The sequence below is a fragment of the Gymnogyps californianus genome, chromosome 2 (assembly GCF_018139145.2).
Source record: "Gymnogyps californianus isolate 813 chromosome 2, ASM1813914v2, whole genome shotgun sequence".
Classification (NCBI taxonomy): domain Eukaryota; kingdom Metazoa; phylum Chordata; class Aves; order Accipitriformes; family Cathartidae; genus Gymnogyps; species Gymnogyps californianus.
Genome location: NC_059472.1, coordinates 90339407 through 90483585, shown reverse-complemented (window position 1 = coordinate 90483585; position 144179 = coordinate 90339407). Strand labels below are relative to the sequence as shown.

Genomic DNA, 144179 nt, shown 5'->3' with positions numbered 1-144179 from the left:
TTCAGGCCATGGAATTAGCCAGTGGTGTCCATTTCTGCTCTTAGTGAAGTTAGGGGGAAATTCCCCCAGGATCAGAGTGGCTACCTGTGTGCGCACATTTATTCATGCACTCATCTACTGAAATCTGGCTGTGTGCTGCTTACGTTGAATTCTGCACCTAAAAATAGCTTTCTTTGCGGAAATGAGAGGTTTGCTTTGTTCGTGTTTGTTCCTTTATCCCTGACTGATTGTTTCTGTCTGTCAGCAGCAACAAAGCCTCATTGTTTTGGTGCTCTGACTGGGATGTGTTAAATGGATCCTATTTTCAGAAACTGCTGAGCCTCCAAGCCCTTGAGATGTCTGCCCATTAGAGTGTTTCACCTTGGCTAGCCCAAAATGGCAGCAGTTGCACTCTCTTCCCATAGTAATATTGGCCTTAGATGCAGCTTTCTGCAACTTAATAATTTACGCCCACCTAGTTTGTGATTGTCGGGGAGAAGAGATAGTAGATTGCTCTGCAGATATTCATCTTGGCTCTTTGTAGAAAACAATGCCACTTCTTTGCCAAGTGATCTCTCACTTTTGTTCATTCTCATCCTGCTGACCATTCATCCTCCATTCACCAGGCTCACAAACAACCTCATTTTTCATACCTACTTCTTCATTTGTTGACACTTCAGGCTCCTGCCCATTGCTCTCCCTCAGCAACAAGCTCATTCGCATTCCATATTCAAAACCCACAACATGATTCATTGAACAGAAAAGTGCTTTTGCTTTGCACTGTTTGTCTGAGACTGACCTGGAGGATGACATTAAAAACGAGCTCTTATATCTGAATTGCTTTGTCCTGCTTAGCAAAGTCAGTAGAGAATGTCAAGGAGCTTTTGGTCTTGAGGGGGGTCAGCTGCTTCTCCAAAGTCTCTCTTCTCACTGATCTTACGTCTTTGCTTCCTTCTGTTACATGGGGGGTACCGGTTTCAGTTTTTAGGCTCATGAGGGAGATTTTTGAAAAGGACAGCCTGCTACAGACAACTTTCACAAAAAAAAAAAACCAACAGAATGGAGGTGGTATTCAGGTATGAAAAGAGGGGAATGAGCTGGACACTGGAAATGTTGTAAACCATGAGAGTGCTGCCACTCTAATTTTGCTGAGTCAAGAGGTTCCAGACTGTGCATTATTCAGATCATTAAAATTAATGGGAAAATTCACTCCTCAGTGGTAGAATTCAGCTTATAAACTTCACATTATTATCTGAATTCTTTGTTGTTCATTCAGACCAATATTCCAAATCCAGATACGTGACTAATTTTGACGCACATCACCAAAAGGGAATAACCAAAGATCAGTCTGATTTTTGTCTTCCACATATTAATGTGAAATATTGCCCCAGTGTGCTGTCTGTTTTTCCAGATTTACTCAGCTTTCTTTTGATTTCAGTCATATTCTGTACCCATGCAATCAAGGCCTCAGTAAAGCCCATTGACTACTGCTGATACCAACATCAAGATTGACAGAGCTGCAAAATACTACTGTGAGGGCTAAGACTTTATTTTGGGACATAATGTGTCTCAATAGATAGAATAGCGATTATCAAGTGCTTTATTACATACAGTAGTTATTGTTGTCATGCAGAACATCCCAGCTCGAGACAGTGTAATATTCAGGAAAGGGAGTTTAAATTTGACATCTAGAAGAAAACTGTCCTTGGAAGTGTGATCGGAAAAGCTCGTGAGCTTTCCTAGCACCTGGTACAGTTCACTGATATGAATATAAGTCCAGAGTAATACAATTGGCTGATAAAGAACAAAGTTTGTTCTGTTATAGAAAAAAGTGAAAGATGGGAGTGGAAGTGGCTAACAAACACAAACATAAGTGAAACAGGTGTCAAACTTGCGGTGTCTTAACACTGTTGAAAATTGGGACTTTTTTGGTTTTAATAAGTTATAGTTAAAGGTATAAACAGGCTTTGGTGGCATGGAGTACTCGTCTCAAAAAACCACTGGAATTCAGAAATTAGAACCTCTTTCAAAGCAGGTAAGGAAGGAGAGAGAAGGAGGATGTAAAGGAAGCAGGAGTTGTTTTTACTTTAGGAGTGGTGAAATATAGATAATATGTGTGACTAATTTACTGATTAGGTAATAGTTTGTGACCTATGCTATGTCTGGCCACAGTGAGATTGTTACAGAGTCTTCTGGTGTCTGCCGTTTCAAAAGCATTTTGGAAAACTAAAGAGGGAACATAAAGGAAGTGAGAGTGAATGTTTTTTGAGGGCTTGGGAATCTGGGGTTGAAACAAGACTTAAGTATCTCAGTTTATTTTATCAGCAATGAGAATCGAGAGGTGACAGGTTTACAGTACAGAAGTTCCTTCAAGGGGAGAGAGTAATGAGGTCTAGACAAGCGTGTGACATGATCTTGTAGCTGGAAGCTAAAATTACACTAGTGGAGACAGCAAATAAAGCACAGATTTTGAACTAGGAGCTCTGCATAACAACGTAACAAAAAACCCACAGATTTTTTTCCCCATCCTCCTGTCTGGTTCTAGTACAGGACGAGGTAGGTGAGCATTAATCACTTTAAAATACTGGATTGATTAATTACTGCTTTTTGTGGCCTTCAGTTTTGTGAATGTATTACGCTCACTCCTTTCAATCACAAAGTATTCAGAGATCAGGATCATTCGGTATTATTTGTTCAGATGTAGTATCTTCCCTGTGTGTCATGAGTGCAGGATATAAAAGTGATAGATGCTCTTCTCATTCCTTTAGCATTCAGGTCCCTCTCCCATCAGCTCCGAGTTTAGGACTGAGATTGCGGATGCTGCTTTGTCATGCAGTCTATAACTTTCATCACTGTCTTATCATTTAAATGTAGGATTTCAGTTTCAGATGTGGATGTTATCAAAGGATTTGGACATAATGTCATCATTCCTGCCATGCAGACATAGGCAGCATGTTAAACAGTGCTTAACTGAGTGTGGTCTCTTTCATGACTCATGCATTTGCTGTCACCTAAGTTCTAAACTCCTAGACCTTGGGCACTAACCTTGAGGCATCATTGTCCTGTGGTTAATGAATATAATGTGATCATTTCTGGCACAAAATGACCAGTCACATTCTGTACGATACAAACTCATTTCTATACTACAGTTTCTCTTAGAGGGGAAAAAAAAAAGCTCATTTCAGAACTGTATTCCCCCGTTGCTATTATTTACTTGTTTATCAGGAGTGATACAGTAAAGACTGGGAAAAAGCATTTGAAATTCTAGACATAAGGTAAGAAGATGCAAACAGTGGCTAAAAGTGTAAGGGGAACACAAAATAGGTATTACACTTACTTAGCTGTTCTTTGGTTTTGGAATTTAGAGTGGAGTCTGGGAAGCTTTCCTCCTAGATGGGTGTGGGATGGAGCTGCTCTTTCCCTGGTACACAGGAAGTTAATCGTAGGGACAATGGTGTCCTGGTCTCAGGCTTGGCCATTTATCATGTGTTCTACTGCAAAGTGAAATCCAGTAATTTCATCCTCACAGAGGAAGATGTGGAGGAATTAGTGTACCAGGGTTTTCTGATCAGGGTGCTGTAGGAGAAGCTTTGGCCAGAGGGAGGTAGAGCAAACAGGCATTTTGGCAGCGGGAGGTTAAGTGGGAAGAGGATACAAGCATGAAGAGAACGACATGAGGAATGAAGTCACAACAGCGGACAGCTGGTTTGGGGGGTCAGGGCATTTCATATAACCGCTTTTTCTTGCCTGCTGGGCTGGACCTAGCGCTGGCCACGCACCAAAGTGAAAGAGCTGCCAAGTCAGTTCAAGGGGTGTGTGTATAAAGAATGAGCCTTGTGAAGGTAGCCCACCTGTACAACCATTGCTCTCGCAGTAATCCGCGCACCAGGAGGTGCAGGCAGACATGAGCTGCCTGGGTTGAAGCCTTGAGCTGGAAGTGCAGGGAGGAGCGGGCAGAGACCTCCGAGCTGTGCAGATGCAGCCAGCCCCGCTCAGGGCGCAGAGCAGCGCTGCAAACATGGTGGCACGGAGCTGATGAAGCCCACTGTGAGGATACTCCCAGTTCTGTCATGGGCTGTTTTGGCTGCTTGGTTTTACAGCCTGATAGCAGCTCTTTTAAAACAGTTTGTGTATGTGGGATCTACATGTTTTCTCCATTTCTGAGTGCCCTTTTCCCAGAGGGTAGACATCTGTGACTTTACAGCACTGTACTGCTTGAGTCGTGCCACTTCCATCTCCCTTCTTTAAACTGGGAAGATACAGCAACTGGTGTAACAGGGCTCATACGTTTCACCTGAGAGATTTCTGATGTACTGGGGAGGAGGAGGGAATCTTGGTGTGTGTCTTGATATGGAGCCAATTTAAGCCCAAAGGAAAGATTTCCATTGATTGTAACACAGTTTAAATCTGGTCTGTAATACCTACTAAACAACAAATCATGTTGTGATCCTTTTAAGTCATCACTGTTATATAAAATCAGGGGAATCATTCTTAGTTATTATCCCTTCCACTTAAACCTTCTGGGTATAGCAATGCACTCAGTTTTAGTGATAAAGAAAATACTGCACTCAATGGCTTTGGAAAACCACTAGAAAAAAGGGTTTGTGTACGGGATTAACTCAGTTTATATCCTGCTAAGTAGCTGTTGTGGAACAGGAGTGATTTACTGAAAAGTTGTGGAGAAAACCAGATCACAGTAGACTTGGTATTTCATAGCTAAATCATGGAGAAAAAGTTTTAAAAATAATACAGTGATGTCAGAGGCTTTTCATAGCTTGTAGAGTTTTCCCCACTAGAACTCAATTTCAATATGAACACAATTACCTGGAGTAGACCACTCCGGGGAGCAGAGGGAGAAATCCTTTAGTGTTTTCAAATTGGTGATGGAAGGAAATTAGCTGCACTTTAGCTAAGACTGAAGCTTGTTTTTTCTTCAAGCCCAGATTTTACCTTCTCCAGTAAGACTACGACATACTTGAGGCTGGTACTCTGCAGTCTCGTTCCTCATTGTCATCTTAACTGTCTAAAGCTACCTCTAACATTTAAATGAAGAAACATCGGAACAAATCACATAGCAGAGTTCCTCGTGTCTTTCTCAATATGTTCTGGTTTTAGTATACACTATTATCTGAAATACTATTAATCATAGAAACATTTGTTGTGTTACAGTTAGTGCTCAGTACAACAACAAAAATAAGCTAATCTGTGTATTTTGGAACAGTAGAGTCATCCTACAGTATGAAGGCCTTGGCCACGTGTCCTCAGCCTTGCAGGACAGCTTGGGAGTAGATGACTGCTTGCTGAGTTTCTTTTTCAAACAGTATTGTTTAAAACCTGCAAGTGTCAGAAATACTGAGATTACTGCAGCTAACCTCCCTGTATGGGCCTCATGCCACAGTAGCTAAACACCTCATATTTTTTTCCCCCAAGAGATCTGTTTTGTCCTCACAGCAGACTTGGAAGTTCCCTGCTCTCACTCACAGAGGCTGGGATACTGCATGGAAGTCAGCCAGGAAAGTCCTGGGTAAGCAGACTGCCCTTTATCTCCCTGTTGGCTAAATGCAGATTTGTATCTTGATGATTTGCTGCTCAGCCTCCTTCAATATGGAGTTTAAAGCATGCTCTGGATAGGTATCTATCTTTGGGGGGCAGCAGTAATATATTTTTCTGTGGAATGGTCCTTTTTGCTGAATTGTTTTCCGAATTGAACACACAGAAGGTGCCTCCCAGTTCAGTAGCAGTCTGTATTGGCTCTGTACCAGCTCTGTCAGTCACTGCAAGTCGATGCAGGTAGTGGACCAAGAAGCACTTTCCATGATGTAAAACCTCTCTCTGAGGTCAGAAAGACCTAGCTTTTTCTAGAAAGCTAGCACTCATAGCTAATTTTTTTGTAGGTTTGTTAAAGACAGTTTCACTATTGTACACATCCACACATAGTCTAAATTGTAAGTCATCTTTTTGCACAGGCTTATATGATTGGGAAAGGGTCAGGTGGAACAGCACCTTTGCTTTTCTTTGAGTGGCTGCTTCTTAACTTCTCTGAGGATAAAGGCAAAAGCATTTGCGCTCACAAGCTCTGACCATATTTGGTAAATACCTCTTTTGGCCACTCAATAGATTGTGAACAGGGGACATCACAGCTACTTCTAAAGGGTTTAAGCCCATGCTGGCTTGGGGTGTTGATAGGTGGCCCTGGGTTGCAAATCGTCTCCCCTCAGGCAAATCCATTCTCCTCAGCAGAAGCTATTTTATAGTTTCAAGTGATTACATTTCAAGGGTCCATGAAGGCAGCAACCCCACGCTGTTAATCAGGTATGAACACTCCTTATGAACTACCTTTCAAAACAAAGTTTGAAAAGGATACTTAGGCAAAGCGGAGTCTCACAGTTAAAGTGGAGTTTGCACTGTGACTGAGGAGAGTCCCCTTCTCAGACTCCAGTGTGCAGATGCATCTCCAAAATGGCTTTGCTTACTCCTTGCTCAGAAATCCTGCGATATTCGTACTTCAGAAGCTCACCGAATGCCAGGCTTTTACTGCCTGAGGAGAGGGCAATATTTCCCTCTTACAATCCAATCTTGAAGGCTTCAAGGCAAAGCTTTTCCTTGACGAAGGCAAAATATTTTATTTTGCCTGACTAAGGGACCAGGACCTTAATATATGCAATCTTTTAAGCTGTCTCAGGTTTTAATGCTCACAGAACTGAAGTGCCTTATGAATTACAGACTGACATTTCCTTTATCAAATGAAATGACTATGTTGGACTCATTCATGGAATGTTTCCCAGCACAAAACTCATTCTGCTTTATATTTCCATCAAGAGCTAATCCATAGTATTCTGGTTTATACTCACTGGTAGCCATTTAACTCTTTTTATTACAAAAACTTTGCATGATGCCATGCATGGTTCAGTAGAAACACTCTCTCCTGTGCTATAGTGATAGCTTTAAGATAAATAACGGTCTTTTCAAGATTGTTTGAATTTTGTTTATAGCTTCATCTACCACTTTAGTAGTAATGCACAGTGCTTTAAGATACATGAAATCATCTTTAGGTTCCTGGAGGGATGAATTTAGAGAGTACTTTGAAAACTCATCTGACAGATTTACTAGTAGCAAGAAAGTAAAGCAGATAAAAACCATCATAAGTAAATCCACCATTTTATTAAGGAGGTTCATCTTTCAAACCCTTTTGTGAAACTTTTCAGACCTTCAGTCCAAAATTTGGCTGATGTAAATGAACAGCTTCCTATTGATACACAATAAAATGTGTGGTTTAATACCAAGTCTATTCCCACATACCAATTGCACAGTCTTTCTTCAGAGCATGCATATGTAATTCCATTAATTTTGGAGGGAGATCCTTGTAGCCCCACATCAGAAATGGCATCTCCAAGGTTTGGTTAAAAATACCGCTCATCAGAAGCAATTGGGGTTTAATGTGTTACCTCTTTCCAGTTCATCTAGGGTCACTGAACTCAGTCCTTTCCAATTACAAAATAAATATATGAGCTTGCAACACTCCTAAAATGATTCTTTCTTAGATGCACACAGATCTCACCTGACATTGACCTGACTTGGCACCAGGATGTCCGTTAGATTTCACTGCATTTTAATTTCCAGGATTTTATCCGTAACACAGCTAATCTCAGCACTGATTTGAAGAAGTAATTTCCTTGCTTTTTGTGTTTTGACAGTGACTAGAAGTGCAACCATCTTGGCACTGACAGTGAAAATTTGTCATTGTGATTCTTCTTTAAGGTCACTTTCTGTAACTCCTACGGCTCGCCAAGAAAGACTTGCAAGGTTTCTGAAACAGTCGATAGCATAAGAGATTTACTGCACAGGTACTGGCGAGGAAGAGCCCTGCTCGTTCTAAGCTGTGCTCCAGTCTACCCTCAGCAGCTCATGTATTTTTTTCCAGACCAATGCTTCAGGTCTACAATTTTCCACATTTGGGCTCAGACCATTTACCATTTTGAGAAGGTTCACTTCAGCTTGTTTGAATTCCAGGAACTCATACCCAAACCAAGGAAATAACTCTGCTTTCAATATCTTTCCATACCTGTACCGCAGATTTTTTTTTTTTTTTCAGACAGAGATATAATTCAAGATTGTAGAAGCAATTTTTTTTTCCACGGTTGGTGTGTTTTGTGACAATAAGAGCCAGAAACAGAAGAAACTCATGGACTGAGTGCGGTCTTCTGCTATTCCAGCACCTGCAGCCAATAGTTGCAATCAGAAAATTTTCAATTTCCATAGTATTCCATTAAGAGATAAGTCCTGAAGTAAATTGGTTCAGCAGGTAGGCATTGAAAATGGAAAATTGTCTTAATCCAGCAGTTCCAGTTCAATTACAGTGTGAATTGCTGAGATGCTTTCATACGGATATGAAAAATCTCTCAAACAACAAAACAAAGGATAGGATTATTCATAAATGCCACATGGCTATATTTTGCCTTATGAATGCTGGACGGTAATCAGAAATATTTTTAAAGCAAATAAAAATGTTGCTTCTGCAAACATACATGCTTAAATATTAATCGGAGCTCTAGCACAATCCTGCTGAAATACTTAATGGTTTTCTGGCTGTCACTCACTGTAACTCTAACAGTGGTAATGAAATGCTGGTGTCAGCCCTGCTTGTCAGTGGCCTGGGAGACTGCAGCAGGTGTTGTTCCCTTTTTAAAAACAATGAGGCACTGGCAACCAATTTATTCCCATCTGGAGTGTGGTGAGTCCTGTGTAGATGCAAAGAGCAAAGTACCAAGAGCCAACGTGACCCATGCTTTGCAGGCATGGTGTGCAACCCCCTCTCTCCCTCTGCTCAGGGCAGCCATTAGAAATACCGATGTGTGGTCTGAAGCCGCCTTCCAAGCCCACTACCACAGGAAGGGTCCAGTCTGAGCATATCTAATATCTGAACTCTGGGATTTTCCCTTTAAGGTAAAAAGATGGGCCACAGGCTATTGGTATGGGGTCTGGATAGGAAGTGTGTATTTTCTGTAATTAAATGACATTTGAATATAACTACTTCTGCAGCCCATCTAGACTTACTGCAAAGTGTGTGAAACTATTTTAGCCCTGAAACTTTATCTAGAGATCATTTTATAGACTTGCCAGAGATGAGAAACAAGCATAAAAATGATATTTACCTCTAATTCTATTTGTATTATTAGGCCTTGAGCACAGAGAGAGGAAGCAAGAATGCCATTTAGGTGTGCCGCCCTAGCCAAAGGAATACATGTGCATATAAACAATAAAAATTCCTCGAATGGCAAGCCTTTAACCTTTCACTGGGTGGGTACCAACTTCCCGTGTTGGTTCCCCCCCCCCCCCCCCCCACTGAAAAAGTCATCTTTTTACAATGCCGTACTCCCTTTAATATTTTTGGTACATTTTAGACTGTGTTAATGTAAAAAAAAAAAAAAAAGCATATATAATTCAATTTTGTATGGATTAAAAATTAAATTAAAAACCACCTATAAAAGGATAGATGGCTCTTTCTTTTTTTTCAGGTCTTAATGATAAATTTTCTGGGAAAAGCACTGCACTTTTTTGACCAAGATTTCCAGTATACTAAGATACAAAAATATCCAAAGGTTTTTCTATGGTGCCTGTAGTATTACTTCTGTCTTAGAGGGGCCCAAATACTTGTATGGGTTTTACATATGAGCATTTCTTTTCCTCAGCTACCTCCATTTTGGAAGCCTATTCCATTTATTATTATGAACTGGAAGGTATATTTTAAAAGTAATGATGAAATATTGGCTGGAAGATTGGGCATGCCAGCTGTGGGGGCTTGTTCTCTCAGCAGAAGGAGCTCATTTATTAGGTGGCTTAAGCGTGGCTGACGTGAAGCACCCGTGTTTGTCAGTTCTTTCAATGCCGGTGTAGCATTCAGAAACCATAAGTGAAACGGGACCACCAGCTACGACGACACTAATCAGTGAATTTTACCTTCTGTCCCACTGACCCTGGCTGGAGGTTGGCCAAGCACGTTGCAAGTCCTCTAGGGCTTCCTTCCAGGAGAAATGCAGGCACAGGGAAGCTCCTCTGTGCCCAGCTCTCGCTTGGATATGAAGGCAAGGAGCCACTGGAGCAAGGTCCCATGTGCCCCAGCTGAGACATGGCCTCTGTGTAATGTGCAATGCAGATGCAGCCTGTTATCTCTGTATTACAGACAGGCAAGGGCAGTATCACAGAATCACAGCATGGCTGAGGCTAGAAGGGACCTCTGGAGGTCATCTTGGCCAACATCCCCTGCTCAAGCAGGGCCACCTAGAGACAGTTGCCCATGACCATGGCTTTTGAATATCTCCAAGGATGGAGACTCCACAACCTCAATGGGCAACCTGTGCCAGTGCTCAGTCACCCTCACAGTGAAAAAGTGCTTCCTGATGTTCAGAGGGAACCTGCTGTGTTTCAGTTTGTGCCCATTGCCTGCGGGCCTGTCACTGGTCACCACTGAGAAGAGCCTGGCTCCATCCTCTTTGCACCCTCCCTTCAGGTATTTATACACATTCATGAGAGAGATACCCCCTGAGCCTGCTCTTCTCCAGGCCAAACAGCCCCAGCTCTCTGACTTTCCTTGCAGGAGAGGTGCTCCAGTCCCTTCATCACCTCAGTGGCCCTTCACTGGACTCTCCGGTATGTCCATATTTCTCTTGGACTGGGGAGCCCAGAACTGGACACAGTAGGTCCTAACTTAGTGCTATCCCTGCTACAGCACCTTACGCCAAAACTGCTGGAAGCGATTCAGATGACCAGCCCTCTGGGGCTCCTCGACTTCAGTCCTGCTGAGTCACTGGAGAGGAGCCCTGGGGTCTGATTCTCTCCCATGGCTATGGGGAGATGAGGTTGGAGAGCAGTTTGTGGCGGTCATGCTGACTGCTGTGTGGGGCAGGATGGCCCAGTAAGAGCGCTCTGCTCATGTCCTGCCCCAGAGGAGATGAAGGCTGGCTCTCTGAGCAGTGCATGGTGCTTGGGCAATCCATGGCTGCTTGCCACCGGATGGCCTAGTGCGGTGCTGGGCTTGCTGCTGCCATCCTTTCTGAGCAAGGGCATACGCCATGGTGGCATCGTGAGGAAGCAGCTGTGTTTACTCTTTCCTTTTTCTCTCCCTTCTTCCAACCTCTAAAAGTATCAACAGCAGTTTGACCATCCATGCAGCCCCATTTCTCCATCCTTCCTCCCCTTCTGTCCAACGTCCTGAGATGTCTTTGCACCTCCATTTTCCCAGAAAAGCAATTGCCAGCCCCCCTCACCCCAGCCCTCCCATGCCCTTTCCTTCCCTCTCTCCCTGGGACTCTAGATTTTTTTTTTTTTTTTCCCCTTAAGGATGAGAAAGATGTTCTCTGTAATTAAGTTAGCACATGGATTCTACATTTATATATATTTATGAAATAACAAATAGTGTTTGAAACAACAAATAAAATTAATGCATACAAATAAAGTTAGTACATTGGGCTGCAGATGAAGCTGATCTGCATACTAAGGTACACGTGCATTTTTTCTCTCTCTTAATATAGCTCTAAAATAAGCAGAAAAACAAAATGTTGAAATTAGAATTAATATCATGGTGGTGTTCTGTAAACAAGAGTCTATGTAATCTTAAGGATCAGAAATGGTATACAGCCATACTGGAAGGATAAAAGAAATACACATTTCTAGGGAAAAAACTTTCAAAAATAAATAAACCAGCATATTTTATCTTAATGCATTAACACAGTATTATGTTGAGGAACAGAAGTAACCTTGGATATATGCTCAAGTTTAACAATTAAGAGCTACCTTTGAAATTATAATTTGCTGATATTAAAATGTCTTTTATAAAATAAGTTTGTTTAAAAAACTTATTATATATTCCCTTTAAAGTGTATATAAAGTATATAGACCTTATTAGTTGTAGAAAATATTCTTTCCCCAGTCAATCTGAGAGAAAGTGTTTCAAATAAAAAGCTTTCTATTTTCAATTGAAACTTGATATTGATTTTTTTTTTCCCATACTAGATTTCAGAAAACAAAGGAAAGAGTTTTTTCTGAGTAACCTGATTCCTCTTCCCCCTCCCTGCCTACTCTTCATATCTCCTTCAGGTGAGAGTTCCTGCTGCTGAGACTTCCTCCATGGGTTGTACCAAGCAGCTGATGCTCATGGTGAGTAAACAAGGGGCAGAGGTAGGGGAAGAGGTGGAGAGCCTTAGGAGATGGGGAGCAGAGCACATCTTGACTTTCTGAAGTTGACTGGTAGGGATCATTACTCTGTTCCCTGTGGGATGTGGTGAATATGGATTTCCATGTGGAAAAAATGGGAGTAATAATGATGTGTTACTCAAATCTGGGAACAAGAAGGTCAGAGCAGTGCTCAGAGGTGCCTGGTCAAAACACAGGTTTGTCTCTGGACCTCCTGGCTTCTTATGAATGGTATTGCCTGGCTTTTCAGAACTGTGGGTGTGTTAAAACTTTCATCTCTGTTCACCTGCCGCAGGTATCCACTGTTCACTATCCACCAGCACGGTCAGTGCTTCCTCTGAGCTTGATGAAAAGTACAGCCCTGGCTCCGCAGCCTTGAGCTCTGAGAAAGGGGAGAAATGCTCAGGGCTTTCTGACTGAGGGTGAAGTGGAGGCATGAAGGGTCAGGCCTTGGGGCAGCATGAGCAGGCTGTTGCAATGGGGAGACAGTCTCAGAATCCAGATTTTCATTCTCGGAACTGGAGGCATGCTGGCCTTGCAGCATTGCTGGCAGGAAGAGGTAATAAGGATTAGCATGGCCTGGTGCTCACATGTCCTTCTCCAAGCAGGGAGTAGTGATGTGGAAAGTCCTGGGACATTTCTTAGCAGTATTATGAACTCCCAACAGCCTGGTGCTGAGGTGGAGCCTGGTCAGAAAGCTCCTGTGCTGCAGAGCTGGTTGTGTCACACAGGAGAAACCTGGAGTCATGGATGAGCCGTGGGAAGAGATGTGAAGAGGCAGGAAAAAAACAAGGATTAATCTTAAGGTAGGTGGTTGCCTGGGATGGGGCAGTTTCTACTCTGCCCCACATGCTGGATGGTCTGTTCTGCAGAGACTCCCCGCTTCATCTGGGGCGTGAGTGGTAGGGCAGCCGCAGGGAGGGGAAAGGACTTGCTCTTTTATGTGACATTAGGGAAAGAAAACAACTACAAAAGCAACTGAAAACTGCAATGAGTGAGGAGATGGTTTGTGTCCTGCTGTGTGCTCTGTTCCTCCAGGAGCTGCTCTGTTGCCTTTCAGAAGAGAGGGAGAGTTCAAGAGGAGGAACACGAGAATGAGGCTGATGATAGCTTCATTTCTCAGACAGTATCGTATTTTTGGACGCTGACAGGTTTTAACGTGAATTACTGTCATCCAAGTTCACTGCTTGGTTGAATCGTTTTGCCTTCCCCAAATGTCCCTCAAATGTACTTGTTCCACAAGGCTTGTCACCTAAGCACCACTGCAATAACAGAAATCTCTTGTCATATCCTCTTTGTTCATAGTCAAGACCTGGCATTGCTGTTACTCATCAGTTTGGTGGCTTCAGAACAGCTTCTAAGTACACTTGAGAAGGACTTTTCTCAACGTGCACCTGAGCCAAGAAATATAACATGAGAAAAGTTATTACATCCCTTTCAGTCACTCCCCTTTAGTGGGGATGCGGTTGCAATGTTCTTGCATTACATTAGTCATTATTTATCTACAGACAGAATGAAAACAAAACTGAAAAGCCTCACTTTTTGCCTAATCGTGTTATTTCATCAGTTGTTCTGCCTTTGGCCATTTCTATTTATGTGTGGATTGACTGTGTGTTATTGTAAATCTGTTTAGAATTCTGCTAAGACATCTGTGTTATATTTTAAAAATAGTATTTTCTTTTAATGAGAGCTACATTCCATGGTGCCGACAGGCCTGCCATTCTAAGTCTCAAGTGTTCTTCTTGATGACAGTAGGAGGCAAATAAGACCAGATCTTCCCGACTTGCTTTTTTCCCCTGGATGAGCTTTTCTTTCTGTGTTTGTTTAGTATGTAATATTAAAGTGGTATTTAGCTTGTAATCTCCTATTAAATCAAGTGAGATGGGAGTGCTGATTTTGTGGTGTCTGTGGTGGCGAGAGCCGCTTGCAGGAAGATATTTCTTTGCAAAAGGGACATGACTAAATAATTAATTAAACAATGATTAATTATTTTTTTTCAGGCAGCAGGAGAAGGAGCTCAATAGGATAAACACTCAGGGTATTTCTCATTAATTTAGAAGTCACTTTTATGAGAACCATAAAGAAATCACTTGTCAGAAGATAATCCAAAGGTAGCTAAGCCTTGATTCTGTAGCGATGGATCTGCTGTCTCTGGTTATGCCTTTAGATTAGCAGCATTGTTCTTTAAAGTTTGGTCTTGGAGTTTGTTTGTATGAGAATAAAACTTTCATTTAAAAATAAAAAGAAGGCGCTTTCTGCAGTCTAGAGGAGGACTTGAAAATGCCACCTGAGCCAACTGTGATTAGGATGAAGTTACTTTGTGTAAAGGGGAGTGAAGGGACCTACAGAGTATTTATGATGTGGGTAACCCATTGGCCACTGCTGGTGGTGATCCACGTAGCCATGCAGATGTGCAGCAGAACTGGCAGCTGAACACGTGCCGTTTGTGTCCAAAACCACACTCATAAATCATGGGTGGGCTTGTGTGTGGGCATGGGTCATATCATATTGAAATAGACCTTTATTTAATGTGGTGGGAAGACATTACAACCTTTGTTCAGTATGACTGACCACAAATTACAGCATTCCCTCTGTTACTGTGTTTTGTTTGATGTCGCAATGCGAGTAGACTGTCTGGATACTGAGAGTGCAAACTTTGATATTAGTTTTGTAGCCAAAAAGGTGGACTTTTCCCAATGGATAGCTAACATGGGATACCTATGCTGTAAAACCCTAGCTGAAACAAGACATCTGTATTTCTTACCCTGTGGTAGCAAGATGAGCTCAGCATTTTATGCCGTACCTGTGGGGTAAACTTCTAACTTGCCTGGAAGTGAAAACTACAGGAGCTTTGTCTTCCCTAACATTTTATTGAGGATAGCAAATGCCAGCTTTTAAAGCGTATCTTCTTTAGTAGCGAAGAGAATACCAGTCTCTGAGTGCCACCTGAATACTTTGAGTATCCTTTTCCACTGTGGTGACCATATCCTTCCCTGAGCAGTTCTGTGGCAAGTCATCACTCTTATACCAGTACCACCAGTGCTTATCCTAAGATTGTACCACAGTGTGGGAGAGGGAGAAACTCATACCTCTAAGGAAACCAGGAGAGTTAATGTCTGTATAGGAAATTTCTGAAGACATTGCATCACTGCTAGTGTGCAAAAGTAGGGAAGGGGAGGAAGCGATGGCAGGGAATTCACAGCAGAAGCGGTGGTTTGCAATATTTGCTTAATGAGACTAGAAAAAGAATTATGAGGAAGCATTGCCTGACCCGGAATATCTTTCCTCCCATGTGAGGAGGCTTTAAAAATAAACAAAGCTAAGGTGTGTCCATGAACTGTCAAGCTATCATTACTTCAGTGGGGATTATGCAGGTGTTGGGAGAAGGGATGGAAAGTGGAGCTTTGCAAACATCTAGGGTCCCATTGACACTAGGGGTTTCTACCCAAATGCCCTGTTGCTCCCTGCTAATTATATACACTTGACTTTACACCTCAAATACCTTGACCTCTATGATAAGAAGTTTCAGTCACTCTCTGTCTTTCCAAGCAGAGCTTTTATTCAAACATGCAAATAAAAACTCACATTCTCTCCCACAAAGAGGTAGAGTTGTGCTCATCTGCTTCTCATGGTTTTCATCACATGACTGTAAACAAAATAATAAACAATGAAAAATATTTAGGCAGAGTTAAAAAAGGCCAAAAAGATAAACCAACAGATATTTTGAAAATGGATATTTATAGTTACATTAATTTCTGGTCTGTGCAGATTGCATGCCATAGAATTCAGTGCATACTCTCTCGTACCAGCAGTGCAGATGACCCAAGAGCAAAAAGAAAAGAAACAAAAACATTTCTGGCATGTTTGAATCAGGTTTATTTTGGTGATGACTTCTTGCTCAGCTGTGCACATCAAAACAAAGCGATTGTTATGCTCTCGGTGAGAATTGTATTTCTATGCCATGACACTACCAGTACTGAATCATGGTGTTCTTCCAACTCTCCCCAAAACAACGGTCTGCCTAAAAGTATTTAAGAAAACACAGCTATTATTGTTTTCTTATATGTTTTCATGCACTGAACATGGGAAGTCCGAAAACACAGCCGGAGTCTTGCTGACACTTTTGTTTTCATACAAGTGAAATTTACTGTAATTTGTTTTGAAAGGAGGGTCACTCTCCCATCAGGGAAATTCAGAGGCGTCTAAGGAATATCATTAAAAAAAAGAGAAAGATTTCCATTCTTGTGGTCAGTTGGTGGGTTGAGGGTGCTTTGGGCTTGCTTGGAAAGATATTCAAGGCCATAATCTGCTATCTGCTTCTCACAGTAAAACAGTTAGCAGCATACTATGTTCCCTGCAGGGCTTTTGCTGAGTTCTGCCTCCACCAGAGCCGTCTCTGGATGCTTTCATCACTGCTTTCATGTGACCTTACAGCTTTCCTGACTCATCAGAACTTGTTTCATGTCAGGAGACCACTTTCTTTGGCATCTTGCCTGCATCCAAATAGCTCCTCTGAAGGCCTTGTCAGAGTACTTTAGGGAGATGACATTTTTGTTTGTGACCTCTCTTTGGATATGTATGTATCTCTGTGTTTAACCAACTAAAGGCTGTTCATACTCTTTAAATCTAGACAAGTGCCTATATCTTACCAGGTGGGCCTTTGAAGACTTCTTTTTGCTGGGCAGCTATTTCTGCCTAATGTCCCCAGCCCCGCAGAAGGAACTACAACTGCGGTGGGGTATATAATTTTGTAATGAAGGGGAGGAAAGCCTGTTTCCTCCCTTCTCATTATAACTATCTAGTAGGAAGCTACCCAGCAGCCTCTCAAGAGCGATAGATATTTGCTGAGCAGAAACTTACTTCCGTTTACAGCAGTCTGTGAATGGTCATAATGCTAAGGTAGCAGTGGCTTGACTGAACCTTTTATGCTGAAGTGAAACCAAGAAGTGAAGAAGGGGTGGGGGAAGTCTGCCCCAGTTCCCATACTTTGTTGGAAGTACTAATCTTGGCTTCTCCAGTGAGTTACATCCCAGCATCCTTTATAAGCCAGAGCAGTGCCTTTGGAAGGGCAAGCCCAAAGACCAAGTAACTGGTCAAAAGAGGTGGAGAGTGTCTCCCTTGCTTCTCTCCCACTTAAGGCGCTATGAACCCATACTTACAGCTACAGATCTGCTAAGCATCACTGCCCCAGTGGAGGGTGCTGTTGTCTATGTATTGTCCTTTCTCCTTCAGACAAGAGCCAGATGACGTGCCCATCACCATTGCTGCATCGCTTTAATGTAGGGAGTAAGTGTAAGTAGCCCTTCATTTCATTATTACTAGTTTTGCTGATCCAACAAATACTGATTCCTGGATCTTCTTCACAATCCTGTCCAGGACCTCACCCTGACTGCGATATGACCCCATCTCCTTGAAGAACTGTGAATCTTCCACTGAATTGTGCCCTGTCCTGCTGCCTGTGTCTGTTTCCCCTGGGGTCCACAAGCCACAAGGGTCCTGTGTCCCTCTTCTGTTACCTCAAAGGTACTGGTGCATTTTAACCATCCCCTAGCAAAGTAGTTGAGTAGTCGTCTCCCTTTATTTTCGTAGACTTCATTGCTTACAAAACAGAATCACATTGCTGTGGATCACAAGCACTGCTCTGGATCTGGTCTCTATTGTGGTGGTGCAGGTACTACACAGAAGAGCCTGATTTGTTGTCACTCTCAAATGTTGTCATAGCCTCCTGCTTCCCACCAGTTTTAATGGCTGAGGGTGAAGTCTGGAGCATTGGTGTTTGCTGTGCTGACTGACAGCCTGCACTGATGTTCACCCGTTCTCAGGAGGGCTGAGTTGTAATAGCAGGCTGCCCACTAACATCTTGGATAAAATTTCCTACGTGTCTCTACCACTGACCATTGCCTTATGGGGGCAGAGCAGATTGTTTTGGAGGAAACCTGAGCAGATGTGCAGTGGTGAGTGAGGGTGGAATAACACTATGGATTATGATCCAGCTGCTCAGTGTATAAATCGCTGGTCAAGGGTTGTGAGGCAAGTCTGCTTTGTTAGAAATCATTCATGAGACCCCAGGTACTCTGGTTGCTCATACCAAGACAAGGGCAAAATCTGAGTGGGATACCTGTAGGGACAATATCAGCTCCAGCTGAGATGCTAATCCTTGTTAATATATGATCTATATCCCAAAGAGCCAGAGAAAGTGGCAGCAACTTCTGTGGCTAGTTCTGTAAAGCCAGATAATATAGACAGCTGTTGTTCTGGGTTTGAGATGCAGTATACAACAGACAAGGGTCACAACATGTATAACCCACAGGTTTCACCTTTAAACAGTAATAGTGATTGGGGAAGTGTAACAGATCACCCTCTAAGTGTGAAAGCTAGAAGTCACCTTTCCCATTTTTTCAGCCTTCGTTGATGAAAAGAGATTGACTTTGCCCCAGCGAACTCAGCAGTTTAGTCTTGCTTTGCTTTGGGTAAAACAATCTTGTTTCATTGAACATTATAAATAGAGACACACTTTTCCATCTCTTGTGGAATCTCTCTGGCCCCCACTTGTACACAGTGGCAAGCTACTTGTCTTGGGGGCATTTAAAAAGCAACAGCACAAATCTAGGCTTTTATCTTTCTGTGTGAAGAGCAGAGCAACTTTTTCTAAGCTTACTGTTCCCGGCCCTGCTGAGTTGCAGAGAATGGGCCCACGTTGTTGTATGTCTTTCCTGTAGATGTTGATGTATTGTTGACGCTTATCTGTACAGCCCTCTGCTCTCTCTGGTGAGTTTTAATTGAAGAGAGAAACTGCTGAGGTGTACGTCTGAGTTCCTGAATCTATTCACAATGGCATGAGAAGGAGTGATTTAGCAGGAAAACATAGAGCCTGTCAGCAAGGTGTTTTGCTCAACTGTTTCTGACAAGAAATAGAAATTACTTTAGAAAATCCCCTGGCATAAGAGTCAGCCCAGTCCCATGAGCCTGCCTCTGGAGCTTGACCTTCCCAGCCGCATTCTGCTGCCTTCTGGCCACTCCATTAGCTCTTCTGAACAGGATAGAAGCGGAAGGGAGAGCAGAGCTGGATTTAACCCCTTGTCCACAACCAAGCACATGCTGGATCACAAACCATCATTGCTGTGTCAGGCACAGTTTTTGGTTTACAGCTCTGTGTCATAACACAGCGCTCAAATTCCATCCCGGTCCCTGCGGCTTAAACTGTGTAGGGTCATAGGAGACTCAGTTCTGCCCGAGATCATCACATCCTACTTTTGGGGTGCAAACACATCCTACGGTCTCTTTCACAGACTAATCTCCTTTAAAAGTAGTTAGATCTTCCAGCTCTCTTTCTTTTGTCTCCCATTAGAAGGCTGGTTGCGAATCGAATTGCATTGCCAGGCCTGATTTGCAGGCTAAGTTTATTCATTACTTGTCTTTATCCTCTGGCTCTTTGGCTTGAATAGTTCTTTTCCCTATCTCATGCTTACAATATTTCATGTGTTCATAAAAACCAGCTCTGACACCTGCCAACCTTTTTTTCCTTTTCTTCTTTTCTCGGTGAAACAAGGCCATCTTGGTGTCCTCCCTCTTGTAATGTAGGGCTTCCACTTTCTCTGATAATTTTGGTAGCTGATATCTGAGCATCTTTCTTGTACATCACTGATGCTTGGTTTCTTAACCTGTGCTGTACTTCTCTTAGAATTCCCCAGCCTCAGATCCTGTTCCTGATCACATTAATCTAGTAGCGTTCAGAGACTGCTTAAGAACAAATTAAGGCTGTACAGAAAGCTGGCTGTGTGTTGAATACCACAGGTTAATCCCTGTGAATTCAGAAGTGATTCTATCTTTTCATGGCAAGGTCAATGAACATAATTTAGAAGTCATAAACCCTGAAGAACAGCATCATTATTAGTACTGATGGCTAACCATGAAAACAGGTAGTACAACAGACCAACACAAATAGCTTAATTTCTTTCAACCAAAAAGCTGTTAAAGATTTTTTTAAATGTGTCAAGCACAGAGACACTGTTTATAAAGAACTTCCATTATTTATATGGGTTATCAGGTGCAGTTTGTAGGCTGATATCTGAAAATGTACATGTGGAAATGCTAATTTGAAAACATTAGGCCTTGTACAATAGTCAGTAAAATAACCTCTGGGCTCTCCACACATGTATACCACCAGTCTGTACAGATGGTGATGCTGCCCATGTGAAACTGAGACCACTGGCAGTGTCTCTTCAAGATTAGATGAAAATTTCAAGGGCAGGGACTTTCTTCATTTGTGTGTAAAGCTTTGTGCGTCTTTTTGACACCTTGTAAATAATATAACAGGGTTCTGCTCATTTTCTTCCTCATATATGAGCAGTTTCTGTCACAGCAATAGACAAGCATAAACTCAGTAATCTATCAAGATTAAGGTTGGATGTTGGGGTTGACTGATGCAGACCTTTTATTCTGCACAAGCTCTAGCTGAGAGTTGCAGGTGAAGCAGCTATTTAGACTCTGAAAGTGCTTACCTGTTTATATTTGCTCTTCCCACCCACTAGAAATCATTTAAAATGAGCCAGGAGATGGAATTAACAAGAAAAATATGACTATAACCATAGAATGAACACAGCTACTTGAGAAAATACAGATGACTCTCATTCAGGATGGAGGAAAAGATACTGAATGATAATTGGAGTGTTATCTTTGAAGGTCAGTTGTTTTCTCATTGCTGGGCCAGCTGTCCAAGCAGTCTTCCTACGGTCGCCTCTTGGCTGGGGACATAAATCTATCCGTGTAGCTCATGCTGTTCTTTGTTTTTTTCTCATTAACGAGAATGGGGTAGCCTACCAACCTTTATTGTTCTCGTCAGCCCAGGAATACTGACGATAGCATTATAGATATCCTCAAGAAACAGAATTTCAGGGCCCCTGCGATATGTTTTCTGCTCTAGTGGTTTTTACCCTTGGGGTAGTTATGATGTATGATGCTGATGTATTGGGCATAACTGTTACCTCAGCATGTTGCTAGCTATGCTCTGTGTGGAATTTAAGATCCTTTCTCATCTGCACTGTCAGATCAAGTCTTCTAACATCTTGGCAGTTAGGTTTTTTTTAGCAACCATGAGCCAATGGTGGAAGAAACTGATTGCAGAGGTATGAGGGTGCTTCTCTGCCTCTTTGTACTGGTGATCCTCAACCAGTGCTGTGAGGTGAGTTGCTGTACTCCAACATGTTTAACTATAGAGCATCTGACTATAGGGAAGGCTTGACTTTTGACTGGTTTTCTTTTGTGTCATTTACATTGACTTTTAACCTGTTTTACTCTTCCTGGCATACTGTAGCACCAGTAAAGCCAGGATGCAAAAAAAAAAAAAAACCTAAAAAGATCCAGTCTGTCAGGCAGGGTATAGTGCTGTCACAGTTGCTGTCCCAGTTTCATGAAGGTTATTGTCACCTGGGTGAAATGCAAAGTCTCTCTTCTCAGAAGGAGCATATCTCCTCAGACAGTGCTGTGGGGAGGGCAGTGGAGACAGCCACTGTTTTGCTGGAACGTCAGGAGTGGCTGTGCTGGATCAGAAGAAAAGTGCTCGTGGGTCAGTGTCCCCAACTCTGGCAGTGGCCAGCGGCAGACTCCCAGGAAAAGACTGTAAGCAGCAGGACAAGCCCAGAGGGATACCTCCTTGAGAAATCTTCCCTGCTGCCAGCCGTCGGAACTTCTCGCATCAGAGCTTATATTGGCCTCTTTTATGTTTTATAAGTGATTGAGATAGCCCAATTTTAAACACAGCAAGAGCTGTCACGGATTCTGCTACCAAATTATAGAGGAGGTTTAAAGCAGAGCCTCCTGCTTTCTCTGTGTCCTGTCTCTTGCTTCTGCTCTGCAGCAGTTACATGCACTGTCTGTAGGGGTTCCCCCAGTCCCAAGATCTGACTTCTGTCTAGCAGGCAAAAGTACTGAGTGTGCCTGACATGCAAGCTATGCTGATATATTTGCAACACTAACCACATGTCAGATGCTTTCCTTCAGGGGTTGTGGGAAGAGGAGTTCACTGGGGAGAATGAAAGCCCACAGCAAAGATTAGTGGAAACCTTTTTCTGCAGCTTTGAGGTTCCCTTAGGTGCCTCTTCTCTTTATGACTTCAGTTGCTATGTCCCTTGTAGCCCTGGGTGCTGATGGTACCGGTGCAATGGAGATAAAAAATGGAAGAAATAACCAGAGATTGCTTGGCCTCATGTCAGCCATTTATTTTCACTGGTATGGGGATTTCCCCCCTCAGTAAAAGGAGATGCTTTTAAAAGGGTCATCTGGTCTGAGTGTATCCTCTGTGACTAAAGCAGTCCAGCTATTGACTACTGAGGTTCTGCTGCCTTTCCATAACCGCCAGCTGCTAATTTGTAAATACCATCAGCATCTGCATTAAGCCACAATCTTCACATGATGGATGTAAATCAGAATAGCACCTGCACTGTGGCATTTAATCAGCAGCAGTCATTTAGCACAGCAACTTAACTGTCATTATATAAGTGAGTCAGGTCATCACAGACTAGCACCTAATAGCTGACTGCTTGCTACACAAAGCTATGTGGTCTGGCTGGGATTTTTATGTCCAACTGTTGCTAAAATGAAATCAGAGAGAGTGATCCTGGCTAATGCTGTGCTGCATTTCCTCTTTTTCTTCTCTGTATTCAATATACCCCTTCCCACCCACTGCTTTTTCCCATCAGGGTCTGTCACATGATAAATCTACTGAAAGTCTTGCATTAATCATGCCCTTGTGAATTATCCAGCAACATATTTCCTCTGTCAGTCAGCCTCCAATTTGAAATGATAAAGCCTGCTTGCTTGTGACTACTGCATTATCACTGGTTGCCTTCTTACTGGCTTTAGTAGCAGAATAAATGGATTTAGACTGGTTCATTTGTAAATCCACAGCACACATATCCGCCTCTCTCCAATTCTTGAAAGCTGGAAGTCCAGATGAAGCATAGGCAAGGTTTTCCAAGAGCTAATTTAGAAAAGCCTGCTTTTGGCTGTAGCTTTGTAGCAGTGTCCCACCCTCAGAATCACTGAGGATCCAGATGAAGTTCACCCTTACAGTATGATGCCAGTACTGTAATATTCTCGTTAAAGAATCTCAGATTGTTTTTTTTAAGAAAATGTCCTGAATTGATTGAATTAAATCGGAGAAATAACACACCAGCTGTGTTGCATGTGCAGAGGTTTCAGTTGTTAGCTCAATTAGTTTGTCTCTATAAAGAACAAGTGGAATGCCTAGCCTTTAAGTAAACAAGGAATATGATAAGGTAAAGAGAAAAAGAAAAAAGTTAGGTAATAGATCATTTTAATGAAAACAGTGTTTTGTATGTGGATTAAGGAGATAATTTAGGCTTTCAGATACCCTGATGCATGGTGCCAGATAAAAAAAATCACACTTCTGTCTGCATGACTGTGCCTATTAATGTTACAGATTATCCAAGAGATTGCAATTCTTTTATTACATTCCTTTTGTGTATTTCAAAGCACTTTTGCATGGAATAATTTCACTCTTTCCCTGATGTACTGTGAAATGATTCCCTTGTTGCTTATGTGGATTTTTCCCACAATAATGAAGGAGGAAAAATAATTTTAAAGGCAAGTGTAATTACAAAAACAGTAAGTGTTGCCAGGGGAATCTGGGATGGGGGCAGTGCTATTATCGTCTCTTTGATAGACTGAAGACAGTAAGTGTCTTTACTGTCCCTTTATAAACCCCTCTTCTTTCCTCTCCCTCTCCTTTAGCTATATTTTCCTGTATATGAGACTGATCCATACTCTGTGGAAGTGAAAGTTCCCTTGTTTCCTTCAAAGGAAAATGCCCTGCAAGTGCTAGTCACGGGCCTGCTTCTGAACACTGTTAACTGGAGGGAATGGAGGAATACCTAGATCCTCTTTTGGGGAGTTGTACTGAAATACTGGATATTGTAAAGCTTTTTGAAGGCAATGATCTTGGACACAGCCTTTTAGATACCTAGTGGTTTATATTTATAAGGGACAAAACTCAAAACTTCCTAAGAGTCAGCCAGCAGTGCAGCTGGGGGAAAAAAATCCAAGTTTTGTTTGTTGGCTTAGGGCTCAATCATTTAGTGGTAGACTACAAATTGCTAATAGCTTTCACTCCTGTTGAGATCAGCTGGAGAGGAGTACCGTGTGGAATTCCACAGTACCTGGTAGCACTGGCCTTCGCTACGGAAACACAGATATAAGAAATGAGCAGTGATGCTGGATGAGGGCTCACTTTCTGCTAGTCCTGCCTATTCCTCAAAGCTGGAAGTGGAAAGTGTAGTAATACCGACACAAGGCTGTTCTTGTTTTCCCACTGATGTTAGAGCTAGAAGAGAACATTTATTCCCCACACACTACCACTGTCTTAATGGCAGGCTACTGTTTTCTCTTAACTAGTTCATTCCCTTCAAAGTTTCAACACAGCAAATCAGGCTGTTTTTCTGACACTCCATTTCCTCGGGCATGTGCCAAAATCTGAAACTAGTAAATACGCCTTTTCTTTCTAAATGGACAGCTTCTGTTACTGCTGTTAATCTCCTGTTACTCTGCAATTGCTTTGTGGAGAGCATTTCACTGGGTAGCAGTAGCCCTCTTGTCCACACTAGCAGCCCTCTTATCCACACTGGACACACATCACTACCTCTTCCAATATCTTTATGATCTGTTGTAGTTCATTTCCCCCACCCCCCCCCCCCCCCCCCAAGTTCTGGTCCTTGTCTTAGGTTGTGCTTTTTGTTAACTCTAAGGGTAGTAGCTTCATGTGTTGTAGGGCTTCTCATTTTCTTGAATTTTGAATGTTTTCACTGAGTGTCAGGGCCCTGATGGTGCTATCAGGCCTTGCTGTGTCTGATCCCAGTTCCCCTCACAGGCCCTGACCCCTCACCTGCAGGCCCACCTCCTGTCCCAGCCTCCGCCTGTCCCCCTCCCCATGGAGGCGCCCAATGCCTGGGGCTGGAGCTGCCCTGGTTCCCTCTGGCTGCCCTGGTTCCCTCTGGCTGCCCTGCTCCTGGCTGGGGTGGTGGGACAGGCCCTGGCTGCCAAGCCCTGCCATGACCCACCTAGGGGAGCCTGCAATGCTCCGGCGCCCAGCCCCAGGGAGCCACGCCACTGGCCCCCACAGTGCCCTGACATGGAGCTTTGTGTGGCCTTTGTTTTCCAGTTTTATTTTGAGTAGTATCTTGTTATTTCTGTCATGTTCACAGTGTGAAGCCATTGTCCACATTTCCTAAGCTCAACTTTGCTTTGGGTTGAGTTCCTGTGTTTTCACAACTCCTCCCTAAGTTTGTTTCCCTGCGCTCGGTCCTGAGGCACAAGCACGACCCAAATAGTGCTCCTGTTCTTTGCATTAAAATGTGCACAAAGCTTTTCGTTTCCCTGCCTCTTGCTTGAAAGCATCTCTGCCAGGTTTTTATCTGGTGTGCAGGCCTCCTCCAGCTCCTATAATTGCATTTCATAACCTCCTGTACCTGAAATAACTAAAAGCTCTTTAAAATGTCAAATGATCACAGTCAAAGCCTGTCAGGAATGGAGCTTGTCAGAGACAAAGCTACCTTCTGATTGCCCTCTGCTTTGCTGGCGCCCATTTCTTGCTGATACATAACGAAGCTCTGTTTAAATCCTTGGCAGTAGCCTCCTATCTTTCTTTCCATTTCCCAAGAGTTTTGGCTCTGGCTGGGGCTTGAATCGCTTCATTCTCTTAAGGTGTTTTCTGAGTTTGGTTTATCCACAGGACCATGCATTATTTGGGAATCGCTCATGGCCAAGGAGGTCAACAACAGCCTGGGCCATCCAGGGTGTGAACCCATCACGCCAGCCTCCGCGTGGCTGAACGCCTCCTTCCTCTGTCCGCTCTTCCCAGAGCACTCAGAGCACGTACAGTTCCTCACAGCCCTATTGCTTCTGCTTAACGAGGACAGGTGGTTGTCAGGGAAGTCAGAGGATCTGCTAAGAGCAGGCTGACCTTTACGTCTGTTATTTACCCTTGTATGGAGGTTACTTTTGTACCATTCCCACAACTCATTTCTCTTTCTGTTGCTTGAAAGCGAAGAGTCCTCTTCCAGTTCTTAGTCCCAGGCCCTCAGTTCTCTAAGTAATGTCAGTTTTATACACGTGCAGTTTCTTCGCTGGTTTTACACGTGAGTTACCCAGGTAAGAGGAGGATCTGAACCAAGTGCTCCTTCCCACAAGTTTCTCTGTGCCTCTGGGGGAGTAATATCTGGGTCAATCTGAGCAAGAAGCCCTTCCTTATGCCTCTGATAAAAGGAACAGGAAGATTGAGCTCTACAAGATCAAACAAGAGAGAACGACCACTATCAATGACTTTCCTTTTCCTAGAAACAGCAATTCATCTAACCTGTCCAGGGCTTTCTAAAGACAGAAAGGTTGTGAGAAACAGACCCAGCTTCTGCCCAAATCTCAAGACAAAATGTGAACGGTGTTGATAAATGTTTCAAAACTTGGTGTCTCATTCAGGACTGCTCTGCTGGCTGTTCCTGTGTAGTGTGGTAGTTTTTATACATCTTTGCAATATTCTGACTGGGAGTTTTTGCTTTAAGAAATTTACTGCCCCTTGTAAGCTAAGACTTTCGGAGGGCCCACGTCCTGCTAGTTTAAGCCAGCACTGCCCTCTTCTGGAGATGACATTAGGCCTTTTCAGTAGGAATGATGGTCTTTCTGAAGCATCAGCTGCATCCCGGACCGGGAATTGAGTCAGCAAAATATTTATTCAACTCGTATATGTAATGTAAAGCATGTGAGTAGTTCTTCTTCTTAGGTGCTTAAGGACATCAACACGTCAAACTGAAACCATTAATACTCTGACATAATAGCTTCAGTGGAAACACTCGTGTATAAAATCACATGTATTTATGCCACACTGAACTGTGTCTCTGAATCTTAAATTTTGGGAGCAGCTCCTTATTTGACCCTTGCCAGAGGGTAAAAAATTTCACTAGACTGTGATAATTTGCCCACGCTGAGCATCTGCTCTTCAGATGCCTTACAACCACACCACCTCTACTGTAGTGTCTGTAAACGTTTCATAAGCCTTACTTCTTTCTGGCAAGGTCCCTTTCACAAAAGGGAATAGACACTTGTAGTTGCTGGAGAAGGTGGCTATGAATCTCAGCTGCCTTGTCAGGAGGAAGCCCAGGTGGCCGCAAAGTCTAGGCCTGTTCTGCGTGGGCTGGATGCATGCTATAAGCTGCTGCAGTGTCCTGGTCTCTTGGCTATGGCCATGAGGGGCTGGGTGTGCCTGGGATGTGCACATGGACCTGACAGCTGGCAGAAAGTGCCACGAGTTGCGCAGCTGAAGTCACAGCCGATACTTTGTGTAGGTGGTTCTTGTGAAGGCCTTGAATTTTAAGTTACCTATCAAATCGCACAGCCTTTTGGGGAGCAGTTTATCTTATGGGTTGTGATGTGCTCGAGTGGTTGTAAAGGCTGAGAAGCAGAGCTAGATTAACTTTATGACTGTCACCAAGACCAGATTTCACTTTAAATATTTTATGTGGTACATTTGCAGCCCAGAGAAATTTGTACCTTCCTGACAGTATTGAGTTTTCTGAAAAATATGATGTGGGGGATGAAAAAGGAAACCCCAAACAAAAACTCATTCAAGTACAATGAAAAGTACAGTCCTATATCACTCTCTAGCAATTTCAGCCAAGAATTAGTGCTTTTCAAGAATCAATGACAAGTGATTTACAATATCCTTGCAACATCTAATGTATGTTACAATGACAGAGCCACGCTAAGTGACATACACCAAGTCATTCAGTACCTCATCTATAATTGAGGATACCTGATGTCTAATTGCATCAAACGTGGTGGTTTTGGTATGATTGTCTACCAGGATTGCTAAACAAATAAGAACTACACTTTGTTGGTGTTCAATAAAGTTTGAAATAGATGTTTTGCATCCTTTCTTTCTGTAAACTTCCTAAATTTAGACACTCCAAGAAGAAACAAACAAAAAAAAAACCAGAAAAAAAAAAGTGGGCTAGTTGATATTTTAAACATTATTATGCCACTGGCATAGGAAAACATTTCTTCTCTAAGTTTTACTTCCTGATTGGTAACACTTGGGAATTCTGAGGAATTATGCAAAACGTTGAAAGTGGATATTTATCCAAACCAGGGCTCCAAGTTCTGAATATCTCAGTCACTTTCACTAATTATCACTAACTCTTTGTCCAGCAAGACCTTGACATCGGTATACTCTGATCTTTTCCTTTCAAGTTGGCCATATTTTTAAGAGAGAAGAGTCTTTCACAATATTTTTTGGAAATATTCAGTACAAGGTGGTTGCCTTTCTGATTTTCCCACAAACAACAAATGTTTATTTGTCTTTTCATTATCTGCTGTGTAAGAAGATATGTACAAGGCTTGTCACATTCACCGACAGAAATCTCTACTGCCACTGTAAATTAGGAGTAAACTCAGTCAAAAGCTATGAAGCTCAACTGGTGTGAAACTGCTCTGAAGAATTGATTCAAGGGCAACTGGAGTTAATGGGAATGTTCCCATTGACTTCCATGTGCTTTGAAGTATGTCGTGTAATGCAAAATAAGTAATGGACTTGTGGGTTGATGGTGGTGGTGAGTAGAAATGTTCAGAGATTAATTTTAGAATGGGGAGAGCAGTTATCCTTAGCCTTCCTGTAGAGTCAAAAGGGAAAAGGCGGTTTCTCTTCTGGGCTGTTCTTTGTCACAGCTTTTTGAGCCACTAATTTGCATTCACTTCTGCTCCAGTCCTGCCTGTCTGATGCCTTCAAAACTCCACTGAATCAGTAATTCCCCACCCTTATTGGTAGTGTTGATTAGTTTGAATTATGTTTTAATGGTTGTGCTGGCAATACTTTAACTGAAACTAATGAAAATCCCATGTAAATAGTACTGAATTATGTTTTATATAGGATTAGTCATACTGGATATAATCAGGTACCCATTTCTTATAGTAGGGTCAACAATATTTTCAGTAGAATTTTCAGTATTTAGGGATTTGAAAAAGCTATGAACACAAGGATTTGAAAAAGCTATATACACAAGGAGTCAAGGACAATCCTCCTGAGCACATAGAGTCTTGTTGCTGAGGCACCTGCAAGAGCAATAGATTTTGAAAGAAAATAATGTCTTTCAGGATCGGAGGTCTTGTTTGTGTTTTTTTGTTTTTTTTTTTTTTTTTAAGCTTTCCGTAACAGTAGGTGGTCTGGAAAAAATCTACCACAAGCTTCAGCAACAAAATGGCTGCTCAAGTCTGAGCTAAGGGAGACTCGAAAAAAAGAGCAAGGCGATGCTTCATGGAGCCTGTGCTCTGCACACTGCAGCTCTGCTCTGCCTTGGCAGCTTTTTGTTGTGATTTGTCGTGATGTAAGTACATTTTTCTTTTCATCTGACAGAATAGCGTTAATTTCTCCTGCAGTACCATGTTGGAAGATGAAAAGTTTTTTGGCTCCCGTGCAGTATATTATAATACAGGCAAAAGCTGTGCAGGTTTTTTAAATTATGTTTGGCCTTCATTATGTCAAGATTTCATAGTGTTTCATAGAGATTTTATAATATTTCTGTGGTTATTACAAGCAGTCAATTACTATGGAAATTATAGACTGTGCTTGAATGTTTGGAGTGAGAAATTATAGATAATTTCTGGTATGTTGGTCCAGTTTCTATGGTAATCTGAATAAGTGTGAATTAATTGCCTGTTGTTGCCATGGTTCTTTATGGTAATTCCAGACTCTTAATGTTTGAAATATACCAGGTTACATTTTATGCATGTCTTTAGTACTTGTTAACATACCTCTTAGGACATTCCAAAGATTACTGTCATCTCATTTCCCCTGTTTTTGACTATCTAAGGATGTTAAAATGAAGAGCTGGAAGATAATGTTCTTTAAGAAAATCCCTCTAGCCACACTGGCTTTTACTTTGCAGTCCAAGAAGAAGTCTATTAAGGCCAATTTCCCATTACTACTTTAGGCTCTGGTTGGGGCCCATAATCCTTCTTGTGCAGTAGTGATTGGCAGGCCATTATTTTTGACTTACCTTTCTCTCCTGCTGTTGTTAACATATGGAACTGCTGCCAGCTTCAAAAATGTCTTGGGCAAAGTAATGACCAAGTCAGCACAAAAGCAACATTCAGATCTTCTAAACAGGGATTTGGGGGGGGGGGGGGGGGAGAGAGAGAAGAAGAAAATGCTGCTAAAAATGAGAACACTGAAAAATAAAAGCATTCACACCAAAAGAAAGTTATTCTCCCACTAGTGTTAACCTCATGTCTGGTGGATCCACACTGGTGGATGATGACGAAGAATCACTGCACTCTGAACGGGGTGGTACAGCAGTGAAAAATTGCAATGGTCTTTCTTAGGGGGCAATCACTGTGTTCAAGATAAGAATTCATGGGGAGTGTAAGATATCATCAAGGGGTGAAACCTGTACTCCTTTTTGTGTTTGGCAATGATGTGGTGGGTAGGTATGTTGTATTGTGTAAATTACAAGAACATGCAGACTGCTATCCAACATGTTATTAACTCCAAGCCCTGTGAGCTTCAAAACAGACTCAAGCTCTGCTTTATTTGTTATTCAGATGAAATTATGTGAAAAACTTGGCTATCTAAGCATCTGTCTTTCCCACCATGATAGGTAGATGATTATGGGCTGTCATATTAGTCATCATTAGTTACACACAACCCCTAAATTAATTAATGCTATTCAGATTGCAAAGTCAAGTGTTCAGGAAATGCCAGTTGAGTTTATAAATGACAGTATTAAGATATTTGCCTGTGCAGGCTTAACTCAGTCCCCTTGTGCATGGGCTTTGTGATCCAGCCTTTGATTACATGATCACATACTGGTTTTCCCACATTCAGTGCCAGGATGGCCAGTGCGGTCTTTATAAGCCAGCTAATTGATATTTTGCACTCATACTTTCTTAGTGGGTGGTGCCAGGATTATTTATGATATTCCAGTCAGACACTGTAGATGTGTTAAATTCCCTATTATCTACAAAGTCAGTGAGGACACTGGTCACCAGACCATTTTCAGAAAAATGACATTTAAGGGAGAAAGAGGAAATTCGGGAAAGTTGACATATTCCCTATAGTGATCCTTCCACAACCCCATTGTTTTGAAAAATGCAGAGCAAGGAGAAATTTAAAAATGTAAAAAAAGCCCCAAACATTTCAGCATTCTGGAAATACTAAAACAGATTGGTTCAACATTTCAACACAAGCCTGTGAATCTTTTTTGTTTGATAGCAGCGTATCTTTAGACACTGTCTTAAGAACAAACAAGAAACCCCAGAAAAACATTTAAATGGTTAAATAACACAAAAAATTGCACCAGGCAGTTTTCTTAGATTGAACAAAATGGTTTGGGTTTACATTAACTAAAATGTGTTGATGCTTGTGATTGTCTGGAAAATATCTGTTTTGACTGGATTTGAAACAGTTTTTTGTTGTATTCCTTGTTTTAGCTGGTGTGTTAAAAAAAATAAATTATTTTTGCAGTAAAATGCGAAAGTAACTGATAGCAGTAGTAGCTTTTCCATTAATCAAAATGAAATTGTGAAGTGATCTTATCACTGGGCGTAGGTACTTATTGATGGGAAATAGCTCATCTCAGGGTAGGAGGGCATTACAACTTTGCTAACAAAGATGTAAAAAGATGCAAAGATGAAATTAGATAAGTTTTATCTTGAAGTAAAAGGCAATTGCTTAGCAGCGAGCCTTAGAAATTATTATAAAAGCTGCCATGAGAAGTGGTGGATTCACTATTCCTTATGACTTTTCAAAGTGAAGCTGTAGTTTGGGGTTTTTTGTTAGTTTTTTTTGCTTGGGGTTTTTTGGTGGGCTTTTTTTTTGTGTTACTTTTTTAAAACATGAATTAAAGTAATTTTTGAGGAAAAAATTATAATTATCAAGCTAGTCCACATATTTGGGAAGAGTGCTGGAGTGGCTGGATGCAGAGGTTCTGGCTGGTTTAGCAGTTTGCAGATCTCCCATATTTATCCTTTTCTTCTTGGGTCTTGAGAACAACGTGTTGCCTGCATTATCTTCAACATAATCCTAATATTTGCAGCTCTCCTGCAGCTCTTTTTCTTTGAGACTGATTCAAATCATAGATTATGTTTCAGGATAACAGCTCTTTGCTTGCATTGGTCAGGAAGGATTTCTATTTTCTCAGTGTACAGCCAGCCAACTCTACCCTACTTCTTTCCTTTCCTCCTGAAGCAGTTGGAAGATTGGATGGGTGACAGAGCATGCTTTTCCTGAGCTGTCTGGCTGGTGTGCCTTGCTCGCTTATTTGGGGTCATATTGATCGCTGTGTTTTAGGCAAGACATAATTCCTCTGTGTCAGATGGACTGAGAACTTGAGAGTTTTAATCTTTCCCCCACATGCTTAGTCTGACAGGGTCATCTTGTAGAAATCTCAAGCGCAAGTAGCACTTTGACTTCACACGTGCTTTCACAGTAACACTCTGTGGACTGAAAAACATCCTTCTAGCTAAAATATTTAGCTTTGGTACAGGTGCTCCTTCAATACAGGAGAGGATGTAGTGGTGCTCTCTTGCCTTGAGCTCTGTGGAACTCTGCTTTGAATAGCACTAGAGTAAGATGGGGAAAATACCCTTTGCCAGAGGGTTTCAGAGATGTTTGCTAATAGCAGGGCTCAATAAACTTGCTGTGGGGTGGAGGCATGAATGCTTCAGTGAACACAGACTCTTTCATCTCTCTTTTTTTCCTTCTTCTTGCTCCTTCTCCTCAAATCTGCCTCAAAGGGGGCCAGTGAATGCTTGATACAACACGGCAAATCAATCAACTGAGCCCTGGGAGTGATTTGTGAATTTAAGTAGAGAGACAGTCTCCAGGCATCCTGTGAGAAAACTTGGGGATCTGGAGAAGGGCTTTTATGATCCTCAGACCATAAAGACATGGAGGCCACTGCGGCCTGATTTGTTTCCTTGTGTGACCAGTGTTACAAGGCCTCTCTTGTGTCACTGTACTTCCTCAGCTCTTTCTGGTGCTTCGTTCAAAAAGATAACAAGAATTTAGAATTATTGTCATCTGAGGAATTTGCCCAAACAGTAGAGATGCTTGCAGCCAGCTTCATACACTTCAACTTCTGTTGTGTTTCCACACACTTTCTTAGCTTTGCGTGTTTTAATGTAGAGAGATGCATTAAACACTCTGTGGTAAAAGAATGTTCTTATTTCTTCTTTGTTTCTTGACTCCTAGATGTCTGCTCTAAACTTTCCTCTGTCAACCATCTTGAAAAATTACACAAATGAATAGATATTTTTGAGATTATAATGTCCTATCACGACACATCAATTTATTACGATAGCTTACAACATGTCTGTCATTATGTATCATTTCTACTGACATAGTAAAGTGTAATGAAGACATACGAATAGAAATTTGTCTATTTGTATAGACAAGTAACACAATATTTTGAAATTCTTTAAGAGAAGAAAGAAAAGGAGGGCTCCAAAAGGTACTGGTGAGGCTAAGAGGAAAAGGCCAGAAAAAGATGGCTCACTTAGTTTCACCTAGTGTTTTTATTCCCAAAGACCAGCTGTTAGAAGATGAATGCAATCAACAGTTTCCAAACCATCACTGAAGCTCTTATATTCTATGTGGTGGAAGTCCGATTGCTACCCTGTAAACAGACAGATGCCTGGGAGGCATCTTCCCTGCCGAGTGGATTCAGAAGGGCTGTAAATCTGTTAAGGAAAGATCATGAAAGGGAGGTGTGTAAAAGGCCACAGCCACCTCTGGGATTTCCTCCTGCTGTGTGCTCCTGACCTCCATGTATCATCTGGAGTGTCTATGAGGCCACCAAGTACCAACCACATCTGCCACATGGGGTGAGACTCTGCAGAAAGTAATTACTACACCCACCTCTCCTCTGCAAAAGAATTGTCCTGGCCCTGGCTGCTCCTTTTGGTGATCTTTGAAGATAACTAACATGCATAGTCCTAACAGTCATCCAGTCCTCCTAACTTTGCGAGAAAAATAAAACGGTTATTTACCATCACTATAAAAAGAAAACCAACAACAAATCTTGTACCTAATTTCTTGTTTAAATTTGTCTTCAGCTACTGGTCAGTATTCTACCTTTCTCTTCTCTTTTAAGGGATTGCCAATATTTTCTATTTAGGATGCCTCTTCCTCACCATCGCAGTTACTTCTGTATTTGTTGTTAAAGGTGTTGCACTCACTGCCTTTGTCCCTGTAAAGCTCTCAGATTTTTTTTTTAGTAGGTTTTATGTTTCGCACCCATTTTTCAACATCCTTCAGGAAAACTGGCCGAAAGAACTGCGTATGTTTGTCTGGGATTAGTATAAAGTGCATGAAATATAGATGCAATGTCACCTCCTTTTCCTCCTAATGACTCTATTCTTTATGGATCAAGGCGTCTCATCAACTGCTTTTATTACAGCATGGGAGTCTGCATGGAATTGTTTGTTCGCTGTGGCCATGAGATTTTTTTTTTTTCCTCCCAGTCCTTCAACTGTGTAATGCATAGGTTGTTCTGACAGGAGGGCATGACACTCTGTACTTTATTTTATTGTGCCACTTACCAAATTTTATATGCAGAATTTATTTCTGAATAATTGATAAAAGTATTTATAAGAAGAGACTGTTGTTAAGAGGACGCTCAGACCACAAATACTGTAAATGTGATCTTCTCTGCAGGGTGGGAAAGGCTGCTCTCCCTTGAGTCTGCAACTCAAAAGGTGTGCATGCTTGAGAGCTCTTTAGTCTGGGGCTGTAAACTACCTATGAATCATGTCAAATTTGTTTCAAATTTGCATTGTAAACAATTACTGTATTACTATATTCCATTGCTCTGTCTTTTAAAAAAGAGAAAATACATCTTGCTTTGATGATTTGTATTTTATATTTCATATTTAATATTTAGGGGAAACTGAGTCAAATTAATGTAGAGTGACTTGAAAATATTCTTAAGGTGACACAGTGCCAAAGCCATGAGAACTGCAGGCCCTTTGATTCCTAATCTCAGGATCCGTTGCCTTATCTTCCTCGTCTCTATTTTCTACTTTAGGCATAATTCAGCTAGAAATTTCTGCATGTCCTTTCATCATCTGTCATCAAAGAGAGGATTTTCTGTGATCTGCTGCCTGTGAATTTTGTCATGGTCTGGCTAAGCCTCCCTAGTGGATGGTGACCAGATTGTGTTATTTGGACCTAGTGTTTAAATTCTGTAGTAGAGCTGTCTTCTTCAAGCTGAATTCACTCCTCTCTTCATGATGTGGAGCTCCTCAAATGCTCTTTCAGGGGCACATCTTTTTTTCTAGTCCCTCTCCTGCATCTCAAAGACAGTGTTGATACCTCCTAAAGTATATACATCCTGGCTTACAATTTAACCCCTTTAGGAGCTTCGTGCAGTTGAAATAAGGAACACAGGATTTGCAAAGGAACCTCCCAAGCACAGATACATGACTTTAAACAGTGCAGGAGAACTGCAGGTCCATGGAAATCAATACCTATCATGATACTGCACTCTCATCCTCCTGAAACAATTTCTCCTGACGTTCAATGGATTAAGTCAGCGTCTTTCAGTTCTTCGTCTGAAAGTTCACTTTCTTTAATGTTTACTTAACAGTTAGTGCTACCTTTCCTCTTTCTTAGCATTTTCTGGATATTTTTTATGCCTCGAATCACTGTGGGATTACTATGGCAAAAAGTCATTAAAAGTCAATGATTCTGTTACAGCAGCTGGCTGTCTGCTAGGATAATACTGTTCCAGCTAGATGACCCCAAGAGGACCTTCTGGACAGGGTTTATTCTTGTTTTTAAGCTGAGAGTCTAAAAGTGATACTGAAGGTTGAAATGAGAAAATTACTGTATTTACTTGAATAAGAACTTTCTTCCAAGAATGTACATACCCAGGGACTATTAGCAAGTGGTGCACTTACCACAGTTATAAATAGCTAATTTTTAAAGAAAATCCTGAAAGAAAACATCCTGGTTATTATTTATGTACTTTATTCAATGCATTAAAGTAATAAACATAATCTGATATATATTCTGCAATCGGTCACAGGTATTTTTCCTAGACAGATGCTATAGCTCAATCAGATATTATATACTCAACTGAGAACTGACATCTTCCCCCTTTTCCACAGCCTGGCAGTCACAATGGCTCAGCAGAGCCTTCTGACTCTTGTGATCTTGCAGTGTCACTTAGAAAATGTGTATCTGTGGTGTCTTAGCTCAGACTTAGCAGAGAGTTATATTTTTGACTGTAGAACAACAGCAAAAAATACTGGAAAAACAGTCCATTCTTATTAAAAGACAAATGGGTGAAATAAATCTGCACTCCCAACAAACTAAACGAAATTGCAGTGTAAAACCACCAGAACCTCCTCAGGCTGGTGGAGAGCTTGTGAGCCATGGACTGCAGTCACTTTGCAGCAGAGCTTGCACTGATGCTAGTGGAAATCATGTGTCTGGCAGGAGGGCAGACATGTGGTCCTGAAAAACAGTTTCTTGGAGAGACGCCATTATGGCAGTGTCTCTGTGTTGCTTTGCAATGTTGTGTCATGGTTTGGGGGGATAGAAAAGAGCATCAAAGAGGCTGTATAGAGGTGGAAATGAGAAACAAGGAAAAAGGTCACGATGAAGGTAAAAGTGAGAGAATGTTTTAATAATTTTTGTCAGGAGAGAAAAGAAATGCTCTGTAGTGTTTGACTTACCATGTGTGTAGCCCTGAAAAATACTGGTGGTGTTTTAGAATCAGAAATGAGGGTGCCTACAGGTGAAAACTCCACAGTTCTCTTCTGAGGTGAGCAAAAGCTGAAAGAATTTTTGGATGAAGTGAACAGATGCTAAAAGTGCATGGAGGCAGGACCTGGTTGAAGACCTGAATGACCCTCTGTTGTGCCAGCCCTGATGGGTGCTATCACTGCATCTGGGCGTAGCTCTGCATTGTCCATTCTCAGATTCCTTCTATAACTTCGGATATTCATGGTGTAGGTTCATGGCTCAAAAGTTGGAAAAGCTGGGAGCATAAGGATGAGTAAGAGAGGAGAGAGCCCACTAGTGTCCACCATCCATTGAGGGGATCTGCTCAGAAGCTAACCCAGCTAATTCAGGGGTTTCCAGAAAGGTAAATATTCTCAGCAAGGGGCTGGCATACTGGGACCTGGTGACAAGAGAAATGCAGGGGATCACGTTTCATGTGGTAGCGTGGAAGTACAAGTATAACAGATCACTGAGGGAGAGGGTAGAGTAAGCAGAAAAATCTATTTTTTCTTTTCCTGCTGGGAAAATATGAAGGAAACGATGACCAGCTTCACTTCCACTGTGGCCTCTTTCCATGTTCTTTACGTGGGAGGTGTTGCAGAAAAGAAGGGCTAAGCTATTCAGCATTGTTTTATTCTATCGTCCAATATTTTATGAGGTGATGTACACACTATGTAAAGCATTGTATGCAATAAATAGTGTGTTGAATATGATTATAGGTATTGTGGCATGGCAGATATATGAGAAATGTCATGTCATGTAAACACTGATAGAGGAAGATGTAAAATGAGGGAATTTATTATAGCAAAGTTAGGTATTGGTCCCCAGGAAGGAATGAAAGCACAATCACTAACTGCTGTTCCTCCCATAAAAATTGATTTTCCTGTCTTTCTCTTTTGGGTGTTCTTACGTGGTATTATAGATTTTAAAATATCATCCAAGGAGTAAAAGAAGAATTGGGATGTGAGCACTTCACGTTTAATCCGAAATTCTTGATATAGAGTCAGTGACTCACCTTTGATTCTCCTGAGATTTGTGCTTTCTTTAGACTGCCTTTTTTTTTTTTTCTCAATGAGATTACCTCAAAAACATGTATTAGAAGTATCTGGTGTTGAGATAAGGATGGTGGTTACAGTGGCAGCAGGATAAAGACTAATGACAAACTGGATTACTGGAAACCTTGCTGATGCTGAAAAATGCTGAGTGAAGTGAATGGGAAACAATAGATGGACCACAATTTTATTTGAGTAAATAATTTTTCCTAACATTATTTTTGCATTTAATCTCTGGATACTGTGGATCAGAATTGTTGCTGATTTTCTGCTGGTGTGAGAAGATGAGTAACAGGTCTCTGGTGTTCATGCCTCTCTGGGAGGAAGCTGGCTGAACTCTAGAGAAACCAGTGGGCAGTCACCGGCCCCAGTTAACTATCTGAAGGAAGTGGTACAGGGTGGACTGCTTTGAAAAGAAGCTGGGTCTGCTGGGACTGCGTGCGTTCCCAGTGCCTGTGCTGTTACTAGTAATTTCATTTCAGGCTTTTTATCATTCTGTGATGCCAAGTTATTAGGGCTTTTCCCCTTCCCAATGCTCTTTCAAGCTGATCAATGAAATGAAAATGTTTCTTTTAGGGTACTAAGGTCCTGCAAAGACGAGCCTGAGAGGCCAGCAATAGCCTCTTCCTTTCTTCTCTGGATGGCGTTCGTGGGTTGTTAGAAGGGAGCCCTTCCAGTTCATCTAATCTTTTCACAGAGATTTTACCTCTTAGGCAGCTGTGAAGAGGCAGTTTTGTATATTTATCTACCTGTTCCCAGGCTCTCAAAGGTGATTTGCCGTTTTCCATCAAGAGAGGGAGTGGGTACATCCAGACCTCTGTTATTTCTCTGTAAGAACAAGGCAACTGAATTGAAGAGAAAGCTCTCTTGTAACATTGTACTATTGCAGAACTAATGAGCACAGCACAGCCCAGCCATCCCAGGAATATAAAACCACTTTGAAGCAGGTGATAACTTTTTAAATAACTTTCTTGTCCTCCAATGGAATTTTAACCCCTGCTAAACTTGTTCAATGTTTTGGCTGTTCACTCCAGCCACTCTTTAATCTCAAAGAGCCCTGGCTGTGGCTTCCTTGCAGAAGGAAAAAAAAGAAAATTGAATTGTTTCATTGTTACCTATTTTTATTTTGCCGACACCCTATATTCTGCATTGAAGTCACTGGAGACTCATTTTCTGTGAGCACCAGAACATCTCCGGGAGAAAAGCATCCATAATCTCTGCTAGATGAGAGGGTAGCTAAATGGCATGAAATGATTTTAAAAAGATAGTATTAAAGATGCAAAGCCAAGTACCCAGAAACAAACAAATGCCGGAATTCATACTCAGCTGAAGCCTTAATTTGGTTCCTTTCCATGCAATATGCCTTTTGTTTACTCTTTGGTTATGGTTTTTCCACAGACCTCCTGTCTCACCCAGCACACAGGACACTTGGTGCTCATTCACCAACTATCTTTTAAAATATTTTTTCCACTTTTCCTTGATATGGGCTTGTATACTCTCCCATAAACATGAACTTCTTCATTTCGTCTCGGGCTTTTCTAAGGTGCTTGTGCTGGCATAACCTTCTAGCTTTCAAATACTAAAGAGTTCACAACATCTTTTAAGTAGAGGGGATAATATCATCCACTCTTTACTGACTGCAGACCAAGACCTGAAGATTAAAGCCAATAGCACCAAAAGGAAACCCAGCAGCAGAGATAGAGATTGGATACTGTTCTTCAGGTTGACTTCCCGTTTCTTTAGCTATGAAATCTTTTTGCTCTTCCTCCAGTTTCCTGCTCTTCCTCCAGTTTCCTGCCTCCTTACTGTTAAGTCTTCCTATGTCAGTAACATCTCCTGTGATGAAGAAAAGGTTCATGTGGTATCTCCTCATGTGGATCGATTACAATAGCAGAAAAGCTTTAGTATATCTATTTTATTGCACTATATACGGTTGGAAAATGTAGGTCATGATTGTAATATCTTCTTTGGAGAAGCAAAACTGAAGTCTCGGTAATTTGTGCCACTGAATTTGTGGGGAAAAGAAGAATGGAAAGTTAGTTCTCCTCCCAACCCCGTCAATTCCATTTTGTGAAATAACATTGGGTCTGCTTCAACATCTCCAGCTAAACCAGTTGGCAACGGCACTTTTGTTCACTTCCTCATCTTAACAGCTGTTTTGTTACTTCTGCCTGCTCCTGCAATTTCTAAAAGCAGTGACAGCATTTCGGGGGTTGCTGTATCTGTGTTTGCATGTATATGTGAACATAATTATTAATAATATTGTAGGGTTTTGCAGAATTAGTAAGAAATTCATTCAGGTGCTCGCAGTGTATCACTTTTGCTGGTTGAGTTTCTCCACCAATGTAGAGAAGAACTGGGGTGAATATGCATGGTTCACATGTGAATGTGTAATAATTACTGTCAGGCCCCAAATTTGTGGAACCTTGTCTAGTCAATGAATGATTACAGTGGTTCAGTATTGATAATATCCAGAAAGCTGGCCATTAAATATTCATTGGTAGACTGCCTACTATACAGAACTGTGTGTGAGGAAGGGAATATTTGGATGAAGACATGGAACAATAAAGAGAAACTTTAGCAGAGTTCAAAGAAATGTGGTGTCTCTTGTGTAATTCACATACTTTCTCTCACATGTGCTATTGTGCCAACGAACTTCAGAAGGAAAACCTCCAGCTCAGCCTGCTAGACACCAGAAGACACTATATGAAGAAGTTAACTACAAAGTTTAAGACTAATTAGCTCTTCTGTTACCTTAGTAGTGCTAATTCAGTTAAATGGATTTGATGGAGTACAGTTTGATGAAACAAGGATCAGAGAGAGGCAGTCATTGACGGCAGCTGATGGGAGGAACAGACGTCAGGAGATTTGTTCCTTTCTTCCCCCATCCCACCGGCTCTCTGAGAATTACTGTTTGTAATGATAGCAGGCTTCAGAGGAGGCTTGCTGCAGTAGCTAACTTATGATCCTGATTAATTTTCTATAACTCAGTAAACTGTAAATAAATGGATTAAAGAGCCATTTGATCTTCAAGAAGAGGTTTAAAGTGGCTTTGATGACTAAGTACCTGGGGGAATACAATGGATTATCATGGATAATTGATTAAAGAAGAGAGGACATTAAATTGATGCGTATGTGAATACATATAATCTACAGTTCGTGCATGTGAGTTCTGTGTGTCTGCGTGCACGTGCGTAAATGCAGACACATATGTGAGAGAGCAGAGTGGGTGTATAAAAGTATACGTGTTACTATTTATTTACTTTGTCTTCTTTGTAGATAGGAAATAAGAGATGAGACGTTACTCCGTTAAACTGTAATTGCATTTGGAGATACAGCAGCATGCTACTAAACTCCAGGTGAAGTTCAGGCACCAGGCAAATTTCTATCAATCATCAGACATGGTATCCATTAATGAAACTGTCTGAATGTAAAGGGCAGCACCATAACTATAAGCTTGTGTGAGCTGAAGCATTCAGTGATGATTGAGAAGGTAGACGGGTGGTGTAAACACTAAAATACATTAGAAATCATCTCCCCATAAATAGGAGCACAAGGAAGCATGCATGCTCTTGCCGTCTTCCCCAGTGTGTCTTAGCTTGGATACCAACACCTCTTTCTACTATGGGTATGTGGTCAAAAAGAGGACTCCAAGGAAAGCTTAAAAACATATGGGACAAATAGTAAGGGGACGCAAAGATCAAGGAGCTGCCCCCTCCAGCTTTCTTAATGGAAGAACGTAAAGACTTGTCCCAGCTTTTAAAAGACTGAATTTTAAAGTCCCATGTGGCCAGAAATGAAAATAATGTAAAGTAACCCTGAGACTAGTTTTGTGACCTCTTCAGATTAAACAATTGGCTCTCCTGCTTTGTAAACTGGATTTCAGTCTGCAGTATATTAAGTCAGCAGAGCTGTATAAACCTGCTAAAAATAAGTGAAATGGAAACAAGAAGTCAGTCTTGACCTTAGTCCTGTGAAGGCTAGCTTACAGGAACTGAAGCAAATCTATATATTGTTTGCCCTCAATTTCTTTCTTAATCTTGGATGAAATATGTTTAATTTTACAGATTCATTTTTCTTTCCCTTCATTTTAGTAAAGACTTTGTGGAATAGGGAAGGGTGACTATAGCTCGGGGAGAGGAAGAAGGAGGTGATGTTTGTACCTTGTGGCAGTTAGTCTCTTGCACCTCGTGATGGTACTTTTAGTTTTGTCAGTTTTGTAGTTTAAATGATAACTTTACAGATAATACAAAAGCAAAATGATTTAAAACAATTCATCTCTTGCTTTTGCTCCTCTCCTGCATATATTCCCTGCCCAGCCATCGTTGCTCTTTAAAATTAAGTGGAGAGAGAAGGATTTATTTTGCACCAGGGCTTTAGGAAATCTAGAAAGCAGCTGTTCACTTCCACTAGAGCAACACAGACGGCACAGACTGTCCTCTGGGAGCTGACATCGAGTATAGTACTGCATTATAAATACCATTTCCTAAATACAGACTAGGCTCCCTGCGGCTGATGAATAGACCCATGCTGTCTTAGTACTGGGAGTTAAAGAACAACATTTTCCTCACTTTCAGAGCAGGGGGAGGCGTCTCACAGCATTTCTTTTACTCCACCAATTGTGTGTGTGGTTGGATAGACCTTTAAAAATCATTCATGGACTGACCTTCACACTGGCTCTGGCATCATCATCTCCCACTGAGATGAGCTGCTATTAGGGGTGCAGATCCTTCCCAACAGAGTGAGAAGACATGAGTTCAGACCCATCTGCGCTTCTGGGCTCAGGCACTGGTTTGATCCGTAGCCCTCGATAAATGGCTTCACAGCATCTCTACATCACATTGCTGGTTTGTGAGCTGGAGCCTAAACTTCCTCATAATACTGTAGGAATATAATAAGCCACACTAAATGACTGTCGGCGTTGCTGAGTGCCTGTCTTTTCTTACTCATCTGAAATAACTATCCAGTCTCATTAGGAGAGTTAAACTCCTCTTGCACGGTAGGAAAGAATTAACTTTGTACAACCAATGCAAACTAAAAGAGACAGTAAGTAACTGGGTAAGCTCCCACTGAATAACTGCTGGAAATGCTCCTCATTAGTGAATGCTCATCTTTTTGGGTGCTTTCTTCCTCTTTTGTGTTCCCTTTTCTGCCGGAAGATATGACCCTTCCTATATTTCATATTCTCATGCACCTGTTCGCCACGAGGTATTGCCTGAGGAGGTAAGAAAGTGAAGCAGAAGGCACTTTACAACTCCCTGTATCAGCTGTGAAAAGCCTCCTGTGAATTACAGTTGAACAGACATGTCCTCTCTTCCTTAGAGAAAGCAGCCTAAGACAAGACTGCGCTGTTAGGAAACAAACAAGCTGCAGTGGGGTTTGATTTTTTTTTTTTTTTTTTTAAAATACCTCTTAAGTGAGCCTTTACTGCTCTAAGAGCTTCTTAATTAATCACCAGAATGGAAATGATTGTCAGCATTCAATATGCTCAGCTGCATGATCATTTTGTTTCTGAAGATTTGAAATTGCAGTAGCTGTTAATATCTTAGCCCTCATTAGAGCTAAATTGCAATTGAAACTTAGGAACCTCCTGTCAAGGTCACTTCCACGCTGTGACGCCAGCCCAAGAGCCACAGTTTGCCACACGCAGCAGCAATACGAGTAGTAATGCAAGAAATAAGAAAGAATCCTGATTTTGCCCTCTGTGCGAGGAAAAAATGAAGCTGGAATAGGTAAATACAATTTTTCACAGGGTGGAGTGGGGTTGAGTTATAACTTCAAAGAAGACATTATTTTGGAATGGAAGATGACTTCTATATTCTCTTCATACACCCCCTCGGTTAAAGCTTAACAAGTGAATTCCTGAAGTTCATTCTTTCCATCTTATTTTTCAGTGAGTTGCCTGGTTATCAGAAAGACAAGCACCTACCAGCTGCTACTGAAGTCAATAAAAGCAACCATAATATTTGCCTTTTATTAATTGCTTCTGTGCAGGGGATTCTCCCCTGTGAATCTGTCCCTGCGTTTTTGATGAGAAAAACGGATATTTACAGCAGTGCTATTTGCACATACTGTAAGAACCAATCAACCAAATTAAACTTGTGTTTAAAAACTGATTCCCAACATTGAGGAAACTGTAGTGTAGATGACATATTAGGAGGAACCAGCTGGAAACTGGGTGAGGTTTTTCTCACAAAGAATTTAAACAGTTTTTAACAATTTGTCAAAATGTTCAGCAGATGATCTCAGTTTTTCATTGAAAAAATGAATAGTTCATTTTTTCCTGTCAAGACAGAGCGGTATTCAAGGAAAGAATACACTTTATGTAATGAGAACATTGTTGTAATAATAATAATAATGCAACAGGTTTGAGTTGATGGAAAGGATGCTGGAACAGGATGAGTGGGATGGAAAGGAGGCTGGAACAGGAGTCAAGGCAAAACTGATGGATAGCTCTGTGTGCTGAGGTTCCCAGGACCTGTGTCACCAAATAGCATTGCCACAGCAATTAAAATTAAAAAAGGAAAATTAAAAAGAATCACAGAACTCTTCCCATTTGTCCTTCATTTGCAGATGTTGCCCCTTCTTGTACCTGTGTACCACCAGGCATCTTATGCTTTCTGATTAGCAAACAAGTTATTTTAGGATAGATTTAGTTATTTATAATTTATATTTAGTTATTTTAGATAGATATCCTCTTTTCCTTTTGACTGCAGCCAGCTGAGCTGATGGGACACAGAACTGACTGCATCAGTACATCCAGTAAGGTCACTTTAACTGTTACTGAACATGAATTTTTCAGGTTACTGTACTATCCAGGTTCCCTGCCTGAGCGTGCTGTTTAATGCATTGTAGCCATTTCCCTCAGAAATAAAACCAGGAATGATGATTCAAGTTATGTTTAAAAAACGCTGATCTTGTGTTTGCGGCTTTGCTACTTCCCTTGAGTGCGGGCAGAGGAGAGGTTTTAACCAGCGCGTGGTGGTACAGGCCGGAACACACAGCAGAAACGGTGCCTTGCCCCAAGGCAAGTTCAGGACAAGGAAGCCCGAGCGCTGCCTTTCCTTTCTTGTGTGTGTCCTGTCTCTTTGGAGCAAAAGCATTTCTGGTGTAACGATGACACTAAATGAAAGTAAACAGGGCTGATGGGCAACTTGCAAAGAGTTTAGGTCACTAAGCGTTCCAGTGTTATTTCTTATTAATTATTGAGAGCAGCTGTGTGCTGGAAATGGTGGAATACATGGAGGGTAACAAGAACTAGAGAATACACAGTGTAACTGAGTCACTATATTACTCTTCCACCAAATGTATTTTACTGGGGAAGAGTGCGAAGGGGGAAAAAGTTTGAATCGTCATGCCTGTGGGTCAGGCATGTGTAGACACGGTGACTTTCTGGAGCGTCCAGAGCACACGCTTAGGATGAATTCTTACATCAGAAAGCCTGTGCTTTCTTGCCCTTGCTAATACCTGGCCGTCAGGTGGCATGGAGAAGCACAGGCTCCCCCTGGGCCCTTTTATGCCTGGTCCTCCTGGTGGTGGTAGTGATAGTGTCAATTTGCTTAAGGAAAAACTTGTTCTGGATTCTATTTTTTCCAGTCTATTCCAGCACATAGCCCTGACTGTGAGAAATTCATTCAGGACTGAGCCATGCCATCCTCTCAAGCTTGAATGGGATTCAAGCTGATGACTTAAAAGGGAAAAAACATATAGGTTATTGGCAGTGTCATGTGGCTTCAAGCTCTCTATGCACCTGTGAGAATGAGTCTTCTAAATTTTTCTCCTTGGAAAAGCAGTGGATGAAGTTGCTAATTCTTTCATAGTAGAGTCAAAAGATCTTTTCACAGAACTGTTTCGTCTGGACTAAAAATTGCTGTAGGACAAAATCAGGGCAGATAGAACTGTTACAATTAAAGTGATCCAGTCAGGAAGTGAATGATGTGAATCACACATACAAGCAGCACGTGAATGTGCTCTGAGTAAATTGCATTTGAAAGGAGGTTTAAAAGACAGGGAATGGGGCCCGGTTTTCAAAACAGAGGTGTCATAGTGCCCTTTCAGATGCCCTCCATCTCCTACACTCCAGCTGCTTCTCCAGAAGGTTGTGGATTTGCAGTCTCATATCATGTGTGTCAGTCCCACGTGGATGCCTCACATACTTAAGGGCATCTAAAATGGCGCTTCGTGGCTATGTTCAGGCAGCCAAAACCCCTCTGAATGACTATTCCAGAAAGTGCTTGGGTGGAGCTGTCGGGCCTGATCCAGCTTTTTGCTCTGTATTAGTAAGTCCTATTAACATCTGGTTGTTCTGCATCGCTGCAGAGACTGAAAATGAAGGAAAAGCAGCCTTTATCACAGGGCATTGCGCATTTATGTCTGCCCCACAGTGGGGCAGAGGTAGCAGCAGTAACTTCTAACAGGTTTGAAAAGTGAGTAACTCTTACTGCCACATTCGGAGCAGGTGTTTTTAATCTCTGCTTGAACCACACACTAGAACTTTTGACCGAGTCAAAGGATAGCATCATTTATTTTGCTAAATTAGCTTTCAAAAAGACCCTAAAAATGAATGTTCCAGATCATATGAAACTGAACGTAGTATTTTCAGTCATTAAAAACTTGTCCAGACAGTTAAAAGAAGAGCTGTATTAACTAGTTGTGTACTAATCAGTGGCTACTTAAGACAGTGGTTAACATTACCATAAACGCTTGACAGTTCTTGGACTTGAATTTGCATACGGAAATGTATATGTGCCGTATTTATATGGTCTCATTCCCTCTCTTTCTTGGTCTCTCTTTTTCTTTTCCTAACAAGATAATAAATTCAGTTCTTCAACAACTGTTCTGATTCTTTTCTTCCCAAACTGTTCAGGTTCCTGTCTGTGAATAATAATTGCTTTTTAAAGCAGTTGTGTGTGCAGTGGAGGGCAATGCGTTTGTGTTTGGAGAATCCAAAGTTTTCAAATAATTAGATTGAGAGAGGGATCTTGTCTTATTTGTATGTCCATGAAGTGCTGTCATTCTGTTCTGTACAGGGCCATACGTCATTCTAGCGTCTGAGTTCCTTCTGGCACTGCAGTAAGCAGCGTGCTTAGTGTTTTGCGGTCCCTGAATTCCTCTAGACCAAAAGCAGAGCCAGAGATTGCATTTCCTTTGTTTTTCCAGCTACACTAGGGAGCAGTGAGCGCACTTTGTATTTGATACTACCACCTGACCTTGGAAACATCGGAGTTATAAAACCTTCTTTACATTGGCCTTACAATACTGTATGTTTCCTTGGAGCTCAGACAATCCCAGTTTTGCAAATGATTTGAAGATCCTCTGAGATTTTAATGCAATTTAGCTTTCCCTGGAACAAAATAATGCTATCTTAGGGTGTTTTAAGGACTGCTACTTCCAGCTAGATGAGTTAATCTGATAATAACTATGTGCCTAGAGTTTGGTGATCCAAAATTTGCAGGTTTACGTACAGAACTATTTTTTGCTGAGGAAGCAATGTATAATGAGCTCTGAGAGCTGCCAGCTAGTGTCTGCAGCTTTCACTTGTGCAGCTAAAAAATGAATTCCTCCCTGTAAATTGTGAGCAGCTCCATGGGAATCTTTTTAATATGTGTAAAGTAGGGTGTGCATAGCAATAGCAAATGCACTGATACCACAGTGCAAACACTTTGGAGCAGGAAAACAATATTTTTCACACTGTTTTATTTGTTTCAACTAACTCATGTGCAGCATCAAAAATGATATCCAAGACTAACTTTGAATTCTTGAAAAGTCCCTGTACTGTGTTAGACTGCAGCAGTGAGATGATGAATCAGTGTGACAGCGAAGGAAATACGGCCCTGTGCATTACGCTTTGCTGTGCTTTGTGTAAGGTAGGCCTTTGAGACTTGTCATGGGTTATTGACTATGTGGGGAGAACAAAGAGGTTCTGCAATGATTGCTTGCACCAATAAGTTGTCATACTGATGTTCTTATCAGGGCACATTGACAGGGCAGGAAGGCACTTCAGAGACTGCTAACTAACAAGTTACCGTGCTTGAGTAGTAAATTACCCCATTTTACTGGGCCTCCTTGTAAAAAAGCTTCAATGAAGCAGCACTCGCGTTTTGACTGCAGTTCATCGGCCGGCCAGCTGCAGCATGATGTACCTGCTGGTGGGACGCTAGCTGCCTCTCCTGTGTCAGTGCTTGCAGGACACCGCACGTCGTGGTGAAAGCTGTAGGTCAGAAATGCCGAGACTGGAACATGACACTTCTCAAAAATGCTTCACTGCAAGTGTAACTTTGATATCAAACATTGAGATGCGTTTGCAGTCTTTCTTTTCCAGTTAAGCTTTGGGCAATGATGACTCTTCAAAGCTTTTAGTTGCTGAGGTTGTACAAAAGCCCAGCCTTTCAATGACTGCCATGTTGCCTCTTGGCACTTGTGGACTCTATGCCTTCTTTATTTTCTTTACTTTATTGCTTCTGCTGTTTTCTCACAGAATTTGGTAGGCATGCGCTGTACTGGCTGAATCATTTTTATGTACGTGATGTATCTTCTACAATATCCTAGTTCTTCAAAAACATCCTGGTAAACTTTCAGCAGTTTTGCTTCAGGTGTTCTTGCACTGTGAGCAGCCTTAAATAGATGCTTTTCAATATTCTTAGTTTCTTATTCCACTTACCTGTAGGACATGATTGCCTTCTGGCATGCTGATCAGTCTTCGAGCAGAAACAGAAGAAAAGAGAAGACAGTGTAACATCCAGGCTTTTTACTCTTTCTGCCTATTTATTATTGTCTGTTACTAAGCGAAGCAGAGCTCTCTTAGTTCATAGGCATAGCATTCCCTCTATACAAGAGCTCTTTTTGTCATGTGGATCACCTTAATTTTTCACCATTCTCTGAACATAAACTATGAAAATTGTCCCTTTTCTTCCTCCCTACCTTGTGAATCCCAATTATAAATTGTGGGAGGGTCACGATCAAGACGTACAGAATACAAGATGTTGCATTGTAAAGGTTTTACTGACACTCATTTGGGATGACCTACATAAGTCACTGGTCATGTAATGCTTTAGAAAATTAGAAGAATTAATTTATAAATGAAATTAATGGAAAAATGACCATGAATTTTAATAGAAGTATAATATTAACAGGAATGGAACTCATTAAACTTTGAAATATGAGGCAGCCTCTTCATCTACTAGACTCCACAGATGTGATTATAACTGATGGAGATGCAGAGGTATTAAATTGGCTGCATGAAGGCTTTATAACTGGCCCATGAATAGCGTAAGAGTAAGGGGAAAGGAGAGAGATAGTTGCAGAGGAATAGCAAAGAAAATCAAGAGTGAGGGCAAAAAATATCGAGCTTATACCATGCCTGTTCTCCAGTTCATGGTGAGTTAGTGTTCACCATCTGCATTACCTGGGGGGTTTGGTTTTCCCAGTAAGAAAGCTGGAAGAGTTTTTCTTGCCTCTTGCATCCTTGCTTGTGTGTGTTCCCCAGTTAGAAGTATTTTTCTGCTCTGAGCATGCTTTTTCTCTCTCATAAGGAGCAGCCTCTGTGCAACCTGGTGCTTCCCTCTGACTACAAAGGCTTCACACCACTGAGAGCGGATACAGAGCAGCACCTTTTTCAGTTTGGCTTGCTTCAGACTGAACCGCAGCTCCATACCTTGTATCTCTTGATTTCTCTTGTTTCTTTCCTGCCAGGCAATGCTAAGGTGTCCTATGAATACCTGATTACAAGTTTTCAGAAATGTTCTCCTGGGTAAAAAACATTCCTCCACAGGCTGATGCTACCTGACACATGCAACTGAAATGTATGTGTGTGTGCTGTCTGTCTACCTATCTAGCTACTAATAATTCTCTTGGTCTTTGGAAAATTAAAGCTCATCTACGTTTGTCCAATTTCTTCAACTTGGTATCTAAAGTTTGGTTCTTTTCTGCTCGTGCTTTTCTTGTATGTCTGGTTGGTGCTTAGTTTGGCTTCACTTAATATGCATTTATACACCTTACTTTTCAACTGAACTTTTACCCGTCACGGGCTGAGAGGCAAGTTATATTGCCAGGCCTCAGTTAATTACCAGTGCCATTATTTTTTTATTTGCAGTGCCTGAGCAAGCAGGAGAACAGCAGGTTAAGTCACATTTGCAAAGAGATCATGACTCAATTAGTGCTTATGAGTAAAAAAGAAAAAAAGGAATAATTAAGGGTATGGCAGTAACAGCATTATATGCCTGCCTTAGTGCTAAGGAACCTGCTCAAAATAGAAGCCCAATAAAAGAACGAAGGATTAGAAAGGATGTGCATAATGCCTGAATGCAACAGGGAATTTGTGTGAGAGACTCTTCACACAGAGGAATTAGAGGAGCTTGTTAGAGCAGGGCACAAAATCTTGGCTCTGGTTTTGCAAAATTAAATGTCTTGGGTTTGGAGGGTTTGCTGTGTGGCAAGTTTAATTTTGGTTGTGAAAGCAAAAATAAAAAGCACCAGACATTCAAGATCATCCCTGTCCACTAGAATCAGAAAGGCCCCAAAGTGTCAAAGTTTTGTGTATAAGCTCTGCTGTCTCTCACTAGGAAAACTGTTTTTCCTTTTAGGTTCAGCTATGCTTCTTCCTCCAGCAATTTGTAGTTATACTAATTCCCATTATTTTTAACTACTTGCCTTAAAAAGTGCTGAACTGCAAACTCAAACTGAATGGATCACTGCATGGGACTGGAAGTGCTGTCTGTAATTTTGTTCTTCTACTTATAATCTGGTGGTGCTGATGGTCTGGACTCTGATGTAAAGCTAACTATGGGCAAAGAGGTGCAACTCCCCTCGAAGTAAAAGAGCTACAGCAGTTGCAGCCAGCTGAAGAGCTAGCTTTTTGGGTTACATGTCCTTCCCTGAAAACTAACTAACTTGAGGGACATCACATGCATGCTATTTGTTAGCTGGGTGAAATCTTTCTGAATGAAGTGGCAGTAAAAGGATTTTTAAAGGAGTTCTGGGGAAGAAATTGTTGTACACAGTAGCAGGGATATGCCATGAAAGGTTCTCTAGCTTTTAAAATTTAAGGTCCAAACGTGTGCTCGTAAAATGAGTGTGCTGATTTCAGTGAGAGCAGGGGCTGTCGACATCACAGTGTCACCAGATCCAACCAGTGCCTGGAGCTGCAGAGATGGAGCCACAGGCTCCATGCCCTGAAAAATTCTCCAAGGATCACCCAAAACCACAAAACATGTAAGACCACAGTGTACAAAGAAAAGAAATAACCCCAAAAAACTGTTAACCTCCTTTTCCTTTGAAAAGGCTGCTCTGGCTTGTCCTCCACCTCCAGGCTGAGAGGAAACAGGCCCTTGGCTGTGGCCTGCTCCTTCTCAGACTGCGTATTTTGTCTTCCAAGTTTGTCAGCTTGCTCACTCATCGGGGTGGTCTGTCTCTGTGCAATACACGACCGCTTGCCTTTCCTACAAGCTGCTGGCTGGGAAGATAAGATGTCCTGCATGAAAAGAATCCAGCCACTCTTAAACCTGGGTGCCTTCGGCTCACTTCTTTGTGGCACTGTTTTACCCTTCCTTCTTAGTTTTTTTAAAAAATTCTGTACAGCCCCTGTGATGTGAGTCTGAGTAATCGGACTGGCAGCAATACACAGTTGGATAGGGAAGCTGAGTTGCACATCTAGTGCAGTAAAAAATAATATTGGCACCACCCCAGTCTGCGGCAATGACTAGATGGTGAATTCTTTTAAGCATGGATACATTACAGTGACAGAGGTTGGTTTTGGTGTTTTTTTTCCCCGTCTGCATGTGTGTGTACAGATCATCACAAAAGGCAGATGATGGTGAATGTGACTTTTTGCTGAGTGACAGATCCATCCAATGATAAGACCCTAGAGGAAGTTGATTCTGCAGTGGAGAATGGCCACTCTGCTGTTGCCATTTGAATATGCAAGTGCCAAGATGTTTATACCCCGCAATGCCATGTAGCATACATAGGCAGTATGCTTCTCCTATTGGGAGAAGCTATTGTGGTGTTCTGCTCTAGCACTGCTATGAAGCAGGGGTTACTATTTTGAGAAAAATGAAATTTTTGTGCAGCCAGATTGCAGCTAATTAGCATGTGAACTTTTTCTATAGGACAGGAGTATCCAGTAACCCATGGGGCCTCTGAAAGCTCGTGCAAGGGAAGGATTGTAGAATTTTTTTTTTTTTCCCAGGGGTGTGTGTGTGTTTAAAATTGCATGTGCGTCTTTTCAAATGTTTGCAAATATTTTCTGAATCTGGAAAACTGATCAGGAAGCTCATTCGTTCACAGAACATGCTACCCTTCAGCAGGTGAGCTCAGCGCAACCTTAACCAGCTGAGGGTTGCAGTGGCTGCACATAGTGCAGACATTTCATGTGGATCTAAACAGGCCTGAGGGTTTGATTACATTTGCTTTTCTTATAGAAACGTTGGCACCAATCTCTTCCCTTGACGGATAAAACAGAATTGGACTAACCATACACAGAATTAGCCATTGCTCAATATAGGACTTGGAGCAGAGGGTAAATTATTTTCTAAAAGGACATGGTCCTGAGTCAGTGGGTCATCTTTCCTCTGATACATATTTTAGTGGATGAAGATAAAGAGTTTTCCTTACTGTGTGTGGGAAATGGAGTAGCGGGTTGTCAATCAAGAGTGCTGAAAAGAGCATTTCCTCATTATCTGTTTCTTTAAATGAGCAGCAGGGTGCTCTTATGCCTCCTAGCTGGCCTTTGGTAGAGGCAAAGTATTAATACGAAAGAGCAAAGGAGGAATATCAGTGTCCCAGAGTCACGGTACTCATGATAGAGAGCCCTGTCAGAAACGTTTGCTAGCGGAAATCTGGGTAGTAAGATGGGAGATGCTGCGTTTCCCACTGCTCCAGAAGAGCAGGAGCCTGTTGACCTTCAGGGGCAGGCTGCCAGGTTAGCTACGCTCCCTTGCCCTTGAGCTGCAGGTGAAGAGCTGGAGATTAACAGCTTTGAGGGACTGGGTAGGTCAGCTGGCTTTTGTTGCTTGTACGTGGGGTTGTGCTAAGGGTATGTTCATGACCAGAGCATTAAGGGTTAATAGGGCACTGAGAGATGTTTTAATATATGGTTAATTAGTTATCATGCAGGCTGATTGATTGCCTATCTATTAAATCTTCTGTTGATGGACTTATAAAATGTATTACTCATCTGTAAAATGGTTATAACAGCTACAAATCATTTAAGAAACCTTGTAATTCATTTATGAACCTATTCTTTAGAGTAAAGCAGGATTGATCTTCATCTTCATGCCCTGTATTTTTAAATTACACATATGATGACACCACCTCATGTGAGCATGTGTACCATACTGGGCAATTGAATAGAAAGGATCCCATGTGTTTCATAGTGGCTGCTTGTTTTCCTCTCCAGGCTTTGGTCCTTGTCTTTGTGAAAGTTATCACACTGCCTGTAAAGATGCTCTACAGGGTCTGTTGCAAAACCCTGTATAGCTATCGGAGCTGACTGGAGCACAGCCGTTTGCTCAGTGTGTGGGAAGCACTGCGTTTTGGGCCGTTACACCACTGTGAGAACCGAAGCGTGTCTGCCAAATGCCAGGTGGTCCTTTCCAGTGGAAGCTGGTGGGGTTCTCAGTGGCTTACGAAGAATAACGTAAGCTCTTGGCCAACATTGGTTTGGTTTGATCAAAGTCGTGGGTAGCCTGGTTTAACCTGGTGGTACCTGAGGGTGTTTCTGGGGTTGTGCTTACTTGTGCCTGTTTGTGGCGCTGAGGAATGGTTGCAGGGGCTGTGGAAACCTGGGAGTGAAACATGTTCCCAAACCCTCTTTTTCCCAGTAAAACCCTCTGTGTCGGAAAGGGCGAGGGCTATGCCAGGTTTGGGCCATCCCGTCATTTCCCTGCTTTTGGGGAGATGCTGTGGAGGACTCGCAGACCCTTTTGCCTGACTTGGAAGCGGTGTGGCTAGGTTGGCGGTGTATTTTTATGGCCGCAGTTTCTGGCACAATGTAGTGCTTTGTTGATGCACGGGGACGTGTGATCTCTAGCAGAGATGTCACCCGCTGGGCGCCGCGGGTGCCGCCGCTAGGTGCCGGTGTGTCTCGGCAGGACCCGCCGGCAGGCGGGCGCCGCCGCTGCCCCGCTGAAGCCGGGGAAGCAGAGGGCTTCTGCGGCGGGAGCGCTGGGGAAACGCACCGAGGACTTTTTTTGTCTTTTTCTTTTTTTTTTTTTTCCCCCGGTTCACCTACAAACGTGTCATCCAGCCCCACCGCTGCTGCTGGGAAGAGGCTGCCAGGGCATTTTTTTAAATGAAATTTTCAAACGCTTCCCTCCCACTCCTTTACTTTTTATTAGCCTCTTGGAAATCGGAAATTGAAATCTGTTTCTTCCCTCAGGTTTTCTTTTTCTTTTTTTTTTTTTTTCCTTTTCTGCCTTATATTGCTTGAGCACTTGATGGCTGCTTTTTAAAGGCAGCCTGTAAGTTCATGAAATGAAACAAGCAAAGAAACAAACTGTACTATACTGAGATGGGGTGGATATTAATACATTTTACAGAAAGGCTTTGCAGACTTCAGACACAGACAGGAAAGCGAGGACACTATAGGTAATATTAGCATGAACTGCATCCCATAAATACCTCTGTGCCGCTCTAGCGCAGATGTGGGTTGCCAATAAGCAGCTGGTGCCAGACAATGAAGTCTATAGACCCTATGTAATTCCATGCAAGTCTCTATGCTGTGTGACGAAGATGTTTATAGCTGCTGGAGTGCCTCATGTCTGATACATCTTTCAGGAGGTTATTCACATAGGTCTGTCCTATGTCCTGGAGACCTTGTTCACTTGCAGAACAATAAAGAGTCCCAAATGAAATGTGTCTCACTATGGCATATACTACATTACGCCTCAGGACATGTTGTCATGAAGGCTGGACGTCAGAACATTGGTCCAACAAACGATGCCAATTTCTCTCTGTGTCCTGTTAGTGCCGTGGGGTGTGATGTCATGCAGCCGTCTGGAGGTGATGCTGACTCAGCCTGGGCTTCCTGGCACTATGCCCCTGAAACCCATCGCCTCTCAGGATGCATCAGCACCACAAAGTGGGCGATGAGCCTCTGCCTGGCTTATTTCTCTTTCCATGTGCCCTTCCCTCCTGTCGATGAGGTAATACACTTTAGGTATGAGATACTAAGAAAATCAGTCCCTTCTTTTATAATAAAAACCTGACTCCAGGAGTCCTGGTCAGTGTTGCTGGCTTTGGGGATTTCATGACAAAATTCAAGCAATTTCTGTGTTTTCATTAAAAAAACAGCCTCCTAAAAAAGCAGCTCAGCTTTTCAATTATTTAGAGAGGCAAGGTTTTCATGACTGGGAGCTCTTGGACATGAGCTCCAAAGTTGCCAGTGTTAGTGGCAAATTGTTAAAAACGAAATGCAATTTTTTCTTAAAGAAAAACATATTACGATGAAGCACAGAAAGTTTAATAATTTGGGGATAGCTGACTTGTGTTTTTTTGAATGCTTGTAACTGATATAACTGTTCCCCTCTACAAAAGCAACCACAGGGGTACAGCAGGATTAACTGTCCTCCGTGTCTCCTTCTAATTCCAGTATGATTTACCCTTCATCTGGATACTTGGTATTAATGACACTAAAAATATAAATCAACGAGTTTTTTTGTTGTTGTTGTTGTGCCAATTTTAGCTTAATTATTGAACATTTACCAGAGAATGGCTTCAGGAAATGTTCAAATTAGCAAAGGATAGGGGGCCCTTTTTCTCTTGGCCCACTGCTTTGCATGGCTGCGTAACCTCCCCACCTGCATCAGAAATTCCAGCATGAAGTAGCTGCTGCAGCCATCGCTTTCTGTTCATCCTCAGATCTTTGTTCAGGTGTTTCTAACATTGTCCTTACTTCACTGTGTGCCCCTTTTCCTCTTCAGCTAAAAGGATGTGAAGCGGGATCAATGCTTTCCTATTATTGTTGTCCTGTCCTCATGTTCTGAATGTGCTCTTTGCAGGGATAAACTGAACATCCTCACAGCTGAATACCTCCAGCTTCTCTCCTCTGTCTGATTCCCAGCCCTTTTAAATAGCGCTTTCTGTCCGATGTGCCCCAAATCTCTTGATCACACAGCAGCTTCCCTCCTGCTTCCTGCTGCTCTTGGATCTTGGATCTGCACACTCCCCAGCCCTGAGATGCTGTGTCCTCCCTTTTTCATGTGAGCTGCACTGCCCCTGAATATGAGTCTGCTCGCACATCTAAGTTGTGCGCTCTTGTGCCTTGGCTGACCCATTGCGTGAGTCCCATGGGCCTGCATGAAGCAACAGGGAGAGGCCAGTTGCACCCGATGACAGTTTGGGATGTCTGCAGCCTCCATGGGGTCTCGGTTCACGATCAGATGCATTTTGACCCACTCTGATGTTGGCTTTTCTAGATGGAGCCTACCCACTCCAGCGCAAGCCTCAGGAATTAATTACCCTTTGCCAGGGCTATCATGAATGCAAAGTAGTTATTATTCACCATGAACTCTGTCTTACCCATCCCCTGCACAACGCGACCCCCTTATCAGCCATGCTTGAAGCAGCTCAGCACTGAGGGAAATCCTGAGCACAGTTAAAACAAAAAAATGAGCCCTGAAGGCAGGAGCTTCCAGCCACAAAAGACTTCAGTTATAAACTCGGCTTGTCCAAACACCTTAAAAATGTCACCAGGCTCCACAAACACTGCTGCAGTGTGTTAACCCCAATTCCTTGTTGCAGGGAAAGCAAAGCTTTTCCTGTTTTCAGAGTGGTGCCGTTGGAGCCATTGTAGGGTCGGAGTGGACTTTATTAGCTACGTGGAGCATCAGGGAAGTCAAAAGGGATGAGAGGAAGCAGGAGGCCGGCATGTGTAACGGTGCAGTTGGCACACAATAAGTTGCAGCAGTAGAGCCCAACCGTACTGCGGCTCCTGATCCCTTGCCTCATTTTCAGCAAAGGGAGTCGCTCCAGCTTTTATAATGTATTGATCAGCACGGAAAAAAATGTGCGTGGCAATGCTGTCTGTAGGCTCTCTCTGCGAAACTTTCCAGCCAAAACTAGGTCAGGTTTAAAAGCCTAACATGTGCACTGAAGTGCAAAGGCAGGGAGAGAGATGACTTGTTCCCAGTAATGATATTTTAAACAAAAGGAAAGAGCCGGCATTCTGTTTGTTTAATGGCTGCAAGCTGATCGGATATTTCACTACAGCTGTGTTTTGCTTTTAGACGCTATCACAGTATTTACTTGCAGAGACAGGACAATGAGTTGCAGGCAGGGAAGATGCTACAGCAAAAGTAGCTAAATAGCGTAATTTTTCTTGTTGTAATTCTGATACATTGCAGTAGCCATTATCCACACACAAAATGAGAGATGGTCCCCTGACCTCAAAGGCAGAGTAGCTAAGGTGGAAGAGACCATTATCTCTGTTTTGTGGACAGGGATTTGATACTAATAGAATAAATGACTTGCTACAGGTCTAAAGAAAGTCTTTACTGCAACTATGTACCAAACCAGTGCCATGTTCTTGCATCTTGTCTTCAGTACAAAGGCCTTTTATTTAAAAGAGAGGTTGGCCAACTTGTTTTTGCCACATGTCAGTTTGAGCAGCAGAGGTGGTGGTAATTGGTGCTGACAGCAGATATATCCACCGGCAGTGGCAGGTCTCACCTCTTTTCTGGGCTGTACACCCTTGTGAAGCACTGTGTGCGGTACTACAGGTACCCAACCTGGCAGTTTGGGTTCCTCTGAGATTTTACTCTTCACTAGTGTCTCTTGCACGAATGTCTCGGTGAAAGCCCTCTTCAACCCTGCTGGAGATGTGCAGTCAGAAGTCAGGATGCCCTCAGCAGTCCCCTGGGTATCTCTGGCCCATGTGGACACCTCCTGTGTGGCCAGCAGCCGATGGCCTGAGGAGAGAGAAACACTCCTCCAGGGGCCAACTCTTCCTCTCCTGAGAAGGGTGTCTAATACGGTTTTCTTGCTGGGGAATCCTTCTCTCTCTCTCTTGTCTATAGACAGAGCTTAGGCATTTAATTTTTAGATCTCTTCTACATTTTTCTGGAAAAACAGTACCTGCTGTATTATTGGTCTCAAATCCTGCTGGGCTGCACTGAGACACTCAGCTGATTTTCTTTAGCAATAGTATTAACAGGCAATACTCTCCAAGGGCTACTGATAACAGAGTCACCATACACATCAAGAATGGTGTGCTGCTTCAGTAATTCATATTTACCGTGTGCTTTGATGTTTTTGGAGAGAAGGTCTGACAAAGAAGCAAAATATTGTGACTACAGCTGATAAAGTGAGACAAAGGGAATGGATTAGGATCTGGCTTGCTACAGCATTTTGCTCAAGTCTATTCTAGGTAGGCTTTAAGGGAGCCTACATCACTACAATCTCTGAGGGCCTTCCAGTAGTGCGTTAAGAGATGCTACCAACATCTGCTACTTGTGAGTCATCCTTCTTCTCCTCTTTTCCCAGAGCTAGAAGGGTATGTGCTTTTTGAAAAGAAATATGCAGCTTTATATCCTATCTAGCATGTGCCTGGGGCCCTAAAATGCTTAGCAGTCTGCTTAAATAAATACTAAAACTCTTCACATTGTTATGCTACTTTGGAGTGGATAGCAAAGATGGTTATCCCTGTGGTATGCCGGGTGGCAAGCCACAGTGCAGAAAGACCGTGAAAATTCATCATACTCACATGCAGCCTCAACATCAGAGTCAAAACCAGACCCCAAGTCTTGTAGTGCCTTGATGTTGCTTGTTAGCGATGAGCTGGGAAAGCACATTTGGCAATATGTAGCTTATACAGTGTTATGTCTGTTCACCAAAGTGTTGGTGGAAGATGCCTTGCTTTCTGTGAGCCCAGATATAAAAATATTATACTGGGATCATTGGGGAAGGTTTTCAGTCTTCCCTTCTCCTTCACTAGACATGTTATCGGGGTGGCTGCGGCAGTGGTTTATACAGTCTAACTCTACCTGTGGGATGAAGCCGTTTTCCTTACTGACATTAGTTTTTCTTGCACCAACCTGCAAATGAAGTCAGGGCTGGCAAGGCACTGAGCCTAGTCCCCATCAGAAAATGCTGACAGAAAATGCTTGTTTTATTTGGTCTTGTTCTAAGCAAAGCCAACAGTTTACCACATCTTTGAATGTGCTGTTCATTTATGAAGCAGATCTGTGAGAAGGCTGAATTTTTTCAGGGAAGATGAAGTAGGCTCAGTATCTTATAAATCGGTCAGTTTGGAGCTCTCACTGTGAGTGATGTTTCTAAAATGCTAACATCATCTCCAGTTTCTCAAAATTACACATAATTTATGTTGTGGTTGTTCACTACTGTAACAGTTTAGGAAAACACTTTACAATTAACTCTGGATGACAAGATTTAATAAACGCTTTCACACATTTTTATCCTACTCATCTGTTTTGAGTTGTAAATGCAACACTGACTTTTGATTTCTTTAGTGGTTGGACAGCTGGATGAATAATAATTGAGAGTTTCAAATACACAGGAATCATGAAGTTTCCTTGGATTAGTAGCAGAGATAATTTTCTGTTGTGGGACTATATTTCTCATTTAACCCTTAGACATATTTATATTATCAGTAAAAAATAACTTTGCATCTGATCTATAGCTCAAAATTCCATTGCCCACCTGCCACCTATGCCATAGGCATAATTTACAAAGTCGTAAGAGGAGGTCTGCTTAGATCAACAGCCTGTTGGGACATGTTACCATTTCTACAATTATCTCCTCTGAAATCTTCATAATTTTTTTAACTTCTCTGTGCTTCCATTTATTTGTCTGTAAAAAACCCTATGGCTATTCTGTGCCAGATATGAGGGCCTTACTTAACTGAGGTCTGCAAAACACTTTGCAATCTCAGGACAAGAGCATACAGTCTATAGGCAGAATATGCGTGTTTTTCCTTACTTCTAGTGGACATCTTAAATGCAAGACTATGGTCAGTAGGCACAAGATTGAGGCTGTTGAAAGTATGTACCTCAACTAGTTAGTTTTCTTTTTAAGAATGTGGCTCCAAGCTGAAAGTAAACAGAGTTTTCTAAACTAAAAGGATGCTCCAAGGTTGGAAGAGGTCATATGCAGGCTGGGGCTCTGTTTCTGTTACCATTAAAAAGTCACTTGATTGCTTTGTACCTCTTTTTTTCTACCTTTTCCATCTGTGATACCTATGACCTTACAGAATATTTGGTTCAGGTCCTTCAAAAATAAATGGCCTTTCTGGACAGGTTCTCTCCCTTTGGCTGCTCCAAGAAGAATCCATGCAAAAAGCAAAACCAAATAAGCCCAAACAACCATCCTGTGTTAGCATTACTGCTTGGGAGAAGAGCAGCTTTTCTCCTCTGAGCTTGGAAACACTTTTTCTGTAAGTTCATGGCGATACCTGTTATATCTCAGGAAGGGAACATGAAGGTTATGAGGCTGTAAAAATTCTCCTGTTCTGAACTACGTCCCAGGCTATCCAGGGGGAAATAATACCTCTACACCTGAAGGAAAAAGAGGTTTCTTGTGTTTCCCGATTTCTCCATCATAGCTGATTTGAATGATGACCAGGTTAAGGCAATCTGGGGCACTTAGAGACCCACTGGGGACCAGCAGTGGCTCTGATGCTCTGCAGTGATCATGGCAGTGAACCCTCTTCCCATTGTAAAGGGGGAACAAGAGGTGCAGAGAGGTTTTGCTGTATCTATAAGAGTGGCAGCAAGGAGAGTGGGAGCAAGAGGGAGGACAGGTTCCCTTGGCCATGGGTTATCTTCACTACTGGTTTCAAGAGGATCTCTCTTTGCTTTCCTTTGTCCTTCCCACCTGGGAGGGGTGGCCCTTGTGCTGAAGGACTGGTGTCAGTGGAGCCCAGAAGTATTAAGCTGTGCAGGGAGGAACAGGGCACTGCACACAGCTCCAGGCTCTCTGCATGCTCCAAACAGCATCCAAATGACATTTTCCAGATTTTCCTTTTTCTAGACATGGTGGAAAAGGCAAAAATCTCCTATTCAGCACTCATCGTGGTACTCTGGTGCTGAGGAGGATCATGTTGTACTCTGACTTACTCATGTTCGCTTGGCAGGATGAATGCCTGGAAATAATAAGCCTTTAACTAGGGGTTCAGCTTCCCAAGTCCCATGATAGGTCTGGGAACCTTCACCCTTCCCACAAAACAGGAACAGAATCTGACCCCCCATTATGATAGATGTTGTCATTATTATTATTTTTTTTGTTATACGGCGTGGCAAGCACTTCTGCCTCTAGTATTAAATGTAGCTCATGCACCTTTGAGAAAAAATTATAGGATCAGTCATTGTGGGACTGGCCTATAGAAATTAAGATGCTAGCTTGAAAATTCATATTCCCCAAGAGGCCCATTCTTTAATGGTGGGCTTAATAACAAATGAGGTCTGAAAATGGTATTCAGACAGTGTACTGTCTTCTACATCAGCTCTTAAAAAAAATCACATGATTTTTTTAAAGTCATTGTGAAGTGACTCTCTTCCACCTCCTCCACCATATTACTCTAATGTCTCATGGGAAATACAGTATCAGCATTGCACTGCTGCTTCTGCTCAGAGCCAGTGATGCAGGTGGCCTGATTTGCCACCTCTGAGGCCAACAGTAAAATCTTGCATGTCAGCGAGGGCAGGATCGTTAGAAGGTTTCCTGATGTAGGAAAGCAAAACTGAAAATCTGTCCCTAAAGCCTTGGTTTGGCAGTGAACCTCAGGTTCACTGCTGTCCCTGCTAATTTTCCTCTGTCTGTTTAAGGAGGGTACGCTGATACAGATTATTACTGCATTACAGTCCAAATGAGAGGTAGATCACTGACCTCTATGCATGAGAATGAACTCCTTAGGTGATACAGCTGTTTTGTAGCAGTGGCTATCTTGGAGCGCTCTAATGGCATATGCATTGCCCTGAGAGAGACGGGGCCCTACTGAGTGAAAGGCAGCTCCTCCTCTTCTGAGTGCTGCAGACCTCAGCAGGCACAAATTAGGATGTCTTGGACAGACCCACTCCCTGTTCACACCAGCTGCATGTGAAGAGAATACATTAAGGGCTATTTCTTGAGCAGGATGCAACGGGCTGCCTCACATCCTGACAGACAGGAGGAGGGAGAGGAGCAGCATATTTAGCTTGAAACAGTGTGGATTTCCTGACATGCTGTCCTCACTTGTTATCGAACCCACCTTCTCTCCTGGGGAGCAGCAGTCTCTCCTGGGTTTGGTCTAACTGATAGCTAAGCTAGCATAAACCAAAGAGATCACATCTGACAGCACCTTAGTAATCAGACCCTGTCAACACAAAGGCAAAAGCAACTGAATCTCCTCAACTTTGAATTTGTCCGGGTCAGAACTTCTCTGGAGTCTGTCAGGCATCATTTGCGCCTCTTTTTTGTGCCTCATTTCTCTTACTCATGGCCAGGACCAGTAAGATGTGGTGCATATGCAGGGCAGACCTCTGGGACCCATCTGTCCCTCCGGTTTGATGGTTCCTGGGAGCTGTGGTCAGGCAGCAGGCAATGAAGCAGGTTCTAGTTTGTGCTATATGACAGTCGCACCAAGCAAAACCCAGGCACAGGCTAGTAAATCGTATTTCAAGGTGACCAAAATGTAACTGTTGGGTCCCCCAAGGATCTGTGTCACTATTGGTTTTAATGAATGGTCTAAAAGGGGATTGTAAGCAGCAAATGTGACGGTGGCATAAAATGATTAAGAGCAATAAAAGCTGGAGGAGAAATGACAAAATCAAGAGGGACCTAATAAAGCTGGATAAATGGGCAATGCAGCAGCAAATGAAATGCAGCGTTGCAAGAAAATTTATGCCAGAAAGAATGATGTTAACTCTTTTTATGCATTCTTGAGTTCTGCATTTTGCTCTGAAGAGGTCTGGGCTCTTGACAGCTTAAAGAACGCTGCTACTCAGAGCCTAGATGTGACGACCGATGCAGTATAAGAGATGGCAGGTCATGCAATCTACCTAGACAAGAGAGAGACGAGTGGTAGGAAGGGAAAAGGAAGACACCAGAGACTGTAGTGTTTGCCCATGGTCACTCATAAAACCAAATGCAGAGCAGAGGACTTGAGAATGTCATGCCTAGGGCCAGACTCTGAACCGCATGGATAAATCCCCAGAGGCCAGGCCATTAACTGAGAGAGAAGGGCCTCCAGAGGGCCATAGCATCATACAGATGGCCAAGACAGGGGCAATGAATCACTTTTTGTCTAGCTCTGTTAGTCAGAGAGAGAGCTTAGATGGGTTGCTTAGGCCATATGCTCAACTTTTAAGTGGCTGGAATTAGTAAAATGACTTACACCCTCTGTTATTTTTTCTTCTGAACCATTTATTTTCAGCCACAGCTGAGACTAGGGGATTGTTCCTGGATGGTAAGTCCTTTTGTTTTTTCTGGAGAACTGGCAGCTGTGGAAAAAAAATGCCGTCAGAGGAACAAAATGAAATGAATAGTAATAAAAGCTCTATGCACTCAGACCGGCCTTGGAGCACAGGGTGACTGGGGACACTGGTGAGGGCATATGAGATCTTGTCCTGGCCCTCTGACATTTCTGCCCTTACACTGGGGCAGTGGGTAGAGTTGTGGGTCCCACTCAGGACTGGGGCTGCCGCTTGGAGGTGTCTGCTGGTGTGGCGAAGCCCAGTCCCTCCACCATGGCAGGCTGAGCTCCCTGGCTGTAAACCACTAGCAGGTTTTATGTAGTGCTGCAAATATTCATGCACACTGCCAGGCCTGGCCTTGAAGAGCCCCAGGGCAGGAGACTGAGGACCTGCATGATCAGCACGTTTGTTTCACTGCCAGCCTGTGGCACCATACATTTCCTTTGGGCTTAGAGTCTTCGCCCCTCTTCTACTTTGGGCCAGGCCTGCTGAGCCCTGATGTGTCCGTAAATGGATCCTTTTTATAGCTCATCAGTAAAAACAGAGTGTTCTTCAGTTCTGTTTGTGGGAGGGTGATAGATGCAAGTGTTGCTTGTTTGCATAGAGATTTCACAGACTGCAAAAACACTGTCACCTGTTCCATAAAGTGGAAAAAAAAAAAGCCAGGCTGCCAAGTGCCTACTAAACACCAGCTGCTAAGTGTCACAGCCTCAAGCTGTCCAGCTATTGACTGTGCTCACAAGCTGAGGCAAACCTGAGGATAATCAGATAGCCTAACAGTGACATGCAGCTTAGGAAGGTGGGTTCAGAGCCGGCTCTCCCTGCAGGCTCCCCTGTGGTGCGAGTGCAAGCACCTAACAAAAGTGCTGTTGGTCCTTCCCCACCGGGTGTTGTGCAACCCGGGAAGCTGGTCTCAGCTGCTGCATAGCATCTCTTGCAGAGGCCACTGCTGGGGGCTTCTGTGGATTAAAACCAGACATTGAAAAAGGGAAAACCCTCCTGGGAAAACCCTCAGTAAATGCAGTAGGTATCTTCAAGTTGAAGGCAATACGGTGCTGGGATGCATTTCTACCCCACTTCCTCCCACTCTGCCTACAAAGGGAGAAGTAAACCATTGCGGTATCAGGAAATGAAGAACTATCCAGAGGCTTTTTGTTACTGTAGACTGTGACTAAAGGGAGAGACAGTAATGGTCTGAAAATACCAAACCATAGCTCTACAGAGGGACAGTCATCTATGTGCATTGCAGGCTTGTATGGCAGCAAGGGATACTTGCCTTATACTTCCTAGGGAAGGCTTTCAGCACGGAATATATTGGCGCAGTGGAAGATTGCCTAGAAAGGTTACAGAGCCTTAACAGTTGGGGGTTTTAAGAATAAACAGGCATCTGCTTAAAATATATAAAACTGATGACTAATTCAGACAGGGAAGTGGTAGAATAGATGTCCTCTCTATCTTCCTTCCTGCCGTATGTTCTGTGATTCCTGTTGCGTCAGGAGGTGAGGAAGCTCTCAGAAGTCTCTCAACAGCAGTTTTGTGTCCTGTACGCCACTTCCTTGATCATGGTAGTTGCAGTTCTTTGTCTAGTGTTATAAAATCAATATGATATGTGAGGGTAAGTGCTACAGGATGAGTAAAAGAATCATCACACAATTTTCAGTGTTCTTTCTCCAATGGTGTAAGGCAGGTTCAGGTGATAAGCAGAACCCATGGCATATTATGTTTGTGAAGGCACAGATTTTCATCATGTCAGATGAGCAAATGTTTGAGAAGTCACTAAAACTTTTTTTCCTTGCTGGCTGCCTGGCTCTCCAGGGGTGCACGATTTTGTACGAGTCTGTGGAAACAAGGCTCCTGTCTTAAATTGGTACAGCCTAAGATTAGGCAAAGTAGAGACAGCAGTGTTTTGTGCACATCTGCAACAGAAACTGAGCACAGTATGCACATGGTAAAAGTGTGGTAACTGGGTGGTTACATCTGCACATCTATTTTCTGGGCAATTTGAGATGGAGAGAGTCCTTAGCTAGAAAGAAACCTGCAAATGCCATTGCAGACTGTTCTGCTTTCAGAAGCTTTTTGCCACCTTCCATGACACTTGTGTTAGTGTAATTTCCCTGGCCCTTCCCATTTACACATGCAAACAAGATAAGATCCAGGCTCAAAACTTTGATTGCAGAGTAAGAATGACCATAAATGGATATTGCATGTTACAGTCTGTCATGTCTCTGAAGGCGTGAGATTCTGTCAGGGCTGTGTAACTGGCTTCCAAGCTTCTCAATGCCCCAGCCATAATGTTTCAAAAAAATCAGCCAAGACTTTCTTTTGACTTCAGCATGGTTGGAATAGAAAAGTAAGTAGTCTGGTGGGCCGCACTTGGGCTGATTCACTGCTAAGGACAACATCTAAGTGAACAACGATAAAAGAAGCAGACAATCTGCTCAAACCTGCAAACTGAAGGCTTGTCTCCTTGACACGATGCTGATGAACCATTTTTTCTTGATGCCTAAGGCATGTAAAGCCACAGATAAGCACTAACTGCTGTGTGCAAAGTAGTCAATAAATTGCCATCAGACTTTCCCTTCTGTTTAACTTTTATTAAAAGAGGTGCTAAGGTACTGTACTGTATGCAGTACATCATATTTATTACCAAAATTAACAAATATACAAAACTTATACATGTAATTTTCTTACATCCATTTATTGGTCTATAATACTGCATTTGTTCAAGTAGGTTATCTACAGTATGTAAACATCCCTTGGATTGACCTCACACAGATTAGGAAAGCCCATCTAACCCATGTAGTTACCAAATATAGCTTTTTCTTTTTTTAAAATTTTTTGGCTTTCATTGGTAGAATCTAATCTTCACATTTGGCACATGGAAGAGACATCTACAGTGCAAAAGAGGCAGATTTTCTGGTTTTGTTCTGAGCAGTTTAGCGGAGTCATCGTTTAAAGAGCCGAGAATAAATTTACACAAACTTGATAGGAGATAGATTAGTGTTAATGCCAATGACTCATAGATCAGCCATTAAACTAGAGCAGAAATTCAAAGCCTCTTCCCCAGCCCTCTCAGCCAGGTGGAAAAAAAACTCAGCCTTGTTTCTAAAGGATTAAAAAAGGACTCTGTTAGCAACAGAGAGAGGAGGTTTAGTTTACAAAGAGACCTCTCAGATTCCAGTTTCAATTTTCTGCTTTGTGGGATTTTTTTTTCTCTCTCTTGTTAGCAAGCAATTTTTTTTCCTTTTTAATGGGGGAAAAAAACCAGTGGGGAACAACTTTTCTATGCTGGCAATTTCTCAGTGAGTCGGAGATTACAGTTGGAGTTTACAGATCTTTGAACCCAGACGTATAGAGCCCAGTAAGCTGCCGTGTACAAGGGAGAGAGAAAGGGAGAAAGAGAGTAATGTCATTATATTCCAGGTGTGGAGCTTTCCAGTTTTGCTGTAAAAACCAGGAAAAAACTTTCTTCCTTCTGCTTCTCGCTGTTTCAAAAACGTGACTTAATTTAACTGAGTAAAGCTGATCCAGAGAGACCTTCATTCGCACCCTTCTTCCCATTCTCATCCAAGCACCGTATTGCTATTTTTTAGGAGGCCTCACCCATGTCCATGGAAGCATCTGATGAGAATGGACCTAACTGGACACCGTTTCGCATGGAAACCCCTCTGCCATTCCTCGTCCGTTACCACAGAGCCCCGCTGCTGTCTGTGGCACCGTACATCTCGGCCAGCTTTTTGAAGCGCGGCCCCCAGTCCGTCAGGTAGTCGTAGCTCTGGTCTGAGTCTGTCGTCACGGACTGTAGGGAGCTGAGCGACTCTGCCACCGAGCCGCTCCCTTCAAACATGTACGTCTGGAGGGAGTCGAAGGGAGGCGCCCACAGGTCCATGTCAGCTTCGTACAGCTTGGCGAGCACGTAGTTGTGGACGTTATTGTCCATGACGCACGCCTGAGGCACGTATCGGGAGAGGCTCTCTATTTCAGGGAGCATGTCCTGCCGGTTTTTCACCACCAGCTGGGCCTCCCGCGGGTTCCACATGGCGGCGATATCGAAGGCCTCCGTGTCCTCCTCCCCACCGCCCTCGTCGTCGTACCTGACGATGTTCTCGTGGATGTTCTCCTCCTCGTCGATGATGTATGGCTGCTTCCGCTGGCGCCGCATGGAGAGGATGAGGAGCACCAGCACTGCAGGAGGCAACCAAGACACGGGGCCATCAGCGAGGGGGCAGATCTTGCAAGGGCTTCAGACTCTCTGCTGCACTATTTTCCCCTTGGTGAGCCCAGCCAGCCCCTTGGATTTAAAGAGCTGTGGTGTTTGCTGGTGGAGGGGTGTAGAAATCCCCCACCCCCCAGTCAAAATTAGGAGCTTGAGGTCCTGTTAATCTGTCCCTTTTCTCACCTTAATTCTTAAATCTTGTTGACACTTAGGACATGTATATCCAGTGGTGCTTGCAATGCACTAGCGTGATACTTCAGCTACTTTTAAGCTAGCGAGATCAGGTGTCAGTAACAGTTTATCTGCAGCAGCACACAGCTCCATAGAGATATTTTTTTCCTGCTGTGTAGCTGGGTTTTGCAGCCTGCTTTGGGGATGCCTCTTGGGCTGGGTGCTGCATGTGACATAGATGGATGGTGCCGAGGCACCATGGTGATATGTCTGCCTACAGAGCAAAATGCAGAGCTAGCCCCTTAGTCTGCTCCAAAGCATTTTTTTGTTTATCTGCAAGCCTCCTGCAGTGCTGCAGTGCTGGTGCTCCTCATCCTCTCCATGCTTCTTAGCATGGGGAGAAGGGGTCATACAGGCACCAGAGCCCTTTACTATTGAAAATGTGCCATCATCTGGTGAGTGTATTTCCAGGGCTAGAACTCAGCAAAGGTTTTGAATGCTGAAATTTTGAACTGAGGTATCTGGGCTCCTTTAAAGAGCCAGAATTGAGGCACTTTTAAAGAATTTTTCCTGTATCTTACTCTACTGCTCCTCAAACTGGGTCCCCTGAAATTTCAGGGAATGTGTGTTTTGAATTCATACCTCACGAGAGAGTGAATGAGGGAACTGAAGCTCTTTTGATACCAACAGCTAACAGGGGACATAGAAGGTCAGGCCAAGGAAAGGATGAAATTTATTTGTGGAGACAGAACACATGCAAGATGCTCAGCCCCTTTATAGCAGCACAGACCCCATTTAAATGTAGCGTCTCAAGGAAAAAGGACGGAGGTGGGGATATCTCCTGCCAAAAGACAAGAGGTGGAACTGGGCTTACCACTCCTGTTTCCTGTAGGAGCATATGATCAGAAACTGCTGAGGATGAGAAAGTAACCTGTCCCCAGCCACAGCTCTCAGTACTTCCTCCTGGCATACCCCTTCCAGGAAAGCAGGGCCATACCAGACACCCTGGCACTTTAGGCATCTGGCAGAAATATTTGCAGGCCGTAGTTCTCCCCCATTCCTACACCCCAGAGTCTGAAGCCGTATGCAGCTGACTACACCATCTGGTCCTTGATTTGGCCCTTTAAGTATGTGTGTGTCTACATATAAGATATACATATACATATGTATCACCTTTGGTGGATCAGCAACCCCCTGGCCATAACTGAAGAGTTTGTCCCCTCCCAAGAAGAAGCCAAGTGTTTACCTAGCAGGACAAAGATGCAGGCGAGGATTGCAATGAGTGCCCCTCTGCTCAGGCTGACGGGGAGGACGTAGGCCTCCGCGTTGCAGGACATCACCATGCCGTCATCATCACAGCTGCACACATGCACGGTCAGCGTGCCCGTGCTGCTCAGCACTGGGCGGCCGTTGTCGCTGATCAGGATGGGGAGGTAAAAGGTGTTCTGCTCATGTTGTCTGAAGCCAGAGCGCCTTGTTAAAATCCAAGCCGTATTGTCTAAGGGTAGAAAATAAATGGAGAGAAGAGCTTATATGCAGAACAAATACATTCAGCAGAGAAGGAAGGTTAAAAAAAATCAGCCCTAGACCCACATCCATTTGTCTTCTCTCTTTTTTTCTTTGATTTTTATCAGTTTGTCACTAATCAGCATTTTGCCTCTGCCTCCCTTATTCCAGTATCTTCTCAGGCCATAGCTCCAAGGCCTGAGAGGTGTGTGCAAGGCATACGCACCTTAGGAGTTGCCTTTACCCCATCTGACATAAAGTGCCCAGAGCAAACTCACAGCCTTCAGATTTAGCTAAAAGAGCTTTCAGAAGGCAAGACAGAAACAAACAGTTGAAGGCAACTTGTTGTCCCTGTTTGTTCATGCTCAGCAGCTTTTCTAGACCTCACTCTTAAGTGCTGCCACCATTTTGAAGATGCTGGTGTATAACCCTTGTGGACATGTTAAGGTACTCTTTATGTTTTTTGATACATGGCACGGTCATTTGCTTGCGGCAACAAGAAGACAAAGGAAAAAAACAGCTTGCTATCCTAAAGCAGCAGCGAGTTGAAAATTTGCAACTAAACATTTTTCAGTGAAATACATGCAATTTCATTGGCACTTTTGCCATTGGAAAAAGTCAGAATGCTTCATGTCATCATTGTCAGAATTATTCTGCTTTGATTTGACCATTCTGCTTCATTTAGTGTGACCACCTGTTTTTTATAAGAACTTAAATCAAAAGGAATCAAAATGATGCTGCTGAAACAAAATAGTAAGACAGTGACCTAACAGCCAGTTGCTGTTGGTCATTTCAAGGAACATTCCTACCTTTGGGTCTTTTTCCTCCATATTCAGCATGTTTTTTAAAATGTCAGGATTTCCCAGTGGCATTTGAATTCCTGTCTACTCCCTCAAATTCCTTAGACTGTGCACCAAGTTTCCTAATCAGAAAGAAATTGGATTCAGGAATTTGTTCTTCTCAGTTCTGATCTCAGGAATGCCAAGGCAAAATCTTTGGAGATCAGTGATGATTTTGTCAGTGCTGACTTTCAAGCTTTTTGGCCTCAGAAACTTTTGGAAAGCGCAAGACTGAATATCTCCAATGTGATCTGGGCCACCAGGGAGTCTAAAGGAACCTGCAGGAAAATTGGCCCTTCTTACAAACATGTCTGCAAATCTTGGGCCAGCAAAGATAAATGAGGAACACAGGTACTTTTTCTCTTTGGCAGACCTACAAGCAGGTGCAGACCCTGTGCAGTGATGCTGTGGGATTCTGGGGAGCTGAGCTTCATGCAGTTTCTTTTACTACTTAGTTTTGTTTCCTGTTCCCTTGGTTCAAAAGAGGTCACAGTCTGGCCATCTGCATCTCCAGGTTGTTACCGGTGTACATTTGCTATGCTCAAAATGCAGGATGCCAATCAGCTGTTCCCAGGTGGATTGGCACAATGGGGCTGCTACCTGCAAATGGCAAGAAACCTTCTGATCACAAGTAGACTGTGAAAAAACCCAAAATATCAACAAAGGATTGTTCCATTTCCTTATTATTTCTCTGTCAATTCACTGCTAAAATTTAAATCTTCGGTGATTTTCTTCAGTGCAGAGACTCAGGTTGCATGCAGATAAATCAGCTGTATTATCTGCTGTAGTCTGAACATCAGAAAAGATTTGATGGCTTTTAGGAGTGAAATCAGGAGTGTTATATATAGCCAGCTGCAGAATATATGCAAACTCAAGCTAGACTTGCTAGACTTGTCTGCTAGACTTAAATTATGCTCCAAGTTCCATACTTTGTGCTGCAAATCTTATGGCATCAGACAGTACTGGCGCACGTAATTATTGAGACGTCGGGGTCCACAGTTCATGAGATGATAGATTAGTTTGAATTTGTGACATGTTTTTAAAAGGAATCTCAGGGTCTTATTTCTTACACTTCAGAATTTTGAAGTGTGTGTACATGTCTGTATGTGAATATATAGTGAAATTGTGGTGTCTCATTAAATCATGTGATCCCAAGAGCTGGAGCTTTGAGGAAAAACCACCAGGTGCAACATGAAATCCCCAAAGTTGCTTAAGACTGATTATGTGTCAGTGTGTACTGATTTCATCACCCTTTGATATGCCATGCAGCTCTGAGTATGTGCAGCGGGTGCGGACAGACATAGATAATTGTCAGGAATGTGTCCCAAAACCCAGCAGAGAGCAGCACCCTGTGGCTCCCATGGCTCCTGGGCAAGGGGTGTGCTGCAGACATGAGCCCGTGCCTCCTGCAAACCTCCTCCTCCTCTCTCCTGGGGCACACGCAAGTGCTTTCTCTCCCTCGGGCTGTTTAGGTGCCCTCTAGTATGTCCTCCCCAGCTATTAATACCACATCTTTTCATCACTGGGCCTGTTTTAGCATGAGAAAAAGCAGCCCAAAGGGCAGAAAATGGCAAAGTGCCTGCATTTATACTGTGTCAATGGAAATATCTGAGTCATCTTAACAGTGTAGTAATTTCGTTGCATTTCTCTTTCCTGGGTGAAAGACTCACTCTCTTTAAACTGACTTACAGTAGAAGTCACAAATTCTATTCAAGTGACAGCAAACCTTCATTTTATGTAAAATTGCTCTTTGTGAAGGAAAAAGACTTCATTATTCTGAGCTGGTCATACTTTGCCTGCAAAAGAGTTCACAGGCAGTGAATCTGACTGAAGCTGTGCAAAATCAGCTAGTGAGAGATCTCAAGTATTTTTAACCATAATTCTTTTTTCAGGCCAAACTCAAGTTTCTATAATCAAATATTGAAAGATATGTATGTATATATTTTTTTTTTTTTGCTGTGTTGTGCTGACCATATCACCCAGGTCTTAAATGTTCTTGGTGACAAAATTCTCTTGGTGACTCTCGGCATTACATTTTGGCCCTTTTGTTTGTTTTGCTTTGTACTAGGCAGGCATCCAAATAATTTCTAAAGAATCGCTCTACCTGTTACTCTGCAACTGCAATACATTGGTGCCAAAGCTTGTTGTGTGACTCATCAAAAGCCAATGTGATTTGACGTGCTGCTGCAGTGCGAAGGACATGCTGGAATGTGATGCAGCATGGCAGAAACTGGAATACACAATTTTCTTCCAAATTTGATATCTGCTAAGCCCCAGCCATCAAGAGAAGAGGGCTTGTGAGGACATGAAAGCCCCCTTATATTAAAAAAAAAAAAAGCAAGCGTGGTAAGAATGCACAATGTTTTTGCATCACAGCTTCCAACACAGTGTCTTTGGCTCGCAGAGGGCTGAATGGTAGCATTTGGCTACAGCACTGAGCAGAGATACTGAAGATTGCAGCATGGTGGGTCCCGCGCCTGTGTGATCAGCAGGAGGTGAAAACTGTATTTCCTGTGGGCACGCAGGCTCGTGTCTTCATGTGGTTGTGAGAGCAAGCCACGGAGCATCTCCTTCCTGCAGTTTTCTGCCCCACTGGAAGTGATGTACCTCCCTGGAGAGGTCAGGGGAATTCACCACTCTGTAGGTCCAAACCCTGAGATGAGAGCTAACCACCACTCTCACAAGAAAGGCTTGGTTGCTTTCTGTATGCATCTGTACAAGAACTGGGGATGATTAGCCCAGAACTTCTGTTAGTTTTTAAAAACGAATTGTAATAATTATGAATAGTTAGGAATAATGTAAAGAAATATTTCACCATGAGTAGGAGAAAGAGCACAAGGAAGCAGGCATTACAGACACCACCGGCTTGAGGAAGGGGTCACATTTCTTCTTGGGGATTTTCAGCTCACTGCTTTTGCGCTCTGCCAAAGTGTGAGGTAGACTACAGTTGTAGGGAAGGAAGAAATAGCTAAAAATTTTCCTAGGACAAATTTAAATGGAATGGGGAGGACTGCCAGAGGCTTCCAACAATGGAAGCCAGAGGCTTCCAATGATGCCTGCACCCATTAAAATGGCTACTCTATCAGTTCCTGGTACCCAAAGACGGAGGGCAGCAGTTAAGGGTCAACAGAAGATCAGCTCAGAGTTTAATCTGGAAATGCAGTAAGCTTATTTTGTTGTTCATCCCATTCTTACAGCAAGCCTCTTTTGCCAACTTTTTCCCAGTATAATCTCATCTGGATCTAGAAGCAGGGGAGATGGCTTGCCAGTGCCCTACATCAGTAACCGAAGAGATAGGAGACCCCAGCTCAATTCCCTGCTTCATCACATATATCCTATACAGCCTTGGGAAGTCATTTGGGCCCAAATCTTTGCAGATACTTACATGTCTATCTCCCATGGATTTTACTGAACTCAAAGGGAACCAGGCGTGTAAGTGGCTTAACTTCTCCTTGCTCTGGATCCCCGTCTATAAAGTGGAGAACAATAGGATTTCTCTGTCTGCCAGAGATATGTGGAGAATGAATGGACTAAAAGAAGTTCTCAGAGACTCAAATAACAAGGGCCAAAGAACTATGTAAAACAGCTCATCAGAATGCAAACTGTGATCTATCTGTTGCTCAGTATAAATCAAGGTTTTAATTGTGCCAGGAAGGCTGCACGTCTTGCAGTTTCTCTTACTGCTATATTGGACAACCAAGTAATCAGCACCATTGCTAATCTTAATAGCGCCTTCCCACAGCCTGGGAAGCGTTGCTGTCTCATGTTTATGTGCACAGGCTGTGACTAGCAAGGTGGGTTCTGTTTCTTGTCTTGCCACTCTGTGACATACAGTATAGCTACCCCCTCTGTGACTAAGTCATATAATGTATATAGTCCTTAGTGGTCCCTAGATGAAAATATAAATATAAATTATTGTTACTGAAATGATTACTGCACTCCAAATTGCTGAGGCAGTAAATTAATCCTTAACGTGTATGTTTCAAATAGTCAGTGGTTTGATACTTAACATTTTTATTTCAAATTTGTAACCAATAGTACCCTAAGCTTCTTGTCATATATATCTCTGGAAAACCGGTATTTTACAGAGAGCAGGAGGCACAGCCATTCAGTCACTGCTGTCAGTATACATTATCACAAGTATGGCCTTAGAAAAAGTGCATCTGATGCTGGGAATTTTGTGAGTTTCTTTTTTTAGAACAATGCCTTGAGGATGAAATGAGCCTAGTTTGCCAAATGTTTTAGCAATAGTTGTGTTTTATTTGTTCACTTATTTTGGCAATATATATTCAAAAATAAAAAAGAGGGAGACAATGGGAGAGAGAAGGGGATAAAAATGCAAGAAATTGTGTGGGGACGCTTCAGGGACACTATAGAGAAAAATTGCTGTTGGGATGAAAAAGCATTAGCATGCTGTGGAGGAGGGCTCCAGACTCTGCAAGTAGCATGTTTTATGACATGTTTGGTTAGTGAAGGCAGGGGCTTCTTTATTAGCCTCTGTGTTGCTCTTTCATATGCCTGCAGATGCACAGGTAGGGGCTTATGGAAGTAAGTGTGACAAGTAGGCACGTGCAGGAGCAGGGGCAGGCACTCTGCTTGGAGACTGGCCATGGATGCCGCAGATGGCCAGTCTTTCTCCCCATTTATTCGGGAATCACAGGCTGATTTGTGGTACTTGACACACTAACCTCCTAGTGAAATCCAGCCCCTTCATATTGACTTTCAAAGCTCTGCACCAGGTCACTCAAGGTCATCCCTCTTTCCCGATGAAGGCTGGTGTGGACCTGACCTCACCACCATTGTCTGCCCATGGAGATCCTCTATCAGCAGCGGTCATGCGAAGGCCTGCCACGCGGGGCTTTCCTGCAGGCTCCAAAACCACCAAAGCTTCCCCAAAAGAAGCAAATTCTACTGGTTAGGATACTAAAATGCCAGTGCTTTGCCATAAGTCTTCCCACTGGTGTTTCAGTTTCTACTTAGTGCATCTTACACAGGCTTTTAGCTGTACGCCAAGTTACCCCCCTAAGGCTCTGCATCTCCTCCCTACTTCCCTCCCTTTCCTAGAGAAACGAGGATGTGCAAAGAGGAAGAAAAAAAGTGCTTGGGGAAAAAGACTGGAACAGTACAAGAACCTTCCCTTCCTGTGCCTGGGAGAAAACATGAAGAGTACAAAAAAAGAGCAATGTAATTCCCTTCAGATTTGTCTCCTAGTTCCAGTTGCTATCCTACCTTCAAGCATCTCCTTTTGAACGAATGCAATTTCCACTCTGGTAATCCGAGATGCCTGCAGCCTGACCACAAGACCTGAATTTGCACAAAACACTGGCACATTTCCTCAAAGAAGAAAAAGGAGCCTATTGCTAGAGAATATTTATAGAGAAGAAAATATCATATAACCTTCAAATGTATTAAGTAATATGTCATTTTATCACTGCCTTTAAGGAGCAGGTGTCACTTGGTATTATTTGAAACGGCAGTCTTATCACACACTGTAAGTCACAGCCTCTCAAGTCCAACTCAGGCATTAGAAATTAGAGTAGCTAACTGTCTGTGTCCACTCTGATTACCTTGATTGTCTCTTAGAGTAAAGTTGGGGTTGTTGGCTACCTCTGGAGCCAGGCTGTAGTAGAAGTGCTGACCCTCCTGTGGGTCATCCCTGTCGATGGCGCTCACTGTCTGGATCAGCTACAGAATATGAGAACAAAGCAGAAACAGGTGAGAAGCAAAATATGTATAATGTAAACAAACAAACAGATAACATATATTTATATATATAAATATAAGCAACGGGAGCATTTGAATAAAACTGTCTTGCAGAGGTACAATAGATAAATCAAGAAGAGACTCAAAACCTTGCAGGCTTCATTTATTTTGCTATGATCATGCAAATCACTTTGAAACAAAGGAGGCAGTCAGTTTGCTTCAAATAACAGACACTTTTCTCTCATGCATCCTTATCTTCTGTTGCATGTTTCTTTTTTCTTTTGAGGGCCCAGGGTGTTCAAGAGATTCATTGTGCATTAGAGAGCTTGTAAGAAAGCCCATACTTATTTTCAGCTTAATTTTGCAGGTAGAAAAGGACTTCAGGTTGATTACTTTATCACTCTTTTGATTTTAAATCAATTAAATTCTTCCCGAGATGTCAGCAGAAAAGAAAGAGAGAAAAGGCAACCATGCAGACACTCCGCATGTACAATAAATAACACCATAGAAAGAAACTAAGACGATGCTAAATCCAGGAAGAGATTTGTCACCTCACCTATAGAGGCTTAGTAAAGTAGGTCTAACAGCTTGAAGCACAGTGAGCTATAGCTCTGTCTGAATAAACATTCTGACACCTTTTTAGACAAGGAATAAATCTTCACCTGGATTTTTGCATTCAGAAGTTATTTTTGGATTCAAAGGCAAATGACAGACCCATAAAGTCTTATTCACCACCTTAAAACTGATTTCAGAACTTTTCAAAATGTGGCAACAGAATTTTGCTTTCTCCACTGAAGGAAGTAGTCCAAATTAGCGTGCATTTCTCGGAAAGCTTACTATTTAAGACTCTCACCCTTCAAAACCAGGAAAAACGCTAGGCAATGATTTCTATTCCCTATATTATTAAGGACCTCTGTAAATTAGTGAGATGAAATTATCCTGTATATAATAGTTGTGAGGACAGTTGTCCCAGCAGCGAGTGGCTGTTTCATTCTGCTTCACAGCAAGCTGGGAGAAGCTTCAGCGAACACACACAGTAATAGTGATATTACTAGCATAATTTTTCCTTCACAAATCATGAGCGGTGCGTCTATGTGTTTAAACTATGCTAGTCAGCTTTGCGTTAGGAGACACAAGTCCCCACCGTGGACCCTGGGTGGTGAAGCACCAGGTCGCCTCCCCACAAGCGATCAGCAGCAGACCTTGCACCGGCTCCAGCGAGGGAGAACTCATGTCCATCTGTGACCCAGGCAGACCTTGTTCAAGGGCTTTGATGGCGTTTTGGAAGGGAGAGGAGCAAAGAGGCTTCACCGCTTGCTTGGAGGTGCGGGTTTACAGTGTGCAGAGCGGGAAGTCCTGTGTTGTCTATGACTCTCTGTCATCTCCAGTTCACAGCAGAACAGATTCAGTTTGCCACCCCTTTGAAGCTGATGTAGTATGTTATGTCCAGCTCCCATAAGTCCAGGGGTGCTTAAGGCTCTTATAAATAGGGTCTTTTAACAGTAAGCCTTGTCTGTCACACATGGGCTGGGCTGACTCCGTGGCACTTCTCATAACACTTCTCCTCTCTTTGTTGCTGCTACAGGGGACACTGGGTGTTTGCCTGCTGGCACCTGTCCAAAGGAAGGCTTTATTTCTGCCATGAAGTGTATTGCACAGTGAGCCTGGAAACTACTGCGGGAGAAGAAAGAGGTGCTATATACGATGCTAATCCTGGTGCGATGTGCTTGCCTTTGGAAAGCAGCACAGACAGCTGCTGAAGAGAGTTCAGATGAAACGTGGTTACCTGAGCCCTCTTTTCAATGCTCACCGTTTCTGGCATGCTGTGTCCATCATGCAGGACAGCATCCCCTCCCCAACCCCTGGCGTTACAAGCATTTCTCACCTGCCCCGCTTTGGCGTTTTCACAAACAAAAGCTTCATAAAACCTGGCAAACTCCGGCGCGTTGTCATTCACATCCAGGACTTTCACCGTCACAGAGACGCTGCCCACCTGCGAGGGGTTGTCTGGAAGGAGGAGGCACAATGTAAAGAAAGGCAATATACGGGAAGGGGAAGGGGCTGCTCCTCACTCTGCTCAAGAGGTAAAGCAGCTTTTTCGCTACTGACTCGTGTTAAATGACATTTTCCCATCGGGAACTGCGGTCGCTTGCGGGCTGTGTGACTGGGAGTGAAATTGCAAATGCTGTTCTCTGTCTATCCTGGCTTCCCATCTAATCACATCTTTTTCAAACAAATTCCATGAAAGACTTCAACCTGGTTCACTCCAATGGGACTACTTCTATAACAAAAGTTCTGGACAATGCCCCGTATTTTTTTTTTATTGCCCTTTGACTGTGCAATGCTGTTTGTTGAGCCTCGGTACTGGTGGCACAAATTAGGAAGGGACTCTTTTAAGGATAGGCTTGTTATTTAGAGCTTGTTGAAAGTGGTAATTCTGCAGTTCAGGTATGTTTTTGCTCAGAATTTATGTTCCTTGAACTCAAAAATAGTGTCAAGTCTTTGATACTTTGTACAGGGGGGTTTAAAATGTAATAACACATGAAATTGTACAGAAAAGCTTTCACTGAAGCTTAAAATTGCAATGAAAATTTTACATTCTGCATGACATCACTTGTGATATTTCTGTCCCACTGGTTCATTAGCTTTCTTTGCCAGTAAATCCATACATCATTTCACATATCTTCACAATTTCCAAACTAAGTGGCCACAGAATAGTTTTTGTTTTTCTGCCCCCAAACATCTTTTTTCCATTATTTAATGATAAAATGAAACTCTAAGCAGAAAGAAAAAAAAAAAATCATTATTAAGAGGTCAGAAAAGGTGCAAAAATCCAGAAAATTCTTAAAAATAAGTATTCTCATCTTCTTTTTAGCCATACCACTTCATGCATTTATCTCCAAATATATCTCCCTTTATAGCAAGAAATGATATGTTCATATAAATAATAGAGAATTTTCTTATACTCTGGAATTTTCTTAAATGTTCAATGTACTGTATCCATAACGTGTCACATTGTATCATTGAGATAATACTCTTAAATTATATTATTTCTCCCTAATTTATAATTTAATCCTTCAGCTTCCCACATATCCATACATATCTTGCTAACACACCTGTCATTGTGGCAGATGAATGTCTCCATTTACACACTCTTAGTAATATTGATCTAACTTTTAAAACTAGGAGCTTTATTCAGGAGTGCAGAACTATGACATTTTGGAAACTAAATTAAAATTAACATATTAAATTAAACTGAATTAAAATATTGTGCTGCACATGTACAGAGCAAAACTGACAGAGGATTGACGGAGGATGAGTCAAAGGAAGACATGCCTTCATATTGCTCTCACCTTCAAGTGCTGCTACAGGGGCAGCTTTTACAGACTCGTGTGTGTATGTGGAATTACATGGAATTGCAATGGCCATTGGTGGCTGAAAATAAGACTAGCATCAAAATAGATGAGGGTGAGATCCTATCATGTCACCAACCCCTCTCACTACTAAAAAGGGGACAGAAAGGCATTGTGTGCTGGAACAGCCTGCAAATATGTGGCAGAGTCACCCTGACTCTTGCGAAATATTCCCTCTGCTAACTTCAGGTTGGCTGACTGCATTTTGGGCAAGCTTCCTGAAACTTTTTTCCCTCTCAAACTGCCCCATATCTCTGGTACAGCCTGGATGTTCAGGGAGCTCTCTCAGACATGAGGAATGACTCAGCTATTGGCAGCAAGCTTCTGAAAAGCTGCTGCCCCTCAGCAGATGAACTGAGACCCTGAGCAAAAGCTATGTGGACTAAAGAGATTCCAGGTGAAGATCGGGTGAATCTTTTATTTTATTTGCTTATATATCCCGAGCTCCTTTATGAAGCTCACATCTGTTAGTATTTCAAACTCAGCTAAATTTTTCATACTGACACTATGAAATGATCAGCATCTCCTTATTCTCATAGCCTCGGTAAATACCTGGCATAGATGAATCCTGAACTGAGTTTTAGCTCACTGTAAAACCCAAAAGCATAACGAGTTCAGCATACTAGAAGATCCCAAAGCACTCTGGCCCAAATTATTTATGCAGCAAGCAGATGGTGATGACATTTACTTGCTGATGAACCAGAGCAGATTTCAACTAGTGACCTAGCAATGTAGGATCATTGCTGCCTACCAGTCCCTGCACCACTCAATCCTCCCAGGTAGGACTGGCAGCTGTGCAGCCTTTGCAGCGTCTGCTTTAGCTGCCTAGCCCTTCTGAAGTGATAGAGCTCTTGCAAAAACACATCAGGAAGAGTTTTAAATAAATCCCTGGAATACTAATGAATTGAAAAAGCAGCACTCTGCATTTAATTGCCAGCCTTTACTCCTCCCACCACCATGTGAAAAGGAGCATAAAAAATAAATAAAATGCAGTATTCGCTTGTTGATGTCAGAAGAGTAATTCAGTTAATACAGCTTCCCACTCAGTGCAGAAGAACATGTGAATTGCTGAATTCAGGTTTCTCAGCCTGCTTTGTCTATTGTATCTCTTTAATCTATGTACAGTCTGCATTCTCCTTACTCAGCTCCACGGCCAGCACAGTGATGTTGTGCCAAGAAACGTCCTCCCGGTCAAGAGGTCTTGCAGTCATCAGTGCTCCTGATGTAATGTCGACATAAAAGAACCGCCCCGGATCACTGCTCCTGTCAATCGAGTATCTGCAAGAGTACATATTAAAAATATTATGCAACCCTTGTGAAAACTGTGTGTTATAGCCGATGAAGTACCCCAGCAACGGGAATACTGTCATACACAGAGGATCCACATTCTTCCACAACCTAGTTACGTGCTCCATTGACTTGTACAGGTACGGAGTGAGATGTTCAAAAAACTAGGAGTTCATGTGGCTAACAGCATTTAACGGTAAGTACGACTTGGATGGAGCTGGAAGACAGGAATATTTAGAGGAAGAAGCCTCAAAGCAAGGCACAGCTCAGCACAGGAACATCTGCTTTACAGAGAAAATCTGTCAGTGAGGAGTGTGATTTCTTTTTCTGAGCAAAATAATTATGCCCTTTCCTTCGGCACAATTCAGACAGGATGAAAATGACTGTACATCAGCTCATTCTCTGGGCACCTAGGCTGACGAGGAGGAACTGTTCCCTTCCTCCTGCTTTTGTATTCTCTCCTCTTTCAGGGGAATAAACTCCCCCTGCATCCTGGATCATCCTACTGATTGAGCCATGTCAATGCAAGGGGGATGTTGAGTGGCTTTCTCATATCATCCAGCCAGAAAAACAGCTCCCTCTGTGAGGTTGATTCATCATAATTACTGAACCTGCCTGGCCAATATCATGTCAGTTTAATGCTGGGAACAAGCTTCTCGCACCCGTGAGCAGTGGTCTGTGGTGGTACCTGCAAGCCAGAAAACTCGGGCAGGGAGGCAGCTGATTGACAGCTGTCACTGCTGTACTCGGTCAGAGGGACCGTTTCGCAGGGTGTGTAAAATACTCAATACCCTTCATATGCATCACCTTGCTCTTAACAGGAGTTTGTGCAAGTTGCCTTCCTAGCTAACTATGTTAGCAAGGTAAGAGATCCTTTGGCAAAAGCCACGCGTGCGCCTGTGTAAATGCCACAGCCTAGAACGGAGCCCAGACTTATGCTCATTTTTGTTGGTTCTTTCTTCGAAGTTGATGGGAATTGAAAGCATTAGTCACAACGGATGCTGAACAGGGCTCGTTCTTCTGAATTTTCTCCTTTCAGCACAAATGCATTCACCGGAACAAGCATGCCAGCCTGATCTTTATATAGGGACTTATTAAACTGGGATATAAAATACTATTGAGCTAGGTTGTTGGGAAATTCTTTTACACTTTTTTTCAGAAAAATCAGAGGGTGGGATGGCAGGTTTGCTTCCCTTTCCTTCCCAGTCTTTCCCATCTCTTCTTAAATAAAGAGATTTCTGAGGCATTTGATTTATTTAGGAAGTAAGTATGAGTGTTGCTATATTTTGCTATAATAATTATTCTTGTATGAGGGCTATAAAAAGAATTTCTGTCTGACAGTTTAAGGCCAATGAGTATCTGAAATTGAATATGGCCTTGTGATTAGTGGTGCAGTATTAATCACCAGTGTCAAGAGGCACAGGTGGAATCTTTGTCTGGATTCTCCACGTAACTTCTCCTGTTAATAATACCTGCTCCTTCACACTCATTTCCACTGTACTCTTTAGGTAATCTTCTTGAATCACTTCACAACAATCATGGCATATTTCCAGCCATCAGAATTTCATAGTGTGGGAGTCCAGATACTGGATGCTGGGAAAATGAGGATTTGAGAGTTCCCCCGTGTTTAGTGACCCCTTCCAAAATGTGTCCTGTCTTTTCCATACTTGAAAAAATGACAAAAGGAGGAGCCAGATCACAGTTTTAATTTCAGATGGACTTCAGCTTGTGTAACAAAATATGTATCTGGGATTTTGGTTTTCTTATCTTGCCTTGCCCTGTGCCAAGTGAATGCAGAGCAAGCCTAAAACATTGCCAGACTGATACTGCACAGAGTTGGCATGGATGGAGGAGACCGCATGAGAGGCAAGGAGAACCAATTCTTAACATCTGCATTTTAGATAGCATTACAAATGGTATTTATTCTTTTTTTTCCTGTTTCCTCTACCTCAATCATTTACATTTGTATGTACTAGGTGTGGGGGAGGAAGGAGGCAAGGAGGGAAGAAAGAAAGGAAAGTGGGAAGGGAGGAAACTGGGAAGAAAAAGAGGAGGAAAGTTGGGAAGGAATGGAGTTACAAAGGAGTCTGTGCATATTTGCAACTTTTTTTTTTAATATATCTTTGGTGATGCATTCTGTGCTTTATAGAGTGCTGTTTCATCACGGGTAGTCACTGGAAAGCTCTGAAGAAAACTAAGAAAAACCTCATTAAAAATAACAATGAACACTTCTACCCTCTGATAGTCCGCAGAATTATTCTTATACTATTTTAAGCAGATTAGCACAAAGCTGTTTGCACTGCAGTGTTTGGATAATGCTAGACAGTAATCAGCAAAAGAGGATGCGAGTGGAAAAAAGTTTAGGGTAATGAAATTGTCATGCAGGCAGTATAATACTTAGTTTTATTGAAGAATTTGAGACAATGTCATGAGAAGTATGATAACCTTATAATGTAGGTAGAAAAGATAGGTATATTAAGGTAGCAGAGATGAAAAAAATAATTAGAGCAGCAACACAGAAAGCAATATCATTAAGAAGAACAGGCTTTGTGCCTGCTCAGATCTCCTAACTGAAGCCCACAGAGTTGTTCATATAGATTTCACTTTCTTCAAAAACTCCAAATACTCGATGCTTTGACTCCCTCCTGTATTTCCCAGGACTGTTCCCAAACACAGACAATTCAGAAGCAGGACTGACGCAAGGTTAGGCAAAGAGCAGCTCAACACCCAAAGCATCTCTCAGATGAGAGAAGCAGCCGACCTGCTGGGATTATTAACTTGCAGTCACTCGGAGCTTCTGCAGGTTGTGGAAATTAGTATGTGGGCTGGCCTCGGAGAAAAACAGTCTTCTCTGATAAACTGGGCTGACTTGGCAGCCACTATGGAAAACAGCGCTGTGATCACACAAATCTGCTCCTTTGGCTCCTTGCTGAGTTGCAGCTACGAAGCTCCCATGGCTGTAAATACACCTTTACCTTTCTTAACTCCGTATGGGAATATCTAGCTCTGCAGCTTTGACCAGACACTATATAATTTAGTGGTTCATGAATATTTATTAGTATGCATTCAATCTACTCCAAAAGTAGCTGTGTATTTGAGCTGTTGACAATGGCAGGCTTTGAAACAGAAGGGGGAGAAAGGAGAAGCAAGTTGATTACCTTCCCCTCGGTATGGCAGCAGATTCTCAGTGACGCTGACAGGTTTTGTGCCAGCAAAGGCACGAGAGTCTGGGGTTTGTTTTTAATGTACACCATCAGGACATGCCTGACCAGTTCATTGCAATGCTAGATGCAGACATTCTCCATAGTCCACGGAAAAGGCAAGGCTGAGCTCCTGCATGGCTTTGACAGTTGTAGCAGAGCCCCTCAGTGTGTGAGATCTGGTTTGACTAAACCCACGGGTGACTACTGCTGGCTAAAAAGAAAGAGTCCCTCCCACCAGTGCTGTTTCAGCCCCATCACCTCCCCACCAACCAGAGGTAGCAGGGAGCACTCCTGGGGGAACACACAGAGAGAGGACAGACCTGATGGAGTTGTTGGTCACATCTGGGTCCTTGGCAGAAATTATCTGTATGGTGGTTCCAATCTCCACATCCTCGGGCACTTCCACAAAGTAGAAGCTGGGCTCGAACACAGGAGGCTCATCCACATCCTCCACGCTGATGTGGACGGTGGTGGTGTCGCGGAAGGGACCCAGGTTCAGGAACCGCATTTCCAGGTGGGGGTTGGCACCCTCGACTTTCAAGGTGTAGCTTTTCTTGCTCTCAAAACTTAAAGGCTGAGGAGAAAAAATATATCTAGCATTAGGCACACTGAGCCATATGATTTAGGCCACATAATTTTAATTTTCACAAGTAAAATATGCCCTCTAATATAAACTGATGCTTCTTTTTTAAAATAAATCTTTACCATGATTTTTAATCATAAGGGTAACAAAGATAAATATTTGCAGATGGAGACAAAGCACTGAGTGACAGTATTATTAGAAATGGCACTGTCTAAATTTTTTTTTTTTTTAATTTGACAGTTGAACTAAAAAAGCCAAGAGAAATATTTGCGGTTCGCTTCAGAATACATATTCTTTCATTCTTCTTGCTGAAATGAAAATAAAAGCAGCCACACCATGATCGTGTTGTGATTCACACAGTGTGTTTCCTGCCACTCTGAGGAAAATACAGCCAGAAACAGACAGTATGGGAGCACCTGAAAATAAGGTAAAGATACAAAGAGTCGTTTCCTCAGAAATGGCTCCTGGTGGCAGGAACAAAGATGCTCACACATGAGGTGGAGGTCCCAGTTAGCATCCTCTTTTCTCCCTGAGGAGATCAGAGTCTTGTCTCCAGAGCGCCCTGTCTGCCAAGCTGCTAAAGGGCTCCAGTGGGAGCAGGGGACATGGTCAGCCTCTCTTGCGGGATCCTGTTCCAGTTTTTATCAGTAATCCATCCTTCCTAGAAGTGCGGTTTTTCACCTCTTCTCAGTAAGTGTCTTAAACACCCGTTCACAATCCAGGTGTGCTGAGTGCTAGGATTTGAATTGCTGCCCTGCCTAGAGAATAGTTTAATTTCAAAGCATTAGGAGGTACCCTGACCTCTTCCTGTGGGAGCTCTTCCACTTTGTATGAAATACTCAAGTATTATTTGAAACAGGGAGTGGGAATGGCTCTTTTTTTTTTTTCCTTTTCTTTCCTGAGATAATGGATAAAGGGGGGCCAGCTTCCTCTGTTAGCAGTTTCATGAATTTGATTTCCTATCTAGATAGAACTACTTATTTGGTGAACATGGATATAGAAATAATTAATGCTGACACTGAACTTTTCAATAAATAAATTTTTCATCTCCCTTCCCTCTTCGTTTCACAGATCCCTGAAGAAAATAAGGCCCCTCCAAAACCTGATTAGAACTAAATGGAGAATTCCATATTTAACGTGCAATTTACCAGTTTTGATAAGAGATGACTAAAAGCATCTGAAAAACCAGAATGACAGTATGGAAGGATCAGTCCAAAATATACAAAAAAATTTCACCAGATTAAGTACACATTACAGAAGACACAGTCGTACTTCCCAAGTTGCAGTTAGAAGTTACAAGCAATCCCACTGTGGTTAAATGGTTACAACCCTTTACTTGTATAATCTGGGGAGTTTTAATGCTGAAAACCAGCACAACTGGATCCCCTTAGCTGGCACAGATCCTGAGTAAGACAAACTTTGTACCAGGAAAGAAATGGCCCAATTCTCAGGGACATACTCCTTTTTGTTACATGAATGGCTTTCAAAACATGTGGCTTTATTTGTACATAGGGATTTGAACGTTGTGTGTGGAACTACCACGCACAACCTCGGTTCATTCAGACTACAGTAAGATCACTGCTGTTCCCATCCAACACCTTTGCTTTTCCTATACAGCTCTTTCTTTTTGAAGACGTACCACCAGACTGGGGCAAGGAGATGGGCAGGAAAATAGAGATGGAAGTCAACAGTGTGAGGATCATTACTGTAGCAGTGACGTCCTCCTTGGCCAGTCATAACCCATCTCTTTTCTGCCCTGCTCAATAGTGCAGCTGGCCAATTCTGCAGCCATGAGATGTGTATTAGTTTAAGGAACATCAGCAGAAGTTTCACATGCTCAGGCATGGCAGGAGTATATCCTATTGGCCTCAAAACACCCCCTGAATTCAGTGGTGGCTTCAGTACTTGTCTACTGCCACAACAGCTTCTTTCTTCAGAAGAGGAAACATTGCAGTGACATACAAAAGCTCATGCTGTCACAGTAAAATTACCAGTATTGATGTCCTGCATAGGAATGCCTGACGAAAGACTGGAGTTCTTGAAATTATAAAACTAAAGCTCACTCAGCATTTAGTACACGGGGGTGAGGAATGAAGACTGGAATGGGAACTGGTTTTCTTGTGCTGGGGGAGATGATGGTCCAGGGTTACTGGAGATGCTGTGCAGCGATACAGTATGAACTGTGCAACCTGTGGCAGCAGGTACAAACAGATGATCTTAAACTTGCTTCTGCTGCCCTTAGTTCCACCTGGTAAATCAGTGACTACTGCAGGCATAGCACTTGTCAGCAAGGATTTAGCTAGATCTACAAACATATTACCCATTACTGCAGAGTCATTATGGTCTACCAGTTGCATATTTATGCATTGTAAAAATAGCAATAAAATATATTTATATGACCAAGCAACACTTATTGTCCATCTGGCAAGGAATGTGCAATGCAAAGCTGCCTAAACATATACTAAGAAAGAGGCCATTATATCTCATGGTTTCTTATGTGAAGAAAACTGCATGAGAAACATTGCACGTACACTAAAAAGCTAAGTTATAAAAAGAGCAGTTAAATCACAGAAACACTTAGTAACTATAAAACCCAACTGCATTAGGAAAAGACTTAATCACCTAGTTAGAAAAAGTGAGAAAATCAAACAAGTGTGCAAGGCCGTCACATTTTTGATGGTCCTGAGTTCAGACACCCTCAGTTTGCTTTGGACTCCTTCATCAGCAACCATGGCTTTCGCTCCTGATCCTCTCATGTGGCAACGCCTCAACACCGCTGCCCCCCCCCATCAGATTTGTCTTCCACAGATGCGTTCAAACCCCTTTCCAACACCAGTCCCACAGGGAGGGCGAGCAGGTTGCCTTCTCCTGCGAGCTGAGCATGCTGCAAAACACAGCTGAGAGGAGAGGCAACCCATGGAAACCTCTCTTTGTCCTCATCCTCCTTCCCCCAGTGCTGAGACAGGCACCGAGAGGATTTACCAAGAGCTGCTGTGAGAAAGCGATTGACCGGGCAGTGGCCGGGGAGGAGGGCAGCGCGGGGCTCTCCTGGGTGCTGGGCTCGGTGCTGGCTGGGTTGCCCACCACCCTGCCTCCTACGGGCAGCGCGAAAGCGAAGGCAGGGAGAAGGGGGAGGCCGTCACTGGGGTGAGTATCAGCCTCACAGGCAGGGAGCTTTGAAGGAGCTGTAACTCTTCGGGAGGTGCCCAACATTTTGTGGGATTAGTGGGCTGAGGTAAGTGGCCACAAGAGTGCAAGCAGTGGTCTTATCTGTAACTGTGAATTCTGACTTTTTGATGCCCATGATAGAAGTGTTAGTTATTTTGTTTGGGAAATCTGTCTAGAAAAATGAAAGGGAAGGTTTTGCTTTCTTTCAAAGATGATTTTATTCTGGGTTTAGAAATTCTCTCTCTCTCTCTCTGTCTCTCCCTGCCCCCCCCCCCCCCCCAATTTTGATATCCTTTTCTATCAACACCAGTTGATTTTTTTTTTTTTTTTTGCTTGAGTGGATCCAAAGGACAACTTTCCCAATGTTTGGCTATTGATAATCATAATGTTACAAAAACCTAGAGGCATAGATAGAATTTTACAAACATTTATGTACAGTAGGTGGATTGACCAGTATGTACCTGATGCCTGTACGTATCTGGTATGACCGATGCCATAAATTTTTATAACTCCTCCCCCTCACATACATGAACATCTAGTAGAACTGTATTCATAATAGAAAAGTCAAGCTTATTGACACATTTACTCCAAAGAAACTATTTTCTTTCATCAATAAATGAGTGAAAAACTACATTAGAGTTTGCATTCAACTTCTATTTCATTCCAGCAAACATGCTTAACTTTAGGGACTAGTGCGCATAAACAAGAGTCGGAGAAAGGTGACCATAAATACATGCTTAAATGCTTTGCTGTAGGGCATAGAGGTTTGCAGGGTCAAATCTATCCCATGTGTTGTTCCATTTTAGTGCACAATTTAGTCCCAGGCTATTTAAATGGAGACTATACTTCCTTATTAGTACACTAGATACGCTTAGGCAGAAATATGGTTACAATTTCATAACCTAGAAACAGAGTTGAACTTCTAGCATTTATGTAAGATTGTAGAATAAATATCCTATAGCAGGGAGTCTAAGCAAAATACTCTATGCCTTTCTGCATAGCCTGCGGTACAGAGTACTAGCAGTTTCACAGCTGCCATTTTAGAGACAGCTTCTTCTAGCCTAATTAGCATTTATGGATCTTCAAGCAGCAATTAAAAAAAACTGCCTGGGTTTTATTGGTTTATAAATAATTCTAAGGCATGCTTTATTATTGTTTGTGGGACACCGGAGTGAAAAACGTGTACAGTTCAAATGCAAATATTGATCTAATTTCTTGCATTGTAGAATAATTAAGCTACAGAGAATATTTAAATAGATAAATAGTGAATCAGAACATTCCTTCGGTGGGAAAAGACATGCTTATGCTAATGCTGTCCCCACTTTTTAAAGGTTGCTCCTAGGAACGCAGTCTGCTTTCATATTTTAGCAATGAATGTTAAAGAAATTGTGTTTTATAGCAGGAAGGGGGCTACTGTCATGTAATGGGAACCACGTTACTACAGGCATAAGGGAATATTGCACACATAAAATGTAACCAGGACTGTTAGTCATATAAATTACTATAAAAAGGAAACTTTATTACCTTTCTTACAGTTATGATGCCAACTTGGTAATTAGGATCAGTGTTAATATCAAAGACATCCAGTCCATCTCCATCCACAAGGCTGTATTTCATCTCTGCATTAATGCCTTCGTCCAGGTCTTTAGCAACCACACGGCCCACAGTGGAGCTGACGGGAGCGGACTCCAGCACGCTCATCTGATAATGCTCTGGCACAAGCAGCCAGGGAGAGGGGAGCAAAAAACAGGCTGTGAAAAGGAACTGAAAACTGCACAGCAATGCAAAGACTAGATCAGGGCAGGCCGCAATACTGCATAGCTTGCAGAGAGTCTCTAGTACCTTTCCCAAAGCTGCCACAGCGGTGTGATTTCCTTTAAAAAGCCACAGCCCAACTGAATTGCCTGGGGAAGTTTTATTTAGGTGTTTGTCATATCAACAGGTTTGTTCAACGGGTTCTTTTCAAAACAGCAATACACCTGAAAATGGGAACTTCGACTAGAAAAACAGGGCAATTAACACTAGTGCTGTTGCAGCCATGATATAAAGCAGGATATGAACCAGATTTAATAGGACAGGCATCTTTTATTAGATCAGCTTGTACAGCGGGAATAAACACGCAAGTTCTGAGCACCACAAATCCTTTCTCAAGTCTGTACAAACTTTTTTTCAGCCCTGAACGAGGCTTTGAGAGCTCAGAAGCTTGCCTGTTTCTTCCAAATTTACCAGTTACTCTATTAAAATATACTACCTCTCCCTACAAACCCTGTCTTGAGCACATTTGGTGCATCACTAATTTGCTTAGCAGCAAGCCTGGGGAAAGAGAGAGCTGCTATTTTAAAAGTGTGTTTTAAAAATATAAATATTGTCTTTAAAATACCTCTCTGCCATCATACTTTATGTTCAAACCTTCCTTGCTGCACTCTCTCTGTTGACTCCACCAATTATTGAGCTTTATAAGGCAGAATAACACCAAGGATGGGGTTTGATCTATTCTCATTTTTCTTAATCAAGGGTTTGATATCAAACAGTTACAATTCATGCCACTTTCAAAATAGGATTGACAATGGTGTGTTCAACAAGTTGCTCTGACAGAAGAAGAAAAGTGGAAGTTGAGGCTTCTTGCTGATCTCAGTGGAATGCTTTGACTTAGCAATGCAACATGCAGAAACAGATGGAGAAGAAGAATAGCAACAAAAAGAACTGCAGGAGTTTTAATTTCTCAGCTAGGTGAGAAAAATGGCAAAACCAAAATCACTTGAGGCTGATCTACACCACCAAAAGAATCAGCTTTCTTTAAAAAAAAAGTATATCCCTTGGAAGATTTAGTTCAACCAAACCTGAAATGTTTCTTTCAAATTTTTAACAGTAATATAGACTTACATAGATAAATTTGATCTAAAAAAAATTTAAAAAGAGCGAGCAAAATATTGCAAATCTTGCTTTAGAGATTCACTTTTATAAATACAAAGTAAAGTTTCTGATGAGAGTGGAGTTGCCTATTTTTGCATTCCATTAACTGTGGCTGTTACATATCTTAGGGTTTAACCGTATATTGCCAAGGTTTAGATGAACCTTTCCTGGAGAGCAGCCTGTATGACAACGCACTCTACACTGGCAGCACAGCTACCAGACGCTCCCCTGCAGTGGCCTGGCTGGAGTGTTGAATGAATTATCTTTCAACTTCCAGCACTGCCACATGTCCCTGATTTGACAGACATCCTTTTGGAGATAGGATGAAAAGAGAATCAGGGCAGCAATTAGCAGCCAAAGGCAATGGCCATGAGCAGTCTAGGAACACAAAAGATCTCCTCCTTTCCTTTTTCTGTAAATTAATTTCCTACCCTTTAAAAAAAGTGTTGTTTTTGACGATTTTGGAGGTCAGAAACCTTTTCTGAAAAACAAGGTGGTGAATGCTCCGTTTTGACATTTTGCTGAAGGAAAGTCCCTTCATCGATCTGAAGTTCTGCCCATCTCTAATTGTCACTAGCCTGAGTTTGAAAATGGCTGTAATGAGAGCAAACAGCGGTGGTACAACTCAGCCACCCCTTTTTGCCCGTCCTGGTGCAGCAGGTACTCACTCTGTGGAAACCTGGGTGGGTTGTCATTGACATCAGAGAGGGTGATGTTGACTGTGGTTGTTCCAGCTAATCCTCCCAGCTGTCCACCCATATCCTTGGCCTGGATAATCACTTCGTAATATTCTTTTGCTTCTCTGTCCATGTTCATTAGAGCTGTCCTAATTAAGCCTGTGAGATTAAGGGGGGAAAGGGGTTTTGAGAACAAAAGAAATGGCAGTTAAAGAGTACACAAACAAGGTGGAGTGCTCTTGCTCCTGCATCATACTGCCTATGTCAAGAATGAGACCAGGCTCTGCAGTCAGTCTCACCTTTCCTGGCAGAGTAAAACTTACCCAAATTAAATCTAGGTTAACAGAAGGTGTGAATTTTAAAGAAGCCCAGTTAAAATGCACCAGCTCTGGGGCAGGCCGTCTGTTCAAAATTAAAATGTTGCCTTCCAAGGGAGCTGGAAAAGCATTTTGGGAACTGTGCGCTACGCTAAATTAAGGCCCTGCTCGGGATAACTATGTCCACAGAAAAGGTGGAAGTGATGTGATTAGTTAAAAGATATATCAAGACGAGTTCTCCAGAGTGTCCCTACACACGCAGACCTGGAGGCAACCTGACATAAGCCCACGGGCTTTGCTCGGGTCCTTCGGAACCCACGCTGGGGTCTACGAGAGCAGAATTTGGGGAGGTACCGCTGGTTCGGGCAGGTCGCTCCCGCCCCGGGAGGGGCGGCGGGAGGCGGGGGGTGGTCACCCTGCTCCCCCGCGCCTGCAGAGCCTCCCTTTCCTTCAGGGCAACACTACTGCAAGAGGACATGAGGTGGCAGCAACACTTCTCTTATGGAGGCTGCGAGGAGCCGGCCCGGGCAGCGCTGCCGATGCCGCTGGGGCTGCCGCGCTGCTGGGCGCTCCTGCCGGCTCGCGCTGCCCGCACCCACAGCCCCCGGCCTCCTGCCTGCGGCACTGGCCTCGCCTCACCCGAGCTTCTCGGGTGTCCGCCTCAGGGTCTGGGTGCTCCTCTTTCTTTTCCCTTGGGCGCCAGGTCTGTTGGTGAACGCACTCCTTTCCTTTTCACCCGGCTGCCCCCACTGAATCCTGCCCTTCCCCATTTCTGTCTGCCAGGACAGAGGCGCATAGGCCTACGTTTCAGAGCTGTCAAACCTCCAGTCCTCCCAGTCCGACCCATTCCTTATGCCTTCAGCACCTCCTTGCCCACAGCGTGCCGGCAGCTTGCTCCTTTGCAACACGCCTGCCCGGCATGACTGCTCAACAGGCTGCTTGGCCGCACAAGGGTCCCTGAGCAGGAGAGCAGCAGTGGCTCGTGATGCAGCCCAGGGGATGTGCTGCCAGGGGACACTTTCTAGGGCACCAACGGCCCTTGCTAGACATGGGCTGTGACACATTTGGGGTGCCCTCCTGTGTGGGGGCAGATATGTGTCAGCCCCAGGCACCATCCCAGTCGCGTGGCTCAACATGCAGTACTTGCACATCAGGACACTATTAACTTGAGTGATCGGCATTTAGTCTTTATTTTTAGCAGAAAGACAATGTATGGATTTAATAAAAAAGCAGTAAAAAGATATTGCATTGGCAATTATCACTGTATGTAGAAGGGAAGATATAGTGACCAGTACTGAACAATTCACAGAGCACTATTTTAATCTTGCTACATGGAGTCCTTAAGAGTCTCATCCTGCAAAGTTGAGTGACTCCCATGAAGTGTTGTAGCTCCTCAACTCCCATGGATATAAATAAGATATGAAAATGCTTAGCATTTTGGGCAGTATTTTCTCCATATATGAATACTTCGTAGGGAATTTCCACTCTTGGCTTGTCCTTGATTCAGAACAGCTAAGATCTAAAAAAAGACATCAGTGCCTAAAAGCTGGGCTCTGCCATGCCTATGTTTTGGGCCTCTGGTCCTTAGAGGAGGGCCAGTCCAGGACACCAGGACTCAGAGCCAGGTTGGGGTTCATGCTCCTCCAAACGGGACCCAGAGGAGCAGCCATGCTGAGCAGGGAGCCTCTGATGCTGCTGCACACAACTGCTCAGCAAGGAAATGCTGAGGATGGTGATGAACCTTAAAACCTTCCTTAGGGCTATGGGAAAGGCTCAGATCTTCAGAACTTCCAAAATAAAGGTGCGAGTACCGTTTCTTTCACCAAACTGAGTGAGGTTCGCTCTCTTAAAAAAAGTAGTAAAGAGCAGAGGTGATGTCCTTTCTTTTCTGTAACAGCCAGATAGTTTCTTGGGAAGTGGGAGACTCAGGGGCCTTTGCCTACTCTCCTGAGGGGATGTAAATCCACGTTTTTTACCTTCTAGGGGAATATGATCATGGACAGGCTGTAAAAGTATTCTGGAAATAGGGAGGAGGAGGCTCTCAGCTTTCCTTTGAAGTTGTGCCTTCACATATACATTCGTTCAGCACCTGTGAGGCCGGTGACAGAACAGGAACAGGAGCACACTTCTGGAACCAAGAGCTTGTGTCAGGAGGTGAAGGATAAGGACCCCAAATGCTTCTAGCAGAGGAGTGTATTGAAATGGGCTGCCCACTATTGGGTGCTTTAATAACTACCCATCACTATAAAGGAGCTGGTGATCGTTTATGCTCTTGCTCTGTTTCGGAAGAATGTGAGAGCTGCAATTGCATTTTGTGGGTTACCAAATCCTGCAGGTGGGTTTGCACTGGGGAAGCTGGTTAGAGTCCTGTGCCTGTGATGGGGAACCGGTTTCTGGCTCACAACTGCGCTTAGCCTAAATAGGTGCCCTGTTGCCCACTTGTAAAGGCTGAGGCAGCTCTGGACATGTCCAGAGATGCAGGTCTAAGTGACTGGGAAATTAATAAGTGGAGAAAAAGACCTTTTCTGGGTTAAATACTAATCAAGTACATGATTTTGGACTTAAGGGTCTATCTTCTGTCTAAGTTGCACTCTAGCAGTTAAATCTGTACTGGATCTGACCCTGAATATTGCTGTTTTGCTTTCTTAGCAATCATTCAGTACTTAGCAAATCTATGAGTATGCCCTTATTTGTCTGTGGCTCATAACCTGATTACAAAATGAACATTACTGTTTTATTTATATTGTAAAGAGCTGAGGAAATGATATGCCACGTACAAGTTTGTCTTTGGCTAGAGCACCTACTGCATAAACTGCTAACTTTCAGCAGTAGATTATGCAGTGGTTTTTCTATTTTGTCCCCTAGGGCTCAGCAGTGACTATCGTCTCATGAGTTTCTGACCTTAGCACTACAGATGCCCTTTAGAAACTGTCAAAACCTGTCAGATTCCTCTTTTGGACATAAACCTTGGATATACACAGAAAAAGAGAGAGAGAAAGCGAGCAAAACAGAGAGGGTGTCCTATAGATAAATTTAAGGTTATTAACAAGAACACCCTTAGGTAAAACTACTCCAGATAACTGTATCCTTTAGCTTGCAGTTTCCAGTCCCGGTTGGTTCATAGATTGCTTTTTTCCACTAAGCCTTGTTACCAACTAGATCTGCTGAAGACATTGTTGCAATGATAGAAGCCAACAAGAATATTTACAGCACCAAACCCACCCAGCTCCCGAGCTGCAGAATATGGTCATTCAGATGAATATATCACTGCAGAAAACACGTCCTTCTTTTGGAGCTCATTACCACAGCCTTGCTTTAACCCTCACACAGTGCTGCTCTCTCTTGGCTCCAAGCCATAGAAATACGTTTCTCTGGCCACAGTCATGATGCACTGCCTTTTCTTTCTGCTTGAAACTTTTTCTTTTGGTTTTCACACTGCCTCATTCCCTGATGAAATAACATACCTGTCCGAGAATCCACAGAGAAATATGGTTGTCCTTGGAGAATACTGTACACTACTCTTGCGCTGTTCCCATAGGTTGGGTCATCAGCATCTGTCGCTGTCACCTGGATAACAGAGGTGCCTGACAAAAAAACCCATCAGGTAAGACCTTGTGGGATAAAGAGCTGGCATGAAAAGTACACAGTTCAAAATAAATTGAAGTGCCTAACAAGGGCTTTCCCACACCAAACTTCTTCGTTTGATGCTCATAGTGCTTGTACTTATTGCTCATACTTGTATCTCATTAGCACTAAAGGAATTAATAGGCATAAATTCATCATGCATCTGTAAGAAGATATAAAAGAGCAAGTACTCTATGGACCACAGTTACAGAATTGCTGATCTAACAGTACTTCGTTATGGTTTGCAGAGAGCTGGTAGTTATATACTGCTTGCTTCTTTTCCCCTTTTCTTGATTTTAAATGTTATTTAAAGGCAGCTCAAATAAGATCTATAGCTATGCTGACATAAATCACGAACTGCTATAGCAGGCCCATGGATGCTGTATGTTGACTAAGGGATGGAAATTGTACACAAATAGTGAGTGTGAAGGGATGTATCTCTGAGATAATCTCTCTGTGGGATTGCAGTTTACATTGCATGGCCTAGAGATTATATCCTGCTGAAGTGCCTTTTGGAACCTGCACAGATGCATATATATTTCTTTTCTTCAATTGTTTTTCAAGGTCTGCTTCCTCTGAAGCTAATAATGGCTTGCAGGTGATGTAGTTTATCAAGAACAAGGAGAAGGTAAGGCATAACTGTTTGAAATATATGTGAGTTTTGACTCCTTAAAATGTCAGACAATACCTTTATGAATGTATCTAGCCTTCTACATAATGGTTTGTGTTAGAAACAAATCCAGTGTTACTACATACGCACTGGAAAATAAATTTGAATTCAAGCTAGCCATTACCATTAAGAAACATTATTTCTGAATGGAACTTTTGTATTTGATGCTTCTCTCTAGCTTTATGTCAACATAATATTGAAGAATGAGAAGTTGAAGCATATCTGTAACTTCAGGGCATGAGATTCATATCGTATTATTATCTCTGTAATGACATCACAGAGCCAAAAAGCAATAAGCAACTCCAAAAGAAAGAAAAAAGTCCAGAAAAACAGTATTTTATGTGACTATCGGATTTGTTATATGGAAATGATTTCTCCTGACTTGTGTAGGTAGGATGGCTGTTGTTTGTCTTCTGCATTGCAATAACAGGACTGTCTTTGATATGATCCCATTCTCTAAAAGCAGAGAGCAAACGGTACCAGAACCTTCGGATCCACTGAACTGTGTTTAGTGCAGGCTTGCATGGATTAGAAGGAGCAAAGCTGCTAATAATTGTTGTCATGTCTCCATGATTTCAAGGGCTCCTGGACAGTATTTCAGCTCTCAGTACGAACTAGAATAGGTTCCTAAAATTGTGTTATTTTCTGGATGGTAATGGTTGTCTAATGGTCATTACTATTGCTACCATCTGATGGCAGGGGAGAAGGGGCACTACGCTACTGCAAGTTGTCTGAGGATGGCATGTTCGAATTACATCTTTTTCAGCTCTCCTGCTTCCCTTGGCATGTTTTCTTTCAGAGGGGCCCAGCTGATGGTGGTGTAAAGCCTGCTATCCCTCTTCTGCGGCAGTCAGGTACCCCGGGGGAGGCTCTCCTGTCCTGCAGCTCCTGCGCAAGGGGCAAAAGCTGAGTCCAAGGAGTCAGGGAATTTATGTTTTGGTGACCATCTCCAATTTGCTTGTAGGGAGAAGAGACTCCACAAAACCTGTCTTACCCACAGGTGACATTTCTGGAACAGAGGCTACATAAGGTCCATCCAGGAACTTGGGTTCATTGTCATTGATGTCTTGGATTTTGATGATGAACTCCGACTCTGGTTCCATCGGCCGGCCTGTTCGCCTGTCCAGAGCCTGTGCTCTGAGGGTGTACTGTGACCTTTCTTCCCGGTCCAGTCGCTGAATGGCATGAATGTCCCCTGTCGTATCATCAATTGTAAACACAATGCCAGCTCCCTCTCCTGAGAGGATGTATTTGATCGAACCATCTCCCCTGTCCATGTCGGAGTGGAGCTGCGGAAAGGAACAGGATTCAATTAGACCATGAGCTGGGCAAGCAGCTGCTGAGAAACACTAAGCACGTGAACATCCTGAGCATTTTGGTTTCACTGTTGGGACTCACAAGCTGGTTTTAATGAACTTGTTTTTCTGAAAGAGGCAAATACTTAGTAAAGTCTCTGTCACAGAGTTGCGATCAAAAACCCTCCCCTGTCTTCCCATTTCTGCACCCACAGCTGTGCCAGAAGAAAAGGCAGAGACACCCAAATAGGAACAGGCTCTGTGCCTTTTTGAAATCTCGCTCAACACAGTAATTATCTTTTGCCTGGTTGCAACGGCCGTTGAGAAGGACTCACTGCCAGACTTGGGATAAGGTGAGGTCAGCAAAGCTGCAGACTGTGCTTGCTCACATGGCTTAAGAGGAGTCAGATATTCCAGGGGTAGCATAATGTTGGGGCAGATAAGGCAAATCTGTTTGGGATCAAGGGGAAATAAGGATGGGAGAGCTACTCAGTAATTGTCGTGATTCAGAAATATTTTAATTTTTTTTCCATGAAAATTTTAGCAGTAAAAATTAGGCTGGATCCTTACATCTTCAGGAAAGAATTATTGTTGAACAGTAGGTAAGGTAAGCAGCGTGGAACATTTGATCGTGTCCATGGCAGGCTATGGAGAGGAGAGGCATCCCATATTTTCTAGGGAATTAGCAAACAGATTTATTGCATGACTGCTAATTAGTTCTGAGCAGCCACAGATAGCTGTGAATGCAACAGAACAGAAGAAAAGTAAATGCAGTGCTAATTATCATCTAAAACAGAGAAACAAATCATCCTGGGGACTACCACTCTGTTAAACACCTGGTTCCCACGAAATACTGGAATCACTATCAAAAGACAAACAGATCACTTAATTTCACTCACACTATGAAGATGCTTACCAGTATGCTCATACTTCCGTGCTTTTGAGGAATAGAGCATAAAGACCAAAGCCCAGAGATGGTATTGGTTCAGTCCCAAAAGACAGGAAGGCAATAGACTTGAGGTGCAATAATCAAAATGGGATTTTTCAAGAGTGGTTCAGGTGTGAATACTGTTTTCCAGTGTGTGTTGGGTTTCTGTGGCGGGGATTTGGTAGTGGGGGAGGGGCTACAGGGGTGGCTCCTGTGAGAAGCTGCTAGAAGCTTCCCCAGCTCCAAGTCGGACCTGCCTCTGGCCAAGGCTGAGCCCATCAGCGACGGTGGTAGCGCCTCTGGGATAGCATATTTAAGAAGGGGAAAAAGACTGCTGGAAAACCTGCAGTGGAGAGGAGTGGGATGTGAGAGGAACAACCGTGCAGACACCATGATCAGTGAAGAAGGAGAGGGAGGAGGTGCGCCAGAGCAGAGATTCCCCTGCAGCCCGTGGTGAAGACCATGGTGAGGCAGGCTGTCCCCCTGCAGCCCATGGAGGTCCACGGTGGAGCAGATATCCACCTGCAGCCTGTGGAGGACCCCACGCCGGAGCAGGTGGCTGAGCCCAGGGAAGGCTGTGACTCCGTGGGAAAGCCCACGCTGGAGCAGTTCATGGACGATTGCCGTGCATGGAAAGGACTAGCGTTGGAGAAGCTCATGGAGGGCTGACCCTCGTGGGAGGGACCCCATGCTGGAGCAGGGGAAGAGTGTGAGGAGTCCTCCCCCTGAGGAGGAAGGAGCGGCACAGACAACGTGTGATGAACTGACTGCAACCCCTGTTCCCTGTCCCCCTGCGCCGCTGGGAGGGAGGAGGTAGAGGAATCGAGAGCAAAGTTAAGCCTGGGAAAAAGGGAGGGGTGGGGGAAGGTGTTTTTAAGACATGGTTCTATTTCTCATTATCCTACTCTGATTTGATTGGTAACAAATTAAATTCTTTTTTTTTTTTTTCCCCAAGTCGAGTCTGTTTTTTGCCTGTGACCATAATTGGTGAGTGATCCCTCCCTGTCCTGGTCTCAACTCACAAGCCTTTCATTGTATTTTCTCCTCCCCATCCCGCTGGGGGGGAAGAGTGAGAGAGCGTCTGCATGGTACTTAGTTGCCGGCTGGACCTAAACCACGACACAGTGTGATTATAATTTTGAGAGATGAATAAAGAATAGATAAATAACCAAAAAAAAGTGGTCAAAGTGGGCTGGATTCAGTTAAGCACATTTTAAAATGCATATATGAGCTAATTATCTCAAGAAATATGGTCAGAATTAAGTGTGTGTTTAATGCTTTGGTGAGCTGAAATGACATACGGGAATAATCGTGGAGGATAGGGCCAAACATAGGTAAATATTTGTACTGGAGATAAAAATCTCAGAATAATAAACTGAATATATGAACACAGGATTGGTAGGATTTGAAGAAGGAATCCAAACAAAAATGGATCATTTGTGTGGAAAAGCAGACGTCAAACTTGATGCATTTGATTACAGGCTATTCTCTCAAGAAAGAAAGAAGAAATCTCATCTCTGAGCTATTTAAAAACACACTGAAAACTATACAATAACTTATCACATAGGAAAAAGTTTTATAGGGATGTGGACAAATTGGCTTATCTGACCTAAGCATTTCTAATGCCAGTGGACCAGCTCTTCAGCTCTTTTAGGGCACATGGTCCCATTGACTTGGGAGCTGAAAGACCATTTCCCCCAGTGAAGGGTCTGGTTGGAAGACGCTCATTCTCTGGAGGTTTTTTTGCTTACTAGCCTCTCAGAGTGCAGCACATGACCTACACAAAACTTGGGCCTACTCCTGATTTTAGGGTAAGACTGATTTCAGCTGAGGTGGGATCTATATGGTTTTCTATGGCATGTCTCACCCTGCAGACAGGTCTGTACGTAGGTGGCCCATCGACTCTTAATGACTGCTGGGACACTGAGTGTTAAGGGCAGCAGCACTGCAAAGTGGCTGCAAGAGCTGAAGGTGCAGATTGTGTCAGGTCACTGATATTTCATTTCATTGCTTTGCCACTGGTCTCTGCACTGGCTACTGCATCTGAGAGGCATCGGTCCTCCGGAGGAATGCTGGCAGCTCTCAGGTGATGTATCAGCTAAATGGAGGAAGAACAAGCCTAGAAAAATTTGGCAGTGGCAAACAGTTAAATTCAGATGACTGCCATGTGTATTAATTCACATGCAGGCGCCAGGACTGCAAACTGGCATATCTTCAGGAAACACCATCTTGCGATTAATTTAAAAAAAGGCAGTGGTTGTCATTATTTACCCTAAACACCCATAACTCAGAGATTATCACTGTAGGAGCTAGTAAACAGGATGCTTCCAGAAGGAGGACACTATTATAGCCTTTCAAATTGATTCAGAACCACTAAGCTACATCTTGGGCATTTGTTTTAGTGCATCAGTGCATCAGTGAGAGAATGCAGCTGCTGAGACAGATACAGATGTTAGACCTGATTGGGGAATTAGAGCTGGGCCTGATGGAAGAAAATGTGTTTTGGAACATCAAGAAGTCCTCATTAAATAAGAAAAAGGAAAGAAAAAGGAAGAAGAAGTCAAAGTCAAATTCAAGGTCAAAGAAAAATGAAAAAGAAATGAAAAAGAAATAGAAAAAGAAATAGAAAAAATGGAAAAAGGGAAAAGATACGGGAAAAGAAAAAAAGGAAAAAGAAAAAGAAAGAGAAAAAGACAAAGCAAGCAAGCATCTTTTAAAATAGCAGAAGGTGTTCGGGAAAGTTCAAAAGACTTAGAAGAAGATACTAAATCAAACTCATGGGTTAAATTGCACCTTCTGTCCAAAGCCCTATTTGGAATGAATGCAGTTGTGTAGGGAGCAAACAAGGCATGAACATGGCACGCTAATAAGAATTTGGGAGTACAAGAGGATCTCTGTCTAATGGTGATTTTTTAAAAATATTGGGTCTCAACCAAGGCTAGGCAGTAAGAAATGCTAGCAGCACTTCTGCAGCTTCTCGTATAACCTGCTTTTTCTAGACAAAGCAAAAAAGAGCATAAAAGACATAATACTGCCAGACTGCAATAAATCTGAAAGAATTTGGTGTCTGAAGGGACTGAAGCTCACACCATTACTCACACCAAACCCAATATCAGGATGCTGCAGTTTGGGGTGTATGTAGAAGTCACTGTGTTGGAAAGGTGATCCAGTTTTAAGTTGGCTGTGTTTTATGGGTGGTGCAATAAATTGTGCTGCCATGTGGCTGACACAGAAGCAGGAGGAATTCATTTGTACTTTCTCCTCCATATTAAGGAATGGATTATGGGAGGAATAAAGCCGATAAATCCTGAGAAATTGTTAACTGTGTCAATTTGGTTTGCTTCTTTTGATGATGATAGTACAAAAGATGAAGGAGGCTACATCTGCATCTGAGTGACACACTTCCTGGCAAAGGGCACGTGGAAGAGAGTGGTGCTGACGGGAGCAGCTCTGCTAACTGGGCTGTGACTCCATCCTTGACGTGCTCTCCCTTCTCTACCTCCGGGTATGTAGCACCTGCAGGGGATTTTTGTGAGGATGCGTGAGTGAGTTTGGTTGATCTGCAGTGATAGTCTGTAGAAAGGATGCATTTTATTCACTCATTCAGCTGCTGTGGTTCAAATGCCTTTCCTTTGAAACAGGATTAGGGAGTCTCCGACACGGCAAAGGGGTGAAGTCTGTCCCCAGTTCAATTACTGACACAGTTTAGGCTGCTGGATGAATGTGGAAAATACCTGCTGTAGCAAATGTGGGGGCTTTGGTTTCCCTAGTTCATCCTATTAGCCAATAATGGCTACCTCTAGGGAAGTTGAAGCCTCGTATTTATCTGTGATAGGACCAGGAACTCTCTGAAGCTAAAATACTTTAAATTAAGATCGTGAACACTGGAGAAAAGCAAAAATTGTACTAACTTCACCTCAGGAAGTTTCTTTTCATTTCCCTGTCCAGAAGATATTTTGCACCTTGCCTTACAGTTATGTAGGAAAGTTCTTTTTTAATAGCAGCCTTGAAAATCATATTAGGCAAGCCTGGACCTATGGTTCAAGTCAAGGTGCTTTTTGTGTTGCTCCAGTCATGAATAGCTAGCCAGAAACAACCGTACAAGAGCATCAGAAGAGCCCTTGTCTTATGGGAAGCCTTTAGAGTATAAAGTAAATACAACTGGATCTATGCTGTGCACTCTTTCTCCTTCTGACAGGGGCTTGGAGAAAGCAGATGGATAAAAGCAAGGCCTGGCTAGCAGGATGTTTCAGGTTGTCGTGGGTGGTATCAGTTAGAAGAGGCTCTGCCTGGCCAGGCGTGGGACCTAGGGCTGTTTGGAGGGCTGGTGCTAGCAGCGAGCAGTAGGCTGGGAGTCCTTCTGCACCTCCGCCCCGCTCTGCGCAAGCCCTTCCAGAGCTATTTCTGAGTCAGCCTGGGGTGACTCAGGCTGAAAAATTTCTGGCCTGCCAGAACAATTAATTCAGCGCACAGTCTATTCCCTGCTGCCCCCTTTCCTAAGGATCCCTAAGACACAGGCAGCACGAACGCAGGCAGGGTGATGAATCGTGGTGGGCTGCAGCTTCTTCCAAGGGCCTGTGCCTTTGGCTGTATGAGACGAGGGGAAGCCTTTCCCTCATGGCAGCCCCCACTGCATTCATCCCACCACTTGGCTGGTTGCTCTGCATCCAGTTCAGGGATGAGAGAAGATGAAATGTTTGATCCTCAGAGGCCCATTTTGGCAGCAGAGTTCCCTGGTGTCTGGTCTACACGGAGCAGTGCAGTTAGGAGGCCTTCAGAGAGATCCAGCCATGTCAGCTCAGCAGTGCGTGGAGCTAATTGGCCCTGTTAACCGTGGGAGCTAATTAGCCCTTGCGCAGCCCTATGCTAACACAGCCGTGGCGTAGGTGGTCCTGGAGAGAGCTCGCTCACGGCAGCTTGGACCTTTGTGTGGTGGACACAGACCATGAAGAGTTGTCTCTTCTTCCCCCCATTCAGCAGAGCTAAGCGGCAGCGAGCTCAAGAGCACTGCTGACCACGCCAAGTTCTTGTGCTCCTAATGACACAATCAAGTCTAAAACAAAGATGAGTCTGTTTGTTCCAGTACTTATGAGTCGGTTTCTTCCAGTACTTGTTTTAGCTAAAATTCAGCTCACAGTGCAAGTCTGGAGCCGTTTCAGATGAAACCGAGTATGTGAAATAATATGTCTGGCCCTTGTTCCAAAGCTGGGAATTGCATGAAAACAAATATTAATTTCTTTAATCAATAGAGATATCAAGAGCTGAAAAGCTAGGTGCAGAGATGAATGAAGACTAATGAGGTCTCATTTGGCGGCAATCACTAGTAATGCCATTGCTGTGGGAGGAAGGAGAGCACATCTTGCTGTCAGTCACACAGGGATAAATCAGGAGGAGGTCTTCGGAAGCCTGTGGATTCATTTTGATTTATACTGGTGTGACTGAGGGCACAGTTTAGCTCTATGGGGTTGTAGAATGATAAATACAAGTCCAAAATGGGCCTCTGGATATGTGATGATACTTTTTTTTTTTCCTGCAGATGGATAGCTTGAAAGGAAAGAAGGAGCCTTGATCATGTAAAAATAAGCAATGAAATCTGAAGGCATTGTTTTTTGACATCCTTTCTTAGTTCTTAATTTTTCATATCTACCTATATGTAGTCTGCGCTCCTCATAGCTGTATCTGATATTCTAGGCATGTAAAATCTTAATTGTATTGTTCAAACACTTAAGCACACTAATTCTCCCCTCCCCACTTTTTCCAGATTTGTCACCTTGGTGTAGACTAGAAGCAAACATGGTGCTGACCATAACCCTTTGAATAACAGACTCAATGCTTTAAACAATTCAGAGTCTTTAAAAACAGTCAGAAAACAGAAAAAGGAGGATGGTTATAGTGAGGCAGATTGTGATGGCAGACATCACTGGTCTGATTTCCATCAGCTTGTTCCTCAAGGAGCTACAGAAAAGTGAATGCAAAATACTACCAAGTAGATGGGGTGAGCTTAGGGATCCATTTTACACATATCTGTACTGATGTGTATGTTCTTGGGATATAAGGGATCCAAAAATAGGACCTTCATGGTTGGATTTAATGAGCTGTCCCTCTACCCTTCTAGATCTGGAGCAACTTCTCTATAGTCCACAGAATTAACCTGCAGTCAAGCTGTGGTAAGCATAAGATACTCTGACCCTAGAGATTTGCAGAAAACAAAAATTGAAATGTCAGTTTTCAAGAGAAACTGGCTATTTAATTTGATTGTGAATTTCAGCTTCCAGCTGACTTGATCACAGACAGAAACATGATCACAAAATCTTCCTTTCTTTCCTAATCCTCATATGTCAATATAACCTTGCTTTGCCTTGACGTTGTAGGAGTCCCTGGCAAGATCACTGCAGATTTTCTAACACTACCTCAATTACAGATGATGACTGATGCAGCAGATCTCTTTGAAATAGGCAAATATATTGACAGCCCCTTGAAACAGAAATTCTTTCCAAACAAAGGTGACACTGGTCAAAACCTCTTGGGAGCAGAAGTGAAATTAATGTGGATAAATTCACTGCCAGAAAGAAGGTAAAGGCACTTAGGGAAACTTCCCGTGTTTCACCACGGTCCGCAGATACACAGATGTATAGACTCTGCCAGATATCCTCCTGGTGCGGGTCTTACCTTCCCGACATAGAGAGGGTCGGTTCCTGTGTACTCCTCCAGAACGAAGAACTGGTTCCACACCCAGCTCCGCTTCATACGCTGATGCAGCTTGTCTGACAGGTTGTCTTCTTGCCCTTCAGTGAGGGGCCTGGCACTTGCTGACAGCACAGTTGTAGTAAGGTCCATCAGTCCCCAAAAATACAAGGAGATGCCAAGTCCAAGCAAGTTCTTTGCATTGCTCATTCTACCTGAAGTCCACATCCGTATACTAGGTCTGACTTAAAAGTCAAAACACAGTATCTTAGGTCCCTTGAGAAGAAAGTAGGTCCCGTGTGTAGTCCTTTGAAATGTCCAAGAGAGATCCCGGTTCTGAGAATGGCAGTCTCCTGTAAAGTTAAAGGAAATTCATAGGAGGAAGTTTTTTTCCCCAAGGTAAAAGAGTTTCCTCAATAGGCAAATACGCTATAGAATATTTAATCTTCTATATAAAAATATAATATCAGGATGTACACCTTCTGAAACTAGTAATACTATTACCATATAAGCTGCAGAACCGGAGCCTTAGATACAAGAATCATCAGGGGTTAGTCAATAAGTAACAGTTCTCTACTTTGCTAACTTAGCTGTAGTGTTGTTTTATGGTATTGATTGGCATGAGTTAAGTGCATACTCTTTAGACATATTTATGACCAGAAGTCCTTAGAGAATATTTAAAAACCGTTCACTCTGGAAAATTATAATAGCTGGTGAACACTTTTTGGCAACCATCTTTCTCTTTCTGCTTGGAAACTATGTCATTGTCCTTACACACGTGCACGCACACACATCTACATGAATACAGATATTATTGCTATATTGCAAACCTTGAATATAATTTCTAGCAGCTCCAAGTTATTTCTAGTTTTAATTATTCTTTCAACCTCCCCGTTGCTTGAATTCAGGTTTCACACTCTGCTGCCTCCTCTCTGAGGAGCTGATTGCTGCTACAAATGCAACATTTCTAGAATTTGAATGGTCAGTTAATCATTTTATAACCCACAAAAGGTTTCACAGTGCTGACGGTCACACGCTATTGTGTGATATGTGCAAGCAAGTCAAGCTAACAGATTTTTTCCTCCAGAAGCCTGAAAGACCTGTTTAGGCAGAGGAATGCTGACCTCTATCAGAGGACACTTTCTCATCAGTCTAGGATCTTTTGTTGTCATGAAGTCAGTTTAGTTGGTGACCTCACTCCAGGCTATGGATTGTAGCAAACCTTTCCTTCATCATTTTGCTGAGTTTAATGATGTGGTGCTGCACTCAAGTTACTCTGTCAAAACACTCCATACATCCTCTGTGGGCCTAGTATTTTTGCTGTTCTTTTTAAGAACTCTTCTTTCTCTTTTCAGGACAAACAGACTCATTAGGAAAGGCGTATGGGCTCCCAGGCGTAAGCAAGTAGTTCACACTTCATTTTACTGCTGTTCTATACTTATGTCTTTAGGCTTAATTAATTGTTTTACCCTGTGGAAATAAAATGTAGCAGGAGATGTCTGTCAATTATTTCTAATTTCCTTGAAATCCTTGAAAAGATTCCTTGCAATCTTTGAAAGATTTCAAAATCGTAAAAAATATTTTAAAGAGTTGCATGATAATATTTTGAAGACAGAGACAATGCAATGTTCTCAACAGAGAAGAAGAGAGTGTTTGAAAATTCCCCAGCATCCAAGCTGGTACAACTGGAGGACTAAGTACACTTAGAAATCTACTGAAACAGAAATTCAGAATTTAATCCAAAAGTTGGCTGAAATCTGAAAAAGGCAGCTTAAGTCTGGAATAGATGTCCACAGGTGAAGTAAAGATAAAATAACTATCTATCTTAGACTAATTTCTACACAAAATAATGTTTCCAGGTATAAAGCCCAGAAGGAATATAACTACACAGTGCTGCTAGTCTATACAGTTGTGTAGCAAACAACAAACAGGTCCTTTACCTTGAAAAGTTTACAACCTAAGGCTCAATAGATACAACAAAGAAAGGACAAACTGTAAGCACAGAACATGGTAAATCTCTTCTAAGCAGAGCAATGTACAGAACTGATGGTTGTACAGACATTGGCTATGTAATGTGCTAGGGCTTATTGTCTGCAAAGCCAAAGAATGGGGATTTATCTAAGCAGTACAAGCCCAGAAGGACCACAGTAATCTCTGTGTGTCTGTCACTTCATGAAGAAGCTGGCAGCTGTTTGTGAGAGGCAGGGATGAGGCTCAGCTTGCTGGATACCTACAAAGAAGTCCAAGAGCTGTGTGTGCAGTGCTTGCCTCTCTCTGTCCTGTGAGTCCTTAGTTCCCAATAGCCAATATACATTTACACTGGGGAAAGGAGGCTTAAGTCCTCTTCACGCAATAGGTACGTCCACCTTGCTCTTGGCATGTTGTCAACAGCACGTTTTTCTCAGCAAAGTCAGGGGGACATTATTGAGAACCCATGTTTTCCTGGCGAGTAAATGTGGGGAAGCGTGTCCCACCACCCCTCAACATGATTTGAGGGAACCCAGTACTGCCTCTGCCATGCAACAGGAAGGGAACATGGAGGCAGGCTATGATCCAGCGGCTAAGGTCCTGCCTGGAGTTTTTACTTTAAGAAATTCCATCTACAGTACAAGTCAGTTACATTTTTGCTCATGTGACAAAAGAGGTGATGTAACATGATGGACCAATTCCTGTGGCAACAAGAATTGTGTTTGTAGGTGAACTCCCAAACCACGAATTCAAAACTAATGGTGCCAGATGTCTCCTGCAATTAAGTTCAGCCAACAAGGATCAACAGCACTCAGGCAAGGTAGTATCAAGACATGGTTAAATAAACTTGCAGAGTTACTAGTATACCTGTAATGAGGCAATAGCAAAAGAAATCTGATCATCAGGATGCTTTTTCTGCACTTGTGCATTATAGCAGCAGAAAGTAAAGTAAGTAGAAGCAGTGAAGTAAAGGTCAAGAGCAGGGACATAAATGCTTCAGGCTTTCTGTGGTAAACAGCTTTTGTCACCTGAATGTCACTTGGCATCGCAGTGCAGTTCCATGAGGAACCTTTCTTGAAAACAGCGTGCAACTCAGCGGCCCCCAGGAGCAACATCCCTAAGAGCATTTCCCATTCCCAATGCAGTCTTGTTCTGGGGTACGGTAACTATCAGGAAACTTGCCATTAAGTAATGTAAAGTCTTGTAAAAGGAAGTTCCTTTTCTGAGTACCAGTAATTTCTCCATTTAATGCCAGCCCATGCTGACATGGTCATATATTTTTGTAGGAACGGAAGAAAGCACTAGTGTCGAGGTGGCACAGAATTTTTTTTGTTAATACCAGAGTTTCTGGTGTCTCATGCTTTTCCAAAACTGTGAGCAAGCAGGCTCAAACTCATCACATTTTGCTTCTCGCCTAAAGGCAAATTACTACTATTAATAACAGTGTTTAATCAAGAATGGTTCCCCTATCTCTGAGGCTGAAGGAGAATGAGATTTTTTTTTCTGTCTCAGGTCCTGAGCTGGTATTAAAAGAATGAAAAAGACCTGCGTTAACTTCTGGCCTGAGGTGCTGCTGATCTCTCTACGGCTCTTTTCCTGCAGCTTCACCAAGCCCAGGCATATACTATTGGCCTCTGGATCTGCAAGGCCTACTGGTCAAGCAAAGTATTTCTCAGCAGTGTACAAGGCACTCACGTACATTTAGGGTTTGAATTGTGTGGTAGCACAAGTGATGGCTGAGCTACAGTTAAGGTCATGGATGACTGAGTCTTTCAGAGGACTCATGCAGATGGCTTCTTCACCAGCTGAGTGTGATGGATGAGTATGGGGTCACTTTGTAGACACAACAGTTGGTTAGGATGATAGCCATGTACTTTGAGTGTGCTAGCCTGGTGGGATCTCTAGCCTTAAGTGGACCTTAGTGGTTTTTGCCGCAGATGGATGACGCAGGCTTTGAGGCAGAGTCTGTTCTTCTGCCTCAGGCTGGGTAGTTCCTTGCAGGGAGATCAGGGGGACCAGTCATACAGGAAGGCGCTTGTTGGCATGACTGAGTAGGGCAGAACTGAGCCTTTAATGTTCTCTTAATGGAAGTTGTTACTTGGAGCCCTTCAAAACGGGTTCTTAAGGACATCTGCAAAGATGGAATTGATGAGCCTCTGCTTGTCATATGAAATACATTATAGAAACATGTTTCATGGCTCAGCATGGGGATGTGCAAAGGATTTGAAGGCAGTAAAGGGAGGGAAATCTTGTTTTCCTTGCTCACACAAAAAAATTATTGAGCCCAGGAAGACTGCATGACCAAAACCTGCAGGATTTCTGCAGAGGGCATTTTATTTTTCAAGAACAATTTAAATGTTTCAGAACCCAGTTCGTTACCCACAGTTGAGTACTCCATTGTAATAGGCCTAGCTGCATCTGTGCAGTTTAGATCCCTGACCCAAAGTGAATGCCTTTCTTGCCCCTGCTTTTGTGATTAATATTTGATTATATCAGCTCAGTTGTTTAGGTTACTTTCTCTGTTCTTGCCTTGCAAACATTGCTGAAAATCCCTTTTCTTGTCACTCAACAGTTACAAATATGGCTTTTGGCTTCGTAAAGACCCGTGAAGATCTGATTGAACTCTGTGCAACTGGTGGTCTATACATGGTACAAAGGAACTACCTAATTGTTCTACACAAAAGTCACAATAATGCACTTTCCACCAATGCAAATACAAATTTCTCTTTTAGCCTATATTATGACTTAAAGTAGGCATATTCCAAGTGTGAGCTACTTTTCATGCTCCAATTTTAAAGACCCCCCCTGCCAACACATACTTGTACTGTAATTAAACTATTCTTAATTGAATATCTAATTCTGAGGAAAGATGAAAAGGAAAAAGAAATATCTGCCAGAACCAACTTCTAGCATTTCTTGCAAGTGACCCATTTATCTTGTTAATACTGAAGAGAACAGCACTTCCAAAGAAAGGATGGAAATATTAATAGTTTGGATGACCATATGGGCATCCAGAGAGTTCTACTGGGACTGAAATGTATTGTGCTCAATACATATTTACATAAATGCCAAGGATTTCATAGTCAAAAAGCTCACACTTGAAAAGGTTAATTCACATGCTTAGTGTATTTGTCATGTTGAGCAAGTGGTCTCCCAGAAAGTCAGTGGACTATTTGCATTCATAAAATTAATTACATGCTTATATCTTTTATGCCTGGTCCTTCCAATGGATTTTGCTGTGTGGACCCAGCACTCATGTAGAATGCTACAGGCCTTAGCGGATCCCAGGCAGGCACATCACCTGAGCAGAGGCAATTCATTTGCAGGAGACATATTACACTGAGAAAGTGGGGAAGAAAGAGGCAATCGCTTTTAAACTGCTTCCTCCACTTTCTCTGTACATAAATACACAAATACATGTGATATTTCTAATACATATACATAAATGTTTCTTAGCAGCACATACACTGCACTAGGAATATGTTAATGGAAAATTATTTCTGTGTTTAATGACACATTAAAAGAGTTTTCCCCCACTATTTTGCCAAAAGAAACCAAACAATTCAGTAATGACAACAGTAGGAAGAAATTAAATTTGAGTGAAAAGAATTCTCCAAGTGAGCTATGTACTTTGTTCCTTGAATTTCTTGTGATATTTTAAACCCAAGGTGGGGGTGTGAGTATTGCGCAGTTTTTTACCCCCCATTAAATGGATTATTCTTTTATGTTTTCACAGATTACTTCTTAGGTTTCCCGTACCCTCAGTTGCTCACAGCTTTGTCATAAAATGCCTTTGCAATAACCCCGCAGGAGCGCCAGTCAGTAAGAAAGTGTAGGCTGTATCCTGCACAAGGCAGACCACCCGCAAGAGATGCCTAACACCAGCCTCCAGGGGTGGAGGCTCCGCTGAGCCAGGATCTAAAATCTCTTAAGTGATTTATGCAATACTTGTCTCATTTTAGAAATCCTAATGCTTGCAGTACCTAAGTTAGGTTCCTCTAAACAGGCTGTCTGATTATAGTCCTAAATGTTTTCGTACTACTTCCAGAACTTCATATGTTTTATCTCTGGCCCAGGCCAGAGATACCGTCATCGTTACCTATTGTTATACTTACTGGGCAAGTTTAAATTAAAAAGAAAAATCTAGAGGCATTTGTTACTTTTAATGAAAATAGATTGGGCCTGAACATGTATTTTTATTTTTACTTCATTTTATTGAGATCTTCATAAATACAATGAAACTTGACAACGTACCATATGGTGCATAAACATTAACTCAGAATATAATCCACTGTCATAAAGTTACGTCTACAGACCAGTCAACAGTCTCTCCTGGGACACATCAGTGAACTCATTTTGCTCAAGATCTGAAGTCCGTCAAAGCTACAGAGTGCCTGCAGAGTGAAAAATCCCACAGAACGACAGAGGGAGTCCCATCGTATAAATCCCAGCCCTATGGTTATAGACACATAAAAAGATCAAAAAGGATGAAACACACACACACACAATCACAAAGTAAACATTTCCAAATAAAATGATGCTGGTAACTTACATCAGGGGAGGATCTGATCCCCAGCTTTTACTCAGTGTGAGGTACCGTAAATACTACTGTAAAAGAGCAGGACAGAAGTACAAGAGGGTTACAAAAGCTCCATGCTGGTCTAACTAACTCTGCTGAAGTCAGCCTCACTAGGAACTAAGTGAGGCATTGCAAATACATTGGAAAATCCAAATAGATGCCAGATAAAACAACCCCTCTTCAATCAAGGATGTGCAAAAATATATAGTACATACTAAAATCATACTAATTAAGCTTTCATTATTAAGGACAAATTCCTTTTAGTTCTCACAGTCTTCTGACTACTTTTGCCATGCTGTCAAGAAAAACCCTGTACACATGACTCTAAATTGTGACTTGATGTTCATGTAAACTGTGATAACCCTCTCAAGCATGTATCTTTTTTAAAAAACATGAAGTCCCTCCTCTCCCACAAAGTGTGACCTTTCTTGCTTGCTTTGCAGCTGTACCAGGAGCCTTTGCTCAGACCTGTCTCAAGGCTCCTAAGCAGTATAGGCAAAATCTGTAATTTCCTGCCAAGAATGAGAGGGCTGGATGGGAAGGGTGGAATTTCCTGTGCTATGAAAAAGGAAGAAGGAGAAGGATGGGTCAGGTGTGGGGCGAAGAGCTGGTGCCTGTCAGAGAGCCAGGGTTTCTGCAAAGGCAATGAGAAGATGAGATGGTGAATACTGCTGTGACCACCTAAGCTCTGCAAGCTGAGAGGCCAGCAGGGATAAAGCTCAGGGATGCAGCCTGCTGCCCTAGGCAGTGCCCAGTACTTATGCCCTGAACAGGACCTACTCACAACTGTTACAATCCTCTTTGAGAAAAATATACTAATGCCTTCCCTCTATTTTTCATTTTCTTCCTTCTGCCCATGTCCCTCCCCTTTTCCCGATCCTGAGCAGATGCCTTGCCTGATCTGCCATTCCCCTGGAATGGGATGAAACCCGTTCCTGTTGCACACCTGGAATGCATTTTGAACCTGAGGTGTCCCTATCTGTCCTGCATGGTGGCTACGGTAGCAAATCATGTTCTTTAGCTACAAAACATTGTGTTTTGAGTATGCTAGTCCCCAGAATATGACATATTTCCATGTGGAAAATGGAACTGGACTCTTTCTTATCCCACGGCTGCTGGATAAACGATAAGGCTCTTTGATACCCCCTAAATGCCAAAGACGGAAAAAGTGTTATCTCTTATCTGGAGACAGATATGAGAAGCAGCTGTCTGCCTGGAGCAGATAGAGGCAATATTTCTTCCCATGCATGAAGATCAAAAATAATGATAGGTAAGGGCCTATGTGCTGTCACTGGTGAAGACAACTTCCTAGTTTCATTATGACTGTGTTCCTGGTTAACTTGGTCGTGATCTAACCCCAGCCAGCAGCTAAGCACCACGCAGCTGCTCCCTCACTCCCCCCGACTCCCAGTGGGATGGGGAGGAGAATCGGGAAAGAAGGTAAAACCCGTGGGTTGAGATAAAAACGGTTTAATAACTAAAGTAAAATATAATACTAACAATAGTAATAATGAAATATAATAATAATAATAATAGCTGTAATGAAAAGGAATATAACAAAAAAAAAGAAGAGGGGAGGAAAAAAAGGAAAAAAAAACCAGTGATGCACAACGCCATTGCTCACCACCCACTGACGGATGCGAGAGCAGCGATCTGCCCCTCCTGGCCAACTCCCTCCTGTTTATATACTGGGCATGACACTCTATGGTATGGAATATCCCTTTGGCTGGTTTGGGTCAGCTGTCCTGGCTGTGCTCCCTCCCAGCTTCTTGTGCACCTGCTCACTGGCAGAGCATGGGAAACTGAAAAATCCTTAACTTAAGCTGAGCGCTACTTAGCAACAACTAAAACATCAGGGTGTTATCAACATTATTCTCACACTAAATCCAAAACCCAGCACTGTACCAGCTACTAAGAAGAGAATTAACTGTAACCCAGCTGAAACCAGGACACTTGGCATTTCATACAGCATTTTGACATATCAGAAATGGACCCAAACCAACCCACTTCCAAAAGCAGCTGTTGAAGACAAAGAAGTGAATGGGTAATTTCTTTTTCCAACCAGAAAACAGTATTTTGCTGTCTCATAATAATTGTATGCACCCACTGGCACACAGTGTTTTTTTGGTTTTGTTTTTGGGTTTTTTCTTTAGTTAAAATTGTGTCTGTATTCATAGAGAAAGGATTGTCTTTAACCTACAAAATAGCTGTAGGTGCTCTAAGAGGTGAAAATCTTTCCTCTAATTCATATTTCTTGAGTCTGACATTGCTTCAGCTGTACAACACTGGCATCTGTACCTTGTCTTGACCCCACTGATTGCCTTGTCTGAGCATGAAGACATGCTACTAACCAACAGGATGAACATTTTCAAGCCAACTTCAAGCTGCTATCTATGAAATCAAACCAGCAAAAGAAACAGAAGTCTTAAAGCCTCTTTCTCTATCTGAACTGTTCGAGTCTACCTTGTTCTTATCACCTAGCTTCAAAGTGTTTCTAGAAATACAGAATATGAGTGCCTAGCCTTCACAGGACACTTTCAAGCTGAAAGAATAAAGTAAGAAGGAATAAAGATGTGCTGACCTCATTTGTCCCAGAACTGTTCTAATACAGCAAGAATAAGGTTCGTAAAGCCTGAAAAACAACCTCAGATGCTTTGCATGCCAGCCTCTAGATTTTGGCCTTCAAACTCAATTCTTGCAGTCTCCACAGGGAGTGTATGTATGTGAAGTATTATCTAATTGTCCTGTATAAATGTGACATGCACTAACAATATCCCTCACGAAGAGGACTCTATTATCTATTTTCCATCTTCTTCATAATCCACTGCTGGGACATGTTCCCAGCTTTTCCAGTCCCTCCCATTTCAGAAGGTGAGTATCCTAGATGAAGCCGTTCCTCTGCCTGGATTTCTTAATGGCTAAGAAGAACTAGCATTTACTAGAATATAAAAGATTTCTCAGGCCTTGTCTTGCTGGCAAACTCTTGGCTTGGCAGTTTGTTACAGGTGAATCTTTCAGAGGACACTCCAAAACCCTGTGCTCCATCTGTCTTAGTATTCAATTTGTAATGGTGATGTAATAGCAGCTTTTGTAAGAGCTGAGGTATTCTTGGCCAAAATTCCCATCCTTCTATTATCTGCAGTGAGCCATCTGGTTGCTGTCCTTCTTCACAGGGGAGGATCTTCTGCAGCTGGTTTGAGTCTGATTTCCCAAGGAAATGAGTTTATGCAGTGATATAATTGCATTGGTATTCCATTAATATTGTGAAAGACAGATAGAGATCCCAGGGATTACTGTATTTCTATCTGCTCCCTGGGAATTAGCAGGTACAGCAGGGAACGGAGACCCAGATTAATGTCCCCACTGAGGGAAGGATGAGCAGTTATACAATCTCTTTGACCAAGTGATCATCTTGCATGTAGTTCCAGAGTAGTAACTGAGGTATTGTAGCTGGTATGGCAAGGGAGCTGGAAAGAGCTGGAATTATTGTGTGCATGAAGGAAGAGTTATGGGGAAAAGACATAACCATAATAAACCAGGCTTTGTAGTTCTGTTCCTCTTCGCTTGTTTGTTAACAGCCTTATTGGAAAATTTTATCCATATATAAATTCCAGGGACCACCCCACTGCTGAAAGCCTTCTTAGTGATCCAGTGGTGCACACCAGTGCAAACTCTGAGTATGGACCTGAGAGTAAGGTATGGCTTCCATTCACTATTCTTCACTGGTGGTCACCAGCAGGTCATCTGGGGCCTCTTTAATATCTAAGCATACCTCCTAATTAGGTAGGAAGACATCAGCCAGTGTACGAGGAATTAATGACCCTGACCACAGCCCATAAACACAGGAAGACCCTACAGACGGCAACTGCATGGGACATCAAGGCCCATTTCTCCCACTGTCAGTAGTCACTTCATGTAATCTCTCAAATAGTTTGAAGATTCTTTCTTAATACTCAAGAATTCAGACACAGAATTGCAAATATACAATCAAAAGAGAGCAAGGAAATGCAGAAAATGCAGGAGGGCTTAAAGGAAAACAAATTAAAATACGTTGCAGAAGAAATTCTCAAATGAGATTGCAGCTTTGCTGTTAGCCCATCTGGGTGTACACTGCAGCAAAAAGATTTTTCTTATGTACCTGCTAAATCTATTCTTTCTTACTTGTGGATCTGCATTTTTGTTAGCAAGTTCTGCACCGTACCTTTTCGAGATAATCAGGATTGGCCTGCCAAACCACATCTCTGCTGTAATGTTGAGATTTTTGCCTTTGGAAATTGCCAATAACTGGTACTTCCAAATAGTTAAACTCCCTCTCAGTATGCTTTGGAGGTGATAGTTCAGAAATGAAGGAAATTCTCATGAAAGAAACTTGACATCAGAATAGCTGTGATTAATAGCAACAAAGAGGATTATACCAAGAAGCTGGAAAGATAGTACTTCCCAAGTGGAAATGGAGTGGGCTTCCAGTCTGACACAAGTGAAATCCTAACCAGAGAAGGTGTAAGAAAAGGAGAAAAAGTGGTATTTTTCTGAGATATTGAGCTATGGGTTGCTGGGAAAATGTATGAGACTTGAAAGACATGTACATGCAAACTTAAATAATTTGCCTGAAAGACGGTTGCTCAAGGAAACTTTGCTTCCAGGTGAAGCTGAAAAATCCAGCCTTGATGTAATTTTGTTTCTTTCTCTTTGTGGGAGAAATTTGATTAAATATTTTGTATTTGAAGTTTCAGAGAGGGAAGGAGAAGTAGAAAATAAAGAACAATGGGAATAAGCACCAGTGCTCAATGTTGAGGTCAATAATGTGATACTGCTTGATACATAATCTTTAGTTAATCATAAAAAATAAGACCGTACTGTTGTGAGATGCTGGAAATGGTAAGAAGAATTCCTTGCTGACCCTTGTGATTGGTTTATGCACTGAAGCATGAGTTTTGATTTCTTCCTTTTGACTGAAGAATCATTTCGTTGCTTTAAAAAATGTAGCAGTATAAATATCACCTCCAACTTCTCCCAAATTTTCAGCCTTTTACTACATCTTCACTTTTTAAATTTGGGGGAAGCATGAAGAAATAGGATGGATCTATTTTTACTTCATCAACTTAGCTTGACCTCAGCCAAAAGCCTGCTCTAGTGCCCAGTGAAAACTGATAGGATATTTAGATATTATGTTCTGTCTTCTCTCAACATTTTTGAAATCTGTTGCCAAATTAATCAGTCCACACAGAATTTACCCTCAGGTACCTCAGAAACCAGCTAAAGCAATAGCCAGAACATTAGTGATTATCTTCATGTGATTATAGAAGATGAGTGAGTTCCTAGAGGACTGGCAGAGGAAAACCATTATACCTATATTTAAAGCGGGAGGGGACAGTGGGGAAGAGGAACGAGTGAATTATAGAGCCTTCGTTCCAACTTCAATATGTGGAAAGTTACTGGAACAAACAACCAATTTTTCAGCATTTAGGGGACAATGAGTTGCTACGGAATAGCCAACGTGGATTTGTGAAGAAGAAGTTGACAAAGCAGCCTGATTTTCCTCTCTTTGGTAAGATAACTGGCCTAGCAGATGCGAGATGAGAAAAATGCAACACATCTTGACCTTCGTAAAATGTTTCACACAACTCCATAACTCATTGTCAAAGGCAACATAGGGCAATACGACCCAGGTGAAATGAGAGTAAGACAGACTGGAAAACAAGTCAAAGAACCACTATCAGTAGCTCAGTGTCAAACTAGGACTCAACATCAATTGGTCCTGCAGGACTTTGCTTCATGACCAGTACTATTCAATGTTTACGCTAACAGTTTGGATGATGCAGAACAGTTACAAAATGTGAGGATGACATCAGGCTGGGAGATGTTGTAAGCACTTGGGAAGATGGGGTTAGAATTCAAAATGATCTTGATAAATTGGAGAAATGGTAGGAAATCAATACCAGAAAATTCAATAAGGACAAGTGGAAAGCACAAGCGGAAAGCACAAGCCTTGGAACGGCAAAATCAAATGCCCAGGCACAGAGAGGTGAATAATGGCCTGTGAGTCAGCATTGTAGGAAAGGAGCTGACCACAAACTGAATAGGAGCCAACACTTTGATGCATGGGTTGTTGCAAAGGAGGAAAATGCCACTCTGTGCTGTGTCAACAGGATGTTGGGCAAGTTGCTCGTGTCGCGTATATGAAGCACTTTTACTGGCATCCTCAGCACGGAAAGACAGCGCATCACAGCTTAAAGGAGATATGGACAGACTCCCAAACTGCTGCCAGGAAGACAGCAAGAAATTTGAGCAGAGGTCTGGAAAAACAGGACTTGTGAAAAGGCTAAAAAAATTGTATTTGCTGAGTTTGGAAAAACAAGATTTGGGGGAGGGCATAAAAGCAGACTTTAAAAAAGTGTAATACATACTAACAGGTGTAATAGGAAGAGTGGTGATCTACTTTTCTTCTTAGTTTCCAGGGACAGGTGAAGGTGCAATAAATCTAATTTGAAGCAAGAGCAATTTAGGGTACAAGCAAGTCAAACCTCTAAGGATAAGGTGGGTGAAATATTAGAACAGATGACTGATAGAAACTGTGAAATCTCAATTTTTTTAGCTTTTAAGAAAAGGCTAGAGAGCAGTCTATTGGAAGTTGTTTAGGTGACCTCTGATCTTGTATCAGAAGAAAAAGACAGAAGGAATTTAGAAAACTCCTACATTTCTGTAACCCTGAAATGCATATAAAATCACATCTTATAATGTAAAACAAAAGGTTTGAGTGCTCATTATGTCTAGTCTTCCTCTATCATTTCTTTGGGTCTTTTCATCTCTTTCCCTCCTCCTCTGCTAGGCTGAATCCACACGTGCTGTGAATTGCTTACACAGTACTTACTGTGTAAGTACTCAAATAAACCAGTCAGTTTTACTAAGTGGTAGAGAGAAACCTTAGCAGGCATGGATAATATTTTTGAGCTTATGGGAACATACCAAATGAACCCTAGAATGATCAGTGCTTCTCATGATAATTAGGAAAAAACATGAAGAAAAAACCTCATGCTTTTCTTGATCATCATAAGAAATTGATCTTTCCAGGAAAGAGATGATCAGAAGGTGCCTGGCTGTGATTACCGTACTGTGGGGCTAACTGGGAATAAAGCATTCACCCAGCTGCACTTTGATTGCCCTTGTGGGTCCACAGTTCTATAACAGCAATAATTTCATGACAGGTAAATCAGATCCAGAACCTTGTATGCTTAAATGGCGTTCTTTTAGATTATCCCTTCAAGCACGAGGTTGTACCCTTGATCCCAGCATAAGGACTTTTGTGGTGCAAACTACTCTGCAGTCTCCCTAACCACACTGAACTGTCACCTTACTTCATAAACTGACCATCAAACAATGTTCCACTGATTCAGAAGGGGCTTCTGTTTCTGCATGTGCTAATTGATACTTTATTAAAGTCTAAGTTAGCATACAAAAGCGCTAACTAGGCCAAACTCCCTGCAGCTTTGTAAAAGACCATTGTTCCCCATCACCTTTCAAATCCCTATCTGAGAAAATAAGGACGACCTACCCGTTTTTCTCATTGATGCCTGCTTCAGAGTATAGGTTCACAGTCTATGTATCCAAGCAAAAATAATTAACTGACCCTTCCTATTAAGTACAACATATTTTCAATAAAACAAAGTTTGAACCCCGGTGACTCCATCATAGCTTGCTGTACAACGTCATGGGGCACAGTAAGACACTCCTCTTTGCATTAGTCAGTTAAGATATAAAAGAGACCCTAGCTATTTCTGCCTTTTAAAAATTGATCAACAGTTACTGTAAGAGTAGAAGTATTCTTTTTCATGTCCTATAAACTCACTTTTCTGTTTATCTAAATCCATTTAAAGCTGGCAATGATTCTCTCATTTTTGGCCTATGCAGTCTTACAGCAATGCTCTACATTATTGCATTTGATCTTGGATTTGCCATGTTTCAATGTGAAGCGAAGTGTTTCGATGCGCATAAGACCAAATTTTCCCCAAAAAGCTTCTGTCCTAGTCTCTAGATTTGTACAGATTTTGCACAGGGCAAATCTTACTTGCTTTGCTCATTTCCACCTTCCAGTTGACTTCAGTAAGAATATTCAGGTGAACAGAGCCATGAAGATATGACCTGCAGTTCTGCAGAGGCACATAAAAGACACATAAAAGAATTACAACACCTAACTATATACTTTGTAGGTACAAATGTAGCTTTGGCATTCAGATGGCAGAGTTAAATGCCTATATTATATCATTTGTGCCCATTAGCCTATTAATTGTCTCATTAGCAACAATGAATAACTGCAGGCACAAAATATGTCTGAAGAAACTAAAATTTTATTCAGATACTATTTATATTACTGTGACATTCCTTGGGATGGAATTGCAATATAAATTCATAGTATTACCTGTCAAAAATCTATCACCTCTTCTCCAGCCACTAGAATATCTTTCCTTCAAGAAATATTTTTCCTGCCAATCATATGATAATAAGCAAAGTACAGCTTAAATGAAATTTTCTATTTTTTAATGTCAGAATGATCTCCACTTGCATAATATAAGGGGACTGGGTTTCTTAATATTTCACTCATGTAAAATAAAATAGTATAATATAATGTAATATAATATACTATAAAGTGATATAATATAATGTGATATAATATGACACATATGGAAAGCACGGTGTCCATTTTCCCTAGAAGATATGACATGCTCATGAATATGCATCATTTGATAAAACCAGGAGGGGCAAACCCAACAGCTGCATATGGATATGCAGCTCATATCCATAAGTACTTGGACAGCTCTAAGGCAGGGAGGGTATGAGCCACCTTTAAGTCCACAGTTTGAGATGCACTGAAGAAATGATCAGATTTGATTAAAGTCAGTTGCTGCTAATTTCTAGCTAAATATCGAAGGCAGAGTAATAAACCAGTGATTGTGACTGACTCGGGAAGCCCCAGCAAACAGTTGCATTTTCAGGAGGATTTAAACAGGGAAGTGGTATCTTGCAAAACTCATATAGGGAGAGCATTGCAGGCTGCTGGAGTGACACGGAGATGCGGAGGGCTGGGCTGTCCCCGTTCTGCACAGAGGCAGCCTCAAGCACTGCTGGCCAAGGTTGGAACAAGGTCTTCCTCTTGTCCTGCGATTTGTCTACTACACCTGCTCTGCCTTCCTGCATCTCCCACCTGCCCCAGCCAGCAGAGACGGTACCTGGGATCCCAGCTTTGAGAAGCGCCTACAAATGGCCGTGGGCAATCAGTGGGTGCCTGAGTTGCTCCCTTCTCCAGCCATTTTGAAATGGAGATGAAAGACCCTCTTGTGGCTGCCCTGGGCAGAAGCTGGGCACCCTGAGGAGTCTGTACACTTAAAATTCGGGCAGAGGAAAGCCTTCCTCTTCAGGAACTGCCCCAAGGGCTGCAGGTCCCTACCCACTCTGGCCCGGGGAGGTCTCACAGTCCACCTGTGATAGTGCCACCCCACTGGGCGGGGAACGTATCTGGCTGGGAAGCTGGAGGGATGGCCCTGATGGAGCAGCAAAATAATCACTGCTCCTTGTGCTGTGTCAGAGGCAGGAGGAGGACAGCGAGAATTTCCCCGTGCACAGGAGCCAGACTGCTTCGCTTGTGGAGGGCTTTAACAGGCATCCACCTGTCTCTGCAGCTTTCGTTAAAAAATGCAGGAGTTTTTTCTTTAATGATAATCCCCACACACCATTAATTTCAGAGGGTGGACTCTGTAGCAGTAGTTCCTAGTCATTTTGCTATGAAGAAAAACTGAGTAAACTAGAAAAATGTGAACAGTGAATTGGAAAAAAGTATGTCAAGGACAATAAAACTTTTGATTTCTGGTTTAACATTCATTCAGTATTTCAAGAAAAGCTATAGTGTCTGTCCAACATTATTAATTAGCGTGAGCTTCATTCACTGTAACTCTTCTTTCTCTTCAAAGAAACACATATATTGTTATATATCCCCCATTTTGTTTTCCCACAAGGCACATTTCAAAACAACATGTGCTGTTTCTGATGCAATACCGTATCAATCTGATTATATTGTACATAATAAGATATGCCCTAAGATAGAGCACAGCACAAATATTTGTTTAGAAGGACATCTTTGATGTTGTGCGAACTAAAGAAATTTTTAAATTCTACTGAAATAAAAGTGAAACTCTGTGTCGCTGTAATCAGTCTTGATCCATTGTAGAAGTCTGGGCTCTGCACAAGTGCCATTCTAATCTACTTCCAAATATAAGCTTCCAACTAGACAGTCAAGACACGCGGATTAGCTCTTTGAACAGGAATTTTCTGAAAGCACAAATAGAAATGTATGTGCCTAATGCCTATTTTACAAATCAACTTTTCAATTAGGAGAGTTTTACAGCTTGTTTCAGAGTAACACGTCCATGTCACTGTCACTCTCAAGTAATGAGTGGGTTTAAACTTACAGCCTCCTTGAACAGACTTTGAGGAGCAAATAATGGAATTATTCCTGAGCCTTTTATATGGATACCAATGACTGCAACAGACAGCTACCTAATATTTCTGAAGCACTGTTTCAGACAGCTTGTCCACATCTTAGAGAACAGAGCGTATTCATTTGTTTCTTACCAACACAAAAATACAATGCTTTCTAAATCTTTCCCGGTTTTGAGCAAACCACTGTATTCAGCGAGAAGCAATAGAGAAAATATACTTTATGCCACCGAGAAAAACAAATAGTAGCGTTACAACATACCTTTCACTATGTTTGCACTTCTCTGTTCTCCTGTCATTTGCTACAGCAGCTCAGTTTACATACTGCCTTTTTCTTGTGCGCTTCTGGGCAGTATGTGCAACAGGCGCTTCAGCAGCTCTGTCCTCTTTTTAACACAACCCGCTCTAAAGAAAAAGTTTCGTTTGTATTATAGAACACCGCAACTTTCAGGAAAAAGAAAAGACATCATCCCAAACCAATCAGAACACTCTTTGTCTGACGATCTAGCCTCTTTCTCAACTGATGCACCAGTATGTGAATGGGACCAGTAATCCACGAGGTGAGGTATACAGATGCCATTCACTAGAAAGGATGCCGGGAGAACATAAGCTACATGGGTGGATGGTGAGAACAATAGCAAACATTTCATGTTGAGGTGGCTGGGAATGAATAATGCATGTGTTGGGTAAACAGTTGCCCCATTCTGGTGTGGAGGGGGTGGAAAAAGTGGGCGTGGGAGGTACTTTCCTGATCAAGTTAGCATTTCTAATTAAAATCATTGTCTGCATAGACCCAGAAGACACTGTATGACGAGAAAACAATGTGCAAAGATCCAAGGGGGAACCAGTCACCGTTATATGGACCCACAAAAAAAGCAGCTCAGATGCAAAAATAATATTTTATGTAGGCAAGCAGGCAGGCAGACATTCACGAATGAAACCAAAGGACCAAGAAAACGTTAGCAAGCTATGTGTTCTTTTGATCTGGTATTGTTTAGATATGCCATATAAATGAATGCTTCATCTCAGCTCAACCACCCTTTCAAATTATTGTTAATTAAGTAATAATCCCTGAGAAATCTGTCATTACCAACAGTTAGGAACTGGTTTATTATGTTTGCCCCAGGCTATTAATGCTCAAACACAATGGCCACTAATTGCAGTAAGAACTAATTTCCCTGGAATTACACATGCATTTTCTAACTATCTGGCGGCATAGTTTTTGTTTTTAAACTTTTTGTTTTTTAACTTGTCTAACTAGAGCATTGATCAGTCAGAAAAACTGTTCTCTAATCATCCCGCACAGAAATCACCATTAACAAAAAGAAAGCTGACTTTTGTTAGCTTTGTACATTATTAAATTTTTGTTGCAGACAACAACAACATCAGAGATTATAATCCCTATGAACAATGCATCAGCTCCAAATTCAGCAAAGCTAGCAAAAGCATTTTCAATCAATGCAGTGAGCTTTGGATCAGTCCGGACAGTTTCTTTAAAAACAAGGGGGGGTTTCTGTTGTTTTATAAGTTTACATTACGGCTCTTCTTCTGTAACATGTTATTAACGTAATGAGAAATCATTTCTGGGATGTCAATGACCAAACTTTGACATTTATTCCTGTCAGCTGTTTTCAGTGTAGACAAGTTAGGTGGCCATAAGAATTATTATTAAGTATTGTTAAAGGGATAAATTGAGAAAATTAATCCAGAGGCAGGGAAAAAAAACCTACCTGGAATTTAAAACGATTTGCTCCACAAACACTTTTTCCCTTGGCTCAGGAGCAGAGCATAAGGAAAAAGCCTTAAAGAATAGCTGCCATTGTCATTGCATTTTAAAAGCATCCATGTGACAATTTAAAAAGAACTGCCATTTCAGCTATTTCTTAAATAACCTCTTTCTTCCTCCATAATCATGTAATATATTTCTTTCACCTTTTGACTAGCACTTTGGTTTTTTTATAAACTTACACACTCATTTTGCAGGAAAATATATTTTAAAATGTTTCTCAGAGGTGTTTTATCCTAATAGTTTCATTTGGGTTGAATCAATGTTGAATCCTGATTTGCAGAAATAGAGGGAGAGAAGAGAGGGAGAGAAAGAGGGGAAAAAAAAGAAGCTTAGCTTGTACCCTAGCTCCAAAACACACTTATCTTCAATTTGCATTTCCAAATCAGTCTTAGAGTAACCTTTATCTGTAATAACAGAATTATTCTGATACTTCTAAAACATATCGAGCAGCAGTGTAGTTATCTGCTGGACTAGACAGTCAAAAGAGTTTGCTCCCTCTCTCTTCACCAGTGCACAGTTTGTTTTCAAGCCTTCAATGCCAGTTCTCACTTGATAGTTTTTATTCTCTTCTTTTTTCTTTTTTTTAGGTCCTCGTCTCTCTTTTTTCCCCATTAAGATGCGAATGGGCTGGTACCTCAGCCAGTATGTCTATACATGCCTGAATAGACTTGCAGAAAAGCGGGGTCTCCTTTTGTCTGGGCCCGTATGGCTGTATGTCATTCCACACCGATAGGCAAGGGCTCCTCTCTCTGTGGGAGATTTCCAATAATTGCCAGAACAAATTAAACTGGGGCTTATCTGTTCCTCTCTCTTTTCAGCTTGAAAATGGAGGAACAAGACCAATTTTAACTGATGACAATGCAGCGTAGAAATAGATTGGATACAGCTTGTGTGAAGTCATGTTGTATACAGCAGCGGCAGGACACTGCTTTGAGGAGCGAGATGATGATGTGCTACATGGACTCGGCTGATCCTTCTGATCTGACAAAGAATAAAAAATGAGTTGGGAGGTTAAGAGCAGTCCATCTAGTCACCATTGTCACAGGCGGAGATGAATAAAGGCATATTTCTGATCATACTGGAGCGGACTGGGCAGCCCAGAAAAGCAGAGTGGATTGCAGTGTGTAAAAAGGACAGACGTGGCATATTTTGAAAAATAGTAATGAAGTGTACAATGAATTTTGGATATTCCCCCCACACATATGCAGCTCCTTCCTCCTCCTCGTCCCCCACCATGTAGATCTTGTGCCTTAGTCTATGGGCAAGCATCCCAAAGTACAGTCTTAAACCTTGACAGAGCAATGGGGAGAGATCTGCCCTGTCTCTGTGGTGAGTATTTGGCAGTCTGGGGCTGAAAAGAGTGTATTAAGAGATAATATAGTTATCAGACACATATTTTCTATAGCAAAGAGCTGTCATCTTCCTTTGCAGATGAGATAAAGTGAGTTCAAAGTGCTTTCTCCAGGCAAAGACAGACTCGAAACCACGCAAAGAAAATGAATTTTTTGACAGTGTCTGACAGACAGAAATATGAACCATCAGATTTGAAAGAGACCCTTAATTCTTGGGGCTGCTGAATGCCAATGAGAAATATTAGGACCTTCTCTTGACCAACATGATCACTGCTATCAAACGAGAATATGTCAAACACCTTTCAACATACTGTTGTCAGTCAAGCTCTGAAAAGCCATCATTCACTGTAAACTATCTTCTCAGCTACCACTCTGCCTCAGTCAGGCTCTTCCAGCCCCACAGTCAGTGAGAAACTAATAGTGAGAAAAAGTCCAGCAGTACTTAGTGCTGTCAGCTTTCCTTCTCTTTTTCTCTCAAGCTCTTGTGTTCCTGCTCCATCTCAGAAAACCAAGAAGGAAGTTGTGATACAGTCATTAATGAAGACCAGAGGATGTAACTTCAGGTTCCTGGATGCAACATCTATCGGCAAGGTCACCCTCGCATCCTGTCATGGGACATCACCTCCCTCTCTGCTCCCCCTCATGAGGAAGTCGTAGACAGCAATGAGGTCACCCCCGTCTCCTCTTCTGCAAACTGAACAAACTTAGTACCCTCAGCCGCTCCTCATAAGTCATGCCCTCTAGTCCTTTCACCATCTTTGTTGCCCTCCTTTGGACACATTCTAATATTTTTATATCCTTATATTGTGGAGCCCAAAACTGCACACTGCACTGGAGGTGAGGCCACGCCAATGCCGAGGTGTAGAATATTTGGTGTAGAATGTGGGACAAATGTGCGCCTACCACAATAAGGTACTAGGATCTTGCTTTTGTCTTTCGTACAGATGAGTTCATTTTAACATCACACACAAAAAGCAAAAACATAGTAAAAGAGGTGAAAACACTGGGGACAAAACAGACGGATTGAAATAAAGTAAAATGCAAAGTCACATTTTCAATTTGTAATGTCAATCCTGAGAGCACCCCTTTGACCTTAATAACTTCTGTAACTTGTGAATCTTAAATAAGCAATTGTGTTTCTCAAACAGCCCGTAACTAAACTAATTACCTAAAGAGATGGTATAACTTTAGATCATTTTTAAATGTCTCTGGAGGAAGCTATGCAAAATTCATAATAGGTTCATTTTCCATTAGGTACTCAAGAAAAAAATTAGCAAAGTGCAAGTTTTACAGTGTGATCTTCAGTTCTAAAAATTGTGAACAGTCAGCAAAACTGGAATGGCAAATCCATTCTGAATTGACTTTTTTATAGTCATAAGCCTGTGAATTCAACTTTTTAGAAGCATGCACTTCAGATACTCTGCAGTATTTTAGTCCCATACATTCTCATTACTAGCTATTCTTTTTGATCGGGGCAGATATGGGCTAGTCACCATCCAATGGACAAATGCTCACATTCGAAAGGGGTACTTTAAGAGCTCAGACAGAACTCAGCTTCTCTGCTTCCGACTTGAAAACACAGCAAAGTCAATAAAATCTACATTCCTGCAAAGAAAATATGATCAATTTCAGTCATTATTTACAGTCTAGAATCCTGCCTTACTTAGGAGGAGTCAGTAAAGGGGTTTCCATGTCTATAAAATAGGCTAGATTGTCATTGGCCTTAATTAGCACCACGCTGGAGAAATCTGAATATGGAATAAAATTGTACTTTCTTTTTATAAATAGACAAATGCAAAAATAGAAAATAAACTTTTGCAGAAAGATGAAGTTAGAAGAGTAATTGCACATCAGGATTAAGTTACGGATGACCTCTGATGCGATTGCCAACACAAAGCAAAGAAAAGGCAGCGCTCATGGGAGGAATTAGCACCCATCTGCCTGCCCACTGGTGACCTCTCTTCAGAGCCTCGGGAAGAGAGGACTGACTTTGCTCGTTGTGGCACTGAATCTGCCTGGCCTGCTACTTTAAACAGGAACAAAACCGACCGCTTCAAAAGGCGCGGGGTGCCTTGCCAACTGGCCATGTGGCTGGGCAGAGAACAAAACTTTCCCAAACCAGTCACGGCAGAATTGACATCTGTTAGTCCTTTATCGTCTCACTGTGGCTGTCATTAAAGGCTTAAAAAGCCTTGCTGCATTCATAGTGAGTGCAGCAGTAGCCAAAAGCAGGTTTGTGCTGGTGGGGTGGTGGCTGCCCTGCTGCTCCCCGTCCTTGGAGGTGGATAGTCCTACCGGAGGGCTCCCTGGCCAGGGGCTTTCCTCCATCCTGGCAGTCCTGGGAGGAGGTGTGGGGTTCCCCTGCAATGAGGCAGTATCGCCAGCCATGCCAGAGGAGATGAGGGGCAGAGGAGCCAGTGCCTGGCTCACCCCTTTCCCCCTTCCCCTCGTTACTGATGGCCCAAATAATTTCTTGCACAATCTCTCCCTTGAAAAACTGGAGGCAATGGCGAATGCAAAGGTAAAGGGGCCTCCATTTGGGTTGGAGCAGGGGATCCTGACTGGATGGAGAGCTCCAACCTTCAGTGCAAGAGCGGGTGGTGCCTAAGGGTGGGAGCTCTCCTGCTCCCGTGACTGTGCTGCTTGTCTCAATCAGCTGCTCCATGCAACTACTTAATTTATCAGCACTTTGTACCGGCCTTGGTTGCAAATCAATAAAAAATCTCCTTCTCTTCTGCAGCGCTAAATTAATTATTTTTGAACATCAGGCCAAAGCAGCTTGACTTTCCCTTGATAGGACAACCTAATCCCCTCTCCCGTCTGTTGAGGACCGCCTGTTTTGCTGTTTGATGTACTGAGGCAGAAATGACACCCAGTTGATCTCGACAGCCTTTGTGGCTGCTAACCTCGTGCTCAGAGCACTGAGCTCTCCGAAGGTTTTCTCTTCATACACTCATAACAATTTTTTTCCTGATTCAGCAAACCTACAGTGCCCAAATAGAAATAGACCTCTTCCTAGATGCATCCTTTTAAGCACTCATGTCACTCTGCATTATGTTTCCTGGGGCTTTTAAAAGCTATGGAAGGGCTGGCAAATGTCGTGAGTGGGAAATCCCCGAGAAACATCCACTTGCCACAGATACTTCTTGCTAATTCTGCAGATGGCATGTTCTTTCTTCTGAACAGGACATTAAAATAAGCTCTTGCTTACGTGAGGCTATTAAAAGATCCAGCAGTCCTTTCAACAAGGGCAGTGGTGAAGTCTTCTGTGTCCTTTCCAAATTCCAATTCAGTTAATTATATGTGTAAGGCACTGTGCAAAGCTCCATCACTAGATGCTTGATTCCTGCTAATACTTTCTGCCTAACTAAATTCCCTCTGTTGTTTCATCTGTGTGTAGCAGTCATCTTCAGTTCCTACTCTGGACTATTTGAGAGTGTACATCCACTTTCACTGCTGCTCTGTTTTATTCCAGATGTGATCTGGGGAAAAATGAAATGATTCTTGCACATATAAAATCCATAAAGATGAAAGGTGTTATAACTGTATGTTAATTATTCATCACTAGTAGTATTACACATACTAATGTTTTCCTCAAATTATAGTGTACCCCACTGAGCCGTAAACATGTTAAAGAGCTGTAGTTTTTCATAAAAATTTGGCACAGAACGCAAATGAATTTCACCAAAGAGGTAGGATCAAGATCAGATTTTGTGAATATAAAATCCCTTCCTCACCTAGGGATGAGTTTAGAGAAGGAAGCAACAAAGAGTTCAAAAATCTGCATTGTTGATAGCTTATAGTGCGCCATGAAGTCTTTGCATCAGATAGAGAGAGCACAATTCAAAGCCAGCCACTAAAGCACATCACCATATGCACAGCAAGGATACCGAGATCTCTACTGAGCACGGAACTGCTTAACACCGGCTTCACAATTACCCTGTAGGCTGTCCAGCCTGATTATCTAATGACGTCAACAAAAACAGTGACTGGAAATTCCTGCAGCTAAATATATTTTTGCCCTGTAAAGCTGTTTTGGGTCTAAATACAAAGATCTCTGCACAACTATGTGAAACAATCAACTACCAGCAGTAACACTTAATGGCTCTGTTCAATGTAAACTGTGCACTTAGGAGTGATCATGGTATAATTATAGAAAAATGCATTTACAAATAAAGCTTTAAAGAAAAAAAGTACTCAAAATCAGATAGTAAGTTGGAAATGATGTTGTGAATCTCAGGTAAATTCAATACAAACTGCAGTAATTTTAAATAGGGATAGCAATAAAAAAGCACTGGTATTAGGTTGTTATGAATGTGTTGGTGAGCGTTCTGCTGTTGTGTCGCTTTTTCTAAATTCTACCAGCAGACGCTATTAAAAGGAAATAAGATTAAGTTGTAAAAAGGAATCTTCTGCAGTGGTAATCACAACAGACTAAACGACTGCCTGTTCCCAGTTTCAAACAGGAGGCAGCTAGGAGCTTTCCACTCAATAAAGGGGTATTAATGCTGGAATTTTCTTTCCTCGCAAGCCTGACAAAGCCCAAGGTTGAAGTGAAACGATGGACTACAGGCTGTGAGCAGTGAGGTGAGAAAGGGTGTCGGATGCGATCCTGTTGCTAGATGGAAATGTGTGTGTATATGCATGTGTGTGCTTGTGTACCTAGATGTACATGGGTATATATTTTTAGCTACCCTAACATTTTTGTATCAAAGAGGAAACGGCAGTTTCCTAAACACGCGTGGCAGAAAAGGCAGAGCAGGAAGCTGCTGCTGGCCGGCGGGGAAGCCTTACCTATAGTACCCTGTATAAATCCAACATTTACCTTGCTTGCCTTTTCATTAACGGTGACTGGAAAACACAATGATCACTGCAAGTGGGCGATGAGTGCGGTAAGTTCAAAACCATTTTATGTTTTGGATGTGGCACTGCATTAAAATGAAGAAAATCAGAGGAGTTAATGCTCAATTATTTAGATTTGTCTCATCTGTCCAGACTGAAGAACTATGCAGGGTCGCAGAGCTGTTACTTCATGTCTTTTATGTCAACAGAAGACAGGATTTTTGTTACACAGGAAAATTGCAGATATGTACATCTTCTGCGGTTTGATGACTACACAGCCTGCCTGCACTCTCCAGCAGTACATGAAATATGCAGCCCATGTCGGCTTCTCAAAAGGCACATCCCTGGCACTTCTTGTAAGCTCCAGTCTCATCAGGAGACAAGATGTTACACGTCATTAAATCAGCACCAATCAGCCACCTATTACTGGTGCAGGAGAAAGGCCCATTCAACAAGCGTTCCCAGTAAGGAATAATTGCTAATAATGAACACTGCACTAATTTCTACATTATCTATTGAAACATAGGCTACAGTACCAAAAAAACCATCCCCAATGCTACTGAAACTTGAGCACAAGCACTAGAATAACATACCAAAAGCTGTTGGTAATTAGATATTTGGATTAATAATTGTGCACTTATTTAAGGGCCCTCAGCACTGGCAGCTCCCAAATGAAGCATCCAGAGACACATTCACTGACCACATTTCAGGCTGTGACATGCTTAGGATGGTACACTAGCAGACAACTTGGTTGTGAAAAAGTTAACATGCATCTTAGGGCATTTTACTCTCCAGTTAATGTGATTGGAAAACATTTTCCCATAGTATAACACGTATTTGTGGGAGTAATTTTCAGTTGAAACAAACGCTTTCCTCCAGGCTTTCCATTATAAATGAAATCTTCAAGCAATTTTTTTTGTTCCCCCCCCTTACTGTTGGCTATTGGGGAGGTGGGCAGGATAAACAGAGGGCAAGAATAAGGAAAAGTTAAGGAATAGCAGGTTTCTCAGGCTGTCTTGCAAACACTAGACACAGCCTACTCTGGTCTGTGCAAGCACAAAGTTGCTGTTCTGAAGAGCTAGCAGGATGGAAAATTTCTCTCGTTGACCAAGGAAAGCTCTGTGCTGATTTTCCACCCTCTGGGGCCACTTCTGCCCTGCCTACCATCTCACTAAGGTGGACTCTTGCATCTCCCTTGAATTCTCACTCCAAGAAAGATGAGGTTTTTATGCAGCTTTTTCGCACCTTCCTCTGGACTCCCAAACCTTTAGCACCTCTTCAGTGCAGACATAAATGTTCCTTTCTTTTGCCTTTTGTGAGTCTCAGAGTTCACTTAGAGTGCAGCAAGTGCACTGATGTCTGACTATAAGGATGGCATGCAATGTTTGCTGGCACCCATTGTGCCCATCTACCACCTCCCTAGGCTCTGCAGATGTTCAAAGGGCTCAGGGATGCCCAGGACTTACTCAGCCAGCAGGAGAGCAGCCTCTGATAGACAGCATCTGTGTAGCCTGCCATTTTTTGCAGCCTCAAAATACAGCTGCATATCACATGGCTGGGAGTAATACCACTTGTATCATCAACCTTGAGAATAAAGGATTTTTAGCTGGATTTCCCAAAGAAACGGGCGTACAGTAGTTTCTTTCTGCCTGTCAGTCCTCGTCTAATAAATCTGGAATCCATTTAGCCAATTTCAACCCTATTTGACAGGAAAGATGTTATAATGTATAAGGAAGAGGATTATGTGCGATATACCCAAAGGACTTATTTTGCACAGAAAGTTTGTATATGCATGCATTTGGGTTGAGAGCAAGCTCTTAAAGAGTATCTGCTTCTTTAATGTGCCACATGTATGCTGCTTGCATGGTTGTGTAATGGATGTCATCTTTTTAATGTGTATTTACAGACAGTTTAAAATATGCACTGGGATCTTAATTTGGAATGAGAATGATAGTATGCAATTAAAATCTGAAACGAAATGTAGCAAGAACATTGTAGGTTGTAATTGCAATTATTACCAGTAAAAAGATGACGTGACTGAGATATGGTCTGTCTATCATTTTGCGAGTGAAAGTTCTTCAGGGAAAGAACTGCTATTTGTTATGAGGTTGTACACTGCCAATCACAGCGGTCACCTTGATCCTCTCTACTAAATGAAGATGAGTTGAGTTGAGTTGAGTTAAGTTAAGTGAAGATAAAACCAGGCAGTATCACAGATGACCATGAGTGACACCAGAGTACTTCCCCTAGTTTTAGAAGATGGCGCCAACACTGCATCTTCAGCAATCCCTGTGTGGTAAAAGTTAGTGACCTTTTAATGGTGACAGGTATATGAAGTGGTTTGAATAATTACCCATGAAAAGATCCTTTTATATATCTTTACAGACATCCTGCAATGATATGCTCTTTTGTGGCATTTTCATTTCCATTCTAAACCATATTAATGATTCACTGAGTTGGAGAATCAGACGGGGAAAAAAAAAACCCAAACAATTTGCTGCTTCCAGTGCTATTGCCTGGAGGCTCTGCCTCACAAGCAGCCGAGCACCCTCCGCAGCCATGGTGGGTCAGCACTCCTCCGATGGAGCCGGGAATTTGGGGCGCTCCACCTCTCACAGGACTGTCTCACTCCACTGCAACCATTCCCAGGCAGATGATGGGGAAAGATCATCTGAAACAGCTGCAAACAGCAGTAAACAAGCTGCAAACAAACCTACTTAGGGAAATTCACATTTGGTGTTGCTGGCTTTATCACCTGCATCTATAAGTTTGTAAATAATTGCTTTTTTTAATTCAGCATATAGCATACTGCAACAGAAAAACAAAATGGGGAAGGAGGGAGGAGATGAAAATTGGAGAAAAGGAGACTGTGTAACAAGCAAAAGGAGAGACCTTAAAGCTATAAAGCAATTTAAAAATCAGGGGTTTTTTTGTTACAGCTGTTTTCTTTTTTCTCACAGATGTTCAAGGAAATATCTACAGAGTAAGAAATATCCTGCCTATATAGGAGAGGAACATGAGCTTAATTATATCTGTGTGCTTTTGCAGGAAATCATTGAGGTGATGGACCCACTTGTATTAATTTCATCAAACTCTTCTGTATTATTATCATCCTGCAGGAAAGTCAAGCCTACATAGATCTAAACCTCCTTCATTCAAAAGACAGATCCCAAATCAGTATTTCTTTTCTGTTTTGCATTTTCAGCATGATAGACAGAATAAAAAATATGTTTAGAGAATGGAAGCAGGCTCCACAATGCCCACACAGACCTGTACAGGATATGAAATGGAATTTAGAAGCATTTTATGCCACGTTCTTTTAGCCTGTTGTTGAAGCTTAAAACAGCGGTGATGACAACTGATAACAAATATCAATATTCATCTTTTCAGGGAAAAGTAACCTCAGATCATTATGAAGCTGAGGCTGAAACTTAGTTTTGTGAGATTCAGAGGTGGCATCCTCAGAAGACTGAAGGAGTTTCAATCAACCTTAATTTTTCTCTGCAGTTTGTTCATGGCTACATATTATCAGACAGTTCTCTAAGCTCTGTTGCAGGTGGAGATGGTTCCACTGTTTGAGGGTCCTTACATAAAGTGGTGTAGGGCACCAAAAAAATAAACCTAAGCAGCAATCAGATGATCATAGCTTTCCCGAGAGTTGAAACACTCTGTTAAAAAACACCCTGAGTGACAACAGTACTTCAACATCAACTTTCCTAATATTTCAATTGGCTCATTCTTGTGGGAAACAAAGAGGTGGGGTAGGAGGGAAGGCAGATTTTTTGCAAGGTCTAAGCAGCTGTTGCAGAGAACATGCGAAGCACAGAGCCTAGGACCTCGTAAGGAAATGAACACGAGGTCCTTCCCTGACGTTTTTTGCCCACAGCCAATACTTTCACAAATTCACTTGATCTGATACCTTCTGTCTTTAATTAAGATGTTGGTGGGTATGGTTTGCTTGAATTTATGCCAGAGGATTTATTGTAATCTCCTCCTTTTATGATATGCTTATCTGGAGGAGCAGAAAAAATGATTCACCAGTTCTTGTGAAGGGACTCACATACTCCCATAATTGTGTTGGAAATCCTTGTGAATCTGGGCAGAAGAGAAACATCACTCAGACATGTCACCTCTAAAATAATCAGTGTTCGCTGTCTGCCATGCGCTCTGACTCCCTGGCTTGCAGCGAGCAAGAGTGAAGTCAACGAGCGGTCCCATGGAAGTCAGTGTTGTGATAGCTGGAGCCGAGGGAGATCACTTTGGAAGGTCTGAGGCAAGAGAGCAGAACCGGTCTATAAGTCATGGGCCATATTCATCAGAAAGTCAGAAGTGGGAAAAAAGCATCAGTCTAGACTGTTCCTAACACAGCTACTCAACCAGGACCAAATTTGCCATTGATGCATATTAAGAAAGTATTTTATGAATAGCTCACAGAATAAGGTAGCCCTCAGCATGAATACATGTACTGCGAACCAGCCACAAGCAGGGAAAAGTGCTGCTTGAACAATATCCAGTGAATATGCTATTCAGCTGATCTGTATGGTTGTTGTTTAAAAAAAATCAACAAAAACTCCCCCTCTCTTCCCACTATTCAGATTGGTCTGTTCACCAGAAATGGTACAATCTGTCCCTGCCATTGTAAGCAACCTGCAGCCCAACCCACGCTGACAGTACATCTGGGGCACAGCATGTCCTATAATGAAGGGCTCCCAGTGTCCGTGTACTCCCTTTCAATGCTCTCTGTACCTGCTATTGATACAAAGGACTCAGAGGAGATGTCCCTCTTCCTCACCCACCTCTCCATCCTTCACGCCCTGCTCCCCACTGCCCCTTTGACCAGATCACAAAGTCGTTCAGGATTTTTCTTTCACATTTTGACTGCTGCAGCATTTTTCTGCCCTCCTCTCCTTTGCTCCATCTCTACAGCCCATTTGTTAGCAGCCTGATTTATCTTTGCAAGCTAAATGGAAGGTGCTGTTGGTGCATTCAGCTGGGGATGGACAGAAAGAGCCTGCCACAGCCTAACAGCGCCGACATTGTGCACGAAGCCGGTCCATGGTCTTGCCACCCCCAAACAGTCTCAGGACTGAAATACCTGCCTTTATCAGACGCTGTGAACCTTTGGCTTTAATTAAGTCCAACAAAGATACATTGAGGCTTGGTAGGCTTGTGTTTTAGATGCTCAGGTAAGAAGGTAAGGCATAGCTCCATTCTGTGCGTTAGAATGAGGATTCAGCATGAACTGTATAATTAAGGATTGAAAGGAGAAAAAAATGCAATTGAATTAAACCTGACAGCATAATGCAAAGAATCAATAGCTTTATTTGCTGTTTAATGATGATGATACTGTTTTCATTTCATTATATGTGAGTCACAACCAGCTTGGTGTTGGCTTAATTGTATTCCTTAGTAAGTAAACTGAGGCATGCAATTTACAGAAGCAACACCTGTTAAAGAAAGCTTATTTAATACTACCATAAATTGGTCCTGAGCAATGAAATTAATTTGCTTCCAATTCAGCACACTAGATTATTAAGATATGACATTCTGTTTTGTTTTGTTTTGTTTTGTTTTGTTTTTTTAAATTAACAATAACATAATAAAGATTTCTTTTGACTGACAGGACAGAAAACCCAAACCAGCCTGTAGCAATGCATCTTGTGGTCTGAGCCCCACAATGACCTGTTTCAGTTTTCACATGTTTGGGCTTACACAGTAAACCCTCGATGCCTCTGTCTCTGTGAAGTGACTCCAGCTTTTGGCAATGGTTGAACACACTGTATTTATTGCCTTTCCTTTTCATGGCCTCTCTACCAAAAATATCACATAAAAGAAGCAGAAAGGGGAACAGCAGTGGGTGAGAAAAGAACTCAAAGGAGCCAGCTGAGGAAGGAATGACTGTCAGAAGACTGAAGTCATTGTAGGTGGTTTTTTCAAGCAAAGTAGCGATGAGGAACACTCTACTCATTCATTTTTTTCTGAAGTCTTACAGAGTGGTTCAGCCTTAAAGAGGTTTAGCTATGGTGTATCTGGGAAGGGACAGAGCTGCAAATGGGTTTCAGTAGACTGCAGATGCAAGGAGGCACTGGCAAAATGAGAAACAGGTCTGGGGTAGCCAGTGACCAGTTCCTTTGTCTTTATTTCTCCTCTTCTCCTGGTCTGTTTTGTCCACGGTTCCTCTTTCTCCTCACTGTCTGCATCTCTGTTGGTCTGGGTCTTTTTAGCAGCCTCCCTTTTTCCCCAGCATCCTGGTGAGGTCCCGGGGGGCTGTGTTTGTCATGGCCCAGGTGTGCAAGTTCAGCAGCGTAGAGCCCTCCAGGTACCTGGGGTGCTCTGTGACCCCTCCGGGACCCAGCTGAATGCCCAGAGAGGTGTGAAGGTGCAGGCACAGCCACATCCATCCTGGGCTGAGCTGAGCCCTGAAGTGCAGGTAAAATGGGCAGGTGCCGGGGACCATTCTGGCACGCATCCTGCCGCGAGGACAGGGGATGCCAAGTGCTATTTCTGCTTCTCAGCTTTGGCCTGAAGTGGCAGCTCTCTCTGATTGAAATAGATTTAGTTTGCTTTTGCCCAAATGCTCTCTTTTCCCTCCCTCTTCTGCATCCTGCAGTGCCTGTGCCACCACTAGGACATTCAGTAGCTCGTGTTTTGGGGAAGTGGGGGGACTCATAATTATTATTGCCATTCCCAAGTTGCCTTTGCTTTACAGGTCTGACCTTAATTCTGGTCTCAATCACCGGGGATTGCACATTTTAGTATTACTCTGAATTGCTGAAGTGAGGAGCTTTAAACAGCTCAATGGTCACATCATGGCTGAGGCCTAATACTGTTTTCCTCTAATCAAGACATGTTAGCTGTGGAGAGGTGTTGACGTGGGCCTGACAATAGGGTGTCTGCATGGAAAAAGCAGATTTTCATGGCTTTGTGTAGAACCTGCAGATTTCCTTGGGGACCTAATGAATTAAATATTAAGCCTATGTATACTATGGTAGATATAATTCCATGATTATATTAAGAAAAAAAAAAGTAAACCGGCATCTACATGTGAACACCTCCAAGACCTCTATGTCCCACAGTGTAATCAGGAGTGTTAAAATGCGGTGTTATCCTAGGAAGATCTGCTACAGCAAAAATCACATCATGGGTGTCTATTTATTATTTCATGTCGATTTTCTGCATAAAATACATTCAGCTTGAAAGCAAAGTGCATATTTGTTTCCTGACTACAGACCTTGCAAACCATATGTAGATCCGGACCGGCAATGTCTTTTACACAGCTACCAAGCATGAATGGCTAATTGGCCAAACTGCTGCTGTTGAACCTTGTGCAGTTCTATTGGCCTCACTGCAGTTAGGCAGGTTGCGACTACTTAGCTCTCTGTAAACGCTTCTGAGGTTGATGCATATGATAGAATAGAAACCTCAGCTTCTGTCTGCCTATCTGCATCGAGTCTGCAGGGCAAAATAAAGGGAAAAGCAGCAGAAGAAACTCAGAGTTTTGTTAGACTCCCTGAGCAAGAAGATGCTTTTTTTATGTGGTAATTTTTCAGAGTAAAGTTACATAAAAATGGAAAAAAAATCCCCCTCTTCCCCTGCCTTTGGGCTACTCAAATGCCTTATTAGATGCTTTTCTCCCAGTGTAAGAGGAATCCCTGACAGAGGACCGTCAGCCTCTTGGAATGATAATTGGGGATCTTCACGCCAAGTGTTCATGAGCCCTTTTTTCATACGCAAGGCCAGGAAGGATTTTAAGGGAACTGCGGATTAAAATGTGTTGCCCAGTTCTTCCCATGATAGCTTCTGAGAGTAACCAAGGAAAGTGCTTTGTGAGCAACTGGCATCCATTCCCTTCCATTCTCATGCATTCAGAGGATCATACACAGCCTGAAGATAAGAACAAAGCATGGCCATGGAGACCTTTGGAAAATAACACGCCTCCTCCTCAAGTTGCTTATGGCTAACATTTGCTACTTTCCTTACCTGAAGGCAGAAAATGGGGGTAAGGGAATAATCCAAATTCCCAAGGAGGCTGTGAAGATAAATACACCCAAAGCTTGTCAATAGCTCTGTGCTGTTTACGCAGACTTGATATTTCAGTGCTGGCACATGACAATCTTTTTCCGCCTAGAGGAGCATCTGACTCTAACAGCCAGGATGTATTACTTCTGAAGGCCTGTCTAGCCCAGAGAATCACAGATATTTTCTTTAAGTGCAGGCCTAACATATGACTAAGTAACATGTCAGGACTAGTTTTGTGGGGATTTCTGTTTTGCAAGTTGTATTGCTTTAAATACAAAGGAAAGTAAGGTTAGTTTTGTTTTGTTTTTCTCCTTTTGAACTTTAAATAAACAAAGAAGGAACTGCAGAATTAGAAAGAACCTGTATGTTCAAAACAAGAGACTTGACTCACTTTGAATAAATAATAACACTTTCCTGTGCTTAAAGATCCATTAAGTGAAATCAAGTTGCAAGGTCCTGATTGTGATCAGATAGCTGTGGTATGTTAATAGCCTTCGTCTGTACGTGAGTGGGAGTACAGAGAGGGAAAACGCTTTCACAGAAAATAAAGCAAACAGCACTGTTGTGTTTGCAAGGGTATTAGGAGTCTGCAGATGAGCGAGGTAAACAATTGCTTTTATTAATAGCAACAGATCAATGCCACTAGATTAGCAGAAACTAAGAATAAAGCAGAAAAAGAGAAGAACATCTCTGTCCAGTCACACCCCCTCTCGCCCACTGCTGAGCACAATCCCTAGCTATGAACAGCAGCACCAACATACCCTGCCAAGTATGGGCTCAAATTTTAAGACCTGATAAAAAATTTCCCCCAATTTAAAACCTAAACAGAAATGTAGCCATCTGCCTACACTGAGGATGGGCACGTTATCTGCGCTGATGTAAGAGCAGATGAACGAGTGAATGACTCAGAAAGGGGTATGGCTACTCTTTGGCTCTCCACTTTTCTTCTGGGAAGAATAAACTGATCCAACCTGAGAGAGGCTGGCTTTCTGTCTTTTCTTGGCCAGGGAATAGCTGCCTGACTCCAGCTGCTTCACCTGTACCCGTGGCGGGAGGCAGGAGGTGCGAGGCAGGAGCTCCCGCTCTTCCCCCCCAGGCTGGAGCCAGAAAATGTTCAGAGCCGACCGAGAAGCAAAGGCGCGGAGGCAAGACGTGCGGCTGGGAGTTTTGAAGGGGTCCTGGGAGCTAATTACCAGGCTGATTAGCACTGCAAGTCAGTGAGCGCGTGGGTTATCTTGGGCTTGTCTCTTCACTGGGGTTGGAAAGCTTTAACTCTCACAATCTAGAAAAGGCTGTATGAACCCTTGTCCTTCTGTTGGCACGTTGGTATAAAAGCTTCCATGAAAAAAGGAAAACAAGAGTTATTTATGCAGGCAGTTTAATGTCAGTACAGCAGTGGCTATACCAGAACTTTTGCCAGCTTATCTACCTAAGAAAAATCTCACACTCTTCATGGCTTACACCATTGTGTCATTCGGAAAGAAAAGGTGCAATTTAGGTATCTCTTCTCTAAGGATATTTGAAAACTTTTCTCTATAGAATTAGCCAAAAGAATCAAATTTGGAAATTATAAAAAAAAAAAGAATGGTGTAACTTCTTCTGAAAACTTTAGTTCAAGACATTAAACTAATAATTACCAAATTATTCTCTTGATAGTCCCTTCATTACATTTTGAATGTTTGTTTTTTAGTCTCAGCACCTAACATGAGATTAATATATCTGAGAATTTACATTTATTGTTCTATACATCACTGTAATATCAGTGACAAAACCTTTGCTCATATTTGGGTCAAAACAGTCACTTAATCATTTGATACATTTCTGTAGTTTATCTTTCCTAGAAGATCAATAATCATCAACTCCTGAAGGAAGTTAACTAGTCAGATCACATATTTCCATAAGACTATTGCTGACTTCTGTGAAAACTGCAAAAGGGTTTCTGTTTTGCAAATCCACACACAACCAAATTCTTCAATACTGCTAAATGTTGTCATGAGATTCTCAGTCATAGGGAATTCAGACTTCGGGATGTTGCAAGTAGATGATTTGCTATTGTAATTAATAATGAAAGCTAAATTACACTTAGCAAACGAATGAACAAGAGCTCTGTAAGCGACCCATTATCCTCTTTGTATTATCCTGTTCACGTAATATATTACAAAATGTAGTCATTCAAAATGGGTACCCTGTTTCTTATCTTACACTGGACATAATCTGAGAGGTGAAAAGTAAGGTGTATACTTTCTTTGGGTTAATCAGCTGTACATGTCCAGGGGGAAATAATTCGCAACTTGCAGTTCTAGGGAAAAAGCTCAGAGGTTGTAATGGATCACTCACCGAACAAGACTCAAAAATGTCCTGCAGGTACAAGAAAAAGAAATGCCGTAGTGGGATGTATGAACAAGGAAAAAGCAAGACATCTGAAACAGCCCTTCTCATTACACTTGGCACTGAGAAGGCTTCACATAGAGTTGAATCCAAGTTTGGGCACTACGCTTCAATCAGTGTGTGGCTCAACTGGAGAGAGGGCAGAGGCAAGCACTGAAGCAGATTAGAGGTCTGGAAAACGTGACTTCAGAGGACTGCCTGCAGTTAATTAGCCTGAAGAAGAAAGAACTAAGGAGGCAGCATCGTAACAGTCATCAAACACTTAAAAGCGTGTTGTGAAGAAGAAAGGCACAACCCGCTCTCAGCAACCACGGTGGACAGCCGATGCAGGAGGCCTCCTTGCCAGCGAGGAAGAATCAGGTCAGACGTGAGGGAGACCTTGCAAGGACAAGGCTCATCAAGCATTGCGGCAGGTTGCCTGGGGAGGCTCTTGTACCTCTATTCCCAAACATCTTTCAAACCAGGCTAAACTGGAGGTATAACTGATCCTGTGTTTGGGCAGGGGTGGCCTCTTGACCCTGCAGCCCTGCTTTATTTCCATTATAGAGATGTATAAACGCTGCTAAGCCAGCGCAGAGCGCTGGCACCCCTCTCCCAGGCTCCTGCCTCTGCCAGTGGCTGGTAATAGAGGTTTCAGAGGACGTGCAAAAACTCCGTAACGTGCAATAGCAGAACAAACTGGACGTCAAAAACGTGTTAGTGTTTGGCTTCCTCTTGGAAGAATATGGCTTTATGATCTGCTATATTTTTAAGCTAACCCAGGGTAACAATAGACAGTCTCAATGTACATACACATTTCTAACCTTTTAACATTTTTTACTAGACTCTTGGCCTCAGTGATAGCTAGTGGCAATGCATATCACATTTAACTGTGCTTTTGGGTAAAACATATCTCATCTTAGCAGTTAGTTATATGTTATACAGAAAAGGTAATTAGGAGTTCCCAAGTTGCCTCCTCTATAGTATTCATTACTTGGTATACCTCTATTGTGCTCCATGTTATTTCTTTAATCTCCAGCTTCAAGATTTTCACTGTTTCTTCATATGGTAATCTTTTTGTGTCTGTAGTAATTTTCATCATTGGTCCCTGAATCATCTCTGCTGGACTAAACAGCATATGCAAATATCTCTTTTCTGACTGAAGCAAGGGAAGCAAATGCATGGGTGTTTTTTCGGGGAGGGGAGGAGGGAGAATTTTATGTTCATGTTTGTTTTTAGAACATTTTTTGCATGGCTGGTTTTCCACAGCTTTCAAAATATATGGCTACAGTGGAGGAATTACAGACAGTTCTGAGAGTTTGTTCTGAACTTAGGAAACAGTGCATGCAAGGCATATTGATTTCTTTGTCTATATTGATCCTTCTTCATTACTTAACTCTCAAGCCCATAAAATCTGATGGTTAGAAAAAAACCCAATAACTTATTATTAGCTTATTAGAATTTCTATTACAGGTGGTATGTGTTCTTCCATTTTAAAAGAAGAGCAAAAAATTGAATTAAAGATTATTCTTTTCTCTCACGGAATTAAAACTTAATCTAAATAAACACAAAGAAATAAGGAACAGCATCCAAAGTACTGTATGCTCTGTTCTGCTTGTCCACTATATATGAATAGGAGCCTTGTATTTCTTGTCCTTGTTCTGTCTTTTTAAGAACTGTGTAGATTTTTCAACCAGTATGTGGTGCGTGGTGATAATTTGCACATTTGCTTCAACGCTGCACTTCTGCTCCAAAGCAAATTGCTAGCATAAGTACAGTCTTGACTCCTACCACAGCCAGACAGAGGCTGAGAAGACATGACCACATCCCAAACTCAACACCACCTCCATACCCTTGCTAGAGGAGCTGACTGGCAACGTAAGAAGTACAAAACTGCCCCCATCAGCAGAAGCAATAGTGGCAGGAGGGTTTGATAATGTCAAGGAGGTGAGGAAGGTTCCCACAGGGCAGAACATCCCAAGGCCATCTTTGGGGGGAAAGTGAATCTCAAGCTTTCTTAGTGCATGGATATGTCTCTGAGAGGTATCAAACCCTGCCTTATGAGGTAAAAAATCACGGCATTTAAAAAAATATTTCAATGACAGTGTTATCATTGTGAAAAGTGATCAGCTGGGCATACTCACTTTGTCTGCCTTCAGGTCCTTTTGTCACAGAATTATGGCACAGAAGATGACATTTTGTTGGAACTTTTTACTGATTTGTATTATGGCTAGAGGTAGACACAGAATTCTAATATCGTCTACAGGTTGTCTGCATTTGAGGGCTTATGACAGATCTTTTGGGTTATATGAATATTTCCTTTGATGTAATGATATTCTTTATTGTTACAAGAGCTATTTAAAAGACAAAGAAAAATCTCTTTTCAAAATGTGTAGTTAATGAAATAGCAGCCCATATCACCTAATGCATTGTGCATTTCATAAAAATATATTGCAAGTTAGGACAGAGGGCTTTTAATGTTTCCCGTGCTCATCTCAGTCTAATTCTTTGAGATCTTCTGGGTCACGGTAGCTTCTTTGAGAAATACGGACGTAGTGTTGCCGCTCATCTGCCTTTTGGATCTTGCATCAATGCAGATAACCCATAAAGAGAGTACATGGACTCAGAGCGCCCAACCTTTGAGTACTGGAAGTATATAAGTATACATTTTATTTACTTGATAATTCATGTATCAAACTACAGTTTAGAACAGATTCATGTATCACTGGCTGCTCCTTCTAAACCTCTATAGACCCATTATGACTGTGTGCATGTTGAATTGCAACTTGTGGATATTCAGATCTGGTAGGGCTGTTTTTCTTTACTTTATGGTCTTTTATACAGTAATTGAGCAGCTGTGAGTAAGAAACTACATTTTCTGAAGTAACATGCATCCAATTCAGTCTGTTGTACAAAATTGACCATAAGAATCAGCAAAAGTCATGGAGAACAATGAGGTGTTCAACTGAGAAGACCTGGAACTCTGCTGAAGTCTGAGCAACAGGCACGAGAAAATAAGACCAGAAATCAATGGTATAAAAATGGTGTACTGGGAAATATGCTAATAAATTAAAGAGTGGACCACCTACCATTTCCTTTGGGAGCGCTATATTTGGAAAGCTGATTGGAAAGAAGTATAATTAGACACTAAGGCCAAGAATACAAGTAAGCAGATAGTAGTGTGTGTGATGGGCACACCTCCTCTGATCACAGGATGCACCCTAACACTGTAGGACCTTACTTTCCCGGATCCTGGAAAACGATGAGATTGAACCAAGGAAGTGTCAGAGGGATCCAGAGGACATCAACACGTCTTTTGCCTGAGGACAACTTCTGGCGAAGATCTATTGTGTAATGAACAAATTCCTAGTTCTCTCTCTTCTTTTTATGCTCTGTTCCATCTCTGTTCCTATTTGTTCTTTTTCCATACTCTCTTTTTGCTTTTTGCATGATTTGCATGTTCTTACATACATTTGTGTGCTTTTTGATGTGCCTGTGTGTTTCTGTGTGAATTTGATGTGCTTGGCTAAGATGGCAGCTTTTGTTGCTACGTTGAGCATACCCTCAAAAAGGGAGCTACTGGCAACTCAGTCCAATGCCAGTCCAAAGACACCGGCTCTTGAAAGGGCCAAGAAGAGTGTGTGCAGTGCCTGCCATTCTCTGGAAGCACCGTTGCAAGTAAGAGCCAGTCTCAGAGACCAAAGCCAATTTTTTCTGTCCTTGATGCTCTTCGCTTCTTCTTTGGTGCACATTTTGTACTTTTTTTCTTGTCTTCAGGGAACCAAGATGTGACAAAACAGCTCCAACCCAGCTCAGATGACATTCTGAATTTTCGTTAACAAGAACAATTACTATCATCTCTAGTATCAGCCAAATGGTTGCCAAATGGTCTCTCTACAGCTAAGTCTAAGGAAATGTGATATATTGCTAAAAAGAAGTTACTTCACTGTTTACATGTCAGATGCGTTAATCTTTTTTTTTTCTTACTTTGCATCTTTAATAAAGGATGATAGATTTTTAAGCTAGTTGTTTACCATGGTATTAAGCAGACTGAGATTTCTCTGTCAAAACCATGAATGTATTTAATTGTCTAATGTTCTGCAGTGACAAGGTCACGTTAACACCATTGAGCCTCTAGACCCGTTAACCCATTGAAACCACCACAGAA

At 42.4% G+C, this 144179-nt stretch overlaps 1 protein-coding gene across 1 annotated transcript; it reads right to left on the bottom strand.

Moving 5' to 3' along the window:
- Positions 1-67095: 67095 nt before the first annotated feature.
- Positions 67096-104835, bottom strand: CDH20 (cadherin 20). Its single transcript, XM_050890765.1, has 11 exons — positions 104593-104835; positions 96695-96989; positions 94871-94990; positions 91081-91248; positions 89024-89211; positions 84069-84322; positions 80400-80536; positions 77731-77852; positions 75710-75827; positions 69044-69295; positions 67096-67595 (listed from the first exon to the last, which is right to left on the bottom strand). Exons 1-11 carry the CDS (start codon positions 104833-104835, stop codon positions 67096-67098), a joined length of 2397 nt encoding a protein of 798 aa, XP_050746722.1.
- Between the last annotated feature and the right edge of the window lie 39344 nt (positions 104836-144179).

Coding starts and splice junctions, on each gene's coding strand:
- CDH20 (XM_050890765.1), bottom strand. CDS start 104,835: ATGTGGACTTCAGGTAGAATGAGCAATGCAAAGAACTTGCTTGGACTT. Junction 96,990..104,592: donor ACCCTCTCTATGTCGGGAAG/GTAAGACCCGCA, acceptor TCCTTTCCGCAG/CTCCACTCCGACATGGACAG. Junction 67,596..69,043: donor CTGCATCTTTGTCCTGCTAG/GTAAACACTTGG, acceptor TGCCTCCTGCAG/TGCTGGTGCTCCTCATCCTC.